Genomic DNA, 128230 nt, shown 5'->3' on the forward strand with positions numbered 1-128230 from the left:
AAAGTACAAAAGTAAAAACAGTATGAGAAGCATCTTTTTGTTGTTGACAAGTTAGTGCTAATAAAGATTATACTGTAAAATGGGGTCCAAGCTGTAAGCAAAGCCTTTAGGGCTTATAGTTGAGTTACATTACATGTCATTTAGCTGACGCTTTTATCCAAAGCGACTTACATTTGCTATATATGTCAGAGGTCGCACGCCTAGGGGTTAAGTGCCTTGCTCAGGGACACATTGGTCGATGTATCGCAGTGGGAATTGAACCAAGGCCTCCCACACCAAAGGCATGTGTCATATCCACTGCGCCATCACCACCCAGTTAACTTTAAAATAACCTGGGGCAGCCTCTAGCTCACCCAGAAAAAGTGTTTGCCCCATGTTGGCTGAGTCCTGCAGCGGCGTGGATTCGATTCCAACATGCTGCCCTTTGCTGCGTGTCATCCCCCATCTCTCTCTCCCCATTTTGTGTCTATCCAATGTCACTATGTAATAAAGGAAAAGAACCCCCCGAAAAATTGTCTTTAAAAAAAAAAAATAAATAACTTGTTCAATAACTATTTTATTTCATAAATTATATTTGAAATTCCCTTAAATTAAACCAAGCCTTCTATAAAACTACATCTGCTATAGTAGCACTACAGTAGCACACGTTCACTTAGAGACACATTCTTTAATGACCATGTAAAGTTACAACTTCAATAACTTAATGAACACATATGGGAATATCAAGATTTCATTGCAGGATCAAGGACATTTTTCTGATCCTTTTAGCTTCTTTTTTTTTTCTTCTCTTCTCGTGTCTAGTCAGTATTTTATTCAAACAGTTCTAGGGTGTATCAGTTATACTTTACTCATCACATTCCCGCCCTCGCGTTGACTTTCATGTGATTACTGGCAGTATATTGCAACAACCTCGGTGACACACAGGGCTTAAAACTGGTAAAAGTTTTAAGCATGCAATTTGAAATGAAGTATGTTCATGTAAAATATTAAAGAAGGCAGTTTTATTATTATCTTATACCATTTAGGTATTTACTTGTTTCATTTTTCTTTTAAAAAAATTGTCATCAAAACTATTAAATTAAGCAAGCAATTGCAAAAATGCAGAATTGTATCATTTACTGTGAACACAGATTATTAACATTAACCAAAATACCCAATTCTGTTACTCTTACACTCTTAGATAAAAAACCCTGCAGCCCTTCACTGTACTATAACAATCCCACAACCTTCTTATATAATGTGAAGCACGTATGGCTAATGGATGGATAGATGGGAAACCAAGCCTCTGAGTAACACACGGCACAAAGTATGTACAACTGACAGCATTCTGCATCATTTTCAGTTTTCAGTGCAAAATACCTTTACCAAAAAGCAGCAAAAGAAACTAACAACAAAAAGCGATAGCAGAGCAGTGTGCACACACTGACGCCATCTACTTGTTCTTTTTCTCATTCATGTTCAGGGGGAATACCAAGCATTCAGATCCCAGGCCCGTCTATATCCTGTACAGTGAAAAGTAATCATTATTAGGCATAAAAGAAATAAATAAAATTGTTTCTAACTGACCCTGTCAATTTATGTGCAACCCAAATTTATTTTATGACCTTGGGGAAGAAATAATACAAATTCAATAAATACACAAATAAAAAGTTTGAGGAGAACTATAATTTGTCATCAGTCGTGCATGAATACCTGCAGCAGTGTTTAACACTGAAAACACACAGCTCAGTTCAGCGTTTCCTTGCAGCTCTGCTACGGTAGCAGCTAACCTTTGACGTTACCTGCCGGTCACATCGTCTCTAAACCATAGACTGTTAATATTAATGGACAGAGCATGTGTGACGTCACCCATTGGTGTGTGGAGATCTGCTATGAGTCGTCGAGCTTGCTGTTAGCCTACGGGCGCAGCCATTCTGGTTGCAGATGTGACGATTTTAGACGAGAGGGAAGAGTGAGAGAGGAGCCACGTTACGTTACACATTTTCACTGGCAATCACATCATAGCCATGCCCTAAAACACCCCCTGCTTTATCGCCAATTTTAAAATCAACGAGACCATAATTCAAAACAAGAACATCCTTCTGTGTTGCAGAAGACGTAAAACTAGCGTTTAAGACCATAAAATCATTATGAAAATATTTAATGAGGTAATAAATCAAGTGGGTCACTTTCTCATAGACTTCTACAGAAACCGTCCAGCGACGGGCTCCGGTCAGTTTTCAATTAGCCTGTATTAGTAACAGTTAATTTTTTGTGTGTGTGTGTGTGTGTGTGTATGTATATATGTATATCTGTGTGTAACATGCTGGGACACACAAGTTGGTAGAGTACATGTAGTATAGGTTGTATCCATCGCTACTGTAAAGGAAAATAAAACAAAAAAGAAAATCCTACCTATCCCTTACTGCCAATGGGAACATTTTTTAAATAAAATAAATTCCCTACCGACCCATGACCTCAACTGACAACTAACCGGAACCAAACAATAATTTTTTTATGCCTTACTTTTGAGCATCATTGTTCATGTCTTTCTGCAGACAGCTCCTAGAGTTTTGAACTTTGGTCCGAGCGCGTTCAGGAAGTCAAGGTTATCGTTGTCACCAAAGTCGCTGCAGCATCCCACAGAGCCAGCTGCAGAGCCCGCCCCCTCAAAACCATAGGAGTGGATGAGGTCATCTGCGTACCGTCCATCCTCTGTTCCAAAATAGGCCAGCTTCTGCAAGACAGAATGGAATAGAGAGGAAGCCTGAGCGATAGGAGGGGAGATACTACACAATGTGATAATAACACAAAGCTGCTCAGGATATGACTGGAAGTCCGACATTACATAGAGAAACAATTTCTCTCACCAAGACCTGGAGAAATAATAAAATTTACAGAAGATACTATTATGGCTTAGAGATCAAGATTATATTACACGTGAGAGTTAGCTAAGCTCTTACAGAAAACCAAGTAGTTATTATATCTTAGGGAATGAAAGGTGTACACATCTGGACACATTTCATTCTGACACTTTCTCCCACTTTTGTGCTTCTTTCCACTCTTAGACACCCCCCAACTTTTTTTTTATTTTACAATAGAACAACATTACCTGGTTTATATAGCGGCCGTTTGTTCGCCAGTTGTGAAGAAAGGTTGCGTCCTGGGCAAGGTATCTGTCAAAGTTTATAGCGCTACCCATACCAAACTGACCAGACTGAGTACCAAATTGGTTATCATACTGGCCAGAATAGTACTCTTGCGTATCGGATGTGACAACACCGGACGCCCCATGCATCCCATTCCCATGTGTGCTTTGGCCTCCGATTGTGCTGAAGCTCTTGTTCCCAGACCATCCTGCATTCACTCCCTTCACTGAGCCCTTCACTGCTTGGTCAATCCCAGTAGTGGGAATAGTGATGAGGCTTGAATCCTGTAGAGAAAAACAACATTTAAAAAAAAAAGAGCAATCGAGTAACAATTATATAAATTAGGCAAAAGAGAAGAAAAAAAAAGTTAAAATATTTTGTTGTTTTTTTACAAGAGTATGAGCCTAGGCAATGCTTTAATTATTATGTCCTTACCACTTCTTCCCCTGGGGACTCGGTGTTTGATTTGAGCAGGATTCCACCACTGTCTCCTACATCTTCAAATTCTAGTTTCTCTCTCTTTGTCACACAGAAAAATGCAAGCAGTAGGCCTGCAATAACAAAAGATAGTACATTAAAAATGAATGCACAAGGAGTGCATTTTATAACAAACAGTGCTTCACATATGGTAGGTATAAGAGTGAGCATAATGGCATTATAATTTACATGCTTAAGTACACAAATTCTGCTTATTATCTACACAGCGTAGCTTACACAATTCTGCTGGCAATAGTATAGCAGTGGGGGACTCACCGAGCAGTAGGAGGAAGAGCAGAGGCAACAGCATAGCCAGTAAAGCCAGTGGCCCTAATGACACAGAGTGGTCCTTGGCCAAGCAGGCTCCATTCCTGCACTGGCAGATCCTCACTTTCGCCGTCTGTGTTTTACCAAAGCCCTGCAGATCTGTAACATCTATGGGAACATGGTATATTCCTGTGGGGAGCTCTTGGATGTGCCGCAACATAGCTGCTGTGCCTGAGGAGGAAACACATGTACAAAATTATAAAGAGTAATTTATCCAGTTTCTCCAAGAAATAGCAACACAACACTGTAAAGAACACTAGTTATTTTTTCAGGACAAATCAAAGTAAGTGTTCATTATGATAAATGAATAATAAAATAATAATAAAATGAAATACATTTTACCCGAAGATGTAATTTTGTAGGAAAATATTCACCCACTATAACAAACAAAAATTCGAACACAGCATACAAATAGGTTGCAATCACAAAGACAATAAAAATGACTTCTGTCAGGTCCATTAAGTCAAGAACACACATGACAATAAAATGATTTAGGACATTTTATTGAATAAATTGCAATTCAAGTTGATAAATTATGAATAAAATTTTTTGAGCGCAGCCATTTAGCAGCGAGGAGAGTTGACCAGCTGATGCAGATCAGTTGATGCAGCTCAGCTGGAGCAGATCAGCTGATGAGACCATGTTGTTGGCCAATAGCGTTAGCAGCGTCTTGACTACTTGGCCTGCCAGAACTGACGCCAATTTCTACACCCACTTAAACATCAGCAAACAATGTCAAAACAGTCAGAATGCAAAATCTTATTTAATGCATTGCCAATACAGAAAAAACGATGTCTACAGAATTAAGATTAGTAGTATTAGTATTGTCTATGTCATATCTTATCATACATTGTATCAGCACATATGTCGCCTAATGAGAAATTACCATACAAAAGATACAGTATGTTTGCAGCACTTTAGAAACAGTCAACATTACATAGTTTGTCCACCAGGGAGCACGTTTGTTTTTCAACTGTAAAATGTCCCACTCAGTACTACTAAGGTCAAAAATGTTTATGCTTTGCATTTATGTAAAAAATATATCGTCTAATATATATATATATATATATATATATATATATATATATATATATATATATATATATATATATATATATATATAGTTAAAATTCTAATATATTTCTAGTGCTGGAAAGTAACTACTTACATTTACAGAAGTACTGTACTTGGGTATTTTCATTGTCTGCAAATTTATTCGTCTAACTTTACTATATTTAAAAGGCAATTTTTGTAGTTTTTACTCTTTTATTATATCTATACTTTTATTTGACCGCTAACATAAAATAAGCTCTTAAAATATGATATAAAGTAAACTACCTGCATCAATGATAATGATCCAGTAGCGTAATATTTATAACGTACGGCTCATTCTGCTGCATGACATGTACTTTTACTTTTGAAACTATAAGTACATTTTACCGATGATACTTCTGTAATACATACATACATGTGATTTTGAATGCAGGACTTTAACTTGTAATTGTGTATTGTTACAGTGTGCTCTTGCTACCTACTTAAATGATCGGAAATTATCATCCACCGCATATCAAAAACATAATTATCAGTCAAGCTTTATGCCTGATTCTGGCTTGTTCACTGGCCATTGTGTTAGTAAAAAAATAACATTTTTTGGAGATCCTAAACATTTCAATGAATAACTGAAACTTTTTTTATGCTGTGAGTAGTTTGCACATTTCTTTTACAGATGTTTCAATAATGTTTGTTAATGTCTCGACTATTTTTTTGTATTTTGTTTAAAAGACATTCTTTATAAGGATGTAGATCAAATAAAGGTACAACCACCTACCATTAACTTTTGTCAAGGACCATTTGCCTTCATGACCGTGTGGCAGACTAAAGCTGAAGGGGTCAGAAAAGGGTTTCTGGTCTTTGTCTTCAGCCACAACCAGCACTGAGCCGAGCTCTCCTTCCTTCTCACACAACACAATCTCGGTGGGGGGGATCACTGGCATGTTGTCGTTGACATCCTCCACCACAATAATGACTTTTCCTGTTCCTGTTTTGGAGCCTGAAATACATTGGAATTACATTAGAAATGATTCAAGATAATTAAAAAAAGGAATGTCGACACTGAGAAAAAAAAAAAAATGAAAGAAAATTAAATTCTAACAAGCATCTGGGATGTGAGGCCAATTTTCACCATCACATCAGAGAATTGTGAGTCATCAGAAATGACTTGTCACATCACATCGTAATAACAGGTGTTCCCACGGGAGACAAAGTCAGGACATTCTGTTTGTTCAGACAGATACTGCTGAGGGTGGAGCTGGTGTTCCTGATTACTTTCCAACAATACCATCAAAAGGCACGAAGTGGTGATGTCTCTGTTAATTTGGCATGCATACTTCACGCTTTCCCATACAACAGTTCTTGGTGTCAGTTTGATGTAGATCTGCCAAACCCAACGGAAACACAGTGAGGTTATAAAACCAGTAATCGATGTGAGTCAGGAATTAATCAACAGCGCAGGGTTGAGGCATCTTCAGTCAATCAGGTTCAGCAGTATTATGGAAGTACAGGAGATGTACTTGAGCTTATGCTATTATCTGAGGAATATAAGTTAGTTTTTTTTCTGTCGTAATGGAGTCCATGGCTTATAGAAGTCATTAAAAGGAAATGTTTAGCCTTTACAAGCAACTTACTAGCATCAACAGCCTTCATGGTGATGTTGTAAAATCCATTTTGGACAAACGGTGACTCTCTGTCAATTGTGTTTGCCACTCTCAGCTCTCCATTATTTCTGTTGACAGTGATCCAGGAGGCTGGGTCTGTGAGCTTGTAATACCTGAGAGAGGGTGGAAAAAGTACTTGTGTATTCTTCAGCAGTGAAAGTCTGCCCTCCAGTGTTTGTGAGAAGTAACATATACTGTACTTGAGTTAGGATCTTGAGATTTAGTTGCAATTGTGTCTGTTATCAGCCATATTGTAACACAGGAAAGCTAATTGTTTTGAAACCAATATAAAGTATAAGAATGCTTACGTGATGCCGTTGCTGCTCTTGGTATCGGGATCCGTAGCTATGTAACTTCCTATCAGTGTGCCTTTTGGTGTGTTCTCTTTGACAGTGAAGCGGATAGTAGGAGCCGAGAATGCTGGACCCTCATCTTCATTGAGGACATTGACATCCACAGGGATGGACATCCACTGGGCCTCGGTGCCACTTAGCTCAGCTTGATTACATGCCTTAATCTCAAGCTTTACATTTTTGTTCTGCTCATAATCTAAGGGCTGGAAAAACAGGGAAGGACTTTTTATATCATATGTTTTCATATGTTTTTTTTGACAGGGACAGTGCATATTGATGTGTCCCTGGTCAAATGTTACAATAGGCTCCCTAAAAAGCAGATAAACAAAACTATATATTCAATTCTAAAAAAAAATAAAGCTGCAAGCAGCGTTGGAGGGGCCCTCGCGCCTCTGCGTGCGTCGGGGTTACTGGCAGTCGCCACTCCTTGCGACCGTGCATTTGCGCGTCACTCAGACACTGCAAATTGTCACCAATGAAAAGGGAACTCCCTGCTGAGTTCAATGATAACTCACACAACACTCTACCTTAAACGGGTCACCAGTTATGGAAGGGGGCGTGGCTTAAGCATAGGGGGCGGGCCAAACCATCACCAAGGAAGAAGGAACTCTCTGCTGAGTTCAATGACACCTCACACAAAACTCTACCTTAAACGGTTCAAATGTTATGAAAGGGGGTGTGGCCTGAGTACGTGGGCGTGGTTAAAGTATAGGGGGCGGCTCAGTATCGCATGTAGACCAAACATTATAAGTTCCATGTAAATCGGAAGATATTTGTCATATAAGGCACATTTCCTGTTGCCAGCGGGGGGCGATATGACCAAAAGTAAATTTTGGCCTTTAGGTGTCCTCAGGCCTGGACCCTTGTCAATCCTGAGAAATTTTGGGCAGATACGACAACGTACACTTAAGTTACAGCAACTTCTTTGTTCATCGCTAAACACTCAAAATGGCCACCACGCCCACACCGTTTGACAAAAAGTTTTTCTTTTAATAACTTTTCATCTTTAAGGTGTTGAGATGGTTTAGACCAAATTTGAAGTCCATCGGATAAAATCTCTAGGAGGAGTTCGTTAAAGTACAGCACATATAGTTTTGGGCCTACTTCCTGTTGCCACTAGGGGGAGCTATGACTTTGAGTCAATTTTGTCCAGTAAATGTCCTCAGAGTTAGAGTTTTATGAATCCTGAAAAGTTTCGAGCCAGTTGGACAATGTATACTCAAGTTACACCCACTTCCTGTTTCGGTGGCGAAACACACAAAATGGCCGCTCCGCCACGGCCATGCCCTATGACAAAAAGTTTTTATTTTAATAACTTTTCATCTTTAACGTTTTAATATGGTACAGACCAAATTTAAAGTTGATCGGATGTAAGCTATAGGAGGAGGTCGTTAAAGTACGATATAAGGAAATGGCCAAAATTGCACTAATTTCGAACTTTGAAATTAAAATGGCGGACTTCCTGTTTGGTTTAGGGTATGGCTCCAATGACGGTTGTTATATGTCTTGACACCCTTCATATGTGTACCAAGTTTCATGAGTCTATGTTAAACGCACTGCAGGGGCTCAATTTGTTTAACTTTGTGGGGGGCGCTAGCGAGCCATTTTTGTGCGCCTATTCCCGAAATCCCTAAAATACGTACATTTTCACCAGACTTGATGCAACCACCAATTTTAGTGAGTTTTTGAATATGTTAAGCCCCTCAAAAACGCAATTCGGCAAAGGCCCTATTGGAACAAAATCTTATACAAATCTTATATGAAATCTCACTCACCTTTGAGACATACAGAAGCCCCTCGTTGGTTTTGGGGTCAGTATCTATTCTGAAATGTCCATTTTCATGTCCTTTAAGAATGACGAATTTTGAAATCCAGTTTGTTGTGTTTGTTGAATCCTTATCGTTAACGGGAATTCGGAGGAGGAGTTTTTCGCTTTCATTTTCTTTGACATCAACTGCATACTACAGGGAACAAAATGTTGTTACTTATTAAATCAGATAACCAATATTTTAGTAAAACCAGTCTAAAGCACACTGGTGAAGACAACATGCACCTGTTGGGTTTCATTTTATAGTCACAAAACATTAAGACATCATTTCAAGATGTGCAATCTTTTTGTAAGTGATCGCTAATCACTTACGGATGTTTTTGTGAAAATGGGCACGTTGTCGTTGATATCTCCCACAGTAATGGTTGCTGTTCCTGTGGTTGAAAGGCCATTTACTGCACCGTCCATATCTCTGATTACTACTGTCACCAAATGCTTGTCTTTTGCCTAAAGAAATAATGTGACAAAATGATACCAGAAAAAGGTAAATAACATGTTAAGATGAGGCAAGAGATCAAGATTTTATAACTGTCGAATTTCAGAGTAAATCAAAATATAATGGTGCTGGTGTTCACCTCTCTGTCCAGGGTGTTAGTTATAGTGGTGATGACACCCATTTTTGGGTTGATGGCAAACAGGTCTAACCCAGTTGTGAGACAATACTTGATCTTGGCGTGGAGGCTTCCTGCTAGGTCTCTGTCTGTAGCATTCACCTTCCCCACCACTGTCCCTGTGGTATAAAACATAATCATCGAGTTTATTATCAGCCACACTAAAAGTCAAAAACTGAGGATTACTGGTGTGTGTTATATTTTCATCTGCTTTACCTGCGACACTTTGCTCTAGCACAGTGAATTGTAGTTGATCTATGAATGTTGGAGCGTTGTCATTCACATCATCTACAACTACTTGGATGTCCAAAGGTAAGTCTGTATCCTTATGTGTGAATTTGTCGAAAACTCTGGTTGTTAACTGTGATGAAACAACGTCAATTTTACAAGTTTAACCCACACAAAAATACAAAAACAAAGTGTGAGCATATCATATGGTTTCGTTTATTTTCAATGTCAGACTAGTCATTTAAAGTGTGATGTACTGCGATGTAAAATATTAATGATTTCACTTAAGGGTCGAATCAACCTAATAAACATTCTGTTTTCCCACTATAGCCAAAACTGTTAATACCATTTATTAACAGTTTAAATCGTTTTTTAGGCAAAAATACCAAACATGACTGTACCTAGTTCCAACCTTGGGCCTTAGGAAATTGTGAAAGTCATTTTTTTTCTGTTAATGGTATTTTATAATATAGTATTTAATAAGGGATAAGGGAAATAATCATTAGTCACTGGCCTGTTTCACACTCACTATAAACGATGGGAACTCTTCACGATCAATTGCTCCGTTCACCATCAACATCCCACTTTCACAGTTCAGACTGAACAATCCCACTGGATTCCGATTAACACCAGGTCTTGTGATGTTATAGAACACTTGGTGCTTGGCTTCAGAGTCCGATACAATCTATAATAGAAACCAAAAAAATCAAACATGATAACAAAAAACTGTCCATCTGGTACGGGTATAAAAACATGAAAGGAATTAATCACTGCATAAAGTCAGTGGAAAGCAGGGGCGATTCTAGGATCAAACCTGTGTGGTCCAGGCAGTCACAGCTGCTTCTCATAATCCCACTCTAACAATTAGAAAAAACACACAGCAAATCTACAACCTCATGCAAATAATAACTGTTAAAACATGCAACACATCACACTTCTAAAACTCAAACTGGGTAGTTAACCAAAACATGTTACATTGGGAACAAATGAGAAAGATGCCTAAAGTCACATTCTGACACTTATGTTTCAATTTGGATTCTAATCCGCGCCTTGAAATTACCAACTTCTTCTCTGGGAACTACCAACGTAAAACTTCGCAACCACACTCCTGCTCTCCCTCTGACAGATTTGATTCAGCCAAAGGCCGGTGTCTGGCACGACCGCCTCCGATTGGCCCAAATTACGTTTCTGTTGACCCTTCACTGGGTTACATGCATCTATATCTATGGTTACAGGTGCATAGCATTGGCTACAGCGACACAGGATATTAAATCTGTTACAAGCCCTTTCAACCTGTAATTGTTTGTCCTCTGTCACAAACAGACAAGTATGTAACTCACTTGTTGGGGTGGCTGTGGCTCAATAGTAGAGTGGTCCCCTGCTAATCGGAAGGTTGGTGGTTTGATCCCTGACCCTGCAGTCCCATGTCAAAGTGTCCTTGGGCAAGACACTGAACCCTGAGTTGTTTTTTTTAAAGTTTTTTGATATTATAGGGCTAATACAAAATTTAAAAAGGGTCTAAAATCGCCCATGGTGGAAAGTAAAGTAATTAATAGGTGTGTCTGGGTGTGTGAATAACATAATCTGGGGGGATGTGAGAAAAGTGAGGCAAGTGCAGCAACAGGAAAGTGAAGAAAATGTGTGGATTTGTATTGAAAATGCTGTGATAAAGATTTAAAGGCCAATTAGTGCAAACCTAATACACTACAAGGTTATAATTTACCTATATTTCAAGATTAAGATTACCTTGTCAATGTCTTTTGGAAAAGGTCCTACATCATTCTCTAAAATGTGGAAGGTTGGAATACTCCAACGTCTCTTGGAGCGCTTCAGGAAGCCTGTGGGCTGTGACATGCAAACAGGTCAGGAATATTACAAAAAAATAAACAAAAAAAAGGTACTTCTGACATGTTTAAGCTGCTATAAACGGTTACAAGCATGCATAGTCTTACCTTTTTTTCCCGTATTGCACTGTGGACAAGGTGAACTACCATCTCACTTTCCATTCCACTGTTGTCCCGAGCCCACACAGAAAATGTCCGCCCTCCTGGTGCCACTGATACAGGCGTTACAGCTGCTATTGCTCGATTACTCGTTATTGTAAAACGTCGGTCCTCCAAAGTTAAGTGCATTGTTTTGGGGTCGCAGTCAGCAACTTCAACTGAAAACCAAGAGAGGGACAGTGGAAAGGTGGAAAAGGTAAAATGCGGCTACAAAACAAAAGCCAAGTCAACCTGGAATGGAGAAAACTGTTCCATAAATAATTAATGAACAAATAATAAGAGCAGTAGGCTACCTGTTGCGATTTTGTATCCAGTAGGAATTGTGTCGGGCACAATTATGTACAGAGACTTCGGGATAAAACACGACTCCACACGGGACATCTGGAGTAAAAAGTCGATTTTAAAGTGAGTTTCAAATAGGCTTACCAAAAAATGTAATAAAAATGAATGGAAAGTTTTACTTTAATAGCAATTGCATAATATAAATAGGCTACTTCTCTTTAGTATTGACATAAGTTAGAAGCCTAACATAATACTCGAACGTTACATTTGTATCTATAAATACTTTTGTTCAGAGGATATCAAACACAAATGGAAGCACTTACCAATACCAGGCAAATGTTGAAAATTAAAACGTTCGCCATCTTTAAAATCCCTTTTCATTTCATCTTTTCATGGACTATGTCCATATGATGGAAGCTCCACCGACAGTGAATTGTCCAACAGTTGATGGATTTGTGTCGGCGTCAGACGAAGAAACTTGTCAATTCAAGTCAAGTGCTCTGAATAAAGGACAGGCAGACTTCACTGTGAGCAGGATATCTAGCTGTTGATACTGGCCGTGAGTCAAATGAACTATCATGACTCTTGGCAGTTTCTGCCCCATAGAGTAGCGCCCTGTCCTGGGGAGTTGGTGGTCAGATTCAATCTCACTTTAGTTAAAATGAGCATGGCGGTGCAATGAGAAGCCAGATCTTGTTAGATAAGTGACACCAAATATCAGTGAAGGTGACTAAAAGCATGCAATAACCATACAGTCTGGCATATGCCACAATGGAGCACAATGAGGCTCCTGTCTCAAATGGTCTCCTCACTTCACTTTAACTGGGCTGTCGTGACTTCCCAGCTTAATTGAAATGATTTCAGGTGTTTGTTTAATTATTCACAAACCTATTTAAATTCCATATATACTTCACCTGGTTTGTGCTTTCCCAAGACACACAATGAATAAATGACTTTGTCATGTGCATTCATAGCAACTGAAATATCTCGCACATGCCATATAAAACTATAAATCCTGAGGCCAAAGTCAACAGGGGGTTAAGAAGTTTCTGTGCACCACTTTCTTGGCAGCTGAAGGCACGACTCCATATTGAACTCAGATGGAGCCAAGTGTCCTCAGACTCTCTGGTGGAGGGTGAAAACATTGTATCTGGAAAGATTGTTTTTCGCAGTATGCCAAAAAGTAATTACAAGCATCTTTACAGAAGTGACTGGAAGTGATGGCTCAAGCAGCTCTGATAAGGGTGGACACACAAAGTGGTCTATTGAATTATGTGGCTTATCAATGCCATTGGTTTACATAGTGATGCACTTGATAATACTCAAAGAAATGATCTAAAACTCTTGTTTGTTGTCGTTTTAATTGCTTCGAAGGAATTTTTGTCATGCTGCTACCATGACACACACACAAACACACACACACATGCCATATGTTAGGACAGCTGAGCATGTTGTTTTGTGCAGTAGGCCTTTACAAAAATGTTTTTTGTTGCACTATCTACGTTTTGTGTGAACATAAGCCAGTGTACAGTAGTGAAAGAGTAAGGCCAAATGAGGCAATTTATGGTATAAGATCTGATACTGGCACGTCAAACTTTTTCCTCCCTGGTTCTCAGTTTGGATTTCAAAGATACATTTCACACCAGTTGAATGGTACACGTCTATAAATAAGCTATGTGTCAAATGAACTAAAGTTGTTCCAGTAACTCCTAGGCCTTAATGCTGTTTCATCACTGTGACCAGTTGGTTGGTAGGACCACAACAGAGATACTCATATCCAGCATGTTAAATATCTGGCCCATGGTAACCATGGTAAATACTTTGGATGGAACTCAGAAATGGGTGTCCAAAAAGTCCTAGGAATTTGAATCATTGCAGCTTTTCATTTCAGATTTCTGGAATATCAGTTATACACAAAAGCTTTTATTTCTGCCCAGGATAGTAATTAAAATGAAAAATTTGTAAAATAGGAGTAACCGAGCTGCCGTCTGTTCTTGGAGTGCCTTCTTTAGATATTTGGGTTAACTGATTATTTTTAACAGAGTTAAGTGGCTTTTTTAAGATTCTCCTAACTGGCCCCGGTGGGATTTTGAACAAAAACCCTTGATGTTCCCATTTCGTTCCCATCCTCCAATAATTGTGAGTGTTATTTTAATCTGTGAAGATAATGTTGTATTTTTAACAACATTCCAGTGTTTGATTTTGGGTATCTATACTTTACCGGAGTAATTATTTTACAGCAGACCTTTTACTTCTACTCCTTACATTTTCACGCAATTATCTGTACTTTCTACTCCTTACATTTTAAAAATAGCCTCGTTACTCCTATTTCAGTTTGGCTTGTTTTCATTCCGGCTTGTCATTGTTAAAAACACACACACAAAAAAAACCTATCCAGATAAATCGCACTATCCAGATCGGGTTGGATGAGAAGTATAAACATATACCATTCCGACACCCTATTGGTTGGTACGCGATCCATCGCACCTGCACAGACCCGGTGCTAATATGGCACCAGTGCCTTAACGACCGTTATCTACTGGACCGAATAGCAACGCAGATTTCGGTGCCTTATTTAGGTGCCACTTAAATGACGGCACTTCTCTCTGATGCTCCGAAAACAGACGTTAGAGGGAACTGAAACATCGCCGCACGGGACGCTAGTTAACACTACAGTTGGCAGCAGGTAACGTTAGCCTACTGTTAGGTAACAGCTGGAGTAAACACGGTTAAAATGCTGACAGCTAAACGTTTTTTTGATTTGATTTGATTTATTTAATTGTAAGAGAGTGCCTTACACATAATAAAAGGACATCAAATACAATCGAGGATAAAAACACAATAAAGTCCAAGACTTATTTCCATTGTGGTCCTCAACACACATCACAACAAGACAAGATACTCAATGACATAACATAAAAACATTTTTCTTAAATAAATAAAAATAGTAACTTGCCTTTTAATCTACTCCGCAACCCTCTCAAGTAACCAGACCTTGATGCTCTTTTTAAAAGAGTTCAGGCTGGAAATGACTTTAATATGACGATCTAACTTGTTCCACTGAACTGCCCCCATATAGGCAAAGGTTCCTTTCCCTAACAGTGTCTTAAATTTATTAAGGACACCGGTCAGATATGCTGCCACGAGTATTAATATTGTGTGTGTACCTTAGTTCTAAGACACAACAAAAAAGTGTGTAAAAGTGTGTCTGTATTTCACTGGAGAGGATTCTAACACCAGACTGTAGCTGCTGTTGTCTGAAAAACAACACAGACTCAGCCTGAAATAAGTTATTGTTATAAGTTATTGTTATTACATTTTTAATAAATCATTTAATTTGGACCCTGTGGCATTAGCAATACACAAGCCGTTCTTTAATGTTGGTTTTTTTTTTTTTTTTTTTAGATCAACTTTTTATTGTTTTATATTTTTGAACATACAAATACAATTGAACTTTTTTTAAATAGAGAGAGAGAGAGAGGGTCACCTTTTTCTGCCCTTTTGAGTTTGCAGGTATGATTTTAATATAACATTATAGTCATTATGGCCTTTAGAAAAATGTTTTTTGGGGAGGTGGGGTAGTGCACTGTAGGCCCCTGTGGGGCGGGCTAAGCTTTTGTCCTTAATGGCATTTTTTTCCCCTTACATTACTTTTACTTTTATACTTTAAGTAGTTTTGAAACCAGTACTTTTACACTTTTACTTGAGTAAAAAGCTTGAGTTGATACTTCCACTTCTACAGAAGTCTTTTCAAACCCTAGTATCTATACTTCTACTTGAGTAATGAATGTGAATACTTTTGACACCTCTGTCAAGCATAACATCAATAACAGATGGGGGATTTCAATTTGTCTGTCAATACTTTTGTTATACTGTATTATTTATTAATGGAGGTCTTTGCATAATGTAATTATTTTAAATGTTATCAATGATTGATTGGAAGCAATGTTGATTTGACCCTAAAGTGATTTTTTTCTCAGAGTGCCAGTTAATCATTCACCAGAGTACACACAGACACTGGGCACAATGAACCACTGTTTCTGCTCCAACATTCTGGTTTATCGTTCTGCCAAAGTACAAAAGTCAAAACAGTACGAGAAGCATCTTTTTGTTGTTGACAAGTTAGTGCTAATAAAGATCATACTGTAAAATGGGGTCCAAGCTGTAAGCAAAGCCTTTAGGGCATATAAACTTAGCACAAACATTAAGGAAATTTGTGTTTGGTAGATTATTTCTCTGTGGTAACAATGCTTTTTGGCAATAAATCTTATACCGTTGGTATGTTTTGTCAAAAGCCCCGAATCTTTTAGGTTTTTTAAAATAACTTCAACTTTGTTTCATTTCCTCTCTCAGTCTTTCTGACTGGAGCGGCAAAAAATTACCGTGCGTGGTGGAAGACGGTAATGCATCGCGCATCACTCAGCTTGTTTGCCAACTGCCAATAAAAACTAACGAAGAAGAATATAAATCTTCTTCGTCGTTAACTTGTCATTAGGGGCTGGCGGGCTGTTGTCATGCATGTTGTGTGTTTCATCGGTGTCGCGAGCTTACTGCCTAACCGGCTTAAGTTATGGATATAACAAAGTTTTCTATACGGAACAGGAACACTAGTAACCATAGTAACAGACCTCACCGGCCGGAGAGTGATTCAGAAGCAGCGTCAGACGAACCGCGGACAAGTGGTGCAGGTTTGTGAATCCGCTGTTGTAACACTTGAGTTAAATGACTGCAGCGCTCTCAAGTGTCACGAATTGAGCGTGACAGTCACTCATTCGGTCTTTTGTCACGCACTCCCGCCACACATTGTATTTCTCACGTGGAAAAACTATTTATAATATATTGAATATGCCGCAGCGCCCAAAATGTCTCTGGCGCCCTGCTCTCACTATGGAACCGGCAGGAATCACCATATACAGTATATAATGGACCAATAGACCCTGTTGCTCTGGACGGAGACCAGTGAAGGCTATTAGAAGCACTTTTCCGGTGATCTCTTGCTTTACTGCGCAGCCTCCAACTGACAGAGACAACGTAAATGTGACGTGAGCAACGTGTCTGAAAGGTGTAAGTCTTCTGGTAGCTGTGCCAAGAGAAATCTCAATCATTCCGAATCTTACAGTGATGGAGAGTGTAGGTATATGTAAGGAGATAAGTAACATAAGCACAGGCTAATTATTGCTAACTAACATGCTAGTTAACATTAGTAATTAAACCCAAACAGCTAACGTAAGTCGAAACTGCCTGCGAGCTTCTCCTGTACTATACGGTAATTCCTCTACTGTGCGACAGTAGTCACTTGGTTATGACACAATCGTTAGCCTATTTTTACAAAAACGTCTGCTACGGAGCCATAACGTGAGGTACAAGGTAATGGAGCCTTTTATACATTGTCGTGTTTCTTTAGAAATAAACAATGGACAAATAGAGTCTTTACTCTATTTGCTTCAGATGTAAAGTTATTCGCAGTCAAGTGACGTAAAAAAAAATGATGGTCAGCGGAATGCTAACAGGAGGTGATGGCCAGTTAGCAACAAAATGGCGCCATAGATGGCTCGAGTTCTGAAGCAAAGCTTACCCCCTTGGGAATCACGCGTGTCTCCCCTGGAGTTGTTAGTCGAGCCTGCCACTTTTCAGCCAATCAAAAAAAAGAAAGGGGCTACACAATAGCTAATCAAAAAATAGCACTATTGTATCTGGGTAAGATTTAACGCAACAACAAATGAAAAAAAGCATAGAGTAGGTACAGACACTTCCCTAAACATTCGCTCATTCAGAGACCAGAGACCCAAGCTGGGCTCTGTGTCTGTCAGACGGTCTGAGATCTACCGTATCAGCAGAGCAATTACGTAATGCACAGCAGACTATGGTGCAGGTATAGATTATTTTCTGAAATATATTGACTATTATAACTTTATTTTTCTCAAAATATCACAAATCCTCCAAAACTCAGAGAACACAGATATATTTTGAATGTGCACAAAGTTTTGGACATGAGCAGAAATCTTGCTCAAACAAATCTGAAATATTACAGTCCAGGGGTTTAATAATTAATTAAAATGAATTAATTTATCATTGATGTGAATAATTGTCATATGCACATTTAAGGAGGTTACTTCCTCAACAAAAGATGCAAAAGAAAAGGGAAGAGTAAATGATACTAGGCTACATGTGTGCTGACTCAGATATAATTAGAAAAGCTGATCTACAGGAGAATAAATAGATGAAAGCAATACAGAATGCCTGAGAGTCTTACTGCAATATAGTCCATTATGTTTTTATATTTGGATTACAATCTATGTTTACCTTTACATAAAGATTTCCAGCATCAATTGATTCAGAAAAAGGTATAAATAGGTGCATACAAATTCACCAGAATGCAGGAAATGAAGAGTTTAATGCTCATAGGACCCCCATACCCCCCACATCATAAGTCACCATGTGGAAATTGAATAAATACTTTGTATTTGGTTGAATTGTCAGTGCCATGTGTCAAATCTTTTGTTGTGTAAATCTGAGCAATTATTAATAATAACAACAAAAACACTAATAATAATATTAATGAAACACCCCTATTCCTTTGCATCCTTATGCATTCTATTATGTCAAACAGCCTGAAAAATTGCATTTAGCTGACCTAATAGGGAAAAAAATCTTCACCGGTGGAGCATGCCCCCGGACCCCCCTAGGTTTGGGCTAAGCCCTTAATGTTTATATCGTAGGGCTCCGCCCCTGGTGTACAGTTTGAATATGGGCAGTTTTACAAAAATGTATGGCCAATTGCACATTTTCTCCGCTTGCTTACCCGCGGCCAGTAATACTCACAGCAACCGCTGTCAGCTTCTAGCTCGTTTCAGACCCTCCTGAGCCACGCCTCATCATTTAAATTGACACCTGTCACTACTAAATGAAAAGCTTAATCTTAATTCGAAATTTAAAAGGTGAATCTTAAAATGTCAATGTCAAATGTAAAACATAAATTGAAAATTATAAAGGGGAAAACTTTCTTTTTTTTTATATTTTCTAAGTATTTCCATTTAAGCTTTTACATTTCACATTTAATTATGGCATGATTTTTCCTAGTAGCGTAGTAAAATAATACTATTTTTAATTAAAATTATACTATTTTTACTATTTTTAATTCAAATAATACTATTTTTCATTTGATCTTTCTTTGTTTTCTCTTTGGACTTTCAATTTTAATTATGAATAAATATTCCCTCCATACATCTGAGCGTTCATTTCCTCAATGGCAGAGCAGGATACCCAGGGCTCGGTTTACACTTATCGCCATTTCTAGCCACTGGGGGACCATAGGCAGGCTGGGGGAATGCATATTAATGTTAAAAAAACTCATAAAGTGAAATGTTCACGCCGTGGGACCTTTTAAAAATGTAATCGTTAAATACAGTAGGTGAAAATAGCTTATTAAAATATTGGAGAGTGCTTACAGTGGGTAAACATTGGTGACCATATCTACATGACAGCTGAGGTCCAGAGCTTTCTATAACAGCTGGTCCTATGTGTGTAGCACCTTATGTTGCAAAATGACAAGCCTTCAAAGATGTACTGGGTTCAAGGTTCAGAGGTCAATATTTCAAAGAAGGAGTAATGTATCGTCTTCAGACTGACATTTGTTACTGTCGAGGTTGAGACCTTTTCCATGATGTCTTTGCTATAGTCCTACGACAATATTTATACAGTTAAACAGTTAATACAGTATCATGGAGACCACTTTGCAGGTGATACATTATTGTCCCCAGAGGGATATTTGCCTTGAGTTCAAATGCTTCACACATAACACTTGACATATTGTTTTATCATACAGCTGACATATACTTACAATAAAAAAACAACATAAACAAAGTGATATGTAGTCAGACTGAAACACATCACACAGCCACAATCTATTGCTCATCTTTCACAAACAGTGACAAGAGCAACCTACACACAACCCTATATGCATTTTATCATGAAGCTATTCCACAACACCTGCAGCCTGAAGCAACATTATTTAAAGTTTTAATTGAGGTAGGTCCGAATAGGCCTATAGTTTAGAAATGTTAAGTTTACATTGGAGTACCCATATCTTCTGCCAGAGGATAAGAGCTCATACTTGGCATGGAGAATAAAGATAGATCAGACCAAATTCTCTGTGCTTGCCGGGAGTGACTGGTTTCTATTCCTCTCGACAACCTTTATGACAGTCACCTGACAAGCAAGCTTAAAATGAGATGTTTTTAGGTATCGCCATGCATCCCGACATATTAATATGCTCTGTCATTCAGCCTTGTATAACATAAACCCTCTGATTCACCTTGAGTGTCTGCTCTAAATGATAACACACTCTTCCAACACAGGCCTTCCAGCCAGGTGTTGTCCATATGAACACCAAGGTGCCTATAGGAGCAAAGCCGATTCATTGGTTCATCATTTATGACCTCTGATACCCTCTGTCCCATGTCACGACCCTTTCCTCAGTTTGTGAAATGGTTGAATGAGATTTTAGGCATCGCACCACTGCACAGATGTCTCTATTTTAGCAGAAATGCAAAAGTACTTGTGTCTGTGTGCAGTATATAGGCTGAGGTAGAAGTGTGCCAAAAATGCCAAAACACATGTTATATATGTACACATACCCATACAAAGCTATATACATCTTACTCTGTGAACAAAAACCTCGGCAACAATCTGCTTATCTTTTTAATTTCCTGAAAATGCTTCCTAAAACTAGTCCCTTCTTAATTTTTGAAAAGGTAGTCTCTCAGTAAAGACTACAAAGGTTAAGATGGCTACAAGCTGTAACCACGGTGATTGATATCAGGATGATAATCTTTTTTTTTAAGATTATTTATTGGGGCTTTTTTCCCCTTTATTTCAGAGTGACAGTGGATAGACAGGAAAGGTGGGCGATAGATGGGGGATGACACACAGAAAAGGGCCACGAGTCAGATTTGAACCCGGGCCGCTGCAAAGGCCTCAGCCTACATGGGGCACACGCTCTTACTGGGTGAGATCGAGGTCGCCCCGTGAGGATCATCTTCTGAAAATAATAATTAATATGTTAGGCCTACCATAAATTGATATTTCAAAAAGTCATTTATTTAAAACAACTAATAATGCAGTGGGATTTTAAATCAAAGTAAGTCCCACACATAAATATGCTCATGTTTTTTCCCTTTAGTCTTTGCTATTAATATTCATCAACTGCAAAATTAGAAAATTGCATTTTTTAATAACTATGCATGCTTTTGTGCAAAGATGGATTTCTATTTCAAGGTACCTGGGGTCTGATGGATGGGTCATAGAGTACTGTTGGGAAGGGATGCCTATCTAAATTCCTCTTTGGAAAATTTTGCTTAGCTACTATTTACAGATTTCTACCTCTCTGCCTGTTGTTATTGTTGTTGTTACTATTATTAATATTATTACTATTCTATTTTTATTTCATTTATCTTATTACTATTATTATTTTACTTATTTATTCTTTTCTCTTTCCTTTTTTTTTATTCTTATTGTAACCTATACTGCCTGTCATTTGTATATCTGTCAGGAAATGTTATGTAAAATTATTAAAATGTTTAAATAAAAAGTTCAAAAAAGAAAACTATGCATGGAAAATAAAATGAAAAATGCTTCTCTTTGTATATAGTTTATTTTTTGTTTTTCACAACAGGACAAGTCAAAACAAATGCAAATTAGTCAAACAAGCCATTAGGCTGTATTTCTAAACACTCAACTGTAGGATTTTTATATAGTAAATGTATAAGGCAAATCAAAGTGCTTAGCATAAAACACAATTTTTTCATTATTGGTATTTTTATTGTGTAAATTCTCACGTACAACGTGCAACATTATTTCACTGACGAGGAGCGGTAATTACTCTGTCACTTCCGCTGATTTTTTAAAACGTTATTACGGTGTATAACTCACTGGAACAAAACTGAGCAACGTGTTGTTGCTGGTGATGAAACTACTGATTATATATATATGTACATTGGCGATAAAGACCCTCTGATCGTACATATAAACCATGATAAGATCTCGTGAATAAATGTTGATTAAAATAGCTGTTATTGGGCTAAAAATAATAAAACTGTCACAGATTTCGAGTTAAGGGGGGCGTGTTTTTTCTTTCCTCTATATCCGTCGGCGAGGGATTAACATGAATATCTATCTGGCGGACCCCCCCGTCGAAAAACAATGCAACAGGTACACCTCTTTCATTGGAACTTAACGCCTGGGGTCCTTCCATCAGACATTTAACGAGTAGGGAGTGAGACTGTGTTGTTGTTGTCGTTGATATCTCCCACAGTAATGGTTGCTGTTCCTGTGGTTGAAAGGCCATTTACTGCACCGTCCATATCTCTGATTACTACTGTCACCAAATGCTTGTCTTTTGCCTAAAGAAATAAATGTGACAAAATGATACCAGAAAAAGGTAAATAACATGTTAAGATGAGGCAAGCGATCAAGATTTTATATTTGTCGTATTTCAGAGTAAATCACAATATAATGGTGCTGGTGTTCACCTCTCTGTCCAGGGTGTTATTTGCTGTAGTGATGACACCCGTTTCTGAGTTGATGGCAAACAGGTCTAACCCAGTTGTGAGAAAATACTTGATCTTGGTGTGGAGGCTTCCTGCTAGGTCTCTGTCTGTAGCATTCACCTTCCCCACCACTGTCCCTGTGGTGTAAAACATAATCATCGAGTTTATTATCAGCCACACCAAAAGCCAAAAACTGAGGATTACTGGTGTGTGTTATGTGTTCATCTGTTTTACCTGCGACGCTTTGCTCTGGCACAGTGAATTGTAGTTGGTTTACGAATGTTGGAGCGTTGTCATTCACATCATCTACAACTACGTGCATGTCCAAAGGTAAGTTTGTCTCCATATTTGTGAGTCTGTCGAAAACTTTGATTGTTAACTGTGATGAAACAAATTCAATTTTACAAATTTAACCCACACAAAAATACCTCAAGAAAGTGTGAGCATATCATATGGTTTTGTTTATTTTCAATGTCAGACTAGTCATTTAAAGTGTGATGTACTGTGATGTCAAATATTAATGATTTCACTTAAGGGTCAAATCAACCTAATAAACATTCTGCTTTCACACTATAGCTGAAACTGTTTAACAGTTTAAATCGTTTTTTAGGCAAAAATACCAAACATAACTCTACCTAGTTCTAACCTTGGGCCTTCTTTTCTTTTAATGACATTTTATAGACCTAGCAATTGATTAATAATGGATAAGGTAAATAATCATTAGTCGCTGGCCTGTTTCACACTCACTATAAACCATGGGAACTCTTCACGATCAATTGGCCCGTTCACCGTCAACATTCCACTTTGAGGGTTCAGACTGAACAATCCCACTGGATTCTGATTGACACCACGTCCACTGATGGTGTAGTACACTTGGTGCTTGGCGTCCGAGTCCGACAAAAATCTGTCCATCTGGTGCGGGTATAACAACATCAAAGGAATTAATCACTAATCACAAGTCAGTGGAAAGCAGGGGCGATTCTAGGATCAAACCTTTAGAGGGGCTCAGCCATTAATGAGAATTTGACACAGATACAGTGCATGCAAAAGTGTCAATTTGGGTTCTAATCTGCACCATGAAATTACCAACTTCTTCTGTGGGGACTAGCAATGTTAAACTTCACAACCACACTCCTGCTCTCCCTCTGACAGATTAGATTCAGCCAAAAGCCGGTGTCTGGCACGACCGCCTCCGATTGGCAAAAAACTACATTTCTGTTGACCCTTCACTGGGTTACAGGCATCTATAACTATGGTTACAGGTGCATAGCATTGGCTACAGTGACACAGGATATTAAACTTGTTTCAAGCCCTTTGAACCTGTAATTGTTTGTCCTGTCACAAACAGACAAGTTTTTCTTTTTTATATTACAATTTAGGGGGGCTGAGATGAAATTTAAAAAAAATAGGGTCTAAAATCATCCATGGCGGAAAGTAAAGTAATTAACAGGTGTGTCTGGGTGTGTGAATAACAAAATCTGGGGGGATGTGAGAAAAGTGAGGCAAGTGCAGCAACTGGAAAGAGAATGGGTGGATTTGTATTGAAAATGCTGTGATAAAGATTTAAAGGTCCCATGACATGGTGCTCTTTGGATGCTTTTATATAGACCTCAGTGGTCCCCTTATACTGTATCTGAAGTCTCTTTCCCGAAATTCAGCTTTGGTGCAGAACTACAGCCACTAGAGCCAGTCCCACAATGAGCTTTCCTTAGTATGTGTCATTTCTGTGTCTGAAGCTATTGAGGAGGAGAGTGGGAGGGGCAAGGTGGAGGGTGGGGGTGTGGCCTTGACCAACTGCCACTTTTCTCGTTTGAAAGCCATGATGTCTCTCTCTCATGGGTTGGCCAAATTCTCTAGGCGGGCAAAGCAGAGAAAGGGGAGGTAACCTTGCTTGTTATGACCTCATAACAAGCAGATTCCAAAATGGCTTATCTGAGCTTTCATTTTCTCAAAGGCAGAGCTCGGTTTACACCTATCGCCATTTCTAGCCACTGGGGGACCATAGACAGGCTGGGGGAACTCATATTAATGAAAAAAAACTCATAAAGTGAAATTTTCATGCCATAGGACCTTTTAAAGGCCATTTAGTGCAAACCTAATACACTACAAGGTTATAATTTATCTATATTTTCAAGATTAAGATTACCTTTTCAAAGTCTTTTGGAAAAGGTCCTACACCATTCTCTAAAATGTTGAAGGGTGGAATACATAGTATCCTGGAGGGCTTCAGGAAGCCTGTGGACTGTGACATGCAAACATTTCAGGAATGTTAAAAAAAACTAAACAAAAAAAGGTACTTCTGACATGTTTAAGCTGCTATAAACGGTTACAAGCATGCATAGTCTTACCTTTTTTTCCCTTATTGCACTGTGGACAAGGTGAACTACCATCTCACTTTCCAGTCCACTGTTGTCCCGAGCCCACACAGAAAATGTCCGCCCTCCTGGTGCCACTGATACAGGCGTTACAGCTACTATTGCTCGATTACTCGTTATTGTAAAACGTCGGTCCTCCAAAGTTAAGTGCATTGTTTCGGTATCACAGTCGGCAACTTCAACTGAAAACCAAGAGAGGGATGGTGGAAAAGGTAAAAGGCGGCTACAAAACAAAAGGCGATTCAAACTGGGATGGAGAAAACTGTTTGATAAATAATTAATGAACAAATAATAAGAGCAGTAGGCTACCTGTTGCGATTTTGTATCCAGTCGGAATTGTGTCGGGCACAATTATGTACAGAGACTTCGGGATAAAACACGACTCCACACGGGACAACATCTGAAGTAAAACGTCGATCTTAAAGTGAGTTTCAAATAGGCTTATCAAAAAATAAAATAAAAAAAAATGGAAAGTTTTACTTTAATAGCAATTGCAAAATATAAATATGCTACTTCTCTTTAGTATTGATTGAAGTTAGAAGCTTTAACACGATGCTCCAACGTTACATTTGTATCGGTAAATACTTTTGTATCAGAGGATATCAAACACAAATGGAAAGCACTTACCAACACCAGGCAAATGTTGAAAATTAAAATGTTCGCCATTTTCGAAAACGTTTTATGGACTATGTCTGTATGGAGGAAGCTTCACCGACAGTGAATCGTCGAACAGTTGATGGATTTGTGTCAGTGTCAGACGAAGAAACTTGTCAATTCCTGCACAAGTGCTCTGAATAAAGGACAGGCAGACTTCACTGTGAGCAGGATATCTAGCTGTTGATATTGGCCGTGAGTCAAATGAACTATCATCACTCTTGGCAGTTTCTGCCCCATAGAGTAGCGATGAGCAATGAGATAGTCTCGTGAGACCATCCTGATCTCGCGAGCTCCAGTTTTCCACTCGCAGATCAGTCTGGCATCTTGAGATAGAGAAAATTTGGAGCCGTTAGCCAAACGACCGGGCCAATCAGCGTTGGTTTTGAGGCGGGTTAGGTGGTGATAGTATTTTCAGACAGTGGTCCGGGAACCTGAAATTGTGCCTTTTATTCCTAAATTCTCGTTACACAAACAGCAAATATCCTTTACCGACATGTTGCTTGCTTGCTGAGCTAACGAGCAATGCTTTGCCTGCAGCAGCAGGGGCGGGCTTGTGGTTGTATTTTCATACGCTTCGTGGATCTGATTGGTTGATTTGGCCCGTCTATCACCAACGTAGGTGATAGACAGATGGTTCATCCAATCAGCTAACCAGTATTTTCACCCCTTCCCAAAAGTTCTCCAACGGAAAGTTCCCAGATGGATATGCCGAGCAAATGTGAAGCAATCCATCTGGCGGAGTCAGGTTAGCAATAAGAAGCCAGATCTTGTTAGATAAGTGACACCAAATATCAGTGAAGGTGACTAAAAGCATGCAATAACCGTACAGTCTGGCATATGCCACATTGGAGCACAATAAGGCTCCTGCCACAAATTGTCCCATCACTTCACTTTAACTGGGCTGTCGTAACTTCCCAGCTTGATTGAAATGATTTCAGGTGTTTGTTTAATTATTCACAAACCTATTTAAATTCCATATATACTTGACCTGGTTTGTGCTTTCCCAAGACACACAATGAAGAAATGACTTTGTCATGTGCATTCATAGCAACTGAAATATCTCGCACATGCCATATAAAACTATAAATCCTGAGGCCAAAGTCAACAGGGGGTTAAGAAGTTTCTGTGCACCACTTTCTTGGCAGCTGAAGGCACGACTCCATATTGAACTCAGATGGAGCCAAGTGTCCTCAGACTCTCTGGTGGAGGGTGAAAACATTGTATCTGGAGAGATTGTTTTTCACAGTATGCCAAAAAGTAATTACAAGCATCTTTACAGAAGTGACTGGAAGTGATGGCTCAAGCAGCTCTGATAAGGGTGGACACACAAAGTGGTCTATTGAATTATGTGGCTTATCAATGCCATTGGTTTACATAGTGATGCACTTGATAATCCTCAAAGAAATGATCTAAAACTCTTGTTTGTTGTCGTTTTAATTGCCTCGAAGGAATTTTTGTCATGCAGCTACCATGACACACACACACACACACACACACACACACACACACACACGCCATATGTTAGGACAGCTGAGCATGTTGTTTTGTGCAGTAGGCCTTTACAAAAATGTTTTTTTTTGCACTATCTACATTTTTGTGTGAACATAAGCCAGTGTACAGTAGTGATGAGGCAATTTATGATATAAGATCTGATTCTGTCACGTCAAACTCTTTCCTCCCTGGTTCTCAGTTTGGATTTCAATGATACATTTCACACCTGTTGAATGGTACATGTATGTGTCAAATGAACTAAAGTTGTTCAAGTAACTCCTAGGCCTTAATGCTGTTTCATCACTGTGACCAGTTGGTTAGTAGGAGCACAACAGAGATACTCATATCCAGCATGTTAAATATCTGGCCCATGGTAACCATGGTAAATACTTTGGATGGAACTCAGAAATGGGTGTCCAAAAATTCCTAGGAATTTGAATCATTGCAGCTTTTCATTTCAGATTTCTGGAATACCAGTTATACACAAAAGCTTTTATTTCTGCCCAGGATAGTAATTAAAATTAAAAACTGTTAAAATAGGAGTAACTGAGCTTCCGTCTGTTCTTGGAGTGCCTTCTTTAGATATTTGGGTTAACTGATTATTTTTCATTATTATGAGTTAAGTGGCTTTTTTAATATTCTCTTAACTGGCCCCAGTTGTATTTTGAACAAAAACCCTTGATGTTCCCATTTCGTTCCCATCCTCCCATATTTGTGAGTGTTATTTTAATCTGTGAAGATAATGTTGTATTTTTAACAACATTCCAGTGTTTGATTGTAGCACAAGACCAGTTTCATAAACAATATTGGATTTCCTTTTTTTCCTGCTCTCCACTGTCATCTTTGATACTCATCATCACAATCACATGACAGATGGTCCTTTCTAAACCCTCTAATTATATTTCCAATTCTAGATTTGTAATTCATCCCACTGATGCATGATCTGCATGCAGTGGTGTCAAGTAACAAAGTACAAATACTTTGTTACCTTACTTAAGTAGAATTTTTGGGTATCTATACTTTACTGGAGTAATTATTTTACAGCAGACTTTTTAGTTCTACTCCTTACATTTTCACGCAATTATCTGTACTTTCTACTCCTTACATTTTAAAAATAGCCTCGTTACTCCTATTTCAGTTCGGCTTGTTTTCATTCCGGCTTGTCATCGTTAAAAACACACACACACAAAAAAAAACCTATCCAGATAAATCGCGCAATCCAGATCCAGTGAATTTGATTCGGGTTGGATGAGAAGTAATAAACCTATAGCATTCCAAAACCCTATTGGTTTGTACGCGATGCATCGCACCTGCACAGACCCGGTGCTAATATGGCACCAGTGCCTTAACGTCCGTTATCTACTGGACCGAATAGCAACGCGGATTTCGGTGCCTTATTTAGGTGCCACTTAAATGACGGCACTTCTCTCTGATGCTCCGAAAACAGACGTTAGAGGGAAATGAAACATCGCCGCACGGGACGCTAGTTAACACTACAGTTGGCAGCAGGTAACGTTAGCCTACTGTTAGCTAACAGCTGGAGTAAACACGGTTAAAATGCTGACAGCTAAACGTTTTTTTGATTTGATTTGATTTGATTTATTTAATTGTAAGAGAGTGCCTTACACATGATAAAAGGACATCAAATACAATCGAGGATAAAAACACAATAAAGTCCAAGACTTATTTCCATTGTGGTCCTCAACACACATCAGGACAAGATACTCAATGACATAACAAAACATTTTTTCTTAAATAAATAAAAATAGTAACTTGCCCTTTAATTTATTCCGCAACCCTCTCTAGTAACCAGACCTTGATGCTCTTTCTAAAAGAGTTCAGGCTGGAAATGACTTTAATATGACAATCTAACTTGTTCCACTAAACTGCCCCCATATAGGCAAAGGTTCCTTTCCCTAACAGTGTCTTAAATTTATTAAGGACACCGGTCAGATATGCTGCCACGAGTATTAATATTGTGTGTGTCCTTTAGCTTAGTTCTAAGACACGACAAAAAAGTGTGTAAAAAGTGTCTGTATTTCACTGGAGAGGATTCTAACACCAGACTGTAGCTGCTGTTGTCTGAAAAACAACACAGACTCAGCCTGAAATAAGTTATTGTTATAAGTTATTGTTATTACATATTTAATAAATCATTTAATTTGGACCCTGTTGCCTTAGCAATACACAAGCCGTTCTTTAATGTCGCCTTGTGCTCCTTTTTTTTTTTAGATCAACTTTTTATTGTTTTATATTTTTGAACATACAAATACAATTGAACAAGGTGCTTTTTTTAAATAGAGAGAGAGAGAGAGAGAGGGTCACCTTTTTCTGCCCTTCTGAGTTTGCAGGTATGATTTTAATATAACATTATAGTCATTATGGCCTTTAGAAAAATGTTTTTTGGGGAGGTGGGGTAGTGCACTGTAGGCCCCTGTGGGGCGGGCTAAGCTTTTGTCCTTAATGGCATTTTTTTCCCCTTACATTACTTTTACTTTTATACTTTAAGTAGTTTTGAAACCAGTACTTTTACACTTTTACTTGAGTAAAAAGCTTGAGTTGATACTTCCACTTCTACAGAAGTCTTTTCAAACCCTAGTATCTATACTTCTACTTGAGTAATGAATGTGAATACTTTTGACACCTCTGTCTGCATGTCATCTAAACAAAAGTCGTTGAATTGTTCACGAGCAACAATCCTTTTTTATATTATTTATAATGTAATAATCCATAATTGGCCTAAGCATAACATCAATAAAAGATGAGGGATTTCAATTTGGCTGTCAATACTTTTGTTATACTGTATTATTTATTAATGGAGGTCTGTGCATAATGTAGCTAAACTTATTTACGGAATTTCACCATTTTAAATGTTATTAATGATTGATTGGAAGCAACGTTGATTTGACCCTAAAGTGATTTTTTTCTCAGAGTGCCAGTTAATCATTCACCAGAGTACACACAGACACTGGGCACAATGAACCACTGTTTCTGCTCCAACATTCTGGATTATCGTTCTGCCAAAGTACAAAAGTCAAAACAGTACAAGAAGCATCTTTTTGTTGTTGACAAGTTAGTGCTAATAAAGATCATACTGTAAAATGGGGTCCAAACTGTACAAAAATTAAGGAAATTTGTGTTTGGTAGATTATTGGCCAATTGCACATTTTCTCCGATATGTTGTCGGACTTGGAAGCTCCAGTCTTAGGTGACAGCCAGCTGGCGAGGCCGGGATCGCTTGCTTACCGGCGGCCAGTAATACTCACAGCAACCGCTGTCAGCTTCCAGCTCGTTTCAGACCCTCCCAGCAGCCGTTGGGCCATGCCTCATCATTTAAATTGACACCTGTCACTTCTAAATGAAAAGCTTAAAGGTCCAATATGTAATATTTGTACTGTAATAAATCCAAAAATGACACCAATGCCTCATCAGATATTAACGAAACATGTTAAACTGAAATACTATCTTTTCTGACAACAATGCTAATGTCAGTATTTTTTCTTTTTGAAATTTACATTCCGTGACGGAATTTATGTTTATGTTTTGATCTGTGTGTTGTTATCAACGGCCCAGTTTGACAGGCAGGCCGGGTTGCCAGATATACCTGTAAAAACGTAAACCCAGCACGCTACAGCTGTAACGGTAGTACAGCCATGAAAGCAGCAAACAAACGATCAACGGAGATAGATTCTACATGACATAAAAAAAGAAAACAGCATGTTTCTAACAATTGCGTGACCAGAGACGTAACAACCCCCTGGTAAATATTGGAGATGTATTTGAAAGATGGAGACAGCTTAGATCCCAAAAGGACGTAGAGTTGGCTTATTTTCTCCTGAACAGGTAAGCATTAGCTTCAGGCTAATTTATCACAGCTACTAGGGATGGGCATTTTTTGTCATTTCAACATTTGTGTACTCACATTGAATTATATAGCTAGAGTACCCGAGTTGGTTACTCGGAAAAACAATTGAGACACAGCCAGTAAAGTGATCCCGACTGGTCGTGGCTAACGCTGCCATGCTAACCCTGCTACCGTTACCGGGAGGACCAGGCATGCAGCCCATGGCTGTTTACAGCGTGTAGTTCAGCAGCTGGAGCCGACAACGGTGAGTTATTTTAAGCCAAGAGAGGAGGGCTGTAAATCGGAAAGAGAGGACTGTGAGTTTGCAGTGTGTTTAGGGATTGTTGCCGTAATTCTAAGCCAATGAAGTGTGTTCCGTCGGCAAGGTAGTGGTATTTTTAGCGTTTCGTATTGTAATTCTAAGCCGAGGAAGTGTGCCTGACTGGCGTGTGGAGAGGACAGTGAGGTTGTTGCGTTTTTAGTGGTTCATACTGTAATTTTAAGCCGAAAAAGTGTGTCTGTCAGTTGGTTACAGAGCTCCGCGTGAGCACGGGCTTTTATGACTGTCAACATAGCCAGCATCTACCGTTAGCTAATCCGCTGTGCCGTGGAGTAATGTCTGGCTATGTGAGACTAGCATCTACCGTTAGCTAATCCGCTGTGCCGTGGAGTAATGTCTGGCTATGTGAGACTAGCATCTACCGTTAGCTACTCTGCTGTGCTGTGGAGTAATGTCTGGCTATGTGAGAAAAGCGTCTAGCAACATTGTTGTGAATGCTGCGGTCTCAGCCTGGCAACCTCCGTAAACTTCGAGTCTGGGCAGGAGGGGGCGAGGGAGACGACTCTCCAGTATTTTGGATTGGTAGTGCAGTAACTATTTTAACCGCTAGCTGCCAGTATTACATACAATATTACATATTGCACCTTTAATGTTAAATCAAATTCTAAAAGGTGAATCTTAAAATGTCAATGTCAAATGTAAAACATAAAATTCAAAAGATAAAATGTCAAATTGAAAATTATAAAGGGGAAAGGCCAAAATAAAATTATTTCTTTTTTTCTATTTGAGATTTTAATTTAAGTATTTCCATTTAAGCTTTTACATTTCACATTTAATTATGACATGATTTTTCCTAGTAGCGTAGTAAAATAATACTATTTTTAATTAAAATAATACTATTTTTACTATATTTTTTATTTGATCTTGTTTTAAGCATATATATATATATATAATCAGTAGTTTCATCACCAGCAACAACACGTTGCTCAGTTTTGTTCCAGTGAGTTATACACCGTAATAACGTTTTAAAAAATCAGCGGAAGTGACAGAGTAATTACCGCTCCTCGTCTGTGAAATAATGTTGCACGTTGTACGTGAGAATTTACACAATAAAAATACCAATAATGAAAAAAATTGTGTTTTATGCTAAGCACTTTGATTTGCCTTATACATTTACTATATAAAAATCCTACAGTTGAGTGTTTAGAAATACAGCCTAATGGCTTGTTTGACTAATTTGCATTTGTTTTGACTTGTGCTGTTGTGAAAAACAAAAAATAAACTATATACAAAGAGAAGCATTTTTCATTTTATTTTCCATGCATAGTTTTCTTTTTTGAACTTTTTATTTAAACATTTTAATAATTTTACATAACATTTCCTGACAGATATACAAATGACAGGCAGTATAGGTTACAATAAGAATAAAAAAAAATGAAAGAGAAAAGAATAAATAAATAAAATAATAATAGTAATAAGATAAATAAAATAAAAATAGAATAGTAATAATATTAATAATAGTAACAACAACAATAACAACAGGCAGAGAGGTAGAAATCTGTAAAGAGTAGCTAAGCAAAATTTTCCAAAGAGGAATTTAGATCCTTTACATCCTTTCCCAACAGTACTCTATGACCCATCCATCAGACCCCAGGTACCTTGAAATAGAAATCCATCTTTGCACAAAAGCATGCATAGTTATTAAAAAAATGCAATTTTCTAATTTTGCAGTTGATGAATATTAATAGCAAAGGGAAAAAACATGAGCCTATTTATGTGTGGGACTTACTTTGATTTAAAATCCCACTGCATTATTAGTTGTTTTAAATAAATGACTTTTTGAAATATCAATTTATGGTAATTAATTATTATTTTCAGAAGATGATCCTCACGGGGCGACCTCTATCTCACCCAGTAAGAGCGTGTGCCCCATGTAGGCTGAGGCCTTTGCAGCGGCCCGGGTTCAAATCTGACTTGTGGCCCTTTTCTGCGTGTCATCCCCCATCTATTGCCCACCTTTCCTGTCTATCCACTGTCACTCTGAAATAAAGGGGAAAAAAGCCCCAATAAATAATCTTAAAAAAAAAAGATGATCATCCTGATATCAATCACCGTTGGTTACAGCTTGTAGCCATCTTAACCTTTGTAGTCTTTACTGAGAGACTACCTTTTCAAAAATTAAGAAGGGACTAGTTTTAGGAAGCATTTTCAGGAAATTAAAAAGATACGCAGATTGTTGCCGAGGTTTTTGTTCACAGAGTAAGATGTATATAGCTTTGTATGGGTATGTGTACATATATAACATGTGTTTTGGGATTTTTGGCACACTTCTACCTCAGCCTATATACTGCACACAGACACAAGTACTTTTGCATTTCTGCTGAAATAGAGACACAGTTTAAAAATAGAGACACAGTTTAAAAATAGAGACACAGTTTAAAAAACTCATAAAGTGAAATGTTCATGCCATGGTACCTTTAAAAATTGAATCGTTAAATACAGTAGGTGAAAATAGCTTATTACCATATTTGACAGTGCTTACAGTGGGTAAACATTGGTGACCATATCTACATGACAGCTGAGGTCCAGAGCTTTCTATAACAGCTGGTCCTATGTGTGTAGCACCTTATGTTGCTAAATGACAAGCCTTCAAAGATGTACTGGGTTCAAGGTTCAGAGGTCAATATTTCAAAGCAGGAGTAATATATCGTATTCAGACTGACATTTGTTACTGTCGAGGTTGAGACCTTTTCAACGATCTTTGCTATAGTCCTACGACAATATTTAAATTTTTACATACAGTATCATGGAGACCACTTTGCAGGTGATACGTTATTGTCCCCAGAGGGATATTTGCCTTGAGTTCAAATGCTTCACACATAACACTTACACTTACAATAAAAAAAAAAACATAAACAAAGTGATATGTAGTCAGACTGAAACACATCACACAGCCACAATCTATTGCTCATCTTTCACAAACAGTGACAAGAGCAACCTACACACAACCCTATATGCATTATATCATGAAGCTATTCCACAACACCTGCAGCCTGAAGCAACTTTATTTAAAGTTTTAATTGAGGTAGGTCCAAATAGGCCTACAGTTTAGAAATGTTAAGTTTACATTGGGGTACCCATATCTTCTGCCAGAGTATAAGAGCTCATACTTGGCATGGAGAATAAAGATAGATCAGACCAAATTCTCTGTGCTTGCCTGGAGAGACTGGTTTCTATTCCTCTCGACAACCTTTATGACAGTCACCTGACAAGCAAGCTTTAAATGAGATGTTTTTAGGTATCGCCATGCATTCCGACATATTAATATGCTCTGTAATGCAGCCTTGTACAACATAAACCCTCTGATTCATCCTCTTGAGTGTCTGCTCTAAATGATAACACACACTTTCAACACGGGCTTTCCAGCCAGGTGTTGTCCATATGAACACCAAGGTGCCTATAGGAGCAAAGCCGATTCATTGGTTCATCATTTATGACCTCTGATACCCTCTGTCCCATGTCACGACCCTTTCCTCAGTTTGTGAAATGGTTGAATGAGATTTTAGGCATCGCACCACTGCACAGATGTCTCTATTTCAGCAGAAATGCAAAAGTACTTTTGTCTGTGTGCAGTATATAGGCTGGGGTAGAAGTGTACCAAAAATGCCAAAACACATGTTGTATATGTACACATACCCATACAAAGCTATATACAGTACATCTTACTCTTTTTAATTTCCTGAAAATGCTTAATTTTTAAAAAGTAGTCTAAAGTCTACAAAGGTTAGATGGCTAAAAGCTGTACCCACAGTGATTAATATGAGGATGATCATCTTTTTTTAAGATTATTTTTTTTCCCCTTTATTTCAGAGTGACAGTGGATAGACAGGAAAGGTGGGAGATAGATGGGGGATGACACACAGCAAAAGGCAGCAGGTCAGATTTGAACCCTGCGTCACTGCAGGGCTCAGCCAACATGGGGTGAACACTCTTACTGGGTGAGCTAGAGGCCGCCCCACTTGTGAATAAATGTTGATTAAAATAGCTGTTACTGGGCTAAAAATACCAATAATAAAACTGTCACAGATTTCGAGTTAATATAATGTGACAAAATGATACAAGAAAAAGGTAAATAACATGTTAAGATGAGGCAAGAAGTAAATCACAATATAATGGTGCTGGTGTTGGACCTCTCTGTCCAGGGTGTTAGTTGCTGTAGTGATGACACCCGTTTCTGAGTTGATGGCAAACAGGTCTAACCCAGTTGTGAGAAAATACTTGATCTTGGTGTGGAGGGTTCCTGCTAGGTCTCTGTCTGTAGCATTCACCTTCCCCACCACTGTCCCTGTGGTGTAAAACATAATCATCGAGTTTATCATCAGCCACACTGAAAGTCAAAAACTGAGTGTAGGAGCCACATATTGGCTGTTGTTTATGGTCTTATTCATGTTGTTTGTTGATTATTGTGTTGTGCTTTGATGTTGTGGGTGGTGGGCGTTTTATCGTGGTTTAAGCGGAAGTGATAGTCTATTTGTTTGCTTCACCTGTGCACCTGGGTTTTTGGCCATTGACAGAGAGGGGGTGAGCTTGGGAGCGAACACTTTTGTTGGCCGCATCACGCTGCATAAACAACACAGTCTCACTCCCTACTCGTCAAATGTATGACGCATGGTCAAGGACCCTGGCGTCAAGTTTCAACGAAATAGGGGTACCCTTGACGTTATTTTTCGACGAGGGGGTCCGTCAGATAGACATTCATGTTATTCCCTCACCGTCGGATATCGACGAAAGAAAAAAACACGCCCCCCGCCCCTTAACTCGAAATCTGTGACAGTTATTGGTATTTTTAGCCCAATAACCGCTGTTTTAATCAACATTATTCACGAGATATTATCATGGTTTATATGTATTTCTTTTTATGTTATTATTTCGGTCTTTTCGGCCAGGTAAGCTGGATTGCTTTTTTGTTGATTTATATTTTTAAACTATAATGCTACATCTATCAACATTTATTTAGATGTTATCATTGTATTCATTTCTTTACTTTAATAATATTATTTCGGTCTTATTACTGGTGAAATATTACAGTATATGCTGTAATATAGAACATTACGATATGATCCGAGCAGGAAGCATTCAAAGCCGATAGGCCTATCCCCCAATGCAATGCGGCCATTCATTTCAAAGAATCGGGCAGCGATCAGCGGGTCTTTAACGCCAGGATCGCTTCAATATACATATATACAGTCAGTGATTGTGTCACCAGCAACCAAGGAAAAAAGGTTGGGAACCACTGCTCTGACCCATGTCATGACCCTTTTCTCAGCTTGTGAAATGGTTGAATGAGATGTGTGAGTTTTGTCTTTGGGCAGTAGGGCTGAGGTAGAAGTGTGCGAAAAATGCCAAAACACATGTTGTATATGTAGACATACCCAAACAAAGCTATATACATCTTACTCTGTGAACAAAAACCTCGGTAACAATCTGCTTATCCTTTTAATTTCCTGAAAATGCTTCTTAAAACTAGTCCCTTCTTAATTTTGAAAAGCTAGTCTCAGTAAAGGCTACAAAGGTTAGGATGGCTACAAGCTGTAACCACGGTGATTGATATGAGGATCATCTTCTGAATATAATAATTAATATGTTAGGCCTACCATAAATTGATATTTCAAAAAAGTAATTTATTTAAAACAACTAATAATGCAGTGTGATTTTAAATCAAACTAAGTCCCACACATAAATATACCGTATTTTCCGGACTATGAGTCGCACTTTTTTTCCTACTTTGGCTGGTCCTGCGACTTATAGTCAGGTGCGACTTATATATCAAAATATATAAAATTTAACATGTTTTTACATGTTAATTCATACTGAAAACATTACCTACAGCCGCGAGAGGGCGCTCTAGGCTTGTGACAACTAGAACGCTCCTCCTAAAGACAACTGAGAAAGAAAAGAGTTAAACTGCAGGTAGTAAAATATGCAGCCGAAAACGGTAATTGATAAGCAGAAAGAGAGTTTGAAATGAGGGAGAAACTTATGAGGGAGACTGGCGAAAAGGTGACTCTTACTGCAATGAAGAAAACAAAGAAAGCTAATCGGCTAATCGTGGGCTGAAAGCAAGATGGCCAGAGGTGGAGGAAGGAGTCGGGAGGGGCTCGTTCCCGGTGCAGTTACGTCTCCACGCCTTTTAATACATCCATGCTCCACGCCCTGGTAGCTAGTTGTTCTGTGTGCTATTGTATAGTTCAATAACTGTTAATGTGTTACGTTAACATACCGGACACCTACCGTATTCAGCGTATTGTTCTGTGTGCTATTGTGTAGTTGAATAACTCTTGTATTTATAATCTAAATAAATGCGACTTATAGTCCGGTGCGACTTATATATGTTTTTTTTCTCTTCATGATGCATTTTTTGACTGATGCGACTTATACTCCGGAGCGACTTATAGTCCGAAAAATACGGTACTCATGTTTTTCCCCTTTAGTCTTTGCTATTAATATTCATCAACTGCAAAATTAGAAAATTGTGTTTTTAAATAACTATGTATGGAAAATAAAATAAAAAATGCTTCTCTTTGTATATAGTTTATTGTTTTTCACAACATTACAATTCAAAACAAATGCAAATTAGTCAAACAAGCCATTAGGCTGTATTTCTAAACACTCAACTGTAGGTTTTTTTATATAGTATATACAAGGCAAATCAAAGTGCTAAATATAAAACACATTTTTTTCATTATTAGTATTTTATTGTGTAAATTCTCACGTACAATGTGGAACATTCTTTCACAGACGAGATGTGGAATTTGTATTTTAATATTATAACTATATTTATTGTTTAACTCCTCAAATCCAACATTAGAAAAAAACATTAATATTACGAATGTTAGGCCTATATATTTTTATCTTCGTATCCGCCGAGCGGGACGTACTACGTCACTTCCGGAGTTTTCCGCGGATTCGTTTAAACGTTATTATGGTTCATAACTTACTGGAACAAAACTGAGCAACGTGTTGTTGCTGGTCACACAATCACTGACTGTATATATGTATATTGAAGCGATCCTGGCGTTAAAGACCAGCTGATCGCTGCCCGATTCTTTGAAATGAATGGCCGCATTGCATTGGGGGATAGGCCTATCGGCTTTGAATGCTTCCTGCTCGGATCATATCGTAATGTTCTGTATTACAGCATATATACTGCAATATTTCAACGGTAATAAGACCGAAATAATATTATTAAAGTAAAGAAATGAATACCATGATAACATCTAAATAAATGTTGATAGATGTAGCATTATAGTTTAAAAATATAAATCAACAAAAAAGCAATCCAGCTTCCCTGGCTGAAATATACCGAAATAATAACATTAAAAGAAATACATATAAACCATGATACTATCTCGTGAATAATGTTGATTAAAACAGCGGTTATTGGGCTAAAAATACCAATAATAACTGTCACAGATTTCGAGTTAAGGGGCGGGGGGCGTGTTTTTTTCTTTCATCGATATCCGACGGTGAGGGAATAACATGAATGTCTATCTGACAGACCCCCTCGTCGAAAAATAACGTCAAGGGTACCCCTATTTCGTTGAAACTTGACGCCAGGGTCCTTGACCATGCGTCATACATTTGACGAGTAGGGAGTGAGACTGTGTTGGCATGAACGCAATTATTCTACTCACCAGGTAAAAATTACATTTGGTAACTGCAGTGCTAAGTGTATTTTACGTGTGGAAGAAGAAGAATAAAAAATCATTGCAATACAATCTCGAGCGCGTCACAGTGTGTATCTCTCAGTGTTTAGCCCCTCGCGGCAGCACCTTTTGGACTGCTTACACCCGCAATATTAGTCAACAAAACCTGTTCTAAATCAGAGTGGAACTACGGAAAATGGAACATTCTCTGCGGATTCCTCGGACCACAACGGGATGCATTTGTTTTCGGAGGAAACATTGAAGGCACGGAGCTCCGCTGTATTGGATGGCGGTGCATTCAATAGCGCTCTGAAAACAATGTGGTGTGGATTCTCGTGTGATTTGTGGAACATTGGGGAAAAAGCAACAAGTGGATCATAAGCCATTTCGAATGTCAATTTCTCAAGGATGGATGAACAAAAAAGAGAAAGCATACTCACCTCTAAAGCTTTGGAGAATAAAATTGAGAAACTTCAGAAGGAACGCAAAGGAAAGGTTCACAAAATTAGAGGTCTAACACAGACCATAAAGGATCTAATGCAAAATGATGACAATGCCACAGGTGCGATTGCATCTGGAGAATATTAATCAAATAGTGAATGAAGTTACTCAGTTGCATGAGTCTGTGATTCCTCTACTTCCTAGTGAGGAACAAGAAAAACAAAATTAGTGGTTTTCAAGTGTGCTTAAACATCACAATGGACTGCATGAGGATTCACAAAGATGGCTTTCTGAAACTGGGAGACAAAGAAGCAATATTGCTTATATTTCCACAAATGATGTTCCCATGTCTGTATCACAAAAGGAACCTAAGGAGCTGGATGTACATCAAGATGAGAATAATTCTCAGTTGGGACAAAATATTCAAACCTCTGTCATACAAGATGAAGTTAAACCAAATGACAGTGTGTCAAACTCTGGAAGTAGAAGGTCTAATGGGAGGAGCTCGGCTGGGTCGAGGTCAAGTGTCTCAACAACTTCATCAGCACGCATTAAAGCTGAGGCCAACATGGCTGCTCTCATTGCACGACAGAGGCTACTGAAGGATAAACATGAGTTAGAAGACATGGAGGAGCAGATAAGAAAAAAAAAGGAACAGCTTGCACTGGAATTGGAAATAGCCGCAACAATGGCTAAAGTGAATGTGCTAAGAGGCTCTGGAGGTTCTCGTGTTTCAAGTCATCTATCTGTAAAGTTCAATGGCATGGATTCTTATTTTGAAAGGGGACAAATGAAAGACAAGATACTCAGTGCTAATGCAAAATCATTTGTGCCTGATATAGATATCCCAGTACATGGAAAGCCAAGTCCACATTTGGGTGTGAAACCTCAAGTGGAAAATATCATTAAACCAACTCAAACCGAAATTACATCATCAGGATGCCCAGAGTTCAGGCGGCATGAAGGTGCAGTACACATGGGAGTTGCAAGAAAGGCGTGGCAGGAGAGCCACGTTTACAGACATCGTTGACTTCATTGAAAGACAAGTGAAGATAGCAGGTGATCCGTTATTTGGAGATATACAGGATACTCCATTGATGACAGCAACTAAGGATCTGAGGAAATCTAAGTTTCAGCCTCGTTCTAGAGACAAGGGAAGTAGCTTTGCTACCACCATAGCAACAGTGGAAAGGAAAGTTGAATCTGGAGCAAAATGGAAGGAGAGAAGCTCATCTGATATGAAGGCTTTTATGTTTTGTGGAGGAACGCACACCTTGGATCTGTTCATCCAATTGGGACGGAGGGTGCACAATGAGAAAATTGCTTTCTTAAAGGAACATGGTGTGTGTTTTGGCTGCTTGTGCATTGGGCACGTGAGTAGAGACTGTAGGCAGCGTCTCTCATGCAAGGTATGCAGTCAGAGACACCCTAGTGTACTCCATATTTCCCCAAAAGAGCCAAAGGAGAATCTGAGACAGCGATGAGCAGTGCTCTGATTTCTGTTCAATCCAGTGGTCTAACAGGGGCCAGTGAGCAAGACTGTACACTCCCCATAGTTCCAGTTCAAGTTAAGTCTAAGAAGGGATATAAGACATTGATCACCTATGCCTTCCTGGATCCTGGGAGCTCAGCATCATTCTGTACGGAGCGACTGATGAACAAGCTGAATCTCAGGGGAAGAAGAACCGATATTCTTCTCCGGACGATGGGTCAGGAGAAGGTCGTTGGAAGCCATATTGTTTCAGATTTGGAGGTGGCTTAACTGGACGGAGATTGTTTTTGTGAACTGCCTGATATCTACACACAGAAAACCATGCCAGTTCATCGAGGCAACATTCCTCGTCAGAAGGATCTTCTACGGTGGCCTCATCTGAAGCATGTACAGATAAGAGAGATTGATTCAGAGATTGATCTGCTGATTGGAACCAACGTCCCAAAGGCACTGGAGCCGTGGCAAGTTGTCCGAAGCATGGATGGGAGTCCATACGCAGTCAAAACTATGCTGGGATGGACTGTAAATGGACCGCTTAAAGGCGACGGGATAACAGAAACTACTTGTGGACATCCAGATGTCACGGTCAATAGAATCTCTGTTGCAAGCCTGGATGATTTGTGGAAGCAGCAGCTAAAGACCGATTTTCCTGAATGCAGTCAGGACGAGCAGATGGGGTTATCGAGAGAAGACAGTCAGTTTCTGAAATACGTTACAAAAACTGCTAAGTGGATGAATGGCCATTACAGTATTGGCTTACCTTTGAGGAAAAGGGATGTAAACATGCCAAATAATAGGAGAGTTGCAGAACAGCGTGTTCTGAGCCTCAAGAGGAGGTTTGGTAAAGATACTTTATTTCACGCTGATTATACTGCATTCATGAATGACCTCATCTCCAAGGGCTATGCGGAGACGGTACCAACTGAGGATCTGGAACGGAGTGACGGTAGGGTATGGTACATACCACACCATGGTGTATACCACCCGAAGAAGAAAAAGATCAGGGTTGTCTTCGATTGCGCAGCTTCTTTCCAAGGAACCTCGTTGAATGCACAGCTCCTGCAGGGACCTGATCTTACTAGCAAGCTAGTTGGAGTTATGACAAGATTTCGAAAGGAGCCTGTTGTACTCATGGCAGACATCGAGACAATGTTTCATCAGGTCAGAGTACCAGTTGAGGATTCAGATCTGTTGAGGTTTCTTTGGTGGCCGAATGGAGACCATAATCAGAACCTGGTAGAGCACAAAATGGTGGCACATCTGTTTGGAGCCACATCTTCGCCAAGTTGTGCAAGTTTTGCCCTCAGGAAATGTGCAGAGGATAATCAGGAACAGTTCAACTCCAAAGTAATTGAAACAATTCTACACAATTTCTATGTGGATGATTGTCTTACATCAGTGGCTTCTGAGGAAGAGGCAACGGCACTCTACAAAGACCTTCGTGGCCTTTGTGCTAAAGGGGGTTTTCGACTCACGAAGTGGATTAGCAACAGACGTGCCGAGGTTAAGGATTTGGATTTGGATAATGATACACTTCCTGTAGAAAGAGCATTGGGCGTTCAATGGTGTGTTCAGTCCGATACCTTCAAGTTTAAAGTCCGGATCAAAGAGCAACCCTTAACCAGAAGAGGGATCCTCTCCACGGTCAGTTCAATATATGAACCCTTGGGAATCTTGGCACCTGTTGTCTTGTCTGCCAAAAGGATCCTTCAAGATTTGTGCAGAAAGAATCTAGGTTGGGATGATGTTGTACCAGACTTGGCTGTACAAGAGTGGAGAAGTTGGCTGAAGGAGCTCCGTCAGCTTGAAAGTTTTAAATTTGACAGATGTCTGAAACCAGTGGACTTTGGAAAAGTAATCTCTGCTCAGTCACACCACTTCGCAGATGCCTGTGAGACTGGATATGGAACAGTGACATACCTGCTTTTACACAATATTCACAGACAAGTTCACTGTGCTTTTATAATGGGTAAGGCCAGAGTGGCCCAATTGAAACCAATCACCATTACTTGTATGGAGTTGACAGCTGCCATGGTTGCAGGTCGAATGGATGAGTTGTGGAGGAAAGAATTGCAGATGAAACTTCAGGACTCCATTTTTTGGACCGATAGTACTTCCGTACTAAAGTACATCAGCAATGAGACCTCAAGGTTTCAGACCTTTGTAGCCAATCGGGTTTCAAAGATACTCAGCGTATCAAATCCATCTCAGTGGAGATACGTTAACACCACAACCAATCCTGCTGACCTGGCTTCTAGGGGAGTAAAGGTGGCGACACTTCTGAAAGATAACATTTGGCTGTCTGGACCTCAGTTTCTTGTTGGGCCAGAAGAGAGGTGGCCTGAAAACCCTGATGGCTCTGGGAGAATCTTACCAGATGACTCTGAAGTCAAGATGGCTGAAGAGAAGATCGATGCAGTCACCTGCTTGATCAATCACTTCTCCTCCTTGATTCGTCTGAAAAAGAGTGTTGGTTGGATCCTTAAGCTTAGGAGCCTGCTACTGTGCTTCAGTCAGAAGAGGAAGCAGATGAGTGTGACTCTTGCTCAAGGTGGCTTGGATAAGGACCAACAGGAGAGGAAGATAGCAAAGGAGATGCAGAGTCTCAAGGCTCAGACTGTCGGTGATCCTCTTTCAATTGAGGAATTCAGAAAGGCCGAGATGGAGATTATAAAGTTTTGTCAGAAAAGGCGATTTCCAGAAGAATTCAACAGCTTGCAAAAGGGAGAAAATGTGAAAAGGACTAGTCACATTTACAAGCTTAATCCAGTACTGGAAGACGGTATCCTGAGAGTCGGAGGACAACTTAGCAGAGCAGCTATGCCCGAAGAATCTAAGCATCCTGCCATATTGGCAAAAGATTTACACATTTCGGACCTCATTCTTCAGCATATACATAGAGAGGTGGGACATGGTGGTCGCAACCATATGCTAGCTAGACTGCAGCAAAAATACTTGATCCCTGGGGCTAGTTTGGCTATAAGGAAGACCCTGTCAAAGTATATTGTCTGTCGGCGACTGCATGCAGCTCCAGGGCAACAGCAGATGGCGGATTTAACTCAGGACAGAGTTTCTCCAGATGAACCTCCATTCACTTGTGTTGGAGTGGATTACTTCGGACCTTTTGAAGTTAAGCGGGGAAGGAGTATATTGAAAAGGTATGGAGTTCTCTTCACGTGCCTTTCTATAAGAGCCATACACATCGAAGTAGCATCGTCGTTGGACACAGATTCCTTTGTTAATGCTCTTCGATGTTTTATAGCAAGACGTGGACAAATACTGGAATTACGCTCAGACAATGGAACCAACTTTGTTGGTGCTGAGCGTGAATTACGGGAGGCGATGGAGGGTTGGAATCTTGCTCAAATCAACAACACCCTCCTTCAGAAAGGAATTAAGTGGGTTTTCAATCCCCCCACAGGATCACATCATGGAGGAGTTTGGGAGAGGTTGATAAGATCTGTGAGGAAGGTCTTGAATTCCACCCTGAAGGTGCAGAACCTTGATGAGGAAGGTCTTTATACAGTTCTTTGTGAAGCAGAAACTATCATAAACAGTCGTCCCATTACCAAGGCATCCACAGATCCCAATGATTTGGAACCCCTAACCCCTAACCATCTCTTGCTGCTTAAAAGCAAGCCATCTTTGCTAATGGGACAGTTCCAAAAGGAAGACATCTATGCTCGTCGCAGATGGAAACAAGTTCAGTATAACTGACTTGTTTTGGAAACGTTGGACTAAGGAATACTTGCCTCTTCTTCAGGAACGTCAGAAGTGGTCAATTGTCAAGCGCAACTTTCTTCCTGGAGATATTGTGCTCATAATTGACGACTCGGCACCTCGCAACTCATGACTTACAGGAAGGATTGTGAAAACTATCCCTGATAGAAGAGGACTTGTTCGTCAGGTACAAATCAAGACAAAGACCAGCTATTTGGACAGACCTATTACAAAGATTTGTCTTCTACAGGAAGCAGAAGATCCATGAGGACATCAAGCTGACCTTTGAACTATAGACTTTGACTGTGACTTGGACATTGTCTCATGGGCCATTTTTTTTTTGTCCCTACATGACAGACTAAGTGATTGTAAGGATCACGTGTGTACGGGTGTGTGAATAACATAATCTGGGGGGGATGTGAGAAAAGTGAGGCAAGTGCAGCAACAGGAAAGTGAAGAGAATATGTGGATTTGTATTGAAAATGCAAGTAAAAAGTCGATTTTAAAGTGAGTTTCAAATAGGCTTATCGAAAAATAAAATAAAAAAGAATGATTATATAATAATCTAATAGCAATTGCATAATATCAATAGGCTACTTATCTTTAGTATTGCCAGAAGTTAAAAGCTTAACACGATGCTCTAACGTTACATTTGTATCTGTAAATACTTTTGTATCAGAGGATATCAAACACAAATGGAAAGCACTTACCGAACAGTCTGGCATATGCCACATTGGAGCACAATAAGGCTCCTGCCACAAATTGTCTCATCACTTCACTTTAACTGGGCTGTCGTGACTTCCCAGCTTAATTGAAGTGATTTCAGGTGTTCGGTTACACTTGTGACTGACAGAGGAAGTGTCTTGAAGGAAATATATATAGATATCCCCCCCCAGCCATTTCCACAGCCTGTGTGGATAAGAGAGTAAATGTGACCTGTTGCATGCAGACACATTCAGGGATTTAATTATATCACAAACCAATTTAAATTCAATATATACCTGATTTGTGCTTTCCCAAGACACACAATGAAGAAATGACTTTGTCATGTGCATTCATAGCAACTGGAATATTAGTAGTGAAAGAGTAAGGCCAAATGAGGCAATTTATGGTACAAGACCTGATACTGGCACGACAAACTCTTTCCTCCCTGGTTCTCAGTTTGGACTTCAATGATAAATTTTACACCAGTTGAATGGTACACGTCTATAAATAAGCTATGTGTCAAATGAACTAAAGTTGTTCAAGTAACTCCTAGGCCTTAATGCTGTGTCATCACTGTGACCAGTTGGTTAGTAGGACCACAACAGAGATACTCATATCCAGCATGTTAAATATCTGGCCCATGGTAACCATGGTAAATACTTTGGATGGAACTCAGAAATGGGTGTCCAAAAATTCCTAGGAATTTGAATCATTGCAGCTTTTCATTTCAGATTTCTGGAATACCAGTTATACACAAAAAAATTGTATTTCTGCCCATGTTAGTAATTAAAATGAAAAATTGGTAAAATAGGAGTAACTGAGCTGCCGTCTGTTCTTGGAGTGCCTTCTTTGGATATTTGGGTTAACTGATTATTTTTCATTATTATGAGTTAAGTGGCTTTTCAAGATTCTCCTAATTGGCCCCGGTGGGATTTTGAACAAAAACCCTTGATGTTCCCATTTTGTTCCCATCCTCCCATAATTATGTTATTGCATAGACTGTATATATTAATATTAACAGTCTATGTGTTATTGTTATTGTTGTTATTGTAATCTGTAAAGATATTGTTGTACTTTTAACAACATTCCAGTGTTTGATCGTAGCGCAAGACCAGTTTCATTACAAGATTTGATTTCCTTTTTTTTCCTGCTCTCCACTGTCATCTTTGATACTCATCATCACAATCACATGACAGATGGTCCTTTCTAAACCCTCTAATTATATTTCCATCTTTAGATTTGTAATTCATCACGATGCAAGATCTGCATGCCATCTAAACAAAAGTCGGTGAATTGTTCACGAACACCAATGCTTTTTTATATTATTTATAATTTAATAATCCATAATTGGCATAAGCATAACAACAACAATAACTGATGCGGGATTTCAATTTGGCTTTCAATACTTTTGTTATACTGTATTATTTATTCATGGAGGTCTGTGCATAATGTAGCTAAACTTGTTATTTACAGAATTTCACCATTTTAAATGTTATCAATGATTGATTGGAAGCAACGTTGATTTGACCCTACTGTGAATTCTTTCTCAGAATGCCAGTTAATCATTCACCAGAGTACACACAGACACTGGGCACAATGCACCACTGTTTCTGCTCCAAGATTCTGGTTTATCGTTTTCCAAAGTACAAAAGTCAAAACAGTACGAGAAGCATCTTTTTGTTGTTGACAAGTTAGTGCTAATAAAGATCATACTGTAAAATGGGGTCCAACCTGTAAGCAAAGCCTTAAGGGCTTATAGTTGAGTTACAGTTAACTTTAAAATAACCTGGGGCAGCCTCTAGCTCACCCAGTAAGAGTGTTTGCCCCATGCTGGCGGCGTGGGTTTGATTCCAACATGCTGCCCTTTGCTGCGTGTCATCCCCCATCTCTCTCTCCCCATTTCATGTCTATCCAATGTCACTATGTAATAAAGGGAAAAGCCCCTCAAAAAATTGTCTTTAAAAAAAAAAAAAAAAAAAAACTTGTTCAATAACTATTTTATTTCATATATTATATTTGAAATAAAATAAATAAAACTACATCTGCTATAGTAACACTACAGTTGCACACATTCACTTCAACACTACAAACACTACAACTTCAATAACTTAATAAACACGTATGGGAATATCAAGATTTCATTGCAGGATCGAGGACATTTTTCTGATCCTTTTAGCTTCTTTTTTTTTTCTTCTCTTCTCGTGTCTAGTCAGTCTTGTATTCAGTTCTAGGGTGTGTCAGTTATACTTTACTCATCACATTCTCGCCCTCGCGTTGACTTTCATGTGATTACTGGCAGTATATTGCAACAACCTCGGTGACACACAGGGCTGAAACTACGCCCAATCAATGGTCAAGAGCTGCAGAGGAATGTGATTGCACAGAAATACTGTATGATTTGGAAAACCAGTGAAAGACAATCAACATTATTGTTTAAAACTGGTAAACGTTTTAAGCATGCAATTTGAAATGAAGTATGTTCATGTAAAATATTAAAGAAGGCAGTTTTATTATTGTCTTATACCATTTAGGGAGGGCTCAACATTAAGGCTTGTCCGCTTGTCCGGGACAAGTGGATTTTTTGTAGGGCAAGTGGAAGAGAAATGTACTTGTCCCACTGGACAAGTTAAAACTCAAACAAACTAAAATGCCATGTTAGTTCACGTCATGCGCCACTCATTACGTCTAGGTTACCGATTTGAAACGATAATTTCTTTCCCCCGCAATCCCGGTCAGCGGACCGCTAACGTTAGACCCAGCCCGCTGTTCAGCTCGTTCTCTGGAAGCAATGCAGCATGAAAGCACGGTGAACCTGCCGGTGTTAGTTAGCTAACGTTAGCTTGCTAACTAACTCCGCCTTAACGTTACCTCCTCGCCACATCGTTGACAGAAAAGGAGAGACCCGGTGCTAATACGGTACAGGTGCCTTAACGACCGATATCTACCGGACCGAATTGGAACGCGGTGCCACTGAAATGCCTGCGCTTCTCTCGGATGCTCCGAAAACTGACGTTAGAGGCAACCTAAACATCGCCGCATGTTACGCTAGTTTACACTACACTCAACAGCAAGTAACGTTAGCCTATCGTTAGCTAGCAGCTGGAGTAAACAGTTAAAATGCTGACAGCTAAACAGTGTAAAAGTGTGTCTGTATTTCACTGGAGAGGAACATATGACAGTGTGCAGCTGCTGTTGTCGAAAAAACACAGATGTTGCGTTCACTTGAAATTCGCCCCGCCAGCGTCGTGCTGCATTCAAAGTTGTTGTAAAAGACCCTTTTTCCTATCCAGTGGTTGTTTTTGTCGTTTAACAGGAACTTACTGGTGAAATAAGTTATTTTTATAAGTTAAAATGATTTAATGTTGCCTTAGCAATAAACAAGCCGTTCTATTATGTCGTTTTTTTTTTTGCTCCTTTTTGAAAAAAAATAATATAGCAATAATATGCAGATTAAGGGCGTTTTCACACATACCTCGTTTGGTCCGGACTTTCGGACTTTTTAGTTTGATCCGAACCAAAATTACAGGTGTGAAACCTCCCCCGGACCGCGGTCCGGATCAAAAGACCAAATTTTGGTCCGATAAAAAGAGGTGGTCTCGGTCCGGACCAAACTGAACCATGGTCCGGTTCGTTTATAGTGTGAAAGCCTTTTTTGGATGTTTCGGACTTTTGGAAGAAATACAAGAAGCTCTGGCAGGCTCTCCTTGTGTTACAAGACCGGGGAAGCTCCTTTAAGGTGCTTAGTGAGAGAGAGTGACGGTGAATGCGTTCAGAGAAGACAGCTGTCGGCTATCAGAGCAGAGAATACATCAGCAGTTTATTTGTTAAGTGGTAAATGTACAGCGTAGGTTTCAGTTTGTCTCTGAATAAATGCTCCAGAAAGAAAGTTCCCGTGTCTTGCTTCTCAACATCACAATAAAACAAAAAGGGCCGCGGCAGTAGGGGGAGAGCAGCAGTCAGTTGGAAAAACTCCGACACAGAGAGAGGATATGAGAGGACGAGGAAGCCCTTCAACAAACCAATCAGTTAGAAGTATCTGGAGACGTAGCTCACGTATGTGATGACGGCAGGACGTAGGTTTGTCACGTATAGATCTTTAGTGCGCTTGCAAAACTGCAGTGTGAAACCACAACTTACCGGATCAAATGTATACAATGTAACAAAAACATGAACCTTGGTCCGGACCTTGGTTCGGACTTTCATGTGTGAAAACGCCCTAAATATCAGGTAATAATCAACTGTAAAGTAGCTACACCTTTTTAAAAGGATCCTTTCGGTAAATCAGCCTCTGCCGGGTAGAAATTTGTGAAATTGTATAAAAAAAGTTAACACCAACATTTAGTGGCAAAATCCATTGTTAGGTCTACAAAATTATTTTAGATATAGTAGAAGTTCAAGTCACCACTACCTCTGGTCAAAATATTGACTTAGTATCTCAGAATATAAACTAAGAATCTCAAAGTAATGAGAAAATGTCAAATATTGACTTAGAATCTCAATATATTGGCTTAGTATCTCAATATATTAATTTATCTCAAAATATTGACTTAGTATCTTAATATTGACTTAATATCTCACTGTATTGTTCAGTATCTCAATATATTGATTTAACTCAAAATATTGACTTAGTATCTCAATATATTGACTTAGTAACTCAGAATATTGACAAAGAATCTCAAACCAATAAGAACATTTAAAATATTGACTTACAATCTCAATATATTGACTCAATATCTCAAAGTATCGACTTTGAGATATTGAGTCAATAGTCAAAGTATTTGAACGGTTTGTTCAAATTCTGCAATAGCAAAACACAATTTTTTTTATAAAATGATGAATCTTTACCCGGACAAGTGAAACGTAAATGTACTTGTCCGAAGGACAAGTGCCTCAAAAAGTTAATGTCAAGCCCTGATTTAGGTATTTACTTGTTTTATTTTTCTTAAAAAAAATTGGCATCAAAACTATTAAATTAAGCAAGAAATTGCAAAAATACAGAATTGTATCATTTACTGTGAACACAGATTAACCAAAATACTCAATTCTGTTACTCTTACAATAGATAGAAAACCCTGCAGCCCTTCACTGCATATTTCAATACAACGATCAATATAACAATCCCACAACCTTCTTATACAATGTGAAGCAAGTATGGCTAATGGATGATAGATGGGAAACCAAGACTCTGAAGGCAAACACGTAACACACGGCACAAAGTATGTACAACTGACAGCATTCTGCATAGTTTTCAGTGCAGAATACATTTACCAAAAAGCAGCAAAACAAACTAACAACAAAAAGCGATAGCAGAGCAGTGTGCACACACTGACGCCATCTACTTGTTCTTTTTCTCATTCATGTTCAGGGGGAATACCAAGCATTCAGATCCCAGGCCTGTCTACATCCTGTACAGTGAAAAGTAAACATCATTAGGCATAAAAAGAAATTTGTTTGTTTCAGACCAACCCTGTCAATTTATGTGCGACCCAAATTTATTTTATGAGCTTGGGGAAGAAATAATACAAATGAAATAAATACACAAATAAAAAGTTTGAGGAGAATTATAATTTGTCATCAGTCGTGCATGAATACCTGCAGCAGTGTTTAACACTGAAAACACACAGCTCAGTTCAGCGTTTCCTTGCAGCTCTGCTACGGTAGCAGCTAACCTTTGACGTTACCTGCCGGTCACATCGTCTCTAAACCATAGACTGTTAATATTAATGGACAGAGCATGTGTGACGTCACCCATTGGTGTGTGGAGATCTGCTATGAGTTGTCGTGTTTGCCGTTACGGGCGCAGCCATCCTGGTTGCGGATGTGACGATTTTAGACAAGAGGGAAGAGTGAGGGAGGAGCCACGTTACGTTACACATTTTCACTGGCAATCACATCATTCTGTGTTGCAGAAGACTTAAAACTAGCAATTGAGATCATGAACCCATTATGAAAATGTTTACTGAGGTCATAAATCAAGTGAGAAGTGGGTTTACTTTGTGTCTCTGTCCTCCAGTGCGTCCAGCGACGGGCTCCGGTTAGTTTTTAATTAGCCTTCATTAGTAACATTTAATTTTTGTGTGTGTGTGTGTGTAACCTGCTGGGAGTACAGGTAGGCTATGTTATGAAAAAATAGAGTATCCATCGCTACTGTAAAGGAAAATAAAAACCAATTCCTACCTATCCCTTGCTGCCACTTAATAATTCCCTCCTGACCCATGACCTCAACTGAGAACCAACCGGAACCAAACCAAATTTTTTTTTATGCCTTACTTTTGAGCATCATTGTTCAATTCTTTCTGCAGACAGCTCCTAGAGTTTTGAACTTTGGTCCGAGCGCGTTCAGGAAGTCAAGGTTATCGTTGTCACCAAAGTCGCTGCAGCATCCCACAGAGCCAGCTGCAGAGCCCGCCCCCTCAAAACCATAGGAGTGGATGAGGTCATCTGCGTACCGTCCATCCTCTGTTCCAAAATAGGCCAGCTTCTGCAAGACAGAATGGAAGGGAGAGGAAGCGTGTTGTTACTCGCTGTGGACTAAGCCTGAGCGATAGGAGGGGAGATACTACACAATGTGATAATAACACAAAGCTGCTCAGGATATGACTGGAAGTCCGACATTACATAGAGAAACAATTTCTCTCACCAAGACCTGGAGAAATAATAAAGTTTACGGAAGATACTATTATGGCTTAGAGATCAAGATTATATTACACGTGAGAGTTAGCTAAGCTCTTACAGAAAACCAAGTAGTTATTACATCTTAGGGAATGAAAGGTGTACACATCTGGACACATTTCATTCTGACACTTTCTCCCACTTTTGTGCTTCTTTCCACTCTTAGACACCCCCCAACTTTTTTTTAATTTTACAATAAAACAACATTACCTGGTTTATATAGCGGCCGTTTGTTTGCCAGTTGTGAAGAAAGGTTGCGTCCTGGGCAAGGTATCTGTTGTCAAAGTTTATACCGCTACCCATACCAAACTGACCAGACTGAGTACCAAATTGGTTATCATACTGGCCAGAATAGTACTCTTGCGTATCGGATGTGACAACACCGGACGCCCCATGCATCCCATTCCCATGTGTGCTTTGGCCTCCGATTGTGCTGAAGCTCTTGTTCCCAGACCATCCTGCATTCACTCCCTTCACTGAGCCCTTCACTGCTTGGTCAATCCCAGTAGTGGGAATAGTGATGAGGCTTGAATCCTGTAGAGAAAAACAACATTTACCGGTATAAAAAAGAGCAATCGAGTAACAATTAAATAAATTAGGCAAAAAATAAGAAGAAAAAAAGTTAAAATATGTTGTTTTTTTACAAGAGTATGAGCCTAGGCAATGCTTTAATTATTATGTCCTTACCACTTCTTCCCCTGGGGACTCGGTGTTTGATTTGAGCAGGATTCCACCACTGTCTCCTACATCTTCAAATTCTAGTTTCTCTCTCTTTGTCACACAGAAAAATGCAAGCAGTAGGCCTGCAATAACAAAAGATAGTACATTAAAAATGAAAGCACAAGGAGTGCATTTTATAACAAACAGTACTTCACATATGGTAGGTATAAGAGTGAGCATAATGGCATTATAATTTACATGCTTAAGCACACAAATTCTGCTTATTATCTACACAGCGTAGCTTACACAATTCTGCTGGCAATAGTATAGCAGTGGGGGACTCACCGAGCAGTAGGAGGAAGAGCAGAGGCAACAGCATAGCCAGTAAAGCCAGTGGCCCTAATGACACAGAGTGGTCCTTGGCCAAGCAGGCTCCATTCCTGCACTGGCAGATCCTCACTTTCGCTGTCTGTGTTTTACCAAAGCCCTGCAGATCTGTAACATCTATGGGAACATGGTATATTCCTGTGGGGAGCTCTTGGATGTGCCGCAACATAGCTGCTGTGCCTGAGGAGGAAACACGTGTACAAAATTATAAAGAGTAATTTATCCAGTTTCTCCAAGAAATAGCAACACAACACTGTGCAGAACACTAAAGTTATTTTTTCAGGACAGATAAAAGTAAGTGTTCATTATGATGTTTAAAAAAAAAAAAAAAAAAACTTTACCTGAAGATGTAATTTTATATCAAAATATTCACCCACTGTAACAAACAAAAACTCGAACACAGCATACAAATTGGTTGCAATCACACATAGAATAAAAATGACTTCTACACCCACTTAAACATCAGCAAACACTGTCAAAACAGTCAGTATGCAACATCTTATTTAATGCATTGCCAATACAGAAAAAATCTATGTCTAAAGAATCAAGATGTATACTCTGTATGTCCCAAAGACATACTAGAGCCCAACTGATAAAGTGGAAGGTAAATAGTATTGTCTATGTCATATCTTATCATACATATATTGTATCAGCACATGTGTCGCCTAATGAGAAATTACCATACAAAAGATACAGTATGTTTGCAGCACTTTAGAAACAGTCAACATTACATAGTTTGTCCACCAGGGAGCACAAGTTTGTTTTTCAACTGTAAAATGTCCCACTCAGTACATATTAAGGTAAAAAAAAATGTTATGCTTTGCATTTATGTTAAAAATATATTGTCTAATATATAGTTATCAGATTTTTAAAATTCTAATATCTTTCTAGTGCTGGAAAGTAACTACTTACATTTACAGAAGTACTGTACTTGGGTATTTCCATTGTCTGCTAATTTATTCGTCTAACTTTACTATATTTAAAAGGCATTTTTTGTAGTTTTTACTCTTTGATTATATCTATACTTTTATTTGACAGCTAACATAAAATAAGCTCTTAAAATATGATATAAAGTAAACTACCTGCATCAATGATAATGATCCAGTAGCGTAATATATATAATGTACAGCTCATTCTGCTGCATGACATGTACTTTTACTTTTGAAACTATAAGTACATTTTACCGATGATACTTCTGTAATACATACATACATGTGATTTTGAATGCAGGACTTTAACTTGTAATTGTGTATTGTTACAGTGTGCTCTTGCTACCTACTTAAATGATCGGAAATTCTCATCCACCACATATCAAAAACATAATTATCAGTCAAGCTTTATGCCTGACTCTGGCTCATTCACTGGCCATTGTGTTAGTGGTTTATTCACACAAACGTGCAAAAAAATAAAAATTTTTGGAGATCCTAAACATTTCAATGAATAACTGAAACTTTTTTTATGCTGTGAGTAGTTTGCACATTTCTTTTACAGATTTTTCAATAATGTTTGTTAATGTCTCGACAATTTTTTTGTATTTAGTTTGAAAGACATTCTTTATAAGGATGTAGATCAAATAAAAAGGTACAACCACCTACCATTAACTTTTGTCAAGGACCATTTGCCATCATGACCGTGTGGCAGACTAAAGCTGAAGGGGTCAGAAAAGGGTTTCTGGTCTTTGTCTTCAGCCACAACCAGCACTGAGCCGAGCTCTCCTTCCTTCTCACACAACACCATCTCGGGGGTGGGGATCACTGGCACGTTGTCGTTGACATCCTCCACCACAATAATGACTGTTCCTGTTCCTGTTTTGGAGCCTGAAATACATTGGAATTACATTAGAAATGATTCAAGATAATAGTAAAAAGGCATGTTGACACTGAGAAAAAAAAATAACTTGATAGACCAAGTTGGTCGCATTGTGCCATCACTTGGGTGTAAATTATGACGACATTTTAAATTCTAACAAGCATCTGGGATGTGAGGCCAATTTTCAGCATCACATCAGAGAATTGTGAGTCATCCGAAATGACTTGTCACATCACATCGTAATAACAGGTGTTCCCACGTGAGACAAAGTCAGGACATGCTGTTTGTTCAGACAGATACTGCTGAGGGTGGAGCTGGTGTTCCCGATTACTTTCTAACAATACCATCAAAAGGCACGAAGTGGTGATGTGTCTGTTAATTTGGCATGCATACTTCACGCTTTCCCATACCACAGTTCTTGGTGTCAGTTTGATGTATATTTGCCAAACCCAACGGAAACACAGTGAGGTTATAAAACCAGTAATAGATGTGAGTCAGGAATTAATCAACAGCGCAGGGTTGAGGCCTCTTCATCAGTCAATCAGGTTCAGCAGTATTATGGAAGTACAGGAGATGTACTTGAGCTTATGCTATTATCTGAGGAATATAAGTATGTTTTTTTCTGTCATAATGGAGTCTATGGCTCATAGAAGTCATTAAAAGGAAATGTTTAGCCTTCACAAGCAACTTACTAGTATCAACAGCCTTCATGGGGATGTTGTAAATTCCATTTTGGACAAACGTTGACTCTCTGTCAATTGTGTTTGCCACTCTCAGCTCTCCATTATTTCTGTTGACAGTGATCCAGGAGGCTGGGTCTGTGAGCTTGTAATACCTGAGAGAGGGTGGAAAAAGTACTTGTGTATTCTTCAGCAGTGAAAGTCTGCCCTCCAGTGTTTGTGAGAAGTAACATATACTGTACTTGAGTTAGGATCTTGAGATTTAGTTGCAATTGTGTCTGTTATCAGCCATATTGTAACATAGGAAAGCTAATTGTTTTAAAACCAATATAAAGTATAAGAATGCTTACGTGATGCCGTTGCTGCTCTTGGTCTCGGGATCCGTAGCTATGTAACTTCCTATCAGTGTGCCGTTTGGTGTGTTCTCTTTGACAGTGAAGCGGATAGTAGGAGCCGAGAATGCTGGACCCTCATCTTCATTGAGGACATTGACATCCACAGGGATGGACCTCAATTGGTCCGTGGTGCCACTCAGCTCAGCTTGATTACGTGCTGTAATCTCAAGCTTTACATTTTTGTTCTGCTCATAATCTAAGGGCTGGAAAAACAGGGAAGGACTCTCTATATCATATGTTTTCATATGTATTTTTGACAGGGACAGTGCATATTAATAAACATTTCTGTAAATATGCCAGGTTTAGCCAAAAGGCTAGTTTTCATCTGCAGTCCCTGGCAAAATGTTACAATAGGCTCCCTAAAAAGCAGATACACAAAACTACATATTGATTTAAAAAAATGAAAAATAATATGAAATCTCACTCACCTTTGAGACATACAGAAGCCCCTCGTTGGTTTTGGGGTCAGTATCTATTCTGAAATGTCCATTTTCATTTCCTTTACTAATGACGAATTTCGAAATCCAGTTTGGTGTGTTTATTAAATCCCTATCTTCAACGGGAATTCGGAGGAGGAGTTTTTCACTTTCATTTTCTTTGACATCAACTGCATACTACAGGAAAGAAAACGTTGTTACTTATTAAATCAGATAACAGTAAAACCAGTTTAAAACACACTGGTAAAGACTTAATATAACATGCACCTGTTGGGTTTCATTTTATAGTCACAAAACATTAAGACATCATTTCAAGATGTGCAATCTTTTTGTAAGTGATCGCTAATCACTTACGGATGTTTTTGTGAAAATGGGCACGTTGTCGTTGATATCTCCCACAGTAATGGTTGCTGTTCCTGTGGTTGAAAGGCCATTTACTGCACCGTCCATATCTTTGATTACTACTGTCACCAAATGCTTGTCTTTTGCCTAAAGAAATAATGTGACAAAATGATACCAGAAAAAGGTAAATAACATGTTAAGATGAGGCAAGAGATCAAGATTTTATAATTGTATTTCAGAGTAAATCACAATATATTGGTGCTGGTGTTCACCTCTCTGTCCAGGGTGTTAGTTGCTGTAGTGATGACACCCGTTTCTGAGTTGATGGCAAACAGGTCTAACCCAGTTGTGAGAAAATACTTGATCTTGGTGTGGATGGTTCCTGCTAGGTCTCTGTCTGTAGCATTCACCTTCCCCACCACTGTCCCTGTGGTGTAAAACATAACCATTGAGTTTATCATCAGCCACACTGAAAGTCAAAAACTGAGGATTACTGGTGTGTGTTATGTGTTCATCTGTTTTACCTGCGACGCTTTGCTCTGGCACAGTGAATTGTAGTTGGTTTACGAATGTTGGAGCGTTGTCATTCACATCATCTACAACTACTTTGACGTCCAAAGGTAAGTCTGTCTCCTTATTTGTGAGTCTGTCAAAAACTCTGGTTGTTAACTGTGATGAAACAAAGTCAATTTTACAAGTTTAACCCACACAAAAATACCTCAAGAAAGTGTGAGCATATCATATGGTTTCGTTTATTTTCAATGTCAGACTAGTCATTTAAAGTGTGATGTACTGCGATGTCAAATATTAATGATTTCACTTAAGGGTCGAATCAACTTAATAAACATTCTGCTTTCACACTATAGCCAAAACTGTTAATATCAACAGTTTAAATCTTTTTTTTTAGGCAAAAATACCAAACATGACTGTACCTAGGTCCAACCTTGGGCCTTAGGAAATTGTGACAGTCATTCTTTTCTGTTAATGATGAGATTAATAAGGGATAAGGTAAATAATCATTAGTCGCTGGCCTGTTTCACACTCACTATAAACGATGGGAACTCTTCACGATCAATTGGCCTGTTCACCATCAACATCCCACTTTGAGGGTTCAGACTGAACAATCCCACTGGATTCTGATTGACACCAGGTCCACTGATGGTGTAGAACACTTGGTACTTGGCTTCCGAGTCCGATATAATCTATAACAGAAACCAAAAAAGTCAAACATGATAACAAAAAAACTGGTATAAAGGTATAAAAATATCAAAGGAATTAATCACTGCATAAAGTCAGTGGAAAGCAGGGGCGATTCTAGGATCAAACCTTTAAGGGATACAGTGCACGATAACCTCTGAGCTAGAACAACAATGTCAAAGTTTTTTGACACTAATAAATAACACTATGATGGAACTAAACCTGACACTTTATAAGTCACAGTAATAATGACCCATTTGACACAGTGTTCTAACATTCAGCAACTTTAGTTGCTTACTTTTCAATTTGGGTTCTAATCTGCGCCTTGAAATTACCAACTTCTTCTGTGGGGACTAGCAATGTTAAACTTCACAACCACACTCCTGCTCTCCCTCTGACAGATTAGATTCAGCCAAAGGCCGGTGTCTGGCACGACCGCCTCCGATTGGCAAAAAACTATGTTTCTGTTGACCCTTCACTGGGTTACAGGCATCTATATCTATGGTTACAGGTGCATAGCATTGGCTACAGTGACACAGGATATTAAAGCTGTTACAAGCCCTTTGAACCTGTAATTGTTTGTCCTCTGTCACTAACAGACAACTTTGTAACTCACTTGAAGCACTAAATTGATTAAAAAAGATGAAATGAGATGAAATTAAAAAAGGGTCTAAAATCGCCCATGGTGGTAAGTAAAGTAATGAACAGGTGTGTCTGGGGGGGAGGGGGGCAAGTGCAGCAACAGGAAAGTGAAGAGAATGTGTGGATTTGTATTGCAAATGCTGTGATAAAGATTTAAAGGCCATTTAGTGTAAACCTAATACACTACAAGGTTATAATTTATCTATATTTTCAAGATTAAGATTACCTTGTTAATTTCTTTTGGAAAAGGTCCTTCATCATTCTCTAAAATGTTGAAGGGTGGAGGACTCCAACGTCTCTTGGAGCGCTTCAGAAAGCCTGTGGGCTGTGACATGCAAACAGGTCAGGAATGTTACAAAAAAAAGGTACTTCTGACATGTTTAAGCTGCTATAAACTGTTAAAAGCATGCATAGTCTTACCTTTTTTTCCCGTATTGCACTGTGGACAAGGTGAACTACCATCTCACTTTCCAGTCCACTGTTGTCCCGAGCCCACACAGAAAATGTCCGCCCTCCTGGTGCCACTGATACAGGCGTTACAGCTACTATTGCTCGATTACTCGTTATTGTAAAACGTCGGTCCTCCAAAGTTAACTGCATTGTTTCGGTATCACAGTCGGCAACTTCAACTGAAAACCAAGAGAGGGACAGTGGAAAAGGTAAAAGGCGGCTACAAAACAAAAGGCGAGTCAACCTGGAATGGAGAAAACTGTTCCATAAATAATTAATGAACAAATAATAAGAGCAGTAGGCTACCTGTTGCGATTTTGTATCCAGTAGGAATTGTGTCGGGCACAATTATGTACAGAGACTTCGGGATAAAACACGACTCCACACGGGACAACATCTGAAGTAAAAAGTCGATCTTAAAGTGAGTTTCAAATAGGCTTATCGAAAAATAAAAAAAAAAAAAAAGAATGGAAAGTTTTACACTAATAGCAATTGCATCATATCAATAGGCTACTTCTCTTTAGTATTGACAGAAGTTAGAAGCTTTAACACGATGCTCTAACGTTACATTTGTATCGGTAAATACTTTTGTATCAGAGGATATCAAACACAAATGGAGGCACTTACCACCACCAGGCAAATGTTGAAAATTAAAACGTTCGCCATGTTTGAAAACTTTTCATGGACCATGTCCGTATGGAGGAAGCTCCACCGACAGTGAATCGTCCAACAGTTGATGGATTTGTGTCGGCGTCGGACGAAGAAACTTGTCAATTCCTGCACAAGTGCTCTGAATAAAGGACAGGCAGACTTCACTGAGCCGCGGTAAGCTATCTGTCGCTACTGGCCGTGAGTCAACACAGACACACCTTGGCTGCCACACCCAGACTCTCCCTATAAGCTCCGCAGGCGAAAGCACCTTTGGGCTGTGCTCATTGTTGTGTTGCTATTGTAACATACTGAACATGTCAACTCGTAAAGTTTGCATTTATATATATTTTTTTCTGCCAGCAGGGGGAAATATTGCTTAAATATTCTTCCTAGCTAAAGTTATTCTGTCATACATTATAGCCTACACTAATACATCAAAACCAAGCTAAACACTATCATTTCCCATGGAAATGTATTATTGTTGTACTATATGATATACAAATGTTTATAATAAAAGCACTTGCATGTATATTATGTTGATTTCTATAAATCTTGTGCAGGTGCTTTAAGTTATGTAAGCCACAGAGGAAGTGTCCATGTTTTAGAATTGTCTGGCGCTATCCTTGTTTGTTTGTCTGATGACACAGATAGTGACCCCTGCGTGCCCCTCCTCTCTCCTTTGCAGCTCCAATGAAGCATTCTGTTAGGAGGAACAGCATTGCTTTTCTCACTTAACGCCACAGGAATGTGTGCTAAATGAAGCCTGCTGTGGGGGAGGCTCTGCTCCCACAGCGAAGTGCTCACTATCTCTATAAACGGCTGATAAAAAGGGAGAGTGGTCAAAGCCAGCAACACTGGGCCTGTGTCCTTTAAACCATGTCCCAGTTGGATCTACTGTAATGGGGTAGGCCTGGTTTAAAAGTGAATAGGGAAGTCAGACTACGTGGGGCTGCAGGAACAGGAAAGGTGAGAAAAATGTCAGGAAGACTAGCGCTGCTGTGAGTCATGGGTGTAGACATGATGAAAGAGTCTTAACGGAAAATACAAAACAGACTCAGCTAAAATATATCACTCCAACACTAAAATGAAAGTTACTGTACTCAGGCTTCATATAGTACACATAATAAGTATGTTTGAACAGATAAACTCATTGTGTTTCTGCCTATTCTATTGGTGACAGGATGTCTGACCTCTCCCTCCCACACTGCACTCATTGTGATATACTGTGTTCAAATCAGTCACTACAGATCCTGTAAATAACCAAAGCATTACCTAATGACTTCTCTACAGTTTGAAGGAAGCTAACAAATATTTTATCAGGTTGTGTGTTCTTTTTAAACACCCATGTTCAGTACTGTTATTATTTTCCCAGGTATTACACAAGGTGTGTCACTATGATGTTGTGAAAGCTAGATGGAGCAAACCACCTACATGATTACAACAAGTTGTGTGTGCTCACTTTCAGATGGCATAGTTGACAGTTAAAAAAGCTGAGACAGTTCTTATTTATGAACCTGTCATATGCCTGAAGTGTCTTGCCTAATGCAACTACTCCACCCTTCTCTCCACTCCTGCTGTGTGAGTGCCAGCGAGAGGCAGGGCGGAACATTCATGTCATATTCACAGTACCGGTATTTGTGTTTCGAGAGAACAATGTGACGACTAATAGCTGTCCGATTATTAGTGCGTCATTTGCAATACTTGTCAGATTAAACTGCATTCATTGTTTTTGTAATCAAATGTCACAAAATATATGCTTGCTAGTTACCATTTAAGTTACCAGTGTATTACAGCCAGGCACGCCTATCTTATATCCTATGTTAACAGTCTACTACGACAGCCCTGCAATACTACCTAAATGAAGGTGGGTTCAAGTTTAGTTAAAAACAAAGAGATGTTGACTTCATGGTACTTTTTCGCTTTTGAATTGTACTGCTATATACTGAGAGGTGTTTGTAATATTACCCTGGTCTTTAAAAATGGAGTGGACAAGATATTTAAAAAAACCTCTTAGTAGGCCTATGAAACAATACAATTTGACAGCATTAAATAAAGTTGACTCAACACCTCTCTAACAGAGTTTCAAAAAAAGCTGAACTTTATAACCTCCCGAAGGTAGGATTTAATGCAGAGCTGTAATATTAGACCACAGTTTTATGTAGGCTTATCTAAAAAAAATGTCAACTGAGTGCATCTAAACCAGAATTGATTGATTGATTGATTGATTGATTGAGCTGGATGGTTTACTATATTATATTTTAATTCAGCTGTCATGTGTCTACTGAAAGATCTTATAGCATACTGTTTTAATATGAACTAAGACATTGCATGATTGCAGCTAATTCCTAATTACTGATATGCTGAACCTATACCTGAGCATATACAGTCACTGCTCTGTCAAATTACATACAAACCAATAGGATGGTGTTATTTGAGCAGTGTTGTTAGAATGAATCTTTCTCAGGACTTTCAAATGTTGCATTCTCCCAAAGCGGTTTGGTCACTCAAACTGGACAGTCGTGACACACCCAGCTCTTGTGGCATGACTCTCTCTCTCTCTCTCTCTCTCTCTCTCTCTCTCTCTCTCTCTCTCTCTCTCTCTCTGCGTTTTCAGGGTACTGTAAGCCCAATGTAAAGTTATTAGTAAAAAAATGTTGTTAAATTAATAACTTTGAGACCGTGATAAAGAAAGTTGCTAGCTTCAATCTGACACAGCACAAGTATTTCTTTATCTGAGGTGCAAATCATGCAGGATTTGTCTTCATATGGGAGCGTTGTTTCCACGCAATCACCTTTGTGCTCATATTTCTGATAGACGCTGATTGAGAAAGTCAATGACCAATACAATATTGCTCTCTCATTGTGAGTAAAAATATAATGCACAGGTTGCAAAATTCCAGTGAATTGTGAGCTTTACTGTCAGACTAATACGTCATAACTGCTGTAGAAACTAATGGCCTAATCAGGCAAGATAAAAAATGGTACTGTATTTCCTCTCCCACACGCACCTTTGACCATGGGGAGTACAACTTTTATGTATCCTGGCAACATAAACTCACTAACTCAACAACTACATGCACACACACACACACACACACAGTCCATTGTGCAGCTGAATGTTTATGAGTGCTGCACTCTTTGGGAATTTCACAGGCACAGGGGAAGTTTTACAGATGAGTGAGGAAGTTGGTCTGAAAGGGCAATAGTTTTTTTTAATTCTTAAAATCATATCATCATAAAATCACAAATAAAAAGATGTAATCCCATACTGCAAAGTCAAAAAGTCAACTTATTTTAAGCCTTGTTTTTATCCACACAAAAAAAAAAAAACATTCAGATTGATCATTAAAAATGTCTGTCAGGTTTGGACACATTTTGTTGCCAATACTGGAGTGATTTATTTTTCTCTCCTGCACTGTCAAAGACAATAGGCTGCACACATTACAGCTATATGCACACAGTGGACATAACCACCCCCTTTCTCCGCCTGTTATCAGTAGCTGGTGAGCAATCAGACAGAGAGGGGACCGCCTATCGCTGTAAAAGTTTTTCCTCCACTCCGAAGGGTCAAAGTCGGAACCAACGACTACAGTCAAAGCTAGATTTGACGCGATTTCACCTCAAGAGGCGGATTAAGAAAGTTTACACTTTTCAAGCCTGATGGCTCCACTGCTGAAATGCAGCCTTTTTATTCTGCTGGCGTGCTTAATAACGGTAAGTAAACGATCCCCATTGTTAGATGTTCCCTGTCGCATGTAGAGTGTCGACGTTTTACACAGGTGTGGCTCTCTGGTGAGAGATTAAACTCTCCGGATTTGTTTGTCTGTAGGCAAAGCGTAGTTAAAGTCGTCGGGTAGGTATGCTAAAGCTAAAGATTGGAAAGAAAAACTAAATCCGCAGTCTACATGGACACACACTTTGTGCTGGGAGGTTTCTTTATGTATTGTTATGTTCTTTTCAGTAAAGCAGCTTTCCATCATTATTTCCCATACCAGATGAGGGGGAAACTTTTCAAGTCTTGATCAAGTCATAATCACATATCGATTATCCCTGATAAATATGAGTTGTGGAGCTTTGTGACAATTAAATATGTATATTGTACTATTAATGATATTAATCGTTTTTATGTTACGTAAAGTCATGTAGATTGTCGAAAGTTAAAGTTGGCATTCTGTACTTTTGTTTAACAGGCCATTTTATTGACATTAAAATTGTCAATTTGCTGTAGGCACACATTAAAGTTTTTTTATTTTTAGTTTTAAAGATCTCTGAGATCGCCAATGTGCCTAACCTGATGAAAATTAATAGGCTGGGTAAACTTGTGTGGTCATGTGTAGGCCTATTTCTCAGGAGCAACAGTAATATGCGAAGATATTAGTAATGATCGCGTTTTTTCTCCCTCTTTCTTTACCTGCAGCTCGTTCCTGTGGGGGCAGAAGGAAAAGGCTTTCACAGACAGAAAAGAGAATGGATCATAGCTCCCAGACAGCTCGTGGAGAACCACGATTACACAACCTTGGATCATATCGCTAGAGTGTGTATACTTTTTAAAATGTATTTCTAAAGCATTTTATTAAAACTGAATATCCTAATTCTTTTTTAGACTTATTTAAAACGTCATGCAGACATTGAATGTCGGCACACCAACATTCCATTTCTTGCAGTAGTTACAGTACATTGATTGTATTTCCCCCCTCGCTGGTTTTATCCCGAGGCAACTTTTGTTTGATCAAAGTCTTCAGTTTACGGAGTGTGTAAGAACCGCTCCATGACACTGGCAAACTTCCATGTTCATAATGAGTTAGTACAGACACTGCTGGCTGTACTCATCAGAGCAAAAACTGGTTACATGCCATATTTCAGTTAAGTACATATCATTAGTGGTGGAAGAAGTATTCAAAACATCTACGTAATTAAAAGCAATATCACAGTATAAACATACTCCATTACAAGTAAAAGTACTGCATCCAGTATAAGTACTAATGCACAGTACCTACTATCAGTGTTATAGTATTTTTATTAGCCTAGTTTTTATCATTATTTTTGATGTATTGAAACGTAAATTGTACTTTAATGTTCTAGTTGGTCTAGGTGGAGCTAATTTGAACTATTTCACGTACTTGTGGGAGTTGAATCCTTAACAATAGATCATATTTTATAAACTGATCATATGTTTTGTATGTAAAAAATCTTAATTTTAAAAGTAACTAACTATAGCTCTTAAATAGATGTAGGCCTAGTGAAGTGAAAGTTGCAATGTTTCCCTCTGAAATGTTGTGAAGTATAAAGTAGAGTATAGTAAAGTACAAGTACCTCAGAGTGAGTACTTAAGCAAATGCGCTTAGTTCTATACCTCCGCCACTGCATGTTAAGCCACATGCTTGCATTCACATGATCTGTCGCAATAGCCACTGCTAATGCTCGCTCTTGAGGGAATTACTGTAATTGTTGGGGCTTTGGAAATTGTAGAGTGTGGTCTAGACCTACTCTATCTGTAAAGTGTCTCGAGATAACTCTGTTATGATTTCATACTATAAATAAAATTGAATTGAATCTGAATGCAGGTAGCATTCATTTGAAATTATGACTGATAGAATACAGTTGTGTGAAAAAATGAAATACATTATTTTATAATAAAATTGACAGTAAATAACCTGAATACACTTTTCCTTGTAATTGATTGAATTAATTGTAATTGTAAGGTCTTACCAGATCAGGTGGATTTATTTTGTGTTTGTTTTTAAACATTTTCAGATTCGCTCTGATAAGGAGAACTACACCACAATATGGTATTATCTATCGGGGCCTGGTGTTGACCAGTCCCCTGTTGGTAGATTTGCTATTGACCGTGACACTGGCTTTGTGAAAATCTTTTCCATTCTGGACCGAGAGGAGACCTCCTCCTATCATGTAAGAGCACTTAAACATCCTGTGTGTAAAATTGAAAGCATTTAAAGTCATACCCTCAAGTTGTACATTGAGGAAATGGTAACGTATTTCTGATTTCTCTTTTTGTAGCTACGAGGCTTGGCAAAATTCACTGATGGGACCCTTGCTGAAAAGGATATTGACCTTCATATTACTGTTTTGGATGTAAATGACAACCCACCGATCATTAAAGTACAGCAAGTTGGATATGTCAATGAATCAAGTGCAGCAGGTATTTTAAGACAAGTGTATTTGTGAAGGCAAATATAGTTGTACCTGCACTCAATGAACTGATGTATTATTTAATTCGCTCTGTTGATTCCTAGGTACTTTTGTGATGAAAGTGATAGCAACTGATGCTGATCAAGAGAACACAGCCCACTCCAAGATTGTCTACAGAATTGTGGGGCAGAGTAGCACAGCAGGGATGTTCTCCATCATCTCTGATACTGGAGAGGTCATTGTTCGACAGAGCACTCTAGATAGAGAGGTGAGGCACTGACCTGAAATTCTTCTCTTGTCGTCCAGCACAACCAATTATATTCATTGGAAGAGCTTTCAACTTGTAACACTGTATCGGATCAGTATCACACAGTAATGATGAGACCATTTCTAATCCTCACACTATGAAAACAACTTCTATGTTCCACCTGTTGAATCACTGTCAATGAGAAAGTAGCATTTTGTGCATTTTTCTAGCAATTTTAACAAAATATTGAGACTGAATCACATTGATTTTCAACGACTTTTACTGGAAACTAAAAACTAGAATGTATTAATCGGTGCATTGTAAATCTGGTCTTTTTTTTTAGACACAGGATACATATACGTTGACTATAGAAGCATCCGATATGGGTGGACAAGCGGGAGGACTGTCAGGAACCGGAGAAATTGTGGTCAAAATTCTGGACATAAATGACAATATTCCAACCCTGGAAAAAGAATCCGTATGTGTGACACAATTACCAAAACCAACACTTTATGTATTGTTTTTTTTAATTGGCTTTTATAATAATGTTGTTCTAAAGTAACTTTTTTGTGTGTTTTTATTTTGCAGTATGAAGGGAGTGTGCAGGAGAACACTGTCAATGTGGAAGTGATGAGGATCAAAGCCGTTGACATGGATCTGATTTACACTGAAAACTGGCTGGCTGTGTATGAAATCGTTTCAGGGAATGAGGCAGGCTATTTCACTATCACTACTGATAATCGGACCAATGAGGGAATTATCATGATTCACAAGGTAAAAGAGTGTAGTTTAATTTTGATGGACTGAAATTGTCAACAGTGTGGTTCCATGAGTAGAGTAAATAGTACTACAAAAGCTAAGGCTAACTGCATATCCTGTGTATTATTCTTTTAATTTGCAGGCCTTGGACTATGAGGAACTAAAGACACTTAACTTGGAAGTGGCTCTTTCTAACAAAGCAGCATATAATTTTGGCAGTGGGATCATGACTGGGCCTATAATCCCAAAAACATACCCTGTTAAAATCAATGTGATCAATCAGAAGGAAGGCCCCCGATTCCAACCAAGTGTCAAAGTGGTGACTATCTCTGAGGACCAGTCTTCCGTCTTCATCAACAAAGTTATCACTACCTACTCTGCTATTGACAGTGACACGCTAAAAACAGCCACCAACGTAAGGTACAGCCACATAGTGAAAGATCACTAAAGTCCTTAAACAGCAGATGTATAGATATCTTTCTTTGCGTCTCTGCTTTGATGTATTTTACATAAATAGCATTTTTTTTTGTCCTCCCATATATGGATTTTCATATTTATAGGTATGCTAAATTCAAAGATGAGGGCAACTGGTTGATTGTTGATGAAAAGACGGCAGAGATCAAGCTGAATAAGCTTCCTGACAGAGAGTCCAAGTTATTGATCAATGGAACATATTATGCTGAAATTATATGCATCTCCAATGGTGAGTTCTGTAAAAAAAATGATTCTCCAATGGGCTGATATGGTGCACAACAGGTTTAATAATAATCACTCTTTTGATTGGCTTTCAGATGATTCCTCAAAAACTGCCACAGGGACCATAGCCATTCAGGTGGAGGACTTTAATGATCACTGTCCAAAACTGACCACTACAATCCAGACCATGTGCCTCGAGGAGGCACATAGTGTGATCTACGCCACAGCCGTAGACGAAGACAAGTTCCCCAATTCTGCACCATTTGAATTCACTGTGATTCAGGGGAGCAGCCAGGGAGGATGGAAAGTGGAGTATCTTAATGGTAAGGTTACAATTAGGGCTTGGCAATTTTCCAGCAAATTTGCGTTACGTGGGCATTCGGTCTTAGTGCTCTTCAAGGTTTACATTAAAGAGGCAATTTTAGACAAATGTTGTGTTCAGCTCTAGTTTTTCCACATTAGATTTGCAAGCAGATTATGGTCATTACAATGTATATGTTTAATTTGCTTCAGATGGTACACATTTCTGTGTTTTAATATAAACATGTAAAGTTGCTGCAAGTACACTTAGCCAGGGGTGTTTTGCACATAGAATAATTGCAAAACTAATTGGAAATCACTTAACTTTTTTTACTGAATTCAACATAATGTAGGTGTTTTAGTTTCAGGGAAATACTATTGTGCATCTTTAATCACCGGCATGGATTATTTATTTTTTTTAATTTATTTTAGCCTTATCTCTGATTTTTCCTGCCATAACAAGTAATTGTCGCTAGGTAAAAAGGTCCATCTTTGTTTTATCACGTCTGTATAAAGAAAGGAAGCACTGTCATATATTACAAGACCCAAACAAACAAACTTCTTTATAACTCCCACAGCACATTTTAAAACGTAGTTCTCGTCTTTCTTTAGAAACCACAGCCATTCTGCGAGACCAAGCCAACTTGTGGCCAGGCACGTACAAAGTGGCAGTGGAGATCAAAGACCAGCAGGGAAAGTCATGTGCTGATGTTCAGATGATGGACGTAATTGTGTGTAGTTGCCATGATGTCACTAAAACCTGTACGCAGCGCACTGCAAAGACTGTGGATTTTGGAGCTAAAGGTGTCCTGCTTCTGCTCCTGGGACTGCTGCTTCTGCTATGTGAGTAAGATTAATCCTTATTTCCTTCTCTTCCTGGTTGGCTGTTTTGATAAGAATCCTTTACTTTCCTCTACATGGTTGCCTAACCTGACATGTTGCAGCATGCTTGGAGACATTTACAAAAGAAAAATGGGTGGATCACTGGACTTTTTTGAAAGAAGCAGATCATGACTCTACCATGCATTACACAAAGATCTGTTGTCTACCCATGAGTGTTATCCCTCTATTGAATGAAAGTAATTCACTGATTGATCGGTGGACTTTATTTTAACCTGACCAGTACAGACTTTCATAAGACTTTCTCTTGACATAGTGTGAAACGTGTATTTTCAGTGTTGCCCCTTCTGCTGCTGTTCTGCCTGTGTGGAGGTGCAGCAGCTATTGGAGATTTCAAGGCCATACCATATGATACGAAGCAACAGCTCATCTCATATCACACTGAGGGACAGGGAGAAGACAAGGTATTTTGATTAGCATACAATACTTCTATACAATAATTATATATATTTAGTTTTAAAATGTGTCAACCAAATGTGCCCAAAATGCTGCATCTCTGATGGGATCTCACATTTTCCCCACAGGAAGTACCTCTTCTACATGTCCCAGTGGAAGTTGATGGTGGCACAATGAATGCCAAAAACATCAACACCTATGAGGGAAAGGGGAACTTTGGAGAACTGAATGACTTTGGAGCTGCAGCAGGGGGAAAAGGCACGGGCCTAAATACTTTAACCATGACAGCCGAGGACATGCGCCTGTACAACCAATATAACCATTCCGGTTGGCAGGGGGGCTTTGACTACAGTAATGCTGGGATGATGACCGGACAAGAAAATAATTTCTCCCATTACAGGGCTGGGGCCTTTGATGGGATGGCTCTATCTGATCAGTTCCTGGAGGAGTATTATTCAAGTGTGAGTACATAAAACACCACATACAAAATCCAAGTTTAATGGTTTTTAACAAAAGCCTAACATTGTGAATTGTAAGTTTGTAACAACAATATATTCTGGTTTTATTTTTTTTGCAGAAAGCCAACCATGCTGCACACCAATCCCAGCAAAAGGACGCTCTGCTGGTCTATGACTATGAGGGTAAAGAGTCCCTGGCAGGTTCTATAGGTTGCTGCAGCCTTCTTGAGAATGACAATGACCTTGCGTTCCTCAATGATCTCGGGCCTAAATTCAAAACCCTGGCTGAGGTTTGTCAGGGGTCGACCTTGGTAACGGAGTCTGTGGAAGCAGAGCTTTCTATCTCTCCACCCAGACCAGTGTCTCCTGTCTGGCCCTCCACCAACACATATGTCCATACTCACACAAAAATCAGGGACAGGGACCACGCCAACATCAACACCCTCAACACCTCCAATGTAGCGTCTGGATGCTCCACCATTGTGCATGAGGAGAGAATCACTGAGAGAGCCCAGGGTTCAGACACCGTTCCCAGCGTACATGTCCAAGACAAGAGTGGGATTTCCAGTCAGACGCTGCTCATACAGCAGCCCACGATGTACTACGCTGCCACACCCATGTATGTAGTTGAGTCCAAGCCCCAAATGGTGCTTGTGTCAGGGGGCACCCAGCAGGCAATGAGTCAAGTAGGCCAAGTTGGGCTAAGTCATGGGCTGGTGCAGGTTGGTGGCCTGCAAAGTGGCCAGGGGATGGTGCAGGTTGGTGGCCTGCAAGGTTCTCATGGTGTGGTCCTTGTAGATAGGCAAGTAGGAATGGGTGGAGTGACAGGGCAGGTAGCACAAGGCCATTCACAAGGAACCCACTCCAGGTCAAGACAGGTGTTAGTGGTGGAGAACGGGTCCTCAGGGGGAGAGCAAGGTGCGCACTTAGCACAGGGCTTTGTTCAGACAGGACATAGGTCTGCAGAGCAGGGTTTGGAGGTAAGAGGTCAAGGTTTGAATGTTCAAACTGAGAGTTTTTCACTGGGTTCACGCGGTTCTGCCGGATCAAATGAGGACTTTACTGTGACCGCCACACCCAAATTGAAAGGAAGCCAGAGAGTGGTTGTGCAACGTAAGAAGGTCTCTGTAACTGAGAGGAATATTGAATCTAGTACAAGGGCGTAAAGCAGCCCTTTTGTTTAGCATATACACTAGTCACACTAGTTTAGATATATACTGAAATATATTTCAGTATACTAAAATATACTACAGTATGTAAATACATACAGTAGATGGCCATACAGATAGATATTGTGATAAATTGTGGTAAACTGGTAAAAAGCATACTTTAGTCTGCTTAACCAAAAGGGCAATACTGTTTGTTCTCATCTAGTGATAACACTACTGCTCAATGTAACACATGGCATTGACTACATAACTCTCATGGCCATAAAAAAGCATTGCATGTCCAATACTTAGCAAAATGTAATTCCCCTCTTTGTCTAGTCCCAAGAATGCCCATTTAAGCACCAAACGACTTAAAACCATTATATTTATTTCAGGTAGAAAACTGCATGGCTTCAGTGCAGGAACAGCCAAAGTAAATATAACAGAACTTAACAGTATAAACAAAAAGGTTACCTGCCCCTACATGTCTGATTACAGCTATATGCAAGTGTCAGCTAGATGCTCCTAAAGGCTCACAAGGTTATTATAATGGATGCAAAATCATAGCACCTGACAAATAATCATGTCACTGGTACGGATTAATACTCTTAATAAACTCATATATTTACTTACACATATTATTTATTTCACTCTGTGCTGTGGGGCAGATATAATCTTACTTATTGCTCTTCTAGATTAGAACAACACAGCATAGAGCTCTTCAGTCACTTGCCTATAAAAATTACTCTAATTATACTGTAAATTGTTAGTCTGAGAAGCACAATTATTTTGAGAGTGACTAAAGTCTAGGTATAACAATGTAGTTACTATAATGTTGCATGTATCCATATAGGCTTGGAACAGTGCTCTGGGTACTATATTTTCATAGTGTGGTGTGATGTAAAAATGCTTTGGTTGCATTTTGGAATATTTTAGCTTCCGCCATGCCATAAACCGTTCTGCTGACCTTTTAGATTGCTGAGTTATACTGGAACATAGATAAATGCTGTTTGTAATGGACAGATAACCAAAGTGTTTGAATGATATAGTGCACCAAGAAGGGAGTAGACTGTTTCTTATCAGTAGACAATAAAGTCATCAGACTATAAGCCAAAGAAGAGAATACTGCACAAATTCTCAATTCTATTGTTGCACTCTTTTTATTATTTCTACGGAATATGTGTGGGTTTTTTAGTTGTGCTTTTACAATAAGCCAAGTGTAAACTCCAAAAGATCTAAGTGCCAAATCTGTAAAATGTTAAATGTGTTTCTAATTTATATTGTGCCAGAATTATGTAAGCGATAATGTAGAGAGAGGCGGTCATTATTGTGAATAAGAACCCAAACAGGATGATACAAGTGAGTGAGCTAACTATGGAGCTAACAAGCTTCATTTAATCTTTTTATACTTCACTTATTATGTTTGAGATGTCGGCTGTATTATCTGTCTTGTATGGCAGGTGAGCCAAAGAAAAGATTTTATTCTATTCTATTCTAAAGCTCTGTTTGCACTGTTGCCATTAGGGCTGTTAGCAATCCTTGTTTCCTCCACCCTCTCTCTCCCTTTGTGAGCCACTGATCAGCAGTATGAGCTCCGTATGATCACAAATATTGATTTCAAACAGATTATATTGATTTAAAAATGATCTATAATCAAAACTCCGTCCAAGGCCACGATTGACCAATCAGAATCAGTATTCAACAAGGCCGTGGGATAAAGGCTTTTACTGTGTTGTTTTTATTGTGTTTTTCTGTGTGTGTGTTTGTCTAGTGGTAACATAATTTGGGTATGTGGATCGGTCTTATTATATATCCATAATGTGGAAAGGCAAAGTAATCAAGAATGAGCTTGCAAAGCTACTGAAAACATTTGGTGCAATGACGCTGTTTTTGTTATCGATGTATATGTATTTTCATCTGTAGTTTCTAATGTGCTGTATGAATATAGGATATACTGTAAGTTTTTTAAGCATATAGGTTTTGCACCTCCTGTCATAATAAAATTGAATAGAAAAAAAGTTGTTGTATTGACACTTATTTTCTTGTTTCAAATACGTGTTGTAACAAGTGCATTGGACGGGCAAAGGCATACAGTACGTGTTTGGATGATAGAATAGTTTCTTTGTTTAAAGAGACAATTTTTTCATCTAAAAAAAAAACTGCTAAAATTAGCAGTTTGCACTGCTAATCAGGTGTAAACAAATACATTATTCCACTGTTTTGTAAAGTAGTCTTTCTAAAAGGGTTTGATACATTTATACAGTATAGTGTTTTGAAATACTAGATTTAAAATAGTTTATAATGTCTATATAATGCCAAGTTGCAGTCAACTTTTCTACTAAAACCTCAGCAAATTTAGTAAAGGCAGCATTAATTTATCAAGAGTACTCCTGTAAAGACTTTGATGAGTAAAAGCAGTGGAGTTGAATTGAAAAATTCAGTCAAAGAAACTGTCAAATCCACATACAATAACCTTTCAGACCAACTGAATGTGGTGCTAAAAATCCATTCCTGACCTACAACTTATTTCCTTATCAGTAAAACATGCCTCATTCAGTGAGACTTTCAGGAAAACGTTGCTTGTCGAAGTAAACAATGGCATGCCTATGTAGATCGGATACAACTGGTTCCTTTGTAGCGGACCTAAAAAAGATTACAAAATACTATACAATACTGCAGTACAAACTGCAGTATTGTAATGTGTCTTCTTTACAATACCCACAGTAAGAAAAACGCACTAAAATATGTATCATTGTGGGCAAATATAGAGTCTCAGGTACCACAGATGAGTTGGGGAAAGTTAATAATAAATATGGACGCATTGAGTTGAAACTGATTATCTTGATGCTTATTAAAGAGTAAACTAATAATCCTCTGTATTTTCTCTACTGTACCATTGATATCCAAAATTATTTTAAATATGACTCAACCATTAAAATGTTTGCTTGTGCAAAATGTACAAAAATAGCATGAAATGTATTTTTGGGCTTAAAGCTATACACGTTTCATCAAATATCTCATGTAGTTTATCCCATTAATTGTTCTGTTTCTTCCCTGTGGAGGGACATTGTTCAGTTTGTGTATATATTTACATAATTCTAAACATCCACAAAACTAAAGAGTATTTAGCCAATGTATATGGTTTAATTGCTTTTTAGGAATTATACAAAAGTCTAACCAAAACAAGTGTCATCTAGATAATATGCCACCCTACCCCAACTTTTTTAAAATTTCAGACAGTTGTCAGTGGACACCGCATTCTGATCTGGAATTCGAAATATAGTTATTGGGTTGATTGAGGTGTTCTGACTGACAGCTTGTTACTGATATCCATTCTAGCTTGCAAAGTTTACTTCCTCTTTCTGTCTCTTTTGCTTCTCCTTTTATGTCTTTCTTCTGACTGGGATCATTGGTTTTGAATCCTTATATGCTTTTGCTTCTCATTCCTTCAAAAAGAGAAGAGAAGAGTTAACATGATTTAAATCTACTTCCCCACTAAAGCAATACCAAAGTGCCTGTTGTAATGAGCATATTTTCCCTCTGGCTCAGGGCAAAGAATTGCTGCTCCGCTAGTCTGTCTGGGTTAGGTTTATTTCTCAGTTTAGCTCTTTTGGCCATCACTCATGTCAAAGCAGATGTTTTTTATCAGCTGTCAAGTGGAAAATTCTTGCTTTGACAGCCTTGACTGGGGTGTGGCCAAAAGTGCAACATATTTAAACCCTGAGAGATTAGTAAGAGACAATTTTTGCCCAAACTGTCTGAAAAGCATTGTGTGCTCATTTGTCTTGTCAGATGGCCCAAGCACTTTATCAGCAAGTTTCATCACGTCACTGTTATGGTGTGCTTGACAGCGACAAGTGATTAACGCAGTGGTTTGAAATTGCTATTACTTTCTCTGCATGTTCTGTCAAGATCTGTTCATTTACTGTCACTGGGCTCCTCCCTGGTTGCTTGGACGTGTGTCAATCCAATCCCTAGCTGCATAAAAATGCTGTAGATCACGTTTTCACAGTGGCTTCTGCACATTTACTAAATTCAACTATTTTTTGTCAAGTTTCCAGGCTTATGGTTACTCAACTTTATATATTGCAACATGTATATCACAAGAAGTAACTATTTGTCATATTAAGGGGACTCTCTGCATAAATTAAAGATATTTTTGGTCTTAACAGAGCTAAACGTTTGGACTTTCAGTACATTAAAGATTAAGGCTGAGGAAATTCTATATTTGTATTACTGTCAATAAATCCCATTACATTACCAATGCAGTAATGTCCTTCATTACTTTCTGAGTTCCCTACCATGTTGGTGGCACTAAAGCCCATTCTTTCATATCGAAGATGTAAATCTTTAAAAACTGATCACAAATATATTCTTCAAGCTTTAGAAATGGCTAAATAATTTCCTAAAACAGCTGGGCTCTGTAGTATTTACTGCACTATGACTGTATGTGGGATTGACTAAAAATAAACTACAATACCATTATTCAAATGTAGGAACATGTCACCCAGTTCAGCCGTGCAGTTTTTAATAGTTTCTGAACAATGGAGGTCTATGGCACAAACGACTACACATACAGTACTTGATAGTACATGTAGCTTCAATTTTGTGTTGGTTTTGGGTGTTCATGAAATTTGTTGACAATTAGAAAAATATAAAATATTATCACACCTTAACAAAACTATGTCTCATGTATAAACATATCATACATTACAAATAAAACAAAGATATTATGATAAATGCAGAGCAAGTCTGCCCTTCACCTTTACACCTGTGTAACTATCAAGTAAAAACATGACATGAAGTATTGACAGGACTGGATCTTTTATTGGAGACTTGAGAAAGTGGATGCATGTCAAGGTAAATGTTACAAAACTGTGTTTAGAACAAGACTGTACTTATTTTTTAAACTGGCAAAGCATGACTTGGAAAATCAATTACTATGATTCTTGCATGTTTTTAAGGTTCTAACACCACTCATGATTATTGTCAGTATAAGCCATATCTAAATGCAAAATAATTTTAGCTTAACAACTGCATCTGTACTTCTTATGATCTCACTGAACTGTCCAACAACAATTAACATTTTGTTTCTCTCAGAGTGTCATGTCAGTGTTTTACAATCAGTGGCGAACATCATGGCGGACTTCTTCCTCATCCTCTATTTCATCTTCTTCATATTCGCCCATCTCATCAGCGGTAGCATCCTGGTACTGCTGATACTCAGACACCAGGTCATTCATGTTGCTCTCGGCCTCCGTGAACTCCATCTCATCCATTCCCTCGCCGGTGTACCAGTGGAGGAAGGCCTTACGGCGAAACATGGCTGTGAACTGCTCAGAGATCCTCCTGAACAGCTCCTGGATGGCCGTGCTGTTGCCAATAAAGGTGGCGGACATCTTGAGGCCACGGGGAGGGATGTCACAAACGGCGGTCTTGACATTGTTGGGAATCCATTCAACAAAGTAGCTGCTGTTCTTGTTCTGCACACTCAACATCTGCTCATCCACTTCCTTCATTGACATACGGCCGCGGAAGATGGCTGCCACAGTGAGGTAGCGTCCATGACGAGGGTCGCAGGCTGCCATCATGTTCTTGGCATCGAACATTTGCTGTGTGAGCTCTGGCACGGACAGGGCACGGTACTGCTGGCTGCCCCTGCTTGTAAGGGGCGCAAAGCCCGGCATGAAGAAATGCAAGCGGGGGAAGGGCACCATGTTGACAGCCAGCTTACGGAGGTCAGCGTTGAGTTGGCCAGGGAAGCGTAGACAGGTGGTCACCCCGCTCATGGTGGCTGAAACCAGGTGGTTGAGGTCTCCGTAGGTAGGTGTGGTCAGCTTCAGGGTGCGGAAGCAAATATCATACAGGGCCTCATTGTCAATGCTGAAGGTCTCATCTGTGTTCTCCACTAGCTGGTGGACAGAGAGAGTGGCGTTGTAGGGCTCCACCACAGTGTCAGACACCTTCGGGGAAGGCATGACACTGAAGGTGTTCATGATGCGGTCGGGGTACTCCTCGCGGATCTTGCTGATGAGCAGTGTACCCATTCCTGAACCTGTGCCTCCGCCCAGTGAGTGGGTGAGCTGAAAGCCCTGGAGGCAATCGCAGTTCTCGGACTCCTTCCTCACCACATCCAGCACCGAGTCCACCAGCTCAGCTCCCTCAGTGTAGTGACCCTTGGCCCAGTTATTTCCTGCTCCACTTTGACCTGCATGACGCACGCAATGTTTAAAGACAAATCATTTTGAACAAATAATGGTGCCGCTTTCTGCTAAGGCATACTTTATAACAGCTTTATAAGTTGTAACAAATGTCTTTATTGATGGTTTGGCGTCAAATTTTGTACAGACATTCATGGTCCCCAGGGGATGGATCCTAATGAATTTGGTGATACCCTAACTTTTCCTTTCATGCCACCATGAGACTGACATTTGTGGTTTTAAGTGAAATGTCTCAAAAGCTATTGGATTGCCATGAAATTTGGTGGAGACATTCATGTCCCCTTCAAGATTATTTCTAATAACTTTAGTGAACCCCTCATTTTATGTAGGTCAAACTTTAAATTTGCCTCATATATTACCATCAGCTCCAGCTTTATTTTGTATTTAGTGCCAATTAGGAAATACAAGGTACAATGCTAAAAAGCTCAATCAAAATATTAACATTGTCATTGTTAGCATGTGCAACGGCTGACATTAGCATTTAGCTCAAAGCAGCACTGTTCCTACAGCCTGACAGAACAACTAGCATGGCTGTAAATTCTTAGTGTTAACAACCTGGCAACCCTAACTGTGTTCTTGATTTAAGGATCTATGAGCATTAATAAAAAAAAAAAAAAAAATGTATTAACCATTAATAGAGCAATTTGTTACAACATTTTCATAAAGTATTCTTTGTTAGAAACAGCCACTCAAATACCTTACGTTATTTATTATAAATGTGAAACTAAAACATGTAATGATTAGTAAATGCCCATGATTTATTTAGCTCCTTCAAGATCCAGACATGGTAAATTATATTTCTGGTGAACTATAATTCTATAATTGGGAGTCATCCTGTGGTGGAGTTTATTGGCCTTTGTATCCTCACTTGTGAGCAGGACTGCAGCATCATCTCTAAGTAGATATATATTTTTCGCTGAGTCACCATGAAAGCTGTCTCGGTCTGACTCAGCTGCACATGGACAATGCATCACACTACTGGTCCATCGCGGAGAGACTGCAGAGGCTTTATGCTGGAAAAATACATTGCTGTACAGTGCTGTCAGGTGAAACGAAGCACAGCTTTACAGGGTATGACAGCAACTGCTGACACACACACATATTGTATGTGCAGTTGGTTCAGTGTGAGCACTGACATGATTTAATGTCTACTCACCAAAGACAAAGTTGTCAGGCCTGAATAGCTGTCCAAACGGGCCGGAGCGAACTGAATCCATGGTTCCTGGCTCCAGGTCGACCAGAATGGCACGAGGGACATATTTGCTGCCTTTGGATGAAAAAGAGCAGAGGATAGAGGGACAGAGAGAGGTAATGGACGGAAGGGTGGAGTAATATATCGGCAGTCTCAGTGTGCATGATGTCAGAACATTTGTAGTAAACCATGAGAAAAAACTCTAAAGAGTATTTTCTCCATAATTATACCGATCTAAAGGCATATGAATACAGCAGTACTGTTTGTTAATGTAATCCTTTAGGGAAACAGCATTTTGTTTAAAGGATACTACAGCAAACTGCTGCAGTGTGCTGCACTGCTTCTTCTAGACCAGTGGGGCTCACAAAGTGCTGAGCACTGCAGAATGCATTCCAACAAAGCAATCTTCCCCTAACCATACCTCTTTTTTCCCTTTCCTTGCCTGTGTAATTCCTAATGTAGCTTGCTTCTGAAAACATATTCCAGTCTATTCTTTTAATTTAAAGGGAGAAATAAATTTATGCGATGCAACAGTGACCAAGTAGGTTACACTGATGCCAGCATGCAACATAGAAACAAAGGATCAATAATGCTTGCTGCTAGAAAAATAGGTTAGTGGTAGTGAATGTGCTGCTTAGGCTTAGATGTGCCTCTTGCGCAGGCCTTTCATTCATGCAAAGGCGATGAGTAATCTCAGTCCTGTCTACACACATATATCGAGATCTGCACTGACTTGTCCTTCTCTGACAGCATCGGTTCAAAGGAATGACACGCAATGCATTTATGATGACCTTCAACATGCCACGCCAATAAAATCAGATACTGAGATGAGACCAAGGCACAGTGAGCTCGGGGTCAGCTATACAGAGACTGCAGATACCTGTGCTCCCTAGAGAGAGAGAGAGAGAGAGAGAGAGAGAGAGAGAGAGAAATTTTAGCAGATTCACTGTCCTAATTTTTCCCTGCACTCATTGTGGGACCTACTTTCCCCTTGCAGCTAAATTTATGATATGAGCATACTGTGGGATTCAAATGAGGTCTGTGTAGCATAAGGTCATGCAAGGGTAGTGAGCAATGGAAACAAAGCTTTATGGAATAGTAAATTATTCAGATGCAAACATGTGGTTTATTTAAAACTTTCATACTGTTTCCCCTGTTTTACTTTACCTGATGCCTCATTGTAGTAGACATTTATCCTCTCCAGCTGCAGGTCACTGTCACCTTGGTAACTACCGGTTGGATCGATGCCATGCTCATCACTTATCACCTCCCAGAACTAAGATGGAACAAAAATAATCATATGAACTTCAGTTGTTGCGGTCATTTAGCAACATAACATGGTGTGAAAACGAGTAAAAGCGCGTACTGTCAGGCATTATTTTAGTGACTGCGCTTTCTGCTTGGTGACTAAATGACATGCAGCAGCAGGGGGCCACATCACTGCACAGCCCAGCTGGACCGCACCCTGCACATAGGCTATATAAACAATAAATAATATCAATAAAAAATCTCAATATCCACATCACTGCACAGCCCAGCTGAACTGCACCCTGCACATAAGCTATATAAACAATAAATAATAATAAAAAAATCTCAATATCTCAAACGGAAAAAAAGGAGATGGTTATTTATAAATGCCCAAGAGACGCCAAACTAATTATTTAAATGACTGGAGTCTATAAATGATTCAACAACAACAACAACAACAACAACAATAAAAACTAAAACATTAACACGTGGCACGTTCCGCATTAAAAATTAGAAGTACGTACATGCATCCCCCTTCTTAAATTGAATGACAATATTCATACCTTCGCCCCAATCTGATTTCCACACTGTCCAGCCTGGATGTGAACGATTTCCCTCATGGTGCGTTGCGGATGCGGGCAGAGAGCGTCCTGTCTCGACTTTACCGGCGTCCAGTCTTCAGTCTCTTGCCGTTGTGTTTCTCAAAATCTGCACCACATTTCTAGAGCGAGTGTTGAGCCGGCGAGATAGATAAACGTGCTGCAGGTCAGATGACGTTACACACAGCGCAGCATCCCAATATCCCTGTCTGCCAATCGGAGCGCTCGGCTTTGATGCAGTGGTCTAGAGGATCATGCTGCATCATCCTCCTGACATCACCCTGTCCCATTCAGGGGAAATGTTGCCTATTTTTTCCGCTGATTCAATTAGGACTGTGTGAATAGGTCTACAATGTTCAGGAGTAGCTAACCTATAAAAATAAGTCTGTTTGTTTCAAACTTCAGGTTGAAAAACATAATTGGATATGCTGATTAGGCATTGTAACCCTAACTCATAGATGTTTTTATGTTGTAGTTTGAATAATGCAGATGCTCTTGATAATTAAGAAAATGCTGCAGGGCCGGATTAACTTGCTCGGGGGACAAAGATGAGCTGTGGTCATCCATTGGGGCTTACACATAATGTTCCCCAACCCATTTTGGCCAGAATCTCAGAAACCAACCAGTATTTCTACGCTGCTACCCTGCCCCAGATGTCAGTTATAGTTAGTTAATAATTTAATCAACCACATAAGCATAATATTAAAGTGCTCATATTATGCTAATTTTCATGTTCATAATTGTATTTAGAGGTTTTACCAGAATAGGTTTATGTGGTTTAATTTTCAGAAATATATTTGTTGTACTGCACATTGCTGCAGCTCATCTTTTCTCCCTGTGGGTTGAGCTCTCTGTTTTAGCTACAGAGTGAGACATCACACTTCTGTACTATCTGTGTTGGGAGTCTTACATGCGCAGTAAGTACTGCTAGCTAGTCAGATGCAGAGTATGAGGGAGTGCCACGCTAGCAGCTAGGCGAGCATTACTGTATAACGTGTGTTACAAAGTGACGCACGTTCGTCACGGAAGTAAAGGCTGGACTACAATAGAGCAGTTTGGAGCATACCTACCAACACTCCCGGGTTTCTCCTGTTTTTTAGCCCTCTCTCCCAGACCCCTGCCGGTTTGTTATTTCTTCCGGGAAACTCCCGTAATTTGCATGGCCCAAACTCCTTTATAAATAATCAGACCAATATGTTTGTCTAATGTTGACCAGTTGCCAGATGTTGTATGAAACGCATCCTATTCACACAATCCACACACCATATACAATTTTCAACCCGTTTGTCACCTCAACCTGGCAACCCATAACCCAGTTGATCTCTGCGCAAGCTTCGCGGAAAGTTCAGACCCGAAAACGAGCCGATAAAAAAAGGCAGGTGAAGGTGGTGTTCCCGCAAAGAAATCGAAATATAGCTGTAAATTTCAACAGTGTTGGGCGCAACAATTTACATGCATCTTTCCTAGTCATATCGACAACCTCCACGCTTTTTGTAAGGTGTGTCGCATTGATTTTAATGTAGCGCACAGTGGAAAAAATGATATTACCCAGCACACCCCCGCCCCCCTTCCCTTTCTGTCACAAATCTCACGGATTTTGAAAACCAAATGTTGGCAGGTATGGTTTGGAGCAGTTTGTGAACAGTGTTTTCTCTAGAAGATGGTAAGCGCCTTTGGGGTGGACTTTGGGCTTTTCCACTTTGTAAACCTATAATGTGCACAAAAAGATATATAACACAATAAAGGAAAGGGGAAAAGCCACAAAGCACAATATGAGCACTTTAACTGAAATATGAAATACGTATTTAAACTAGATTATAACACATGCAGGGCCCCTCTATAATACAGTTCCTCAAGATTGGGTAAAAAAACAGGAGCTACATTGGCCCTTGGTTTGCAGTTTTTTGCCATTGGAAGGCTCCAAGGAAGGCTGTTTTGGTCTGATGTTGGTCCACCACTATAATCCAGACTGAAATGTTTTAACATCTATTGGATGGATTGTTGGATTGCAATTACATTTAATAGACATTCAATGTCCATATAGGATGAATCCTAGTGACTTTGGTGATCCTGTGACTTTTCCTTTTGCCCCCCTAATGTGGTTCACAATTGTGAATGCTGACGGTAGCATTTAGTTCAAAGCATTTCTGTGCCTAAACAGCCAGCATGGCTATGGACTCTTAGCCTTGTTAATTGTGCTATAGTGACACATTTCACCAAACAAATTGGTAATTAATTATATATTGTGCAGCAGGGGAGGACTCGCACACAGATTCAGACAAGTCTGGATTTGAAATGTTTCAGCTCAACCCTTGTGAACCACTAATTAATCATATCACCAAAAAGTAATAAGCAGGGTGCCCGACGGTCTGGGACATTTGCCCGCTCGGTAATCTAGCCTTTGAAACCATATTGGATGACTACAATAAAACTGTAATAGCAAACCAATAGCTCCCTGTTTTATTGTTCTTTAAAAAAGGTACAAGCCCTCCAGCCAACAGTGCAACTATTTGACTGCCGTTTTGCCTGGGGTCTACTTTTAATAAAATCCATGTTATAAAATGAAGCACTCGGGTATATCCATAGTTGATCAATAAATAGTGGTTTATTTTAACAACAGGTATGGCTTATATACAAGTGTATTATGTCTGTTAAAACAAAAACAAAATGAAACCAAACAATCAGAAATTATAAATGGTACAATCCATGGTTTTTACATTCATTCAAATCTCCCATCAGGAGAATCTGAGTCGCACAGTTGAGAGAAGCAAAACCTGAAATGTGTGTACACTGGGGAGTTCATCTCGGTTCAGAACTATTCATTAGTCCATGTTATGCTCCTTCATCTTAGCAACGCTGGGCGTTTCCACACATCTACTATTTACAAAGGCATAACCAGTTGTTTTTTTTGCTTTTCCGAAGGTCACTGTCTCCTAGTCCAACCTGTCGCTGGTGCTAACATTGCTTTGGATCGCTTTTACAGATTTGTACTTTAATTTTACTCCAGATAAATTACTCTTAATCAGCACCGTGAAATAGCTGCATGAGAGGTCTGAAAATGGAAGCAACAGATCTTAGAATAGACACTGGTTGTATTGTGCCGTGTTACTGTCTTTACACTGGTGCTGCATGTGGCTTTTTGCGATACACAGTTCAATTTTTGCAATACACACACTGAGACAGAGAGAACAATACTCACAGACAACACGGACTCAGAGTAATGTGAAGCTACTGACCACTACAGCCAACCCACTCTTTACTGCAGATGCCAAGAATTCCTTAATACATCCAGTGTCAACACACTCTTCCACAAAGTACATTACATGTGGATCTATTGCAAAAGTTAATGAGTTACTAGTAGAATATACTAGAATTTCTGTATTCAAAGTCCCACTCCATTTTCCCTTTTTTTTTATTAGTTTTTTTTTTTTTTTTTACTGTCAAGCCAAGTTCCATTAAATTTGACTTCACATGATTGCAGGGCATTGTGCTTTGAGGCTTAGCAGCATGACATGTAAGACATTAAATGTTCATATGAATCTTTCACTAAATGGAAGTTTGTTGACTTGATGATCTATTGAAAGATCAATGAATCAATTGAGAAAAAAATTAGCTTTCATACTTTGATTCAAGCTGCATTTGAGAAAAAAAAAAAGAAATCATTCAGACACCTAAAGACATGCAGCGCCTTTGTCTGTGCACATTTGAGTTAGATGAAAGCAAAAGAGGATTTTGGTGAGTAAAGTACCTGGAAGGTTCTTCATAAGCGTACCACCAGATAGTGTGAACAACACAAGTCTGGTGTTGTCTTTGACTCCTGGATGACACCTTAATGAGATCACCAATACTCCCTGGATGAATTTAATATGACATACCGTGAGAGAGTTGTATCACATTTGAACTGACAAAACATCATTCACTTGGCTCTTGAGTTTTACAGTAAAGTGTAATTATTATTATGTATCATTATTAGTAGTATTATTATTATTGTTGTTGTTGTAAACCATGGTCTATCCATAATCATACATCTTTCTCTGGCAAACATTACAACCTCCAAAGCATGAAGTGTGTAACTACAACGGTCAAGTTACACACAAGTCAAGTATAACGCTGTCCACAGATGGACACAGGCTATGGAAGAGAAAATGCCTCCTTAAGCAAGAGTTTGTCAATTTAATATTATGATTAGGTTACTCTACCTATAAATAAAGATTTGACCTGTATTTTAAAATGTCTTTTTGACAAATATATGATGTATTGCATTTTTTTTGTAAGGTAAACTTAGTTGTGCATGTATGAACACATTGACATACGTACATAAACTACAGAGAACGAGAACATGATTTGGAAAACACACTAAAGGTTAGCTTTGCTGTGACAGTTGGCAATCACATCGAACATTTTGTCATCCATTGGTTTCATTTCAAAAATAGCTTTTGTGTATTTTTAAGGTTTGCTTTTAAGGGTTGTTTTGCTGACACGTTCACAATTATTTTCATGCTTTGTCCCAACTGCAAAGAATAAGGTGGCACCACACTGAGGTGCCACAAATACTGTAAGAATGTAGTATAGCTTTGTACAATAAGGGCACGCCATGGGAGATTATTCGAAATACTTTGAATTAGAAAAAAAGACTTAATCAAGCTCAACAACTAATTATGCATTTACTTACAATATCACATTTACAAATAAAAGCATTTGCATACCATAAATTCCATTGACTGAAACAATTGGAAAAATAAGTTTTTTTCAGACCGACAAAATATGGGTCATTCTTTTCTCTAATATCAGTGTTCATACAATGAACCACGTGTTCATGAAAGCAATTTAGCAATCTCAATCTCATCTCTCAATACTAATTCATTAAATGGTGATATAGCTTTCAGTCTTTCAATAATTTGATGAACAATTTACTACTTATTTTGTATTTCTGAACTTTGGAAAAGGGTTCATCTGATTCACTTTAATCCACATACAGTCTATGGCAGGGGACTGCAATAAACGGTATTTCCCCCAACAGGCAAATAGTGTTATACTAATTTTTTTGGCACTATGTCTACATTTAATTTTGGTCAGAGTAGTTTTTGGCGTTGTATTTAGAAAAGTCACTCCAATTTGGATTGTTTACCTCTGTAACGGCAAAAAAGTATGATGTAACATTCAGATTTTTTTGTCCATACAGGTAAGGCGATATTTTTGTATAAATATGTTAGACAGACATTTCATTTGAGCAAAAGTACCAGTGATTTGATTTGTGTTTGTTTGTTTTTAGCATCATTGTATTTCTCACCAGTTATCTCAGTGATTGTGGGTATAGTTGTAAGTCTCTTTAAAATGACAGACAGTGATTTCCCATTCATTTACATCAAAGTAGTTTATAGGCTGGTGATTTCCAGTGACATTCAAAAAGAGCAGAAGATACTGTCACATTGTCACAAACCAGCCTCTGGCACTCTGACACTCTCACTTGCGTGGTCTCATTTATTGGCTAAATGCAGGAAGGGGGGGACATTGAGAAACATACAGCATCTCTGTAAGACATGTCTACTCAACTCCAGGTGAGGACAATCTTCAGTAAGTGCCTGAAGTCTGAGTAGGACAGTTTGTGCCCCCCTCCTCGCCCCCTTCTTGGTTATTTGTGTGGCGTGGGCTGCTTCCTCATGCAACCATAAAGCTTTGTCTCCTGACTGCAACACTGGATCATAACAATGCCACACCATTGACAGTGTTGTTTTCTGTGCTGGCACTGTCCCTGATGGAAAGGACGCCAAAGTCTATGGGGGAGGAGACGGTGCAGACCATAAGAGAGGGGCGAGTTGCTTCTGTAGCGCCTAAATCGGTGATGGAAGTTGCTGCTGAATCTACAGCAAGGGATGCAGCTGAATCCTGCGTGGGCTGAACAGTCAGAGTGGTAGATTCTGGAGTGGAGGTGGGCAGAATGTCTGTGACGGGGAGAATGGTAGGAATCGGTGCAGTAGTGTGGAGAATATCTATGACAGGGGAAGTGGAAGAGGCCGCTGAGGGTGTATGGCCTGATTCAATGGGTGGAGGGGGAGTGGGTGGAGGGGGAGTGGGTGGAGGGGAAACAGTGACTGGGCTAGGGGGAGTAGGGGAACGAGGGGATATGACATTAACACAGGGAGAGGTAGAGTCTAACTGTGGTGGTTGGGTGTCTATGACAGAAGGTATGGGGGAGTCTCTAGGAGTAGATGTAGATTGCTCCACTATTTCTGTCTTGATGGGAATGTCAGAGTGTGTGCTAATGGAGGGTGGAGGGTCAGTGGAAATGTTGCAATCTGTTATCGGAACAGGAGAGGGGGTAGGGGACGGAGGGGGGCTGTCGTGCATAGATGGAGTAGGGGAGTCTGCTAAAGTGGCATTAGCGGCCTCTAGCAAAGGTGGGTCGAATTTCGGAGCTATACTGTCGATCTCATTTCCCACTGTGTTGGGGGATTCTAAGGTGGAGCTAGGCGGGGGCTCGATGATGGGTGTGGTGCAGATCAATAGGGAGGCAGGCACAGTTTGAGGGACCGGGGGAGTGGAACGGTCTAATGGAGGGGAAGGGGTAGTGACTGACTCTTTTGTAGGGGAAGGACCAATGTCATTCATTTCAGGAATGGCAGAATCCGTCAGTGGCTCAGTAGATTCCAGGACTTCTGCTGGAGGTTCTTCGGCATCGGGTAAAAGTGGGTCTGTGACGCATGGGGGTTTGTGTAATGGAGTGGAAGACAGCAGGTGCTCTTTACTGGCATGTATGATGCCGTCTTTACCCACGGCTGTGATGGGGGTTGTGGATAAAGATAAAACTGAGTGACCGTTGGGGTCTTTAAGCTCAGGCTTGCCAGGGTGCACCTCCATGAACGTGGGAGCATTCATATTTCCGACCGACAGAACGGTCAAATCAACAGCTGATGAGGCGGTGGAGTCCATAGTGGACACCACGGTGGCGGCTGCTTCGTGGAGCGGCGTGTCATGTACCCTGGTGTAGTCCCTACTGCTCTCGGATTGAGCCAGCAGGAGGCGCTGTTCTCCAGGTTTCCTCGGTGGAAGGAGAGATTGACGGGTGTAGCTCTCGCCATCAGCCAGGGTCTCAGGGAGGGGCTGGAAGCGCGTCTCGGGCAGCAGGAGAATGCAGATGATGCAGATTAGAGTGCAGCAGGCAAAGATAATATGGTGAAGAAAATAGCCCTTCTGATTGTGGAGCTCCATGATGGGCGCAGTCAGCATGCCGAAGCCGGCGCTGGCTAGGACCAGGCCCAGCCCACCACCCCTATGGTGAGATGGAAAATGTTATAACATTTTATGATTTATGATCACACATAGCTAAAAACCTCATAAACCTTGTATAAACTAGCCACAGGGGAAGACGGTTCACTACAATTAAAGTGAATCCCAATCGACATTATTGGTATTGGAATATATACGGTATTGAAATATTGTATATATTCATTCATATAAAGGGAAGATCGGTTTTGTTTTTCTTCATTCTTCTGTTGATGTATGCTGCAGCACTACCAAACGCCCTCCTCTACGTGGAGTCCCCTTCCTCTCCTGTAATTGCCTAAATTCACCACCAGAGGCCACCCTTGGAGCACTGTCAGCAGAACAACACCCCTTACATAACCCCAGATAATGAACATCCAGTGCTGTGTCATATATTCTCAAAGGGGATGGCTAATTTGTACAAGATGTGGATTACATTTGATACTGAACCGCGAGAGTCTGTTCAATGATTCCATACCCTCCTTTGACAGGAGGTGGAGCAGCTAATCCATCTGCAGGAATATGTGATGCTATGGACACCAACCACTGCATCAAGTTAATTATAAACGAATCAGGACATTAAAACAAGTGTAGAAGAAACACTTAAAATGTCGACACATTTTCGTTTCCACATTTCGTCACCCCAAAGTTTCATTGGGCCTACCTGATCACAGTGGGTGTGATCTCAGCACAGAAGAAGATGCTCAGGTTGCTGACGGCTTGGGAAGAGAACATGCCGATTATGGAAAAGGCGATGGAGAAGTTCTTATTCAGCGTACCTGAGCTATCTGTAGACAAAGCAGAAGACACACGTATGGCAATTTGTATTCAGTAAACTGTGTAGTCTATAAAAGGCATATGTAAATAAGGGCTGGAGGGGGGGCTGTTGATGATTTTTCACGGTACAAAGTCTTCTGTGTTGCAGTAGCTCCAGCTGATACTAGTGAACAGGGGCATAGCACAAAATTCTGAACCCTGTAGAAAGGCATTTTCTATGGGCCCCTCCCCGCATCCACAGCTATTCATTCTAGTATCTTTTTTGGGCCCTCCTCACATGAGGGCCCTGGGTACTCGGTCCCCTTCCCCCCCTCCCAGTCCGACGCCCCTGCTAGTGAAACAACAGCGTAGGCTGCGGAGTGAAGCGCTGATTCCAGGAAACACTCTGGCCAATCAGAGCAGACTGGGCTTTGTCGGGAGGGGGGCTTAAAGAGCCAGGTGCTCCTACAGAGCGTATCATACAAAGGGTGACTACAGGTGCAGCAGCCATTGGCAGTATGAGAAAAATGTAAAAATGTTCTAGTACAAACACAAAATACAAGTATTAACTGAAAATGCTATATAATAGTTGCCCTTTAAATGGTGAGTTATTTACTTAAAAGGGACAACGCACATTATTCAACATGAGCACAGAGTCCAACATGTAAATGTGCCAGATTTGGCCATGCAGGCTAATTTTCATCTGTAGTCCCTAGCAGGTTGATGGCTTAAAAGAAAACAAATAAGGATAAAGGTATATGTAAGCATAAAAGGCCATAATAATTAGAATTTTTAAGCAACTGTATACCTAATTAATAAATGTAACCACTACTGAGTACGTCATGTTAAAATTGAAATTTCAAATCAGTGCATTTAAAAAAAAGGGTAAGAGTGCTAATGAACTTTGTTTAAATAAAATGTTACGGCCTTCCAATGGTAGTTTCTTTTTTTTGATGAGTTATTGAGAAATGTGGTTGCATACAAAGAGCCTATTTAGACCAAAGATGATTTGAATTAGGGCTGTTGGAACGAATACCGAAAGTCGAATATAATTTGAATGCTAAAAAAATCAATACATTGTATGTTGGCTAATCTCCCTCTTCTCGCCTTGGTCTACCCGCATGTGTCACTGATGTCATGTCTTATGAACAATAAGTTAGCGTGAGTGAGAAAAACAAGGCATTGTAAGGTCAAAGCTAATGTTACGTAAAGAGTAACGTTAGTACAGGGGGGAGTGACAGGCTGCAGCTGGAAATCGGATGGGAAATAGTTTCAATATGACTTTAAAATCGACATCCACCGAACCAAAGTCCTTTTTCTTGTTTCCTAACTGGGTTGCGAGTTATAGTAACGCTAGCTTAGCTGGGAGCATCATGGAGAAAGCTAAAGTTTATGTTAGCTGCCATACAGCTGTCAGAGTTAGCTTCGACTTCATATATTACCTTCTAATAGCTGTATCTGCAAGAAACAGGTTGCTTATAAATCACTAAAATAGTAGTGACAGCACCATTTGGCTTAGGTATTAATGCCATTAGCATCGTTTGTTACTTAGTTTATGACAGATCGTTTCGGCTGTGCTTTCTAACATGATGTCATTGTGCTAACCGAGCACTGTTAGCCTTTACAACAGAGCCGCAACACTACACATGTTAGATAATGTTACAGAGTTCTCTGTTGATTGTGTTTGACGTACCTACGTCATGGTGCATTGCATGCAACTTTTTCAAGGCCAGGTTAATGTTAGAAGTCCCTCTAGTGGACAGAACATGTAACAACAACAACAACCACATGCTTAGGCCGGTTAGACACTGGATGCGTCTAGCGAGCGTGTCAGCTGCGTGGCGTGTCCATTTATATTTCAGCTCCCATGTTAACAGGTTAGAGCTTACACGCTGCCTGCGTGACACGCGCCACGCCGAAAACGCGTGCCTGCTAGAAATAGAACCAACGCCTATTTTTCACGCGACACGCAAGCGTGTTGGAAGCGTTTCCAGGCAAAGTAGAATAGGAAAAGATGTTTATATGTCATTTAGACACAAATACATATTAATAAATGACATGTTGATGTTTGAAAGTCTCTAGGTTTTGAAATAAATGCAGACATAAACGTAATGATTTTCTAATATTGCACCTGTCAATACAAAATGAAATATTCTGTAGCCTATTTTGCGGTCAATACTGCCGATGTTGTCTTTGCTGTTATCAAATCAGTATACAGTACAGGCCAAAAGTTTGGACACACCTTCTCATTCAAATGCGTTTCCTTTTTATTTTCATGACTATTTACATTGTAGATTCTCACTGAAGGCATCAAAACTATGAATTAACACATATGGAATTATGTACTTGACAAAAAAGTGTGAAATAACTGAAAACATGTCTTATATTTTAGATTCCTCAAAGTAGCCACCCTTTGCTTTTTTATTAATAAGGGAAAAAATTCCTGTGAAGTGAAAACCATTTCAGGTGACTACCTCATGAAGCTGAGATGGACTTGAGAGAACACCAAGGGTTTGCAGGGTTACCAAAAAAAGCAAAGGGTGGCTACTTTGAAGAATCTAAAATATAAGACATGTTTTCAGTTATTTCACACTTTTTTGTTAAGTACATAATTCCATATGTGTTCATTCATAGTTTTGATGCCTTCAGTGAGAATCTACAATGTAAATAGTCATGAAAATAAAGAAACAATATTGAATGAGAAGATGTGTCCAAACTTTTGGCCTGTACTGTATATTTATGTTTAACATGGTATTTCATTTTATCAATAGGAACATACATTTGTCCAGACAAGGCTAGCAGCAGCAGCACCGCGTCAGACACACGTTTCTGGTGTGTAAAGACATAGAAAAATCCACGCAGCCGCCACGCAGCTGACACGCAACAGAAACGCCATGCTCACAGCACGCAGGTAACCGGCCTTATAGTGGCATTGACAATGCATAAGCCTGAGTAGTGTAGAACATATTATTTAACTGGCTGCATTTGATCATTAAATATTTGAATATTATTTGAATATAAAAAAAAAAAATGATATTATAGAGAAAGATAGGCAGCTCTAGTTTGAATACAGTGTTTTTTTATGAATAAGACGTGTTGAATATGGCATAAAGTGGATCAGAGGAGTGTGTTTCAGATCTTGCTTCCCAGTGAGGAGATGATAAAGACACTGATAAACAGATGAGAACAGTAAAAGAAGGCTATTTGTGAGATTCACAGCTCGATAGCAAAGAGACTTGCCCTGTTCAACACAAGGGGGATGATATAGTGAAAAGCTAGCCATAATTAAATCTAGGACTTCATTATGTGTCTCTGCAGGGCTTGTTTATGCCTAATAAAATATTGCAGGATGTCTGTTTGCAGCACATTTCCTAAAAGCTCATCACGATAATGCAGCAACCTAGGTGTAAGTGGTATGACACAATTCAATTCACACTCTGAAGGAGTGTGAAGCTGATAAAACAATGACATCTATGCAAGAGTACTTAATTATTGATCAGTTATCAACCCAACTCAAATACTAGACTCAAGGAGAATAGAAATAAAGAGATTATCCTACCTATGTTCAGATGGCCACTGTACTTCCCCAGCACTAGAGGAGAATGAGAGAAATGAACAGATATGTATCAGTGAGAGATTCAAAGCAACAACAAAAAAATCATTGCATGTGCTCTGACAGTAAATTCAATTAAAATCTGGAGTAAAACATTAAAAACAAAAACATGGACACATTTTGAGCAAAGCTTGTCAACACACACAGTTACAACATAAAAAGTTTCAAAGGGGAACATGAATCATGTGCATAACCTTGATGTGTTGACTCAGGTTAAACATTATGGCTCACTCATTTGTAACTGAATAAACTGACTTGTGCACGGTTTTGATCACCTAGAACACTTTTTAGTACACATTGACCAAAACAGTTTGTAAACCTGTTCGACTACTCCATTAAAAAAACAACTAAAGTAAACTAAGATGTACTGTACGTGTAGGAGACACAAGCAAGATGGCTGAAGTCCATATTATGAAAAAAATATATTTTTTCAAGATCAAGATATATCATTAAATGAAAAATCGATTCAAAAATAACGTATCGGGGTGTTTGCAATGACTTCTGCCATTACTTTTTAATTTGCTTGGAACCATTTCAAGAATTCTGTAAGGTGCTATGCAATATGATCATATCGTCATAAACAATAAGTATAAATAAGTCAATAAACAATACTGATGAGTCATTGTCCAGACAGGAAACCTCCGCTATGATAAAAATTCCTCTCTGACTACAGCTTCCTCACAAACAGTGTCAAACCTTCCTCCAAATCTTTCTATCCTACGTATTCATTTAATTGTTTAATAGTTAATTCATGTACTTTCAATACGATTTAACATACACTTTAAAAATGTGTCACAAATATGTTTCATTTATTAAAAAGGCTAAACAATTCCCTATATGAGTGGGGTCCTGTTGTTTTTAGCAAACAGGAGTAAATAATGCATTTGTTGGGGACTATTGTCTGCCATGAATGAACACACTTTTGGTGCACTGGTGAGTTTTTCCAGCAGCAGGATGTGTATGTAGACTTGAAACATCCATCACATGTTCATTGTAATGAAGAAGCATGTCCCCTAGTGCCAAATTGTGGCTCATTGATATTTAAAAAAAATATTTTTTTTTATTTTTTATATAACCATGGAGCTCTATGGCACAGAGGAATAATATATACAGTATGTGGCTTTGGGTACACAGACATTATTCATTTTTGGTAGTAGTATCAGGTCATTGCCGGTTTTGGTCTTTTAATTGGATTTGTTGGTTATAAGAAAAATATAGATTAGTACCAGCCTGCCACAGATATTCAAAGCCAATAAACAACATCCCTGTGGTATCATCCTAAGTGGACATGCCTTCCTCATAAAGTACTCACAATTGAGCAGGCCCAACTGCAGCAGTGACGCCAGGGCAGTGATGATCATAAACATAAGAAGGCCACCCCGCCGGCCCATTAGGCCAACCGCCGGGCACAGCGCCATGCATGATGCCAACGCAATGCCTGCCATGGTGTAATAATCTGCATAGAAGTTATGGAACATGGTTGTCTCCTGAGCTTCAGGGTCCATCATGCTGCGGGCAAAACAGTGGTGGATCCCATAGCCTGTTAGCCTGTTAGGTAAAGAACATACACAGGTCTAGGTTAGGGGATACTAGTACAGTAGGAGAGAAATAAGTGAATGGTAGACAAGAAAGAAAAAGAAGGAATGGACAACATTGTAAACACAAGGGGAGAAGATACAGAGAAAATACATCCAAGCAAATCTAAAAGATGAAGAGGTTGGGAGGAGGCGGAAGAGATGTATCACATTTTCTCTCATCTCAACTTATCTCAAAGAAACTGCACACATGTAAACACTGACTTATTGGCACACACACCCTCAAGCATACACAAAAACAGGAGCAAACATTCACACAGGCTCTCTCCAAATTGTCTAATGTTTCATAAGGACAGAGCTCATGTAAAATGTATGCTGACTTGGGGAGTTAAGGATACCGTGCACTGAAGCAGAGCTAAAGCTGGGTCAGCCTAGCTGGAGATGAGGTCTCAGATGGAGGAGAGAGAGGCGAGATCCCACCGGAGATGATAAGAGAGAGCAGCACACATACAGTTTGGAAGGGCAAAAGCATTGAGAGCTACTGATCAATGCAGTATCGAGCCTCCAGGTTAATAGTGCTATCTCCAATGCTCAAAATGGAGCTTCTGACTGGCATTGCCTCGCCCCGACACAGAAGCACACACACACACGCTCCCTTTTTCTCTATCTAGTTTTCAGATCCTTCCACACAGATAAGCACCTTGACATGTAAATGTTCAAACTGTTTTTCAAAGTACTAATACAAAAGACACGTACGAGTTGACGCAGAGCACAACAATATTCTTCCACAGGTTTCTCGTCCCGACCATTTTCACAATGCACGTCTTCTTGGGTTTCTTTTGAAGAGCTCTCTGCAGTTCTGAAAACAAGCATGTTACAACATGTTAATCCTCGAGTCTGACCGATATCGGACTGTTGAGGCCCATGTCAATATTTGAGCATAACATCTATTTTAAGTTATTTCATAACTTTCTGTCTAGCAATGCAAAGTGTGGTCATTTTGAGTAGTCTAAAGTGCAATAGTCAACAGTGTATATAAAATAGGCTACATTTCTGCCCTGCTTATTTTAGACACTGCATGACTATTTACTATTATTACTAAATTAATTATTATTATTTATCCTATGTTGTCACATCACAACATATAATTATTTCTGTAAAAAGAAAATATACCTTGTGTTGTGTTCTTGTAAGTATAGATTTTTTTTTCTCCCACGTTTACGTCTATGTTATGGTTTATGTATTATGACTGCTATGTAAATTAGGGGTGCACAAAAATAAAGACACTCAGGGATATGTTTAGTATTTGAAAGAGAATAAGTACAAATGGCACTTAAACATTTAACTATCATCCATTGTGTTCAGTTCCATGGTTATTTTGTTCAATAAAAAAAGTTTTTTTAATTCAACAAGCAATTTGTTGGACTTAAGCAGTATACTTAAACAGAAAGGCAGAACTGACAACATTTTAATATCTGTTTATCTATCGCAAGTAATATCATAATGCAGTATAGCTTAATCACATCTTTTCCTCATTTGCATCTGCATCCCTAATGTAAATGAGAAAAAAAAATCTATAAAATGTTATGTGTAAAATCTGACGATGATATACAATTTTTAAACCACTACCTGTAATATTTGTACCTAGTGGCCCTTTTTTACCCAAAAATGATAATTAGATAATTAGATGGCATCAAATTATTATAACTTTATTATGAAATTATACAAATTTAATTTTAATAATATACAAAATACAACAAAAATATCTTACACATGTATTCAGAAAAACAAGGGTAAAAAATATCTACAAACGCAGCCTATAAAATATTTATGTGGTCCACAATTCTGCTTGCATATCAGCCAACATATACAGTACAGTGAATCCAACATATCTGTAATAAGGTGTTCTCAGCCAATGTCATCAGCCTGCTTATATATCCAGCAGGCTCTAGGTAATCTAGTTAATCATCATGTCAAATTCAGTTTTCAGGTCAAAGAAAGTTTGACAGCAGTCTGGGTTCTCTAAATTCAAACAAGGACTCGCCTGATTCATTGCAACCACAAAAAGTTCCACATGTATATTTTATTGAGCACGTTTCATCCCACACAAGTCTCCCACTGCTTTGAGAGACCGGTAGAAACCAAACCAGTTCATGAGAGGGAAACTGCCCTATCCCGCAGGTGATGTGACATAGAAAATAGCGGATGTTTTTGTATCAGTCTGCGTGTTGCCACAGAAACACACCTCTGCTTTGCGGTACTGTATGTTGACTCAAGCATGTGACAACATTCCACACTGCCGTCTCAAGGTTATCTCGGGCTGCACCACTCCTCAGGCTTTCCGGTGATCCCCTGGCCCGGCTACAAACCTGAGTAAGACTATCCCAACTGAGATATATGCAAATCAATCTGCTCCCTTTCCAAAGATGACCTAATAAGTTGTTACACATGCATCTGTCGTGTCTGAGTGCTTGAAAAAGTTGCTCAACTGCTCTGCTATAGCGGCTGTTATTACATTTAGTGCCTAACGTTGTATTTATAAAGACAAGAGTGGATATATTATTATCGGGTGCAATGCACTTTTCTCAATGCTGCATCAGCACACTGTCTCCAAATTCTAAAAAGATGCAGCCAAAGTGGTTCCTCTTTGAGCCTTTTCCCAGCAGTGGCCCTGGTTTTTCTAAATTGATTGAGAAATACAGTGAGCAATAGCAGGACAAACTTACCACAGTCAACAGTGGGGTTAAAGTTTAATACAAATGTAATCTGCTACAACATTTATCAACAACAAAGTTCACTCTGCTCTTTGCCTCTGGCAGGTCTTAGGTACACACAGTTAACCCGGGGGTCAAAGAGCATCACCTTCGTCCATCTGCCGTTCGTACACCATCCTGTCAGCTCATGTCCCCCCACCCAGGCTATAATGAAATTACTGAACGTTGTAGTGTGTCATAATGCAATGTTCAACACCCACTGCAACCTCTGGAGTGGTCCGTTACTATGGCGACCAGACAGGAAGCAGATATAACCTTGACAATCTGTCTTACTGAGGAAAGCACAGCTGGGGATACTACCCAGCTCTTTAGAAAAGAAAAAAAACAGAAAGCTCGGAAGATGTTTTTTAATGCTGATTTCTTCAGAATTAGTGTTAATCTCGTTACCTGTGAGGATATTGTCGGTGTCAAGCTCCATGTTCACTTGGTTTTTCTTTGCTATGTGTCCCATGATCCACTTGGAGCGGCAGTACTGCTGAGTGGCCAGCAGCCAACGCAGTGACTCAGGGAAGATCCTGTTGGAAAGACGGGGGATGTCCTCGTTAATAAGACAAAATTAACAAAACAATGAGTCAAAACAAAATAAAATCTCCTTTTAAAAAGGCAGATTGAAATCTCTCTTAATCAGAGTTAGAAGTATCACATCTAGTTTGTTTCTGTTTTTATTAAATGCAGAAAAGAAAACCGTATTGGTAAGCTAAGTTTAGAAATTGTATCCTTAACAGAAAAACCTGGTTCACACGCAAACACTTACATACCTAATAGCCTTCCCAGATGTCTTTACAGTCGGAACAACAAATAAACACATGCCGGCCAGCCATTGCTATCCCCGTCCCTGCTTTCATTTCCCATGCTTTATTATCTGGTAGTTGTACTACGTGGCAACATTCTTGTGAGTGGTCAGGTTTCTCCTCACAGCCATATAGCGATTCAAAGACAGTCAGCAAAAACAATGCCATAGTTGCCTCAGTCGGTTGCTTTTCTCTGGAACAGTCTTTCTATGTGAGTAAAAGTGCAGGATTTATTATGTTGCACTAGTGTGGTTTTAAGTTGTTTTCCCAAATCAGCAAACTTAGATCACCTGCTGTGTTGGAACTCTTCAGCCCAATCAGCTGTATTTCTATATTTGCAGAGTCAGCCACTTTGACAGTGATGGATCCAATCTGTGCCCTTAAATGCTGTCTGGCTTAATCAAGAGAATGAATGAATTCCCAAAATCCTTTTGTGAAGCCTGACTCCAGCTGGCTGAGTCGCTGATGCATTTGTGTATCTCAGTAGTGTGTGCTGTGTGGAGAGCCCTATTACATGTGCAGAAAGAGACTAAAGTGTTGGCTGGTTTGCCAGTAAAAGCTTGCCCTGCACCTTGCAGGTTGTGTTATGTGTGATATCTGTTTCACAACCCGCTTCATGTCCTTGAATTCTGGAAGAGTTTTTTAGCCAGCAAGGCCATAATCACATCAAAGCAGACAACAAACAAAAACCTTTCCACAGCTTAGCCACCTGACTGCTGAGTTATTTGTTTGTGCAGTGACTACCCTGATGTATGCCTAAGGTTTCTTACCTCTTACCCCCTCTGTACCTGTATAATGCCAGATGTACATACATTTGCGAATGTAGTGTTATCAGCTCCATGGCTAACCCGCAGAAAGCGCATGCTGTGATACTTCAGCTTACGTCGTATTTACCAAACCTGCAGTTCATCGGGTAATCAGCGCCTTTCTCCGCCCACTATACCGTAAATTGCGCGCTTTTTTCTATTAGGCCTGGCAAACTCGATTCCTTTTAAGGATTCGGGTTATTCTGAGTCACTCACTAAACTGATCTGGGTTGTCAGTATTGTATGCTACATCCGAGGCAAGCTTTTGATGTGGATAAAATGGCATGTTTTCATTTATAATCTTTTAATTTTATTTGGAAAATGTTATATCCATAAATGTAAATGGTCTGAAAGAAAACTGAACATTCATTTAAAAATGACATGAAATTATATTTTGAAACTTTAATAGGACGAATACGAAAGCATCCGGACTCTGAACATTTACAATGACTTACAACCTCTTTATTTTAAATTCCATGTGCCCCTTTTTCATGTATGTATACATTTAATGTTTTCAATGTGTATGTGTATCTGTACTTGAATAATAAAGTTTTTTGAAGAAAAAAAAAACAGTTGTCGGCGAGGCGAGCTCACAATGTTTCGGACTGTCTGCTCGACCTAATTGCATTTTAACATACTACATTTATACACCAAACCTACAGTAGGTCTAGCTAGGCTATGTGCAGAACATTGTATGTTATTTCAGAAGTGAAAGAATGGCTTTTGTTGTTGATTTGCTTTACCCTGAGCTCGAGGACAGACCTCACTCGCTCGTCTGAATCAGATCCACTCATGACAACGTAGACGGCTAATTTGGCTGATTCGTGGGATTGACTGACTCCCGCGAGAACTCACGAGTCATCAACAACTCATGAGTCATCGAGGACTTGTGAGTTGTCGACAACTTATGAGTTGTTTGCGAGCCGAGCCAGCCGAGCCGAGGCAAGCTTGTAATGTTTTGGACTGTCTGCTCGACCTAATTGCATTTTAACATACTACATTTATACACCAAACTTACAGTAAGCCTAGCTAGGCTACGTGCAGAACATTGTATGTTATTTCAGAAGTGAAAGAATGGCTTTTGTTGTGGATTTGCTTTACCCTGAGCTTGAGGACAGACTTCACTCACTCATCTGAATCAGATCCACTCATGTAGCCTGTTGATTTGCGCGAGAACTCATGAATCACGACAACTCACGAGCCCTCGATGACTCGTGAGTTCTCGAGCGAATCCCATGGTCTGCGAGCTTCCGGCTCTGAGTCTGCGGGTCGGGACTGTCTCTCTGCTCACTCAGTCGCTTGAGTTGACTTGTGGAGTTGCTGTTGCCTACGAAAATGTAAGTTATGAAGCTTTTTGCGCGCACGTTACGCTTCTCCTCCCATCTCTTTATGGGAAACTCCCACTTTCCCCTGCACCCTCCCATGAATGCATATGCATGACACGGAAAAGCACAATTTGCCATTTTCAGTCGCCGCGACAGGCAGTTTGCGCTTTTACCTCAGTGCGGCCTGTTTGTACATACCTCGCCATGCTTTTACTCACACGTTGCGAAACTAATATGCCTGAAGTGGGCGCAAAAGCGTTAGTACATCTGGCCCTCAGTGTCCTACTCTGATTGAAGTGCATCGTATCACCAGTATTGATGTTTGATCAGATTAGGGATTTGGACTGTTTCTGGGTCTGTTTTATTCCAGCACAGCATTGAACAAAGCCAAGGCCTTTGATAACCTATGATATTCTTGGATTTTCTTCTGCTGGCTTTGTACACACCAGCAGTGCTGTTGATCACTGTTCATCACCAACCTGATCTCACAGAATTCCGTGAAATGAACACAGCCCCTTAACTCAAAAAATTCCGTGATGGGCCCACGGAAGAATTCCATGAAATGAACACGAATGGCCGAAATTCCATGATCGTCCCCAAGGAAGAATTCTTGTGAAATCAACACGGCCCCTTCAGTTAAGGATAAGGTCGTTGGTGGGCTTATGTTTCCATGACACACATTATTCAGGAAAAGAATAATGCGGATTTTCGGTCTTTCATACTCATCTTCTCACGGACTTGTTTTCTGTGGTGGCCACACGGAATTTTCACACATTCCGTGCCACCACCACGTAATGCGGTGTTAACAGTCCGTGATAATTTCACGCAATTCTGTGAGACCAGGCAGGCATCATGGTAGAATAAATGGACTATTGGAGGTGAATACACAAGTATTTATTGCTGGAGCTTTGGAAAAAAGAGATTGCACTCACAGTAAAGGTTGCTGCAAATGAATTAACAAAGACATTCAGCTGGGAATTCACTGGTGAAAAAGACTTTCTGATTTCTTGTTTGAACTATGTAAATCTGCTAAAGCATCTTTGGCTTAACCAGGTTTTTGGGGGGGGGATTATTAAATCACTGGTTGCTTAGAATCTAACACATGTAGAGTTTAATTGCAAATGGCAGCACATATTTCCTAACCTAATGTGCCAGACGGTTTGTTACACAGAACCACCTGAGAATTCGTCATTGGAATTTGGAAAAGGGCAGGCGCTTACAACATATACCTGGCAGGTGATTGGATGAACCATCTATCTATCATGTCCGTTACTGTTGTTTTGAACGAACAGTCGCAGCCATCACACACACCTAAACCACGCCGATAGCTGTCAGTAGCTCTTCACTGGACGCTGATTGGTTCAGTAAGCTGGTAGTTCAGACAAAAAACTAATAAGTTGAAGCCTTACAAGATGGATTATCTTGTGATTTGTGCAATTCTTGCGTGATCCCGGGATATCGTGAGAATCCAGCTGCCGTGCAAGGTAACATATTTCAGTCTCATGTAGAATTTAAACTGTAAAACATCTTGTTAACAGAATGACAGGTTAGTGCCAAAGTGATGCTCGGGTCTTATCCTTACCAGACGTAAGACAGCATCAGTAGCAGGGGGCAGATGATGACAGCTTGGAGTACCTGCCAGTCCCGGCAGAGATATGCCATCCCGGGCATCAGCACCTGACCACCCAACACCACAAAACTGGCCACCATTGTCATGGAAAAACGCCATCCTGGCAGGCACAGCTCAATCCCTGGCAGAGAGGAAAAGAAAGAGAAACTACATTGTTAATAGGTTTCTCTGCAACAGACACAAAAAGACACAACATGGGCATGTTTGACAGCAAGGAAAATAACCTATTTTCAAGGTTTCTTGTAAATATGACACCAGCTTTTCATAAATTCAAACTTAGCCTAGTTACTAAGTTACAATTAATGCATCCCTAAATTAAAAGGGATTGCAGCATGTGATATTGTTCTTAGGTAGAAATTAGTTATTAGTATTTTATTAAACTAATAACAAATATTATATATTATATTCAGCATATTTGACACAATGATGGAGATGAAGATTTGAAATTACATTTTAGAAAAATAACACAACATACAAATTACAAAATGTCTTGCCAAGGCTGTGACATAAAAACGTCAGCTAGTTTAACACAACTGTTTATTTCCCACTCATTCTAAACTGCATGAATACTACGAAATCTGAAACACATATTTCTCCAAGAATGCATATACTAAAACACATATACTAAAACAGATACTAAATAAAGTAATATATACATTTACAAAGCATTGACAGTTAGCCTCACTTTAATGTATTGTTTGGCCCCTGTAATCTTTGGAAGTTATTCTACAGCTCAGGATGCTACAGTAACATCCAGTACACATAGCTGGTTGCTTTTGATTGGAAAATGCAACATATGTTTCCGAGAAACCTATTTAGACTTTTCCAGATAAGTAATTTCTTAAGTTTTAATGGTAGCAAGCCCATTTAGTAATTCACTATTTTGAAGCTAGTTAGTTTAGAGTTGAGTTAACTTAAAAGAGACTTATGGTAATGGTTCCAAATAGCTGGTGCGACCCAATCCAGTGTTTATGTACATAGAACGTGAGATTTAACCATTAGCTGTTTCTTCCTCATGCTGACAGAAACAGGCCAGAGTAGATGAATTATCAAAACAGAATACAACCTGTGACTAGGTGAGGCAGACAAGCCAGAACATGGTTCCTGTCGGCGATGATTATGCTCATGAATAGAGGTTTACGTTGTCCTAATTACACATAGACCCAATTCCCAGGCCAACTTACATTATGACTACTACTGTATTAAAACTGTGACTTTTAAACACAGGAAACACCTAATACTGATTAACACTTGTTTAACTAAACAAATATTACGTTAATCAAAAGAAACTTAAAGTGGCAATCCTTAAGATTTCTTTTGTGTGTATAAAAAAATGAGAAACCCTGATAAATCACCATGTACAGTTGTTGTTCAGAGACAGTAGACAGGCCACGACAATAGGCTACTGTCAGAGTGAACTAACTAGAAAGAGGTTCCTTGTACTCAATTCTCCTCTATCAGAATGGCACTGATTCATTCACCCAGCCATTAGCATGCACACCACACGGGCAGCCAGCAACCACAGATAGTCCAGCCCTTTAGTTACTGCAGTGTAGAGAATGGCTTCTCATCAAACCATAGAACAGTGAACCGCACTGTAATACTACTATTCTCGGAATGCCCAAATCTGTTGTCCTACATTCATGCCTTTTTGTTATAATTAACAATTTCGTTTTCTAATGGGTCTTTTCTGCTGCCCAAGAATGTGAACAGTCTCCAGATGGGCCTTTCAAGGTGACAGGGCCAGTATAATACAGTGGGTGTCGGCGGCCCCGCTTCATTTCAGTGAAAAAGACCGGAATTTCAATTAGGACTTGCCCCCTTCTGAGGACATGAATAATGCTCTCTGTTCACAGACACTATCACAGCTGGAATGACAAAGCCAATGAGCTGAGAGCAGGGCGATGGGTGCAAGACCTGCTGAGTTTGAACCAACTAACCCCAAGACCCCTTTTTTGTGTACTGCTGGGAGAAAAGTGACGGTTCACTGGTTACAGACTGCATGGGATTTGAATTTTTCGGTTATTTATAAAGGCATCATGTGCACTGAACAGGCCAGAGCATTGTGACCGAAAGGGTAGGTCCTGGGGTGAGGTATGAAAAAATTGCTAAGACACACAGACATATGACACTACAAACTATATCATTGATATAAAGATATTAAAATAAGTGTAAATATATATACCCAATATGGCATGTGTTGTGTATATGGTGCTTCAGAATGAAGACCAGAGTTTGTGGAAAGGAAAGGAGTTCTGAGCTCCTTACTCCTGCTGACCCTAATCCTCCACAACCCACTAGATCAGCATTCCCACAATGCCCTGCTGCCGCCTGTGTTCTCATGACATAAATCTATTAACTAATCTGATGACACATACAAGAAACTGACAGAAGATGCTAACTGAGGATCTCCGGGGGTTGGGGACAAAACAAGTGGGACATACAAGCTATTGAAAAATAGACCCATTTAAATGCATTTGGACACTGTGCTGTACAAAGTGGAAATGACATCATCACGGATCAAAACAATAGCCAATTAATAATGAAGATAATCCCCAAAGAAGCTTTAGCTGGGTTGCTGACTTTGGCAAAACAAGTATATGAATCACACTCTCTGGTACACGCCACAGTAGCTCACTAGTCTTCTGTCAAGTACATCGCTCAGTCAAGAAGGCCTATTGTTTTACAAGTGAAAGACTGGTTGACCACTAAATGCACTCAGTGCAGCCACGCCCTGTACACACAGGCTAATGTCACAGCCTTTTACTGGTCACATGATGTCCATATAGCCCAGTGCCATGACTTCACTGCCTATCCTGACCACTCGATCTGTTAAGTATAACTTCATGATAACGGAGACTCTTAAGTATTTCTCTGTACTGAAAAATAACAAGGTTTATTTGCTGTGATTGATTTTTATGGCATAACTATGACTTCTTCTTGAGTCTGGAGCTACAGGCCTACTTGCAGGTGTTACAGGTGAAACATTAAGTGCTGCTGTGTTGCAGTTGACATCCCGCAGCTGTGTTCCCTCTTCTCCTTGCGTGTCTTTTACCTGAACTTCTGTAAATTCTCATGCCTCAGGGTGAATGGTACCAAATGGTTTCAGACTTCTGAATCACCACACACACATCTCTGATTGGTTCAGCAATTAAAATAGGTCTGCTGTTATGCACATTTACCGCTGTCAACCAATCAAAGCTTTGTTGGTGGAATTTAAAAAAAGGAATGTCATTTTTTCTTAATAGCTAGCTACCTAGCCACACCCATTCAAATTAGTGAAGAAAAGAAAAATGCCAAGAAAACGGCCACACTCGAAAAGGGGGTGAAAAGCCAACCATCCAAAATCTCCCATGGGTGTAATTGGGTTGAGATCGGGTGACTGTAAAGGCTAATGACTCACGTAAATTTTCAGCATTTTCAGACTCCAAACCAGGGCCCCTTTGTGCCCTGTATGGACACATCTGCATTTGTATGGTTTCTCCACAAACATATTCAGGCCTTTAATTTGTCGTCCGTTTCCTGATAGATGCTCACGTTCCAAGTCTTGCTCCACACCTTCAAAGCTGTGGTCAGAGATGGAAATGCTTGGTGAAACCAAACTCAATTCAGGCATGTGCATACTGCTGATGAGTTTTTGGAGTGCTTCTTGTGAGTGACATGCCAGTGCAGCATTGTCAGCAAACAGCACTTCCCTGATTAGGACCCAATGAACCTTGGTCTAGAGTTCCTGCAGATCGAAGAGATTTTTGGGTGAAGGCAAATTGCATCCTCAGTGGAACATAGTGTGGGGGTGAGTGCACAGCACTGTTTAACCCACAGCTAACCAGTCTCTGAGAATAGGACACATTTCTCTTAATGTACCCTTCACATGTTAACAGAATGTAATCATCCAAAAACCCAATTCAACTGAAGGAAGATCATTGAGATTCTGGGTACATATGAGCAAGAACAAACTGCAGTTTATTTACAATTTTGCTCTGGCAAGTAACTACCAAAGAACTGTCCCAAGGAAGATTCCACAGTATTTTTATATAGTGTGATTGCGTTAGCACACAAATGTCGTGAGGTGTCCTCCTTTCTTCCAAGTACTGAAAAGGGGCTATTGACAAAGAATAAGGTCATACTCATTGATTAGTCCCTTATCTGGAGGTGCAAAGAATGCCAACTAGCCACAGGCACTTTCCTTTGATCTGTGTTGTCTGAAATTCTCTGCAATCAAACCATAAGTAAAACACTACCAGAAGAGTATTTTTCTTTGATAAAGTTTGAGTGTGTATGTCCTAACTACTCCCACCACTTCACCACTGCCACCCCCTTCCTCCCACACACATAGAGTGACTGATATACAGCTTGTACTCTGACACACATATAAGACTAAGTCCAGAGTTGCCCTAACAACAGATTCATCAGCCTGACTAAAGAAGAACTGAAACAAGAAGGTGCAAAGGTTGCCCATGCCGTTTCTGACAATCACTGGACTTCACTCAGGAATTTGCGACATGATGGTTATGTCATGCAATGTCTCTCACAGACAACAAAGTTTAAAAATTTGACCACGACCATTAGGTCACAGAGTGTGCCTTTAAGCAAGGAAATGGTCTCCTAAAATGGAGACAGACAAATAACAGATGTAGGATACACATGTAGCCTAATTTGTTAGGGGAGGAAGTCCACTGTGCAACCAAAAACGCAAACTCTGCACAAAAGGGAAATTTTACCCTGCTTAGGGGGCGGGGGGGATGCACCTTAACTCAGATATCAGATCACAGCTAGAGCAGATTGTGTTGAAGGATGAGGACCGGTCAACCTGTGTATCATAGAAAATACCTTTCTTTGGCTAAAAAGCATTTCCTGTCTGTACACATTCCACATCAATGTCCCACCCTGCCTCTCTGTATATGTCATCATCCTTTTCAGGCATTTCTTAGTCTATATCCACAATGTTCCACTTCCGGGATTGCTCTCATTCTGCCGGAAATTCTGCCGGATGTCACTGTTTTCGATGTACATTTTCGGATGTCCCGTTACCTTCCACTTTCTTTGTGTTGTAATTTTAAACTCTGGTCGATTTATGAGGACTATGGTTAACTGCTCCTCAGATCTCTGCAGGGTAAATCCAGACAGCTAGCGAGACTATCAGTCCAATCTGAGTTTTCTGTTGCATGACTAAAACAACCTTTGACCGTACACATGTATGTGAGATATATGCGTTTGTGTGTTTGTTGGGTTATGGTTGTCTAAGCTACTGGATGCCTAAAATATTCCTCAGGATGAATACATTATCTATCTATCTATCTATCTATCTATCTATCTATCTATCTATTTTCCAAAACAAGTTCCTTCCCGAGGCTATTTTGCAGCGGCATCGTGGCTCCGCTCCGTGCTTAGCACCGCCCAAGATGATTGTGATTGGTTTAAAGAAATGCCAATAAACCAGAGCACGTTTCTCTCCCATTTCCGGAATGCTGTGTGGACTAGCCAGACCCTCCTCCGCAGCGCCGTGGAGGAAGGTCTGGCAATGGGAGACTAGGCATTTCTTAACATTCAGAATGAAGAAAAAGTCACTTTAGTGACATCCATTTAATGGCACAATATCTCTGCAGTGATGTGAGGTGGGCCTAGCTTCTGTCCTCAGGGAGGCATAGCCATATGATAGCAAATGAAAAGCTTCAAATCTTCAGAGTCCAGATATGGCACGCACTACTTGAATCAGGCCAAACCCAGTGATATCCATCAATGACATTACACACAAACAGAGCAAAACAGGTTAGGGAAAGAAGACAAGCAAACAAAGCATGCTGTCTGTCAGACTGTACCAACAAACAGGAATCTGACATTGCCACAAAGGAAGCCATTTACTCAGATAAATACACATAGCTTCCATCTTTCTGTGCTGCCCCTTGCACTTCACCTGTGTGCAGAGAGCTTAATGCCTGTGGTAATACTAGGGCACCACCGAGGGAAAAAAAAGCACCTCATTACAGGCAACACTGGAAAGAGGACAAGACTGGCTTGGCTAGCCTGATATAACACTGCAGCAGAAAAGCATGCATCACAGATCATCCTGTCGGAGCACTACTTTACCATCACAAGGCAGGAAACATGCACACAGACAGCTGGGGAACACACATGACCATTTACGTAAAATCTTATGGAGGACAGATGAGATGAGAGGAAGTAAATGAGTGTTGTCACATTACCAAACATTTGGTTTTGGTTTCGCATCATGAATATGATTCCTAAATAAAAGAGAGGAAATGCTCTCAATTGCCCGTATTGTGGTCTATTTTTGAATGTTTTCGCTTACACACATTCCTATTAACAGTAAATACAGGTCATATATTTGCGGAGTATGGCACATAAATCCTTTTACAGCCACATGCTTTATATATAATCATATCTTTCTGTATGGTGCTCATTTAATTATTGTGCATCAGATCACTGATTCCTTGCTATGATACCACTGTATCTCAGGCCATCCATCATCATATAACATTCATGTACTTCCCCTCCCTGTGTTTCAAGTAAAATGTATTTATTTATTTATGATAAAAGGAGTGACAGCAAACACTACCCCAATCAATACAGTCTGTCTACAGAGTGTCTGGGCATGTCAGCAGTGATTTTACCATAGTGACATGAATACAAGACTTATTTTCCTTTAGAAATTGCACTTGCTAATATGGGGTCATGTAACATTCATGGACTAAACGAAAATGTGATACATTTAACAATCACCCTCTGTCTGTCTCTCTGATGCTTATTTTGTCCATTTCTCTCTCATTGTCTTCTCTCCCACATGTGACAAGTTTGTGACAACCAGTGAATAACAAAATCCAAGCCTCTTGGGACAAAAACATAATGTGTGCATTTTAGCCAGGGCTCAAGGCAAACCACAGTACTAAATCAGCTTGAAAACATATTTAGTTAGTTAGTTTAGTTGCTCCATTATTGGCATTTTGTGGTACATAGCAACAAGTGAAGATTTCCAAATTTATTTACACTGATACTATATTTTTTTAAATGTTTAGTATCTAGATGACTAGAAACATAAACATAATATATTGGAAAATATCCCTCGTATAGTTTAAGTAACACCTCAGAAATCATTCATGTGTACAGTAAATATGAAGAGAAAGGGAAATAAACCTTAAAGAACACACCATTCCTTGTCAAAACATAAGTGGCAACAATTTGAGCTGGTCATTTCCCCAAACCATTAGCATGAGTTTGTCCCAGAATATCGTCCATAAAATACAACCTTTTCCATGTAGATAATCACATAGAGAGCAATCATGAGCACTGTACATCGGTTACTGACAGGGAAGTTATAAAGCTCTTTTTTTTATTACACAGCTTTGTTGAATACTCTATTCTGATTGGTCAATTACAGCATTCTACAGCCTGTTATTTCTGAAGCACTGCTATGTATAACAGGCTGTTGCTATGTATATTATCTCTCTCTCACACACACCCTTGACATGTATAGGCTTGCCTCTACAGATTAAGACAAGAAAGTGAGCAAAAACAAGACATTTGCTCTTTACTTTAAGGCCATTATACAGACTTCTCAAAGTAAACATCCTGCCTCTTATTAAAATTTAATATTTGCTTTAGGGAAATTAAAGATGTGAGATGAAAACCATTGAGCTCATGCATACGTGTACACACTTCAGCTGGCATTTTTGTAGAGAGAAACCTCATGTCAACCCAAAACTGTTTCACTAAGTTATACAGTAGGTGTACTTTGGTCTGTGTAATAATACTCAATCAAACTCATATTTTTAGTGTGAATAAATATTTCAGGGAAAAAAGCAATGTATGTCTAGACAAGTATCATATTTTAGCCCCACATACAGTAGCTGATGTGGATGCATGATATAACCTGCGCACACAAAAAGCAAGCTCTGGCCCAATGCCCCAGAACACAATCACCTTGTCTCTAGCTGATCACAATTCTCTCCAAAACACCCATCGCAGCCAGCTAGCATGACTCAGCTAGCTGATGTGCGGTTTGTGTTTGTATGTGAGGGGAGTAGAAGGTGAGGGTCGGGGGTTAGGGTGGTGAGGTTGTTTACCTTATGAGCAACACCATGATGCTGAGCTATATGTACTATATGAGCCTTGCCTGTCCCGCCTAGTGCTGTGATGCTAAAAAAGCTAGCACACACTAATTGAGCACTAGGGTATAAATAGCAGCACTGCATCAGCTGACTTTATATAGTCATCAGCTTTGCTATTCTGCTGTTATACTTTGGAGCCAACATACTATAGATCATTGTCATACAACTATCCATTAGCCTAGTTTATACATGAAAGGGCTTAATGTTACGCACATGCAAAAAGCACTTGCAGTATTGGTGAAATTGTATCACTCTTCAGAATCAGAGGTGAAACATTTTGCTTTCTCCATCCATATGTCGTTTCAACATTCCTCTCAGTCTTTACGTTACACTTTTTCCCTACTCGTATTAGTTATTAGTCACTACTCTCTCCCTTTGTCTGAAACCACCTGGCAACCAATTCTATTTTCCATGTCTTCTGTCCCTTTGTGCCAGTTAGCGTATAAGTGTCACATCATATTAGCCATGTTAGGCCCTGCAGTGGGCCTGACTTCGACAGGCCATCCTGGCAGAACGGATAGTAGCCGTGTGCCATTTGCTCTACAAAGAGCACCCATATACTGAAAATTCAATGGGTTTTGTCATTGATACCTCCAGGGCACACTGAGGTCATATACAAGAGGCAGGGGCAGGTCAGAGTTGTCTTCTAATTATTGCAATACCCTATTCACAAGGATGTATAAAATGTACACGGATTGCAATTACTGTATTGCTATTTTTTAGATTATAAGGGCAGCATAAAATTGTGTCCAGACTTCAAGATCCATGAACTAAAATTTAATTGCACATGAATTGATGAGAAAGGGGGAATTAGTGTATTGTCTCCAGTGCAAACACATCCGAAGCTGAGATTTGGCCCGACTTTTCTTTGTAAGCAGAGCTAAACAAAGCAAGCCACAAAGGAGGGTCATGTGGTTTATAATGTTACATGCAGAAAATGTCATATGACTGACACAGTGTCAGGAATACAATAAACATTAGCTTTTGCCAACTGTCATGCAAATGCAATACATACCCTAAACAGAACGGCTTGAAATAAAAACAATTGATCCTCTCCAGTAATGTGTTATTGAACGATTATGCTCGTCCTCTTGGAACAGCTCTTGTGGAGTTTTTGTCGATACAGAGTGGCTGCAGGGTAAATATCATGTGACAGAGGCCACACATGATTAGAAATAAGGGCAGCGGTATAGCAACACAAAAACCTATAGAAATATGCAAAGCTCACACAAACATCTTTCCAGCTCAGCCTTACTCAAGTTGAGGTCACTATATAGTACTTCAGCAAGCGGTTCATAGACAGAGGTATAATTTCCAAAGAATCATTAGAACATTGATTAGTAAAAAAAAAATAAGAAAACAGCTCATTATTATTTCATGAATAAATACCCAAATAAAAATGGAAACCCTGCTTTAATTGTGAGGAAGAATTATATTTGTCTAATTTGTTGACAGGTCTGTGGTTGACTGATCGTTTCATGATTGTTAAATGAGAAACTGATTTATAATCACCTGTTTCAGCCTGAATCAAGGAACCGTAAAGTTCTGTTTGCTGTTGATGCAAATGGATCAACATGGGTTATCTAACCAGACTCCACAATCCTGGTCATGGTGGTAAATGCTGGGCTTGTCAGGGTGAACAAGGTTAGACAAATACTGCCTCTAGAGTTACTTGCCTATACAGCTACAGAAACTTTGAACCTACTATTTACGATATTCTTGGCAACTTCTAAGCCATTGTGCAACCACACAGGTACCTGAATATGACTGCAGAGGGTAAAGTGTTGCATTTACCAGAATAAAGATAAAGAATGCCAACAACAGATTGTATGCAAATAAATGTAAAAATAGGAAAATGGTAGAGCAAAAGAAAGAGGTAAAGAAGGTAGACTTTAAGTAGAGACTGAGAAAGATAGAATAACAATAGAAGTTGAACTACAGAAAGAGTAATGAGAAGAAAGCAAGGAGGAGGAAATATACAGGGGAAAATATAAATCTTTATTTTGACTCACAATAATTGGACTCTTTAGAAAACAAATTAAGTTTATTTGGAATGCTGTCTATATTCAAATACTGTTTCCTTTTTATTAGTCAGAATGGTCAGATACTGCTCAGCTGCTCTGGCATTTAATCATTAAAGAGGCGTATGACTTATGTTTTCAAATGCCTATTTAAATCTGCCTTTATATAAAAGCAAGTTGCATTGTTCACTGCGCCACTATGCAGAACAGATGTCAGATAAATCTTATCTTTTATGATGGCCAACACATTAAACGGACACATATTAGTACATGACAAGATGAAACAACACAGACATATAAACTACGAACTGCAGTGTCAAGTCTGAATTGTACAATTTAGCAGTGGACCTTTTAAAGGAACATGCCGACTTATTGGGACTTTAGCTTATTCACCGTATCCCCCAGAGTTAGCTAAGTCCATACATACCTTTCTCATTTCCATGCGTGTTGTAACTCTGTCTGACGCACCCACTGCTAGCCTAGCTTAGCACAGATCATGGAGGTAACCGGCTCCATCTAGCCTACAGCTCCCAATAAGTGACAAAATAACGCCAACATTTTCCTATTTACATGTTGTGATTTGTAGAGTCACAGGGTGTACAAATAACAAGGTCATATGAGACGCAGACATCTTCTAACTGTATACAAACTGGGAACTATATTCTCAGAAGGCGAAGCACTGCTACTTGGGCGGAGTGATTAGCGCAACACCTGAAAAGCACCATTGTTACTCTCTGCTCCTCACCACGGGACTTCTCAGGTGCTGCGAGCAAATAAAGTAACCAAGTAGCAGAAGTTGCAGTGCTTCACTATTTGAGAATATAGTTCCCAGTTTGTAGTCCCAATAAATCGGCGTGTTCCTTTAAAATGAGGCTATACATATTTACAACTTACACATTCCTATTCTTTCTTTTGATTATTGTAGTCTCAGACTAAATCTGAATACTATTCTACATTTCATAAGATAAAATCAAGAATTAGACAAAGAGATGTAGAGAAATGTTGACCTCACTATCTCCTATTGGGTTCCAACCACCAGGTTGAGAACCACTGATTTTCTAAACCATAAACTGTGGGATATTGTGAAAACAAGCAATGCAGATGTCAAGTTAATTTAGATTTGATAGGACACCATAATGTACAGCTTAACTACACCCTTTTCCCTCCCTCTTTCCTTTGTCCCAGGAACAGACTAAACGATCCTTCTATTTTGGGAGCGCGACAAAGCTTTTCAAGGTGTTCAATGTGGACTAAATCAGACTGACAAGGACACTGAGGGCCCCTTCATCATTTCGCCCTTGCTCCCTCCCTCTCATCTTCCCCTTCCCTCCACTTTTGCCACCACATGAGAACATTGCATTAACTGCATTGCCAATTACCAGGACACTATCAAACCTTTACTATGCAGAGAGAAGGTCACATCAACAGACAGGATTCATTTCTGAGAAAATTAAAGTCTCCTCCTGCAGTGATGAGTGAAACTATATTAAAGACTAGAACCCCCCCACACACACACACACACACACCACCGCCACCCCCAACCCCTTATGCCATTATCAGATTATTGATTAGCAGTAACAAGGATTAGAATCTCAGGAAAAGACACATGCTGGTACACCTAAATGAAAATTAAAGAGTTCACTTCAAGGGTAAATAGGCTGGTACTGGTTGTTGTTCTGTAATGAGAATTTATTCCAACAATGGCATTCAATTCAATGAATGTTAGGAGGTCACTGCAACACAATTACTCTACTCTAGCTGAATGCGACCCTCAGCTAAAGACAAGAATTAAAGTAGAATAGGCTTTTGAATAGGCTTTTGAATAGGCGTATCTGGTCAAAATAAGAACAGCATGAGTGGGAGGATACTACGGATTGAGAGTGGGTGGTACAGGTTAAATTAATATTGCATAGATTATTATTATTCAAAACCTAATGATAAAAATGTATGTTCATCACATTAATCAAAATGGTTATTTTGTCTTTTAGTGGGCCACAATCTTAAATTAAACAAGAATTCAAGTATGTAAAATGTAATGCTGTGCAAGATGTTGATTAAATGAAAATATCTCTCCTAGCTAATGATATTTAAATTTTTTAAATGATGATGTTGAAATATTTACTCAGCCCTACCAAGGAAAACAGATCTTCCATAGTAGTAGTGCTATATTATTGCGGTGTCATTCTAGCCTGTTTCCGCCCTCCTACATACTTCCGTTCAATTTTCATTTCCCTTCAGTACTCCATCTGGGTTTGCAGTATATTCTTGGGTTTTCTACGGCCAAATATTTGGCACACAGAGGGAGTGGCTGAGAACGAGGACGTTGAGGACGTGCGCTTGAAAGACGTGCGCTTGAAAGACGTGAGCGAAGCAAGAACAATATTTGCTGAGTTGTGATGGTGGACATGATTTTGTGGCCCTCCTCCCCACGGGGTTCGGGAAAAGTTAGATTTTCCAGCTCGCTCCGTTAGTGGTGATGGAGTTGGCTAAGGCTAACACTAGCGATGCTAATGCTAAATATAAGCCGATAGTTGTCGGTATCCCCTCTTGTTGCACATGCACATAACATACGTCATGACCAAACGTTAGTGATTGGTTATGGCAAATCCAGAGTGGCTCTGGGCAGATCCAATAGATTTAAACTTCAACAGAGTATCCGCCTTCAAGAAAGAGTTGCCAGATTCTCTGTACAAATGAAACATACGAGAGTCTGGTAGGACCAGGCTAGTGTTGTTCCTCCTCAGCACTTCTGTTTAGTGAAACAGTAAAATGTTAGGATTGTCTACACACTTTCAAACGTTTCAAGTGCTTCCTGAAAGGCCTCAAGCAAAATGTGTCAGCAAAATATTCAACCTTCGTAGTCAACACAGATAAGTACTAATTTTTCAACCAAATGTTGCCAAACCCTTCCCAGGAAAAGTGATTGTCCAATTATAGCTTACAACCATAGTTCTGTCAACATGCTAAGGTTGTGTGCATGGGATTGGGACTCCACTGAGAGCGAGATTCTGTATTTTAAAAGTTGAGTTTGGATAGTCATGTCTTTTAAATAAAAACATTTCCACAAGTAACAACAAGTAACAAGTAAGCTGGAAACATAACAAATTCTGTTCAAAATTGAGTTTTCAACCAACTCAAAGAGTTAGCATTAATTAGCCAGATAGCTAGTATAAGTCTGCTAGCGAAAGCTGTTATTTCAGCCGACAAAATCGATGGTGGTTGGCTAGAAATGTGAACCTTGCTTTCGTATACTGTGGTGTTAAATTTAAGACCTATCGTTTCAAAAATTACGATAAATTTTGAGGGGTAAATTTGGAAAACTGTCTATGTACTGTGCTAGCTCGACAGGTGTAGTAACAATAACAAGCGGGGCAGGGCTTAGCAATAGGTAAATTGGCCCAGAGCTTTTAGTTGAGAGATAAAGACTTACTGAGGACATAGAGAGAAAGGGTGATCCCTGCCAGGCAGAAGCCCTCAAAGAAGCGCAGGGTGCTGAACATGGGGACGTTGACAGAGAAGGCCACAGTCAGACCAAACACCAGCATGAAAAACACTGATATGATCAGCACCGGGTGGCGGCCAAACCTACGGAGCAAGGTAAAACTTATTTTTGTTTTCTTCAATGTTAAAAAAATAAATAGTTTTTGATATTACACAGCTGTAAATAAAACTGTATGCTGTGCAAGAACTTTGTTCTGAAAATCTTACCAGTCAGCAAGGATTCCAAACGTCAGGTATCCAAAGATGGATCCCACCAACAGAGAAAACTTGGCGATGTGGACTTTCCATGCAGAGTCACACACCAGACTCCACTGTAGAGACAAATATACAAAGGCATTAGTTCCAAGAATTGTATGCTGGGTAAAGGTAATAAAAAAGGCAACAGCTATATATCTTTTTGAGATGAAACAGTTTTTATATATTGACTAACTCTACACTAGATCTGACTGATTTATTAGGCATTATCACCATTCACAACACTACACCACTCACCACTACAACACTGAAATGTGAGAAGGGTAGACTTCTATAACAGGGCTTCCTGGTATTTCATCTAATATGAACATTGATATGTCATTCATCCAACAATTACCTTTCCTTTGTTAATCATTCCAAACATTATATTCAGTTTTGATCATTGTTTAATATCTTTCAGCTCAATAATCCCCAAAAAAATACATCTCCAAACAGGCTTGATATTTTAGAATTTCTCCAATGGAGTAACTACCAAACAATATAAGTTTCTGCCTTACAGTGCCACAAGAAAAGGTTGGAGAAGCTCATTTGTCCTCTGCAAATCAACATCAGGGATTAAATCATCTATTATACTGATCATTTCCTCAGTCAGAATTCATTGGGTGTACATAAACTGTCTTTTATTTTACTATTTATTTATGCCTCCTTTTATCAACTCTGAATCTCCTCATTTTCTTTGCCTACTGAAACTCTTAGCAGAGGGATTTCTGAGTGCAAACAATGCAGAGTGGCTGCTTTTGCATTAATAAAGTATGCTTGAGTTCCTCCCCAACCCCACCCCACAGTAGTGACAAGTTTTGACAAACAGACCTTGTACACAGCACAAGCAATGACGGTAGAGGTGCAGCCGCAATTGTAAACCCCAGTGGAGTATGTGCATGTGAACTGATTGTAGGAAGAAACGTAATACCTAAACAAATCTACCTGAACCCACAATTTTGATTACCATTGGCATTATTATTCAATGATCCTAGTAATATAGTTGATCCTGAGAGGAATAGAAGATGAATTCCACAGAGAAGGTGGACATTAGGCTGCCCAGCTGTTTCGACAGAAGCGGTAGCAAGAAGCAGACAGTGGCCATAGTAGGTGCATGCATATATATATATATATATATATATATATATATATATATATATATATATATATATATATATATATATATTATATTTTAATATATATTATTCAACCTCGTCTTGAAATACAAAGTGTAGTTTGTTTTTACATTTTTCTCCAAGGGGCTCTAACCTCTTATAACCTCTACTACCATAGTGACCCGTTTAAAATGGAACGCTCCAGGATTACCCAGAGCCATCACATGATCCAGGCATGCCACTCATTCATGGTTTCAGTATCGATGTCTGCAGAGAAAAAGACAGAGGAAGGAAAACAAATTCCTGTTGCGCAATCACCAAGGGTGTTTAAAAAACTGAAGCTGCTCTCCTACAGGACTGTGACAAACCGGCATATATACGGATTTGAAACTCTGAGTCTGCGATTACACCGGGGACCGGCACGGCATGGCTGGATGACAGTTTGGTGACTGTGCTATCACTATTAGCACGTGATTCAGTCAAAGTCAAATCCTCGCAGCTTGTCTGCTACGCCCCCTATTTCTGCCATTTGCTACTTTGCTACTGTCTTGCTCATTTGGGATTAATGACGAGAAGTCAGTGTGTAGAGTTGGTTTATACGCATATAAAGCTAACGGCCGACAGAAAATGCAGAACAATGAAGGGCCAAAAGCAAATCAGTTAAAATCCCCAGGGTGCTCCGTTGACCTCTCTCAAATGACCGGCCACCAATGATCAGTCTACACCAGTTAGTCTTACTAGCTCAGATGAAGACGCTCTCAACTACAGCTGCACAGTTCTGCACTCATTGAACTAAGGCGGTGGGTGAGGGGGGTTAAAAGGAGGGAGGGTGATGGAGGAAAGCACATGAGGAGAAAGGAATAAAGATTCTACAATGTAGAAACAGAACATACAAAAAGATGGGAGAGGAATGCAGAGAATAAAGGAAAGTATGGGTAAGGATAACTAAAAGCTAAAGAGAGAGGGATAGAGATGCTTAAAAGCAGTTGTGAGGAGAAAACACATGGAGAGACTGCTGCATAGTTACTGCCTAGCAACAGACCGTCACCGTGGTTATCAGACTTTTACTGCTTCTGAGTGCTAGTTTTAGAAACACTGATGCACCGAAGTGTTAAAATTCTGTAATGTTGTGGTAGCTTAGGTGAGGGTGAGAGAGAATAACAAAAGAGACAACAAAAAGATAAATCTATACTACACATACTTTCTTTCCATGGCACTTTTGGGGTAAAAAAAAAAAAAAAGCCAAGAAGGAAACAACACACAGATATCTGACATTGGAGATGTCGCCTGAGGAACTTACAGCCTGAGAGCAAGTTTATATTATCTAGGTGTGACCATGTTTCAAATAACTGTCAAACTACTGTAGCATCCGGACTATACAAAACACCAAATGAAAAACACTAACATGTTTGGCAAGTTAGCTGATGGCAGTTTGTTCCTGCAAACCAAAAGTGACAGATGGTAAAACAACTAACCTTTTCCCATCAATCTATTATTCATTGCCTCCTATTGTTGACAGTTAAGAACCATGAGTACACATATCTGTCACCAAAAAGACCGGATATGTATTAACAACCGACCAACACTCCTGCAACCTAAATTCCATCACACAACCTTAAAAACACAGCCGTGGGTCAGACAACTCACAATGCTCACCCCTCCCTTTTAAAAAACGTATCAGAAACAAGCCTGCAGCACACACTTTTATCACACACACACATAGAGCTTCAACAGAGCTTTATCTTTGGGTCACACAAGTGTCTTTCCTCCCAGCTGACGCTGTGAGTGGCTGTCATTGTGTGCTGACTGGGTATCTGCAGTGGGGTCATCGCCTTTCGACAGCTGAGACAGTTCCAAAGTGTCCCACACTGATCTGGGGTCTGTGGAAGGAGCCAACCAGCTGGGTAAACAGTATGAAGGGACACAGAGCAGAGAGGCCTGCATGGGTGTTCAACTACAGTATCATCTTTCAGATCTATGGGTGTGCAACTTCCAGCACAGTGATACTGGGTCTGGGTGTACCCACCAATGTTCTTTTACAACATATTGTCCTTATCGCTTTTATAAAATGCTCTAACCTAAAAGAAAAATCATACAAACATGGCACTGACATAGTGTACAATTGCACCATGTATACTGAAGTAGTACTGATTGTATTGTCAATTGCTCAATCTGCTAATTATTTGTATTTAATAATTTTTGTCATTGATTATTCAATCATTTGTTGGGTCTATAAAATGTAAGAAAATACTTAACAATGTACGCCAAAGCTTCCAAAAGCCCAACCTAACATTTTTGAATGTCTTGTTTCGTCGGACCAAAGGTCTAAAACCCAAAGATATTCAGTTTACTATCACATATGACAAAGAAAAGTAGCAAATCCTCACAATTTGGAAGCTGTAACCACAGATTATTTGGCATTTTTCCTGAAACAATCAAAATAGTTGCCTTTATTATTCTGTTGAACTAACCGACTAATCAATTAATCTACTGATCAATTTAACTCAACAATCAAGAGAAAATTAATCTCCAAAATTTTGATAATGGATTATTCATTGTGGTCATTTATAAAGCAACTAGCTTCTAAAATATGAGGATTTCCTGCTTCATTTGTCATTTTAAATAGAATATCTTTTGGGTTCTAGATTGTTGATCGGACAAAACAATCAATCAATCTGTAGACATTATCTTTTAAAAAAAAAAGACATCTTTATAGACTAAACAGGAAAAAAATTGCTTAAATGCATGACAGTGTCATGGTTTTGTACCAGTCTGAACGCCATTCTACAGTAAAGTTTCACAAAAGAACAAAGATCAATCCTCATCAATCCCTAAATGGCAATGGTCTCTGATTATTATACAAGAACCGAACTTTCAACATGGAATCAATTTGCTTTGATGGTGTTCTCAGGTCACTATTTCAGGCAGGTGTGTACAGCTGCTAGCCTTCTGAATGCGAGCTGAGTAGGATAGGTTGCTGAGAGACTCTATCTGTCTCTGAGTAATGATACATTCTCATTTCTAAGGCTCAGTCCAATTAAGACGTACCCTGAGGAGAGCTTTGACTCAATTAGTATGGGTCTCCACATTAACCACTTTGGATGCTTCACCACCACCTCAACCTCCTCCGCCTCCATTAAAGCCTTCTTTCTGTGATGCCCTGAGAAAAAAGGAGTGAGCAGAAACGTGCTACGGATTCTGGAGGCAATCCCTACGTGACACAAGGTGAAAACATACATTACATGTTTTCCTGATGTGATATGAAGTGTTAACAGAGTAACATGGGGTTAGAATTGTGTGTTGGTACATTTTGACAGAGACACTACCGCATTTCGTCGGTGCTGGCACGGTTTAAGGGATGAAATGTCACAGACAGCTGAGCCCAGTCATGTGCAGTTATGCCTATGCAATCCAAACACAGGGAGAAATGCCGAGTCATCACTTCCTGCTGTAGTGTCATCCTTGTTACTGCTCTGTGGTGGCGAAAAGGGGACTTGGAAGAGGAAGGGACAGGTCGTCAAAACAGATGACGAGGCCAACGACACGTGGGGGAGTCGATTCTGCTTCAATTTTGGCTCCGATTCGGGATTCGTCCTCATGCCATCCGATTCAATTTCTCCTGACAGCGACCTTGTCAGAATGTGGACTGCATGGGTCAGGGAAGGCGAGACACTTTTACCAACTGCTCAGGCCCGTCACACCGATCTACAGTGGTGGTAGTGTCAACATGACATTATCCGTATGCATGCAAAGGCAACACAAATATTAGTATCTACAGGTTAACACCAGCATGAGAGGAGAGCCAACAGTGTTTAAGCACCAAACCCTTCATATCGGAAACTTCTTTATTTTGGCTTTTCTCTCATGAGAGAATTGACATTTTGTGTTTGTTAGTAATAAGGATCCACCCAATCGATTTCCCTCACATATGACTTCATATTCAGCTGCAGTATGGGAGTATTTTGAACGCCTCCATCCATAAAAACAGTTTATCAGCCTGGCTTTAGTTCATGCAACCCCACCCCCCAAATTACCCTGCGGACAGTAAATTAAATCAAGACTTAAACTGTCCCCCTGGCTTATGATGCAGGGAGACATGCCAAAGTTGCATTTTATTTGCTTAATTTAAATGGGGGACATTATCAGTAATAAGCAGATGGGCTGTTGGCATTACAGTGGGCACAAGCTCAGGCTGCCACAACCCCCTCCTGCAGCACAGAGAGGCTTCAAAGCCTTGCTTCAGATATAACTCTTCCTGATAAACCTTTTGATTATGGCATGAGTGCCAAACTCTTCCGAGGTGATGATAGCGCAGACTGAAATGCAACTGACTGTTCTCCACAAGGGTGTGAGAGGTTATCAGAGTGTGTATCAACATTTTAGACTTTTTCTAAGCAAAACCGAGCGTTGAACATTACTATCTAATTATTTACTCTTTCTAAAGTCTTAATTGCATTCTGTGATAAGAGTATTTTCTCTGAATATTGAATCACATTGTTATTCCACCAATATCAAGTTTACCCCTGTGGAGCCCTGTGGAATCTTAAAAATACAAATATCTTGATATTATCATGCAGCATCCACAATAGGTGAAGAGCTGATATGCATAATGAGATATATAAAAAAAAAACACTTCCTCCTCCAGCTAGCAGACCAACTATGATGACTGCAGGCCTATGCTGTCTTCTCAGCCTGGCCTGTGCACATAGGAATATTACATAATGGTGATGTGATCCGAGGTAAAAGTGCCCACAATGAAAGCTCTAAGAAAATCTCACTGGTGTTTGGTTAGGGTAGCATAGGGCGGGTGATGTTTGGCCAGGGATGGGGTTGCATTATTCTAGAGCGCACTAATGACCTTTGCTCCAAATCAAAAGCTCCGCGTCTATTATGTCTATTACGACAACCGGCAAATTCCACCAGCCCTGGCAGGTTTGCCCAATGTGCCAATGGTGGCGTCTCTCTGCAATAGGTCACACCTTGTGTCAGCTGTTGTGATGACTCAGTCACTGTCAGCACGGTGCATGCTCTCACATATCCACAAGCCCACTACTTTCAGGTCTAATGTAAACCGAATCTGGGAATCTCCACGGAATGTGGCTATGACTCAGTGCTAAACGATCCACTGTAAGGAAATGTACGCCAGCTGGATGAACAAATGGGGGTATAACCACAACCACTATCCAGAAGTCAAATAATATACATCATTTTTCTTATTTTATGAATGCTTCTGCTTGAAAGTGCGGTTTTTTTTATGGGTGTCGTGCTGATGATAAGTGCAACAAAGAGCTCCCTCTTAATATGCAAATATATTATGATTAGGGCGGAAACAGATACATAACACAACATGGAAAAGGATATCCATCGTCAAGATGGACAGCTTACCTTGGTAACCACGTTCTGTACAAGTCCCGTGTGTAGCTCGAATGTCCACTCACTGCAGCTACACTGCATGTTGGCCGTTTCATTGTGAATGCCGTATTGGGCGCCGTAACTTCTATTGGCATAAATATAAGCTGGCCGCGCGCTGGTGTTTTTTGGACCGTCTAACAGCGATGAATGGCTTGTAGTCTGATTAGTCAGGTTTGCCAAAGGCTGGATACATGTGTTGTTCGGCTGCGCAAGGAGGAAATTGTCAGAGTACTGGCTAAATCCAATGAATAACGCCGGGATCCATGTCAGCACGATCAGCTGTTTCTGGTACTTCCCAAATCCCCCGAGAAACGGCAGAATAGAGCCGTCGGTGCGTGTCAGCAGCCCCGACGTACTATCGGGGGACACGAAGCCGTTCTCAGGTTGATGGTCCTCCGTGTCGAGCTGCACCACGGCCATCGCGGTTTCGCCGATAGATGCCTCCGTTGTGTAGCGAAGCCGGGGTTGCAGTGCTACCCCCTGTCGACTCCACAATGCGTCAATGCCCCCAGCTCCGGCGGTGAAAGCCGTGCGCAGTCAATCACTGGAATGGAAATAAGACGCACCTCTTTATTATCAGGAAGTTCTTCCCTCCTCCATCTGCCACCCAAACCTGTGCGGGGCTGACTGACCGGCTCGAGCTCCAAAATGAATGCGGATTGCAGTAAATTGAAGCAGTGACGACGAAAACTATTTTTATGATTTTTTACGTTTTTTACGTACCTCATTCTTTGGTTGCTCTGTCGGGCAGCTGTGGCGGCAGAACCCTAGGAAGTGTCTCCTTAGGGAGCCACAGGTAACACACCTGCCCATAGGGAGCCACAGGTAACACACCTGCCCATAAAGGCGTTGTGTTGTCGACTCTACCTCAACATGGCCACCTGTAACCACCGGTAACCCCTTTGGAATGGAAATTCTCGTTTTCTGTGCAGCAGTTAGAGCAAGGCAGAGCTACTGAAAAATAACGTTAGCATAGCTCCTTGGCCTATTGTATAACAGTCAGTAAAAAGACCAGTACATTTGTACACCGTTGAATCATGTGCTTGCAACCATGGTATGTGTAGCCTATATAATGACAGAATACAATCCAACAAAATCATGGCAACTGTTGTTCCACACCCAATTTTGGGGAGAAATTGGAATTCCATTCAATTTTGCAAGAAAGTCACAAGACCCAGTAGCCTTTTTGAGGCTCTTCCAAGTGACATTGTTCCAAACATTGTGGAATAGGTTACAGACATACCTGTAGTCCTACATACATACCATAGACTCTATATAAAAGGGTATAGGCCTACATACATTTAGATTTTAATTAATTAATTGCACAGGACAGATGTCCTATGGGTAGGAGGAGGAGCTCTGTTTAGCTGCCAGCAAAAGTGAATAATAAAAAAAGATGAATACTCTTTATATAGGCTAAGTTGTAATCAAACATTTGAGCAGAAACCACTAATACGGGAGAAAATGACTTATGTCTGTTGTATAGGCACAACAGTGTACAGTTTGTGGAAGCAGCATTTAAAGGGCTATGGGCTTGACAGAGTAACATTGTATTTTGACTGTTCATGAGTGATCAAAGAGAGAGAGAAAAGCAAATCAATAATTTGTCTTGTTATAAATTGTAGGCTTTATTGTGTAGGCTACTACTTTGTTGGTCGTCATAGAAGTCAGCATTATGCAGTCATTTCTACTTCCTTATGACTTTATACAGTTGTGTTGACCAAATCTCACTGAGGTTTTTGCCCTAATTTGGGCAGTCCCATACAATACTTTATGTTCTAATTTACATCATAAAGGGTTTGTAACACTCCAAATTACCCTTATTCAAGATTACTCACTAGGTGTTTATAGATCAATAATACGATATTTAAAAAAGAAAAGTGGTGAAATATGACTAAGACCATTCACTCAAGTACTGGATTTATGTACGCTTTTGAGGTATTTGTACTTTACTCAAGTATTTCCATTTTATGTTACTTCATACTTTAACTCTACAACATTTTGGAGGAAAATAACGTGCTTTTTACTCCATTACATTTATTCTAAACCTTACTAGTTACTTTTCATATTCAGATAATTAATAACAACAAAATATAAATCAACTAATAAATGATGATGTATTGTTAAATGTTAACCTACCCAGCAGTGTACAACGTAATTAAAATGAGTTCCAACTTTACCAGCTGCAACATTACAACAAGTGATGTAATCCAATAATATAATACATGTGGTTTTGAAATGAGCCATTCTATATAATCAGTACTTATACTTTTGTATATCAGTATATTTTGACGCTAACACTTTTCTGCTTTTACTTGAGTAACATTTTGACTTGTGGTACACATTGGTATTACAACTTTTACTTACATTTCTCAATTGAACAGGTTCATAGTTATAATCTCTCATTTTTGTAATTCATTAATAATGATATTCTACTATTAATAAGGAGATTCTAGTCTAATCATTTATCTTGTCTGAGTTGTAAATGTTAATTTGTTGTTAATGGATTTTGTTCCAGATGATCTTCAACTCTTTCCCACAGCTGAGTGGTTGAACTAAACATGTAGGGCTCTTGCTAATTAACCGAAGAACTAAAAAAGTCAATATGCTGGAGAGAGATAAACACCAGGCAGCCAACTGATTTGTATCACAACCTGGCAACCCAAAGCGTTTTCGTATTAATATGTAAAGCATTATTACATTGTTTATTGCCTGTCAATAAAGCCATATCTCATAAACCCTCTATAAAGTGTGCCCTATTGGATAGTGGGTCCATTCTTTATAGCAACACATCCAATTTTCATCACATGCTGTGTTACACATTGTGATTTTCAGATTATTAATTATTTGAATATTTTATTATATCTATTGTCCTCATTTTACTGAAATTCCACCACTTGTTTTGCAAGACATATAATTAAATGAACGTATTATTGTGAATATAATAAGACATTTGGTTACAAAACAAAATACACACATAATACAACCACACATGAATTCATTATGTGTATTATTATCACTCAGATTTGACCTGACCACAGATGTCTTGAATTATGAACTTGATTATTTGTGTTGTAATACTCATTGTAAATGATTTAAGGAAGCCTCGTGGGATAAACTGAACGAAAGAGTTCAATATTGGCCAGGTTTGATTTCCACCCCCTAGCTTTGTAGCCCAAATTATTTCTCTGACCATGTGATAAGCAGACGCCTACTTCATGAACAGAATGTGTTTAGCAATGCTTCACCCTCCTGGCCATAACGTGCTATTACATACTTTTTTCATTACTCAAGGTGTTGGATCATGCACATTTCAATTGTATCAGTTTCTCAAAGATCTGCAAGTGACATTTTTTTATTTTATTTTTTTTGACTATTTGAAACTGCATTTCTTCTCTTTTCTGATTATTTTGAGAAACAAATACCCCCAAATTGTGACACATTACATTGGAGTAGACCGTGACATTTCACATACATTTGAGGCATCAACACATAGCTATTGCTGCAGAGGTATTACTGCATGCACAGCAAACATGTTAGGTCCTGAGCAGCCCCAGGAATGATGAGGGCCCCTGAATGGCCTGCAGAGTCTCGTTTAGTTACACACTGATGACCCCTGCAGGCAGACTGGAGCAACAGCACTGCTTTCTCGTCATGACAGCATTTGCAGCCTATTTTTCTTCATGTGGCAACAATCATGCAATATAAACAACATTTAACAAATTTAACATTTGTGAAGTTGAAGTGGGGATTTTCTTTTATTGTTGAAAGCAGGTTTAACATTCTCACAAAATAAAGGACAGGATATAAGTGATAACCTATTTGACTTTTTTTTTCTTTTGCCTGCTGCTCTATTGTCTGAAAGTTTACAATACAAAAACCATTAAACTGGATCTATTCTATCTGCATCCTTTACAAATCTGTCATTTAGACAATGGGTTTTATTGCAGTGTACAGAAAATATTGCATGGCTGTGGGCCAACAGAAACCAGACAACCGTCACACTATCTCACTGTGCTGTTTGTTATCATTTAAACCTGCTTGTCCCTCCCTAGCAACTAATTCAGGTGTTTTCTAGGACCGGACCTCGCCCAGGCGATGATGTGAGTGAGCTCAAATGGGTGTGTGTGTGTGTGTGTGTGTGTGTGTGTGTGTGTGTGTGTGTGTGTGAAAGTGTGCATGCATGTGTCTGCCTGTGTCTCATAAACCGGCTGGTGTAAAACAAAAAAATTCCAGAGGTGTGGCTGAGCGTTCACTCTTCAGTGAGTGATTCATATCTATTCTGCTGTGAAAAAGACAACGGTACTTTTACTTTTCACAGTCAGATAATAGTGTTTATGTATGTACGTATGTAGGCTACTGTATCATAACGTATTGTGATTTAAAAAACAACTAATCCTTCCACAGACGATGCAACCATATATATATATATATATATATATATAACTTTTAGTGCACAAAGTCCAACAGATGAACACAATAAATCACACAATGGTGAACCATTGTGTGATTTATTACTTTGGGGTTAGTATCAACTTAGATAGGTAAGAAAAAAACTATAAATTATATAATATAAAAAAATTGATACTGTAAGGAGTCATTAGTTAATCTTCCAGCAGATAGGCAAATATAGTAAAAGGGAACACAGTTGACACAAAGGTGTTTTAGCTTCAAATCATTGCAGAATGGCCTCTGATGTTGTAGATGTGTTTCCCAGTCCATAACTTAGGCCATGGCCCTAATATTCTGGGAAATTTGGGACGATGGTAATGACCTGGGGAAGAGTTTATGTTCTACAATTACCAATATATTCTTCCAAATATTGGGCATTTGTTTATATTGAATTTCCTACTAATATGTAGATTAAAATGTACTATTCATCATCAGTATCTATAATTTCATGGCAATCCTTTTTTTGGTGCCAAATTCCTTTTTATGTAGTCAATGTGGAGAACTTGTTTTTATCTACCAGTGGTCCTGTAAAGCAGCACTGAAGACATGTCTCTTTTTCAATAGTGTTGAAGCAGTGGAAAGTCTGAGGAACCGTCTGTATGTTAACAAGCTGCTGGGGGAAACTCAGATCACAGCGTTAATAAACATGACAATGTCAGTTGTCTACGTAATCTAATAAACCAGCGGTCAGGGTTGTTTTTTTCTCACTGTTTACTCAGTGACTGATATCAGTACCAGTGTCTGGAAATGATATCATATGTGTGACTTCAGGTCTGACAGTAACTGTGAATCACTAGACATAATACGTGAGAGTTAACCTGGTGTTGCCCTTGCATTGTTTTTGATATATGGTATCAGAAACTTTGGTGTGAGTCATTTTAGTTTTATATTCCAGATGTCAGTTTGGTGTGGGTAAAACATGCATGAGTGAAAAAATGTACCATTGCAACAAATATCCTCTTCACAACTGGGAAATACGGCAGTCAGTGACCCACACTGGTTTTCAGTGCAAAAGCAAACATTAGGTTAAATATTCACTCCCAAGCTGAAGATACAGTCAGCAAAGATTTTTTTTTTTTTTTAATTTTTAGATTTTATTTTATCTAAATGAACAATGCAGACAGAAAGGAGATTAAAGAGAGAGAGATAAAAGATAAAAGAGGCCGGCTCAAACCTGAAAAAATGAACCATCCCTGCACTATTTGCCACACCTCACTTTGATTGCCTTGACATTGAAATTGCCCACAAACATTCATTCATTCATTCATTCATTCAAAAAAAAAAAAAAAAAAAAAAAAAATATATATATATATATATATATATATATATATACAGTATACTTTAGAAAAGAAAGTCCTTGCACAACAATCTCAGAAAAAAAAAACTTTTAATGAGTTGTGTGTCTTGTTTTAATAAGGCCAAACCCTTTCTGTTGAAGAGCTTATAATTAATGTGTGCTTCCAACTATTTTTCACTATCTCATTAAACAGTACAGCAAGGTTCAGTGCCCTACTGGTCAGTCTGTCTCTCTTGGCACGAAAGCTGTTATTACACTGAAATTTGGAAAAGTGTACATGCTCAGTCTTGCAGTATCTTTTCTTTGGAGCACATGCGTTAAGAGTGGAAAAAAGCAAACATGTAAAGCAACCCACCTGAACCTAGTAGGGAGAAAAAAAATGTAGGGTGTGTCTTTAGTTGGGTGTGTTTCATGTTTGAAACTGGTCTTTCAAGAGACATAGGTCACACACGTCAGGTCAGTTTTTTCAAATATATGCATTTAAAAAGTTTAAAAAAAGTATAGTAACGCTTAAATGGTTTGAAAATTCCAGTTTAGGGTGTTGGTTTCCATGACCCATGCCTCCATCTCCCCCCATCTCTTTTTGTTCTCACACGTCTATGTGATGTAGTGTAGTAGTTGTGTGGATTCAATGGCTAATAGCTCAAGGATAAAACACCAGAGGGCACAATATGTCTGTCAGCCTAGTCGACTATTGTTTTCTGCATCGGTCATAAAGGCTGTAGGAGTTTATTATGACTTAAGACCAAAGCACTTCAGGCATTGTTAAGTGTTTACGCTTCAGACTTTTCTTTTCCCACACTTTTTTTAAACACTGCCTGACTCTTGACAAAAGGTATGTGTACCTTTTGTCTTTTTCAGTCCCTTTCACTTTTCAAAACGCCTATCTGTCATGTGCTGTGTGTTTAGAGGAATGGAGAGATAAGAGAGAATTAAGGACAAAGTGAGAAAAAAAATGGAAACAAAAAATCTACTTGGTGGACTTGGCTCAGCTTTAAGCAGCAATGCAAAACACTGAGCTCTCAAATGGACTCCTTTTGACCTCAAGAATGTTAAACCCATGATGACAAATTCTTTGCGCAACCACTATCTCTACTCACTCTTCTGGGGATTAAATGTGTTGGCTGCTGTATTCTTTAATTATTGTCAACTGTATAGCGTTATTACTCGCCAGACTTTAAATGAGCAAACATTCCTGAGCTATAACAGAGAAGAATAAGAGCAAGCTAATTTGTTGGGAACATAAATGTAAGAAGAAATCCCATTATGAGTTTAGAATCATTCTTCAGAGGGTGTATAAATGAGGTTCAGTGAGCCTCAATGAAAGGACAAGGAGTCCACAGCAAAACTATTATTAGAATGTATTTCTATTTTATTTTATTTTATTTTATAACAGGAAAAATGCACAGTGATCAATATCACTGTGAATGTGTTAGTATCGGCCAAAAGCGGATTTTCAACTGCTGTCCCTTTGCCAGATGCAAAAACAAAAATTATGTAAATCATGTAGTAAAAGGCAGACTTTGTTTCTGTTGCAGTCAAATTAGATGTATATAGATGCAACAGCTTTATGAAAAGATCAATTTATTCCAATTAGAGTTCACAAAATAGGCTATGAGGTGCACCTACTGTAACAATACAGGCATAACTCAAATTTAGCAGATGATTAAATGTCTCAGACATTAAGCTGTCTGTCTGTAGGCTACATGTTTTGAAGATGGAAAACAAATGTCT

General features: G+C 39.4%; 5 protein-coding genes across 6 annotated transcripts; 1 reads left to right on the forward strand and 4 right to left on the reverse strand.

The window, feature by feature from the left end:
* Positions 1-1160: 1160 nt before the first annotated feature.
* LOC114565944 (desmocollin-2) lies at positions 1161-25547 on the reverse strand. Its single transcript, XM_028594287.1, has 23 exons — positions 25501-25547; positions 25183-25273; positions 24847-25055; positions 24645-24740; positions 23246-23410; positions 22733-22877; positions 22481-22635; positions 11963-12050; positions 11619-11827; positions 11413-11511; positions 10196-10351; positions 9655-9799; positions 9403-9557; positions 9140-9274; positions 8775-8960; positions 6955-7202; positions 6617-6759; positions 5761-5982; positions 3882-4103; positions 3564-3679; positions 3092-3412; positions 2506-2716; positions 1161-1502 (listed from the first exon to the last, which is right to left on the reverse strand). The coding sequence occupies exons 1-22, from the start codon at positions 25537-25539 to the stop codon at positions 2522-2524; spliced, it is 3540 nt and encodes a 1179-aa protein (XP_028450088.1). The 5' UTR covers positions 25540-25547; the 3' UTR covers positions 1161-1502; positions 2506-2521.
* Positions 25548-50124: 24577 nt separating this feature from the next.
* Positions 50125-59854, reverse strand: dsc2l (desmocollin 2 like). Its single transcript, XM_028594278.1, has 17 exons — positions 59508-59854; positions 59187-59277; positions 58851-59059; positions 58657-58755; positions 57638-57793; positions 57116-57260; positions 56864-57018; positions 56604-56738; positions 56241-56426; positions 55768-56015; positions 55430-55572; positions 54524-54745; positions 52887-53108; positions 52569-52684; positions 52092-52415; positions 51480-51690; positions 50125-50614 (listed from the first exon to the last, which is right to left on the reverse strand). Exons 1-16 carry the CDS (start codon positions 59568-59570, stop codon positions 51496-51498), a joined length of 2709 nt encoding a protein of 902 aa, XP_028450079.1. The 5' UTR covers positions 59571-59854; the 3' UTR covers positions 50125-50614; positions 51480-51495.
* Positions 59855-62973: 3119 nt separating this feature from the next.
* LOC114565930 (desmoglein-2) lies at positions 62974-71342 on the forward strand. Its single transcript, XM_028594276.1, has 14 exons — positions 62974-63245; positions 63949-64065; positions 65286-65441; positions 65550-65691; positions 65786-65949; positions 66272-66406; positions 66517-66702; positions 66830-67107; positions 67248-67390; positions 67479-67706; positions 68296-68526; positions 68860-68987; positions 69108-69440; positions 69557-71342. The coding sequence occupies exons 1-14, from the start codon at positions 63192-63194 to the stop codon at positions 70601-70603; spliced, it is 3342 nt and encodes a 1113-aa protein (XP_028450077.1). The 5' UTR covers positions 62974-63191; the 3' UTR covers positions 70604-71342.
* Positions 71343-75445: 4103 nt separating this feature from the next.
* LOC114565043 (tubulin beta-2A chain) lies at positions 75446-80037 on the reverse strand. 2 transcript variants are annotated; one of them, XM_028592846.1, is made up of 5 exons: positions 79810-80037; positions 79166-79274; positions 78879-78887; positions 77963-78073; positions 75446-76793 (listed from the first exon to the last, which is right to left on the reverse strand). In XM_028592846.1, exons 1-5 carry the CDS (start codon positions 79864-79866, stop codon positions 75709-75711), a joined length of 1371 nt encoding a protein of 456 aa, XP_028448647.1. In that variant the 5' UTR covers positions 79867-80037; the 3' UTR covers positions 75446-75708. The 2 variants fall into 2 exon arrangements, with proteins under 2 accessions (XP_028448647.1, XP_028448648.1); XM_028592847.1 differs by lacking the exon at positions 78879-78887.
* Positions 80038-82454: 2417 nt separating this feature from the next.
* Positions 82455-121284, reverse strand: LOC114565743 (solute carrier family 22 member 23; the record flags this gene model as incomplete). Its single annotated transcript, XM_028593963.1, has 10 exons — positions 82455-87115; positions 87773-87896; positions 91424-91456; positions 92790-93025; positions 93769-93871; positions 96174-96301; positions 100291-100459; positions 113916-114070; positions 114194-114297; positions 120721-121284. Coding segments are annotated over 10 exons (3186 nt in total), but the record flags the coding sequence as incomplete, so codon positions are not given.
* Between the last annotated feature and the right edge of the window lie 6946 nt (positions 121285-128230).

This window comes from Perca flavescens, chromosome 12 (genome assembly GCF_004354835.1).
Source record: "Perca flavescens isolate YP-PL-M2 chromosome 12, PFLA_1.0, whole genome shotgun sequence".
Taxonomy (NCBI): domain Eukaryota; kingdom Metazoa; phylum Chordata; class Actinopteri; order Perciformes; family Percidae; genus Perca; species Perca flavescens.

What these genes read in the sequence shown, in the direction of transcription:
- LOC114565944 (XM_028594287.1), bottom strand. Translation starts at nt 25,539, where the DNA reads ATGGCGAACATTTTAATTTTCAACATTTGCCTGGTGTTG. An exon ending in TGGATACAAAATCGCAACAG is followed by an intron (nt 25,056 to 25,182) that starts GTAGCCTACTGC and finishes CTTGGTTTTCAG; the next exon opens with TTGAAGTTGCCGACTGTGAT. An exon ending in AAGAGTTCCCATCGTTTATA is followed by an intron (nt 9,800 to 10,195) that starts GTGAGTGTGAAA and finishes GTTTCATCACAG; the next exon opens with TTAACAACCAGAGTTTTCGA.
- dsc2l (XM_028594278.1), bottom strand. Translation starts at nt 59,570, where the DNA reads ATGGTCCATGAAAAGTTTTCAAACATGGCGAACGTTTTAATTTTCAAC. An exon ending in CTAACACCCTGGACAGAGAG is followed by an intron (nt 56,739 to 56,863) that starts GTGAACACCAGC and finishes TTATTTCTTTAG; the next exon opens with GCAAAAGACAAGCATTTGGT. An exon ending in GTCCTTGACAAAAGTTAATG is followed by an intron (nt 53,109 to 54,523) that starts GTAGGTGGTTGT and finishes TTTCCTCCTCAG; the next exon opens with GCACAGCAGCTATGTTGCGG.
- LOC114565930 (XM_028594276.1), top strand. Translation starts at nt 63,192, where the DNA reads ATGGCTCCACTGCTGAAATGCAGCCTTTTTATTCTGCTGGCGTGCTTA. An exon ending in AAAACAGCCACCAACGTAAG is followed by an intron (nt 67,108 to 67,247) that starts GTACAGCCACAT and finishes TCATATTTATAG; the next exon opens with GTATGCTAAATTCAAAGATG. An exon ending in AATTATATGCATCTCCAATG is followed by an intron (nt 67,391 to 67,478) that starts GTGAGTTCTGTA and finishes ATTGGCTTTCAG; the next exon opens with ATGATTCCTCAAAAACTGCC.
- LOC114565043 (XM_028592846.1), bottom strand. Translation starts at nt 79,866, where the DNA reads ATGAGGGAAATCGTTCACATCCAGGCTGGACAGTGTGGAAATCAGATT. An exon ending in GAAATCAGATTGGGGCGAAG is followed by an intron (nt 79,275 to 79,809) that starts GTATGAATATTG and finishes GTTCCATCTTAG; the next exon opens with TTCTGGGAGGTGATAAGTGA. An exon ending in GCCTGACAACTTTGTCTTTG is followed by an intron (nt 76,794 to 77,962) that starts GTGAGTAGACAT and finishes TGCGTCATGCAG; the next exon opens with GTCAAAGTGGAGCAGGAAAT.